The sequence below is a fragment of the Cibotium barometz genome, chromosome 11 (genome assembly GCF_041138505.1).
Source record: "Cibotium barometz isolate CiBa-2024 chromosome 11, ASM4113850v1, whole genome shotgun sequence".
Lineage (NCBI taxonomy): Eukaryota > Viridiplantae > Streptophyta > Polypodiopsida > Cyatheales > Cibotiaceae > Cibotium > Cibotium barometz.
The window spans coordinates 23393435-23537613 of NC_141056.1; positions in this window are offsets into that span (position 1 = coordinate 23393435).

Sequence of the window (144179 nt, forward strand, 5' to 3'; positions counted from 1 at the left end):
TTCTTGGTGTGGATCCTCCTCTTGGAAAGAGATGTTCTTCTTCTTTCATGGCTCGGGCCATGAGCTTGTCCGTCAGTTCTTGCTCCATGTGAGCAACATGTTTAAATGTTTTGTTGATAGTTCTTTTGGGCTTTGATGTTTATCTTGTGTCATTATGCAATGCAAACCCAAATCTATGTGGGAGGTCTTACCTCTTGCCTTATTCTGGACAAGGGCAGTGTCTGATCCCATTTTTACACTAATGTAATGTGCCCAATACATAATGCATATAGCATTCTTCTTATGCACATTCCCAAATGCAACTTTGGCTGTGAATAATCTTGAATTTGAGTGTGACTTGCAGGCATTAACCAAGGATTAAATGCAAAATGATGATTACCATAAATTTATCAGCATAATTTTACCAAATTACATTAAATCAAGGGTAACCAATTTGTGCAGAATGGCTGGAGTATCAAACCATCTCCGAATTGCAATCTGAAGTTATAGGGATTTGTATTAGATACCTAATGGTTAATTTGAACCCTCAATTGCACCAAAATATAGTGATTAGAACTGATTAATCACTTATTAGCAAATTAATCCTCTATTTTATGTACAAAAAACAAAGTATGCAGGGAGCACAGATCTGAGGCCTTAGAGTTCAAATGAGCTCAAATGCTTTCAATGCCATCAATAGCAATTAGTCTAGTAGAGGATTACGCCAAGAAACACAAGATTTGACCAAACATTGAATGCTTAATCTTTGTTTTACCAAAGTCACCTACTCTACAGATTTGATGAAGAGCTTGGATCTCATTGTAAACTTGATCAAATCAAATTCTGACTTCACCAGCTTGTAGAGCATGCTTGAAATCCCCTGGGGCCAAGAGCAATTAGACCCATTTGATCTGTGGAAGACAAGATCTCCATTTTTTATAGAAAAAGAAGCGCTGGCAAATTTATGATTTTCTCTTGATTGCGTCAACGGTTTGCTGTGCTAAATCGATGGGCTGGAGCACGAATAAGGTAGTTATGTTGGGCTAGAAGGGTTTGGGCTGATTTGATGTATGTAAGGAGATAAAGCTCCTCCACCAACTGGGGGTACAGAGGGTTAGTTGAAAAAGAGGGAAAAATATTAATTATCTATTAATCCTAATTAGCCAGGTGATTAGCAAGATAATGGGCTCTCAAATTGATGGATTCTAGGCTAGGCTCTGATACCATGTTAAAATCACAGCAATGTGATGAGCTATGGTGGATCAAATGCTAGAATCAACATTGTTAATAAAGTGATTAGATGAATTAAGATGTGATTAGTGAGTAATTAACTAATAGCTTAATGTAGGCATGGATAATCAAAAACCAACAAATTCTTATGAGGCTAATGCCTCAATTTATAGAGTTTACATCCAAGCATCTAATCCCACTGATTTCTCCTTGATTCACTCCACCTCTTTTGCTTGATTCTCTCCACCTCTCCCAGAATATCTCCACACCTCCTAAATCTCCTCATGCTACCCTTTATTCTCTCCCAGTAGATTCTTCTCACCTTTTCATAGGTTCTCTCACATTTACAGATTCTCTTTTACAGCCTCTAGCCAAGGGCTTGTTCCCGCACACAACCTATTCACTTGTATATTTCAACATTTCTATCTCCGTTTTGTTTGACAATGGAGTAACATACTCAAGCAACTGTGCAAACTTATTTTCACCAATCTCTGACTTGCCAGGTTTCATACCCCCTATTAGCATGTCTAAAATGACATCTTGAGCCACAGTTGTCTCCAATTGTTTCGTTGTTTGTAAAGGGATTCATCATTGCATGAGACAACACCTTCTCCTCAACCTCTTGTTCAATAATCGTGGTGGGAAGACCCACGTCATAAGGGTGATTATGTTCACCAAGGTGTATAGCACATCATGTAGTATAGTCATGGTCTCTTCGGAGACAATAATAAATTACAACTTGGCATGTAGAGACACACTCTGGCATTTGAGCACAATGCTTACATGAAATGTTTCCAAACTCTGGACCAATCAACCGTAAAGGATAACTCCATTTTAGTCTTCCTTTCCATTGTGTTTCATTCTGATAATGCAACCTAGAATAGTAAGAGCAGCCAATATTCATGTAATGTAAACGGCCAGAGCACCTACTCAAATGCATGGAACCATCAAAACAATCACTAATGCATGTGACATACTCCACCCAAGAGTGACCATCATTCTTTTGTTCCATACCAGACATTGTATATTTCACACCACAAGGAGGCAGTTCATAAGTAATGTAACTGTCATACGGTGTTGGAACCTCCACCACCCTCTCAATATTTTTTACACTGTGCAAGGCAACGTGCAAATTGTTGTTCAAGGGTAGAAGTTCAATTACACTCAAGACACTTTTAATCTTGCTAATAACAGCTTCATTATCATTCTCCATAGTAACTGGTGCTACATTCACACCATTGTCAATAAAAACCTTGTAGAACTGGTGAAGTTCTACATCCAAGACGAAACCTTCTTCTCCATCAGAAAGGATAATTGTTTCCAGCTTTTTAAACTCATGACTTAGAGAGAGCGGTTTCAATGCCATTGGTTTTCCGTGCAAATCAAAATATTCCTTCAGAAGGATAAGCTTGAGCTCCTTCCATCTACCTTCAAAAACCAATGAAAGTTTCTGTCTAGGCAAAGGCTCACAAACAGTGATGTGTCTGCTCATTGTACTAAGGGAAAATTGCAAGAACATAAGGAAAACACGGACCAGGTCACTCAGACTAGTAGGGGGTAATGAAGACAAAACACGAAAATACAAGTCAAAAGCAAAATCCATCAAATTGTTTCCTTATGCTAGTTGTTAAAACACTTATTCAAAAACCCAAAATTCAAAATTTTAATTGGTCAAAACAAACACAATAAAATGCCAAAATCAATATTCAAAGATACAATGCCAAAAAAATTGTATTACACACAATAATGTTAAATAATGGACCATCTTTCAATATGACCGCATCCATGCACTCACGCCCCGAAAATTTATGTGGCAATGTTATTTATTTTGTTTTCAGATCATATAAATGTGTGTATATGGCCATATGTGTGTGAGAGAATGGATGTCCGTGTGTGCAAACAAAAGGCTGAGGAAATGACCTCAACTTTTGTCATTATTGGCAATGTTTTTTTAGAGGCACCTCCTCCACTCGTGATTACGTTCAGATCATTAGAAAAAATAAGGGTGAAGATATTCACTAATGAAAGAAAGTTAATACCAAGGAATGAACTCCAAAAAAACATTCTCGAACAACTAAATAATGAGTAACAAAAATTTTATTGTGTTTTTTTGAATATATTGTAAATGTTTTTTCATTGATATTTATATGTGTTTGAAAATGATTAGTGATTAAAACTTAAATAACTATATAAGCTTAAAAGCTTATATAGCTATTTAAACTTAAAGCTTAAAAATCTATTAAGCCTTAAAGGTTAGATAACTATTAAAGCTTAAAGCATAAAAAGCTATTAAAACCTTAAAGGTTAGATAACTATTAAAGCTAAAAGATTAAATATCTATTTTTAGCTTAAAAACCTATTTAATCTTTAATAGCTATCAAAGATTTTTAACCAAAAATAGCTATTTAAGATATTTAATAGATTAAATAGCTATTAAAGCATTTAAGATTTAATAGTTATGAAAGCTCTTTAAGCTTATATTAAATAGCTATTTTATAGCTTTAATAGATATTTAAGCTTTTAAGATGTAATAGCTATTAAAGCTTGAAAAAAACATGTTTTCATTTGAAATAAATCTCTAAATTTTCAAAAGGTGATAGAAATAACTTAAATCTTTGAATATTCAAAAACTTCTATTTGAATACCTTAAATAGCTATTTAAGCTTAAAAAGCTTTTAATAGCTAAAGATTTTTGCTAAGGTTGAGTCTGAAATCAGAGATGCCACTGTGATAAGGGGTAGAAACAAATACCTATCATTTGTTTATGATAAATTAGAGAAAGGACAATTCTACCTCTAGTTCAATGAGTAATTTTTTGACAACCATTGCATTGAATTGCTGGTTCAATGTGCAATTAAAAAACAAGCTTACAGCTATTCTACAATGTTAAGTATTTTGATGGCAATTTGATCTGAACAAAAGTTTTCTCCCTTTTGTAAATTTTTATGCTTGCTATATTGAAAAGCAGGAGCTTTTTTAAAAATTACATGAGGTCTGTTTGGTAATCTAACACAAGCATTGATGCTCTGCTTTGATGTTTATTTACTTGATAAGTATCCCTTGTTACATCCCAATTTTGAATTCAACAAGTTTTTAATATTTGAATTGTTTCTATCATTCAGGGGAGGTAGAGGCAAGGTTGGCAGAAAGGGAAGAGGAGCAAGGAATATTGAACATGATCATCTACCCTTAGAGAGTTTGGAGGAGATTAATAGAGTGGTTGAGACAAATTTTTAGGATATACAGGATGTGGATGAAGAGGTTGATAGTCATACTGTTGATGGTTTTGTTGTAGGTAGTGGTCATGAGATGGATGAAGAGCTTGCACCAAAAGAGGCTAATGTACATTTTATGCATACTTTGTGAGTACTGTTTGAAAAAAACCTCTAACTTAGTTGTCCAATGTCGTGGGTGGTGGAAAGGGAATGCGAAAGCATGGTGATACAATCAATGGAAGATGATGCTCAGGGGTCTGAAAATACAACATTTAGACATGGTGAGTGTCATTTAGCATTGTCTCTAGGAATTAAGACTAGTAGTTGTCCAAATTATGATCAAGTATCCTATGGGTGATTTGATTTTTAGACTCCCCCTGCTGTGCTGCGGGATAGAACTAGGTCTTACCTTGAATCGTATTCTTGAATCTCTGCATGGTCAAGGTGTGGATGAGTAGGAAATTTTCTCCAACATAAGACTTAGTGGACTATGTTAAGTGTTTCCCCTATTTTGGAAGGGGGAACCTTACAGCCAGAATCTTCAATAATAGATGGACCACACCAGATCAAGTAGAATAGAGGATTAAATAAGAGCATTAATCTCATTGTTAACATGGCTAAAATAATGGGAATGGTGAAGAAGACACGCACCTTGGATGAAGCCTTAGCACATCCAAAGTGGAAATTTGTGATGTAATCTGAGTATGACAATATCATAAAGAACAACACGTGGGACCTAGTACAAATGGGTTTGGAAATCTAACTATAAGAATGATGGCTCATTTGAAAAATACAAAGCTAGGTTAACACTATTGCGAGCAAAATAGGTAATTGACGAGGGTTATCTAAAAAGATTCCCTCCTCAAAATGTGTGAAATCTCAAAAAAGGCTTAAAAACATAGTTTTTTGAAAACACATCTAGAATTCCATGTATAAATTTAAAAAATACATGAATTTTGCTATTTTTTTCAAGATTGAAGACACGTGTGACCTTTGTAGATTTATTAATTGCTATTGTTTGTGACATAAAAATAAACTTGACTTACAAAATGAGTCTACATAACTTAAAGAAATATCAATCTTTTTCAAATAAAAAATTATTTTATAAATTTCATGAATATAAGATACTTTTTGGGACAAACTCTACCACTATACATAAATATACACATTATTTGATAAGAACTCAAAATATTAGAATACATAATAATATAAGCTCCATAATTTATGAAAAAATCTACAAACATCCTTGAGTCTATTTCTAGACCCAAATAGTAAAGCCTTTAGTATATACTTACCTTGATAGTTTGCATGATATAATTATTTGCTCTATTATTTATACGCAGATAGTGGGGAAGATATACAACTAATGCTAAGAGTTTAAAGAGACCAACTTCTAGGTGTTCAAAGGTAGACTTGTATTCATATATATATGTAGAAGATGGTAACTATGGAGGCTCTAAGTAAACCTAAACATGTTAAAAGATATATTTTTTCAGCAGGGCAATCTTAAAGGCAGACATCATATAGCCTATGGGTGTAAATTTTGACCCACATAGGCATTTATTTTCATGAAGGGAATTTTTGTTATACAATATGGATAAGGGTGGCAAGAAGAAATTGTAGCCTACATCATGTACATATGTGGTGGTGGCAAAAATTCATAGTATGCATATGTTGATGTTTGATCCAGATAGCCATTATTATGAACATAGGTGATGGTATATTTAAGAGTAGTGTAGGAATGAGCTCTAGTTATAATTATTTATAGTGCATGTGAAGGATGTTGAAAGATGGTATGTCTAATGGTAGTGTAGAATGAGCTCTAGTTATAATTATTTAGAGGATATGCAAAGGATGTTGAGAGATGCAATCTTCGCTCGTCGTGACATTGTCTTTGTGTACAAAGAGAAAAAAGAGGAGCTTAGGGCTTTTGGAATGGTGGTAGAGAGGAGCTTAGAGCTTTCATGAGATGATGGTAGATTCAAGGTCCCCTATGCTGGAGAGCATACTACTGCACATAGGCATGGTAGAGTCTAGGCTCACATGCACCCCCCTCCTCGACATAGATGGTCGCACCACATGTATTTGCTTATAGTTCTTCAGCTTTAAAATTGAATTGTAGAACAAAAATCAGGATTGGCGAATCAATCGACTTGTGATATTCCAAATCAATGGATCCTTGTACATTTGGATTAAAGCTAATGGATTACAGGTCATCATGGATTATCTCATCTAGCTCTTCTGTTATCATGATTTTTTGGCATCTACTATGTAGCGATATTATTTATGATACAAAGGTTACATGGTTACATAGACAAGCATTTTTTTAAATGACCTCCTCTCAAATTTGTAGTCAAAGGTTGCGACCATATGCGTTTTTCATGTCCTTAGTCATAAACCTATGTTCTACCTATATCACCTTATCTTAGGTACATTTTTTCTTTAATTCTATGCAAAACATTAAGTTTTATGAAAAAGTTGATGTTTTGCATAAAATCAATATAAAACATCAACTTTTTCAAAACATCAACTTTTGAAAAAGTTGATGATTTGCATCGAGTTGATGCAAAACATCAACTTTTCCACACAACTCGATGTTGTGCATCGAGTTGATGCAAAACATCAACTTTTCCACACAACTCGATGTTTTGCATCAAACATCAAAATTTTCACACAACTCCATGTTTTGCATCAAAGTTGATGCAAAACATCAACTCTACCACAAAACTTGATGTTTTGCATCAAGTTTCAGATGCTCCGGAGAAAAAGTTAGAGGATCGAAGGTTGATTTTCACAAACAGACTTTTTTTAGCAATTCCGTTCACTATAGCATGCTCAAACAACCTATTCCATAAATTTTGCATATGAACACGATTATGTTTTGATGCGATTTGCAAACGCCACAAAGTAACTTGCTGATGCAGCAAGTTACTTTGTGACATCTACAAATCGCATCGAAACATAATTGTGTTGGTACTCAAAATTTGTGGAATAGGTCGTTTGAGCATGCCATCGCGGATGAAATCGCTAAAACAGGCCGTTTGTGAAAATCGATCTTTGATCCTCCAACTTTCTTCTCTGAAGCATCTGAAACTTGATGCAAAACATCAAGTTTTGTGGTAGAGTTGATGTTTTGTATCAACTTTGATGCAAAACATCAAGTTGTGTGAAAAAATTGATGTTTTGCATCAACTTTGATGCAAAACATCGAGTTGTGTGGAAAAGTTGATGTTTTGCATCAACTCGATACAAAACATCGAGTTGTGTGTAAAAGTTGATGTTTTGCATTGAGTTGCAAAACATCAACTTTTTCACACAGCTCGATGTCATGCAAAACATCAAGTTTTACAAAAAAGTTGATGTTTTATATCAATTTTATGCAAAACATCAACTTTTCCATAAAACTTAATGTTTTGCATCAAAGTTGATGTAAAACATCAAGTTTTATGGGAAGTTGATGTTTTGTATAATGTTGATACAAAACATCAAGTATTGTAAAAAAGTTGATCTTTTGCATAGAAAGTTAATGTTTTGAATATAAAGTTAATGTTTTATATCAACTTGATGCAAAATATCAAATTTTCGTAAAAGTTGATGTTTTGTATCAAGTTGATGGAAAAAATCAACTCTTAGTTTGAGAAGTTCTTACTGAGAATTAAGTTGGTCTGCAAATGTTATAACTAAAACATCCTTACTATATGTAGTAACTAGTAGGATTCGAACCTAAGTCCCTACCTGATATTTTACAAAAAAGTATTTTGAAAATTATAAACTTTTGTTTCATAAAGAGATATTTTTCATACTTTCTAAACTCATTTAATAACTAAAATTACCATTTAACCCTTTTTTTTGTCACATCAAGGACACATCTTCTTTAAAAATGAGTGTGAAATTATCTTTTAAAATTAGATAACTTTTAAATAGCTTATTCATGATATTTTAAAATTCATATGTACATAACAAACTCTTTTTAAAAAAGTATATATTATCAATTAAGAAATTGTGATACTCAAGAGCTTAAAAATGAATTTTAATACTACTCTCATCGAGAGCCAAAATAGGGTTTTACAATGAAGATAAAAATTGTATCAAGATAACGTTTTTGTAATATAATTATACAAATAGTTTTTTATAGTTACACTCATCCTCAATCATGCTAACATGGCAGATGACACAAGGAGTCTAAGCTTCAAGTGTACACATAGAAGAAAAAAATTATATTTGTGGATGATGAAGAAGAGGATGCCTCCTCTACCTTCTCAAGGAAAGGCACATCGACTATAGTGATTGTGTAGCAAATGATTATGAGGAACCATATCTATGCCATAAGCTATATGTTTAGAAAATGGCTTCTTTTATAATTGTATCATTTTATTAATGGATTGAAGATGGAAATAATAAACATTGTCTCTATTTTGGCATGCTTTTTGAAAACTTATTGTTAGTTTTTTAATTATAATCTCAAAAAGTAAGCAAAACGAAGTCTTTTTTTTTCATGTCAAATTTTGTAAGAAACATGTAAAGTGCCCAAAATATTATTGTTTTTTGGTAGTGTTGTACACATGTTTAGACCACTTTTTAAAAAGAGGCTAGATCTTCTTCTTGGAAAGAGATGTTCTTCTTCTTTCATGGCTCGGGCCATGAGCTTGTCCGTCAGGTCTTCTTGCTCCATGTGAGCAACATGTTTAAGTTTTTTGTTCACAGTTCTTTTTGGTTTTTGATGTTTATCTTGTATCATTATGCAATGCAAACCCAAATCTATGCGGGAGGTCTTACCTCTTGCCTTATTCTGGACAAGGGCAGTGTCTGATCCCATTTTTACACTAATGTAATTTGTGGCCATACATAATGCATATGGCATTCATTCTTATGCACATTCCCAAATGTAACTCTGGCTGTGAATAATCTTGAATTTGAGTGTGATTTGTAAGCATTAACCAAGGGTTAAATGCAAAATGATGATTACCACAAATTTATCAGCATAATTTTACCAGAAATTACATTAAATCAAGGGTAACCAATTTGTACGGAATGGTTGGAGTATCAAACCAACTCGGAATTGTAATATGAAGTTATAGGGATCTGTATCAGATATCTAATGGTTAATTTGAACCCTCAATTGCACCAAAATATAGTGATTAGCATTGATTAATCATTGATTAGCAAATTAATCCTCTATTTTGTGTGTAAAAAACAGAGTATATGGGGAGTCCAGATCTGGGGCCTTAGAGTTCAAACGAGCTGAAATCCTTTCAAGGCCTTCCATAGTAATTAGTCTAGTAGAGGATTAAGCCAAGAAACACAAGATTTGACCACACATTGAATGCTTCATCTCTGTTTTACCAAACTCACCTGTAGATTTGATGAAGAGCTTGGATCTCACTGTAGACTTGATCAAATCAAATTCTGACTTCACCAGCTTGTAGAGCATGCTTGAAAACCCCTCGAGCTATGAGGAATTAGACCAATTTGATTTCATAAAGTAGAAATCACTGATTTTCTCTAAAAAAATATGCCTGCAAATCGTGCTGTCTCGCCAGCATTTTGTGTTGAAATTCGTCGATTGGTTTGGGCTGTGTGTAGGCCCTTGAGTCTAGAATAAGTACCTAAAAGGGCTTGGGTAATGGTTGAGCCTACAAGGAGAGGGAGCTCCTCCACTGACTGGGGATGCAGAGGTTAGTTGAAAAAGAGGTGAAAAAATTAATTTTCTACTAATCCTAATTAGCAAGATAATGGGCTCACAAATTGATGGATTCTAGGCTTGGCTCTGATACCATGTTAAAATTATAGCAATGTGATGAGCTATGGTGGATCAAATACTAGAATCAACATCATTAACAAAGTGATTAGTAAATAATTAAGATGTGATTAGTGTGTAATTAACAAATAGCTTAATGTAGGCATGGATAATCAAAAAATAGCTTAACAAAGTGATTAGTAAATAATTAAGATGTGATTAGTGAGTAATTAACAAATAGCTTAATGTAGGCATGGATAATAAAAAAATAGCAAATTCTCATTAGGCCAATGCCTCAATTTATAGTGTTTACATCAAGCATCAAATCCCACTGATTTCTCCTTGATTCTCTCCACCTCTCCCAAAATATCTCCACACTAAGTCTTCCTAAATCTTCTCATGCTACCCTTTATTCTCTCCCAGTAGATTCTTCTCACCTTTTCATAGGTTCTCTCACATTTACAGATTCTCTTTTACAGCCTAGTCAAGGGCTTGTTCCCGCACACACCCTATTCACTTGTATATTTCAACAATAATCACCAGTCAAGATGTGGTGTTTGTGAAGCAACCATGCCACACTATACTTTTACTGTACCACATGAGAAGCCACTTCTAAAGTAGGCATAACAACTCTTTGATGCACAACCTAGTATGCTAGTGTAAGGTCCCTCAAGCCATGTATGTGTCTATTTTAATATAGATTTCAATAAGGAGAGAGTGTACTTCTAAAGTGGGCACAACAACTCTTCAATGCACAACCTAGTATGCTAGTCTAAGGTCCCTCAAGCCATGTATGTGTCTCTTTTAATATAGATTTCAATAAGGAAAGAGAGTGTACTTAGAGAAGAGTGAGACAATGAGGCTAGAAACATTAGGAAAGTGTTAGAAAAAAAATATTAGCTCCAAAAATCCAATTTTAAAGCTGAAGAACTATAAGCAAATACACATGGTGCGACCATCTATGTCGAGGAGGGGGGTGCATGTGAGCCTAGACTCTGCCATGCCTATGTGCAGTAGTATGCTCTCCAGCATAGGGGACCTTGAATCTACCGTCATCTTGTGAAAGCTCTAAGCTCCTCTCTACCACCATTCCAGAAGGCCTAAGCTTCTCTTTTTTCTCTTTGTACACAAAGACAATGTCGTGAGACAAGCGAAGATTGCATCTCTCAACATCCTTTGCATGTCCTCTAAATAATTATAACTAGAGCTCATTCTACACTACCATTAGACATACCATTTTTCAACATCCTTCACATGCACTATAAATAATTATAACTAGAGCTCATTCCTACACTACTCTTAGATATACCATCACCTATGTGGAACCAATGTTTCACTTTTGGTCTCGTAGATACTTGGGGCCATTTTCTCATGGAACCAATGTACCACTTTTGCATCTTATAGATCCATGGGGTATTTCGTGGATGTTAATAAACCTCTCTCTCTCTCTCTCTCTCTCTCTCTCAAAGTCTCACGAAAAGTTAATCATGTAATAGTCATGTTTTCATAAAACTGGACATAACTATAATAATAGGGGCACAAAGATATAGATTGCAAAGGAACTCACTCTAATATAACTTAAGCAAAAGAATGTAAAAATAGACAAAGTTAGAGAAACTTGACGAGAAGGAAAATGGATAGGGAGAAGTAAATCTCTCATTGAGGATTATTGTAAGTGTTGGTCGTTGGCTAGCCTGTGTCATGGGTCAGAGTTGCAACTGCCATTGGGTAGCCGCCCTGCATATCAACACCACAAACAGTGCTTCCTTAACACCAGTCGACATACCTTAATACCAAGGGAATAGTACTAATGGATACTTCAAGTAGGTAGTATAAAAGGATGTGTACAGAGTTTTACAAGGCTATTTGCCAATTGTATTATATTTCATCTTTGGAATAAAGCTAGATTCTTCTTTGGAATAAAGCTAGATTGTATTATATTTCATCTTTGGAATAAAGCTAGATTGTTCTTCTATTTTCTCTATCCTGTATATGTGTTTCTTTTATGTTTGTGTCTCTGTATATTCATATCCGTTCATATATTGTTGAGTAAGTTTGTCTATTAAGTCATTGTGTCTTTTTACTCCTTACAATAGACAGTCACTGTAACCTGAAGGCAATGTTTATTGTCTCCATTGAAGACCAGCAAGGTCAAACAACCAGATCCATGCCCGGTTTCAGAAAACAACTCTTACTCCTTATTCCAATATCTTCCTCGACGCACGCGTGGGTATCCTAGGCGACCCAGAGCCCGAGCATCGTATGGTCAGCACCCTCTAGGATCCTTCGCAGGTGACCTAGCGCTTCACTCATAGGCCGCTTCCTTGGTCCCTCATCCACCGTACCGGAAGCTCACCATTTTAATCAAACCGAGGCTGGTCAAGACCTCGGTCGACCTTGCTACGCGAGATGTCCTCCATTGACTCTCCGTCAGCAGTTGCAACTTTATGAGTTAGGTCTCCACGACCTTAATCACAAGACGGTCAAAATGCTTCCCCAGCATTCTTGACATAAAACAGCCATTTACAAATAGCATTTACAAACAGTTTACAAATACAATTTCTATATTAACTTTCATTTTTCCACATTATCCCTCATTAATCCACATTACTTATTCCACATTCCATTTATATGTGTACTCATCCAATCACATCATTTTCCATCTCTTTACTTCAGATTCCTTCACATCACATATCATATATTCACATCCATATCCACATCCACATCCACATTCACATCCATACATCCACATCTACATGCTTACCTCCATTTTCACATCCTCATTTATACATCCACATCCCATATCCACATTCATACATACACATCCATATCCATATCCATACATCCACATCTACATACATACATCCACTATCACGTCCTTATTCATACATCCACATCCACATACATACATACATACATCCACATCCACATTCCCATTCACATCTATACATCCACATCTACATCCACATACATACATACATCCACATCCACATTCCCCATTCACATCTATACATCCACATCTACATCCACATTCACATACATTCACATCCACATTCCCATTCACATCTATACATCCACATCTACATCCACATACATACATACATCCACATCCACATTCCACATTCACATCTATACAGCCACATCTACATCCACATTCACATCTATGCATATACATCTTCATGCATACATCTATTTTCACATTCATACATCCACACTCCTATCTCCACATCCACACATCCACATACATACATGCATCCATTTCCACAATCCCATTCATATAACCCCATATGCCTTCACATCTAATCTTTTACATCACATCCATGCTCGCCCTATCACAACCCATATACATCTTATCCTATCACATACACTTCTTACCTCATCCCATACACATCTTATCACATCTTAATTCATCTTATCATCTCTTAACTTATTTCATAAGCATCTTATCACCTCTTATCACATCTTATACACCTCTTATCACATCTTATCACATCTCATATCTTTTTATAGAATACAAGAGAAATCTTATATTTGATATAAGATTTCTTTACACATTTATTTCTTTACACATTTATTTATGCATAAATTTCATTTAAGGAGATTAATACCTTCGAAGTAAAAATCAATCTTTTATGCATCTTCCTATGCATAAATTCATTTTAAATGAAAATGATACTTTTGAATTAAAATTCAATCTTCTATGCATCTTCCTATGCATAAATTCAATTTAGATGAGAATGACACTTTTGAATCAATCTTTTATGCATCTTCCTATGCATAAATTCAATTTGGTAGGAATTACACTTTTAGAATAAAAGAATTTCTCTTATGTATCTAAATTATGCATAAAATCTATTTATGACGAAAATCACACTTTTAGTATAAAAAGAATATCTTTTATGCATACTTCTATGCATGAAATCCAAATATGATAAAAGTAACACTTTTATAATAAAATAATCATCTTTTATGCATACCTCTATGCATGAAATTCAAATATGATAAAAGTAACAATTTTATAATAAAATAATCAACTTTTATGCATACCTCTATGCATGAAATCCAAATATGATAAAAGTAACACTTTTATAATAAATAATCAACTCTTATGCATACTTCTATGCATGAAATTCAATTGTGATAAAAGTAACACTTTTATAATAAAATAATCAACTTTTATGCATACCTCTATGCATGAAATCCAAATATGATAAAAGTAACACTTTTATAATAAATAATCAACTCTTATGCATACTTCTATGCATGAAATTCAATTGTGATAAAAGTAACACTTTTATAATAAAATAATCAACTTTTATGCACACCTCTATGCATGAAATCCAAATATGATAAAAGTAACACTTTTATAATAAAATAATCATCTTTTATGCATAACTCTATGCATGAAATTTAAATATGATAAAAGTAACACTTTTATAATAAAATAATCATCTTTTATGCATTACTCTATGCATGAAATTCAAATATGATAAAAGTAACACTTTTATAATAAAATAATTATCTTTTATGCATACCTCTATGCATGAAATTCAAATATGATAAAAGTAACACTTTTACATTAAAATAATAATCTTTTATGCATACCTCTATGCATGAATTTCAATTATGCATAATATAAAAAATCAATTTCTCTAGGATTACAATGAATATCTTTCAATTAATCTAGGATGATAATTCCTAGAATATGGTAGGAAGTCCTCTTTTTATGCTTTGAATGAAATTATTTTATGCGTAATTTTTATAAAAATTTTACCATAGCTCCACTGCTATAACTGATAAATCTCAATTTTTCTAAGGGATAAAGCTTATCATTAAGAAAATAATTAGAATGATCCCTAATTGGATCATTAATCCATAATGGATTGAATCATCAATATACATAAACTAAAAGCATAGAAAAAAGCCATTAATTTGACCTCAAGCATAGATTAATCTTGGATTAAGGAAAAGCTTTATGAAAAGCTTCATTTGGATTGAGAATGGGTCATGAGTATGACCATTTCTTGAGTGAGAGGGAGAATTTACATAAAAACCATTTGAATTAAGCATAAATAAAAATTTGTGTAATTCTTAACTATCATTAATCAATTAACTTCAATAGCATTCATCAAAATATATAACTCTTCACTACCATTCATCAATTAACTTCAATAGCATTCAAAAACCATTCCAATTAACCTTCTCAAGCTTGAGAGGGGTTGAGAAGAGAGAAGCATTGAGAAATTATAGAAAAGATCAAAATTCACCATTTACCTGATAATTTGCTTGATTCTTTGTTCATGGTAGAGGCCCCCAACCAATAATTGGTTAAGTATGTTGATGGAGCCACCAATGGGGATTGAAGAAAGAGGGAAGCTCCAATTTCTTCAATTTGGAGAGAATTTTAGAGAATAGTAGAAATTAGCATTATTTCAGCATAACTCTAGTATAGTAAAATTCTTCTATATCTTTTTTCAAAGGACTCATGTTCTATTTATAGGAGAGGGAAGCTCTAACCAAAGCTAACTGAATTCTAGAATTTTCCAAATTCAGTTTGGTTGAATTTGGACTAGATTTGGACCTAGTTTGGTTACTTTTTGATTCGATTTGGTTCCATTTTGATTTGGTTTGGTTCAAGAGAGAGGAGAGATAAAAATATCACATTATTTTTGAGTTTAAAACTCATTCAAGCATGTGAAATATGCACCTCCTTTAAAGAACTCCCCTTCCTTACATATGTGTCAAAATGGAATCATTATATCCAAAATATCTTATATTTTTAATATTGCTCATAGTTTTTTACTAATAAACCTTGTACATTTTCAACTCTTCATCTTGTGTGAACATTTACTTATTTTTGGATACCCAAAATATCTCATATTTTTAATATTTTTCATAGTTTTTTACTAATAAACCTTGTACATTTTCAACTCTTCATCTTATGTGAGCATTTACTCATTTTTGGATACCCAAAATATCTCATATTTTTGATATTACTCATAGTTTCTTACTAATAAACCTTGTACATAGTCAACTCTTCATCTTATGTGAGCATTTACTCATTTTTGGGTATCTTCTTTTACAAAATTGGATTTATCTCCTCCCTACACATGGATTGATGCTATTGGCCCATAGGAACCTTAATTAGACCATAATCCTAAAATTTCTGAAAATCTAGACCCTTAGGCTAAGGTCCTTTATACCCATTTTCAATTAATTCCAATCGCACATTGAAAAGTTCTTTTTGAATTTCTGTTTCACGGGAACTTATTTTAATAAGATGAGATAATCTTCTATCCAAAAAATATTAAAAATCTGAATATTCTCTCTCTAGAATATTTTCTCTCTCTAGGTTAAAACAGTTAGAAACAAGGTCTTTATATTTCTGAAGAGGGATTGATTACAGGGGAATATGCTGGACATTTTGAGAGGCTCGGGAGGAATCTTATAATTTCGAATTCTGGTTCATATGATTTTAGAATTCTGGTTGAGAATTGATGAATTGATTTGGATTTTGATTGAAGGATGATGATTTTTGAATTCGGGATGGAGCTGAATAAGTCATGATGATGATGAATGGAAAGAATTCCAGTAATGATGTTGGTAGCTGGGAAGACGATTAAGTCTTTCAGAGATCACTATGAGATTAGTGGATTGTGCTGACAGATTGTTCGCAGCTTAACCTTTGGCCTAGTGGACCCAATTGTGGAAAGACAAATTAAGAACCTCTATAATTGAAATTCCCGTGGGGAATGTTCATATGATAATTGGAAATTACTGATCAGATGGACCATTTTTGTGTTAAGGATATGAATAAACTATTTTTTGATGTGATGAGTTCTATATGTTTCTTCTTGTTAGAAGGGATCTTTATCCCAGGATTCTGAGAGGGTTGACCAAACTTTAAGGAACCCCATAATCAGTTGAATTTAAAGTTTAACTCCTTTCAGATTTAAAGTGATCTTTTCACCTGAGCGTTTTGGTTAAGTTGGAAAAAGAGACTTAACAGGGAATTTTCATATTGATAGGATCATGGATCAAGGTCATCGTGGTAGAAATGTTAGCCCCCCCAACACGATGAGGAAGAGCTCGACACCCACATGTTTGCAAAGCTCTTCATAGATCTTAGCCTGAACCTTTCAAAGGTGAAGGGGAGTACTTCGGAGGAGCAATAGAGAATTGATCGAAGCTATGGAAGAATACTTCGATGTCACTGGTTACAATGAAAAAAGAAAGGTGGCTCTTGCAAGGTTTAAGATTGTAGAAACAGCCAAGGTAGCATGGAGGAACCATTCTGAGACAAACCGTTTAGATCGGAACACCCAAGTGTGGAATGATCTCAAAGCTTACCTCAGGAAGAGATTCTGTCCTCCTGGCTTCCTAGAAACTAAGATGAATTAATTCCTGGGAAGCCGAACCACGGAGGAATATCACTAGGCATTCTCTCCTCCTTAAATACTTGCCACCGCTCGATAAAGAACAGTGGTTAGGTTCATTCGGGGAGTAAACGAACCCTTGGATACCCTGGTGAAGAATGCTAATCCAGTTTCTATGGCTGAAGCAGTGCGGATGGCAAAGGATTTTGCCAAAGCCTTTGTTGTCAAGGTCCCGTCTCGTAGCCAACACCATCATCTTTCAAAAGATTCCTAGCTCCAGAAGGTGATTCCAACTTTCCACCTCCTAAGAGACAACAACATCAAACTCAGGATACGAGAAGCTTCAGAATGGAAGAAAGGTCTTTTTTTCGGAATACAATCCCTTGGAATTCAACTTCAAAAGTTTCACCCTTGAACAAAGAAGTTAAATGCTTTAATTGCCAAGGATACGGTCATCGTATGGATTGCCCAACTCCTTTTGGATCAAGGTTTTCCGGACAAGGAAGTCAAGGACCAAGATTCCAGATGCCACCTCCTTCCTTCCAGAGTAATCAAGGTCCTTCCCGTCAAAATCAGGGAAACCAACCCTAGAGGAAGATTCCCTAACCAACCCTCAACTTTAATGCAAAGTAATATATTCTCCTTTCATTTGCCGAATGACCAGTTGGGAGTCTCCTTTAACCTCTACTTCCTTTCATTTGCCGAATGACCAGTTGTGAGTCCCCTTTAACCTCTACTTCCTTCACACCCTCCTTCAAGCAAACCTCCAATCCATAAATCAATGCATTATACTGAGCCACATTATTTGACATAGCTTCTGGAAATTCCTTACCTTTCTCCCATACCTCCTTTCCTATTCTAGGTCAAATAAAATTATCCCCCCATCCCCACATTTCCTAGAGGGGCTAAAGGCTCCATCAAAATGCATAGTGAAAGCAGTTAAATATGTCAGCAAGTCTTCATATACCTCTTCCTTTGTCCCTATTCCTTCTTCCTCTTCCTTACATGTAAGCAAATCTATAAGAGAGGCCCTAGTGGTGCTTTCTGTAATAAAACTGAAAGAGAATTCTTGAAGCTCGCAAAGCCACTTGGAAAACTTCCCTATAGGGTTGGATTTGCGAACCAAGAATTGTAAGAAGAAAGGATGAGGTAGTAAGGATGATCTAAACTTCTTCACTCTACAAAAACAAGAGACAACCCTTCATTTTCCATTTCACCATACCTCTCCTCAGCATCAGTGAGTTGTCGACTTGCATAATACACCGGTTGCATGTGTCCTTGCTTCCCCTTTTGTAAGAGTATAGCTCCCACTGAATGTGATGAGACACTGGGATTCATATAAAAGTCCTCTCCCCCTAGGAGGCTGCATAATTGGACTCTGGCTCATGCATTCCTTAAGTAAACAAAAAGACTGAGTTTGTTCTGGCCCCCATTGGAAGGAAACACTTTTCTTTGTCAACAGGTTTATGGGATACATCTTCTCAAAGAACATGTCAACAAAGCACTGGTAGTACTTTGTCTTACCCAAAATCCTTCTTACCTCCCTTACATTGGTTGGTGGGAGAGCCAAAATTGCTTGTACCTTCTCAGGATCCATTTCTATGCCTTCCTCTCTGAGATGACATGTCCTAAGAGAACAACCTTTTTACGGGCTAAGCGGCATTTTCCACGATTAAGACACCCTTTTGCATCATCAACACTTTGCAAAGCCAACCTCAAATTTTCCAAATGATCCATGCAGGGCTTGAATAAATGCAAAAATCATCCAAGAAGACCCTTATAAACTTTCCCAAGTAGGGTGAAAATACCTGACTCATGAATCGTTGGAAAGTTGCTGGTGCATTGGTCAAGCCGAATGGCATTATGCTATAGGCATACACTCCCCAGGGGGTGACAAATGGGGTTTTCCTTTGATCTTCTTCACAAATTCGGATTTGAAAGTATCCAAAGTATCCATCACATACTGAATATAACTCATGGCCTCTGCAACCTGATCCAAAATCTCATCTTGAAAGGGTAGAGGAAAATAAACCCTCTTTGTGCATGCATTTAAGGGACGGAAGTCCACACATACGTGCCATTTTCCACCCTTTTTTGGAGTGCCCACAATTGGAGAAATCCATTCTGAATTCTCTACAGGAAAAATGAACCCAGCTTCAAGCAAGTTAGTTACCTCTCTTTTAAACACCTATGCTTGCACCACTCCCAATTGCATGAGTCGCTGCACTATTGGCTTGCTTTGGGGTTTGAGGTCAATTTTGTGCTCCACTAAGATAACTTGGTGTACTTGTGAGTAGCTATTTGCAAAAAGATTAGGAAATCCATCTAACATTTTTAAGTAATCCTCCGTTTCATTACCTGTTATGCACTCATCAAGAAGAAGTTCACTTTGTTGGCGAAGACTAGTCGGAGGTCCACACCGTCTCTCAAGATCATGGTTGAATAATCTTCTCCTTTCAAGGTTCTTTCTCTTTCAGTGTCCTCCCGATCTATTCTGAGGCAAAGACCAAATGCAACTCCTTCCACCTCTCCTTCTGAGATGGAAATCTATGAGCTACCACTTGTCTCCTCACATCGGATGACTCTGAATCTGAACTTTCACAAGTTGAGGATTCATCTCTTACCATTCCTTGGCACTGACTCTTGATGTTGTACCATACCTTCTTGCTGCCCCCTTGAAGAATGAGATCACCTGTCTCCCATTTTTTAACTACCTTCACTTTGCAGAGCCATGGCCTTCCCAAAATCAAAGGATAAGCCCTAGCATCAGGCTTGGTAGGAATCACCTAAAAAGTAGTAGGCACAAAAATTCCACAAACATCTACTTCCAAATCTCTTACTACTCGTAGGGTTTCCACCCTAGTGTTATCTGCAAGTTTGATGCAATATGGAGAATCAGAGGATAGATTCAAATCCACATCCTTCATTGTCTTCTCACTCATCACATTGATAGAAGCACCCCCATCAATGTATGCATTAGATATGGATTGCCCATCTATGATGACATCGACCACTGGAACATCATCTCCTACATCAATGTCCACCTTCTGAGTTGTAGGAGTCTCATCACCCTTCTTCTTCTTTCTCTTTCCTTCTCTCGTGCTTGCAATCTCCCCCACTCCTTTCTAAGCTTTGGGGAAAGTGCAAGGAGTTGGCCAAATGTGATATGAGCATTTTGATCCCTTAAGTCGGTGAGAAGATCATAGCTAAGGGATCCTTGTCCAAGAGGAAAATCAGATTGGCTAAGTTTTCTCCTAGATGACTTCTTCTTCTTCCTATGATTCTCTTCCTCCTCCATTCTCTCATCTTCCTTTTCTTCTTTTCCCTCTTGACTCCTTGCTCTATGATCCCTTTTGGCTATTAGTGGCATCAAAGTCTCATTATCTCCCTCTGAAAATGTGTCCTCTAGTAATGCCACCCTCTTATCCTCCTTGTGTTTTAACTTTAGACACTCAAGGCGATAATGACCCTTCTCTTGTTGGCCTATCTTCCACTCTAGGGGGTCTAGGTGGACAGAGCATTTACTAAGTGAAGCTTTAGATCAGTAAACTCAGCCATAAGTTGTGTAATATTGTGATCTAATGCAGTGGATGCAGGTACCTTTGATGTTAACAAAGTAGTTGAAGGGACATCCACTTGATGGAACTGCCATAGTTATGGAAGCCTAAAGTGTTGACTCAATCTTCATAGTAATCCGAAGGGCTTCTTGAAAACTTTTGGGGTCTTTGATTAAGGCCTTTCCTTGCAAAGAAGAAGCTAAGGCCATGACAAACCGGCTCATTCAAGGAGCTCATTAGAATCCACCATGGAAGAAGAAGGAGAAGAAGCAACTACAACATGTAAGGAGGCATGCAGGTATTTGATGAACAAGGCTTCATACCTCATGGAGAAAGAAGAAACCGACTCCCCCTCTTTTGGAGAAAGCTGATCCAATTGTAGAAGCAAAGCATTTGGTTACTCCACTAACCCAAACCTCTCCTTCATTGCCTTGGTTAGCTCTTCCCAATCCTTTTGAGAATCTTCTGGCAAGCCTTTATACCATGCCAAAGCTACACTTTCCAAGAAATTAGGAAGTATCTCTGCTCGCTGCTCCAATGACCAACTTGCTATCCTACATGCTTGACTAAACTCTCGCAGGTAGGTCCTTGGATCTTCTCCTTCACTTCCATGGAATACTGGAATGTTAAGCATCTTTGCAATTGGGAAAGAAATGCACAAGACTTGGCACTTTGTATTACAAGCACAATACTAACTTGTGACTGTGAGATCCCTCTGCCCCCTCCGCGCACCGGATTCCCGGTAGCAGCGGAAGCAGCTCCCTCATGCGCGGGGCAAGGTTTCTCACTCGGGGCCTCGCCCACGAATGTCCGGGCACAAGACTAGGCTGGTGGTCACTCCGAAAACCGAAACCGGGAAAATTTCCCATGCCCAAAATGCGGGGACGATTCCACCTTTTTGAATTTTTCTCAACGCGTTTTCTAACGAGATCAAATCTAAACTATCCTCCACCTAAATAAACTAGATAGAAGGAAACTATCACTGATATAATTTGATCATCTGAGCAATTCAACGCTTTTTTCCTAATCAAGATTAGGCACAATCGTTGATCCACTCAATCGAGAAATTTATCAGGGAATCAACTATCTACTCGAATCCTAACGTAATCCTAAGATTTTTCAGTTTGATTATTAAAACGCCATTGATTCCAGCCTAACCCCATCCGGCCCATGGGTTAGCCACCACCCTACCACTGGATTCTGTGGAACCAAACAAGTACTCACCCACCCATAATTGAAATGCCTTTCTTAACTTTAGCTTTAGAAAATAGATACGCACACACTCCTCTTTAAAACTTTCATATAAAAATAATCCATTGACAAAACAAATATGGTCACAGATTTGATAATTCAAAATTTCCATTCAATCCCTTCTTTCACAAAAATAGTACCACTCTGGACTCTCCGTTGGGACCAACTGGTCAGCAACGAGATCCAGTAACAGATTACAATAATCATTTCGTCACCATACATATATATATCTTCCTCGACATATGCATGGGTGTCCTAAGCACCGCGAGCCTGTGCATGTCCTGGTCAGAACCCTCCAGGATCCTCCTTAGGTATCCTGCAACTTCACTCAAGGACCGCTTCGTCGACCCTCGCCCATCGTACTGGAAGCGCACCATTTTTCACCATACCCACGGTGGTCAAGACCTGGGCAGGTTTTTTCCGCGTGAGCTGTCCCTCGAACACTCCCCGCCAGCTGTTGCAACCGAACTTCCCTTAGATAAACTTATATGCCAAATACTCCCTCCAGCATTCTGGCGCCCAGCATTTTGGCGTAAGATAGTCCTTTAAGAAAAACAGGGTTTCTATGCAAGTTTTTAGTTTTGATTTTGTTTGAATACCATGAATAAATCTTAAATCCGTATCCCAATACTTCTAGATCCAGGTCTGAATTCCAAACAGAATTCCTTAAATTATGTTAACTTGATCCTCAGATCAAAATCAAAAGTCTTAACTAGTTTTAGATTCGGTGGACGTTTTGAGTGCATTTTTCATGAACTGATCACATCGTCATTGACGAAGGAATTAGGTCTTGGTCAATAGTCTGAAAATCAGAGGTTGGGTCTGGAAAGGTTCTTTCTAAACTATCTTTCTCGAAAGGTACTATTTCAATTTCTCTTTTTCTAAATTTCGTTCGCCGAATATTTGCTTACAGATTTCTAAAACATGGATTTCTTAAGAGGAATAAAATAATCACTTATCTCGATCTCCGACTTCGATAGTTTAATTGAATTTTCTCATTACCATCTTAGTGAATATGAAATGGTAGAATTTCCTCTCACATATTATCTACCTATTCATTTTTCTAATTTTTACGAAAATTAACAAAAGATTAAAGAGAACCCTTATTTAATTATTAAGATTCTATATGCATCTAATTATGCATAAAATCCAATTTTGATGAAAGTCACACTTTTATCATCATAAAAATCATTTATGATGGAAATCACTCTTTTAACATGAAAGAATTTCTTTTATGCATATATTTTTGCATACAAATCATTTATGATGAAAATTACTCTTTAAAAAAACTTTTATGCACCCATTTATGCATAAAAAATCATTTATGATGAAAATCACACTTTTAATATAAAAAAATATCTTCTATGCATTAAAATCTTTTATGATGAAAATCACACTTTTAATATAAAAAAAATATCTTCTATGCATATGTTTATGCATAAAAATCTTTTATGATGAAAATCACACTTTTAATATAAAAAAATATCTTCTATGCATATGTTTATGCATAAAAATCTTTTATGATAAAAATCATACTTTTAATATAAAAATATCTTCTATGCATAAAAATCTTTTATGATGAAAATCACACTTTTAATATAAAAAAATATCTTCTATGTATAAACTTATGCATAAAAATCTTTTATGATGAAAATCACACTTTTAATATTAAAAAAAAATCTTCTATGCATATGTTTATGCATAAAAATCTTTTATGATAAAAATCACACTTTTAATATAAAAAAATATCTTCTATGCATATGTTTATGCATAAAAATCTTTTATGATGAAAATCACACTTTTAATATAAAAAAATATCTTCTATGCATATGTTTATGCATAAAAATTTTTTCTGATGAAAATCACACTTTTAATATAAAAAAATATCTTTGATAATTGCAGCCCCATGTCTCACCACTGTGCATCAATCAAACGAGGTAACTTTATTTAAATCCTCGCACAATCCAGTTATTCATTGTGTCTCTCTTTGTTTGCAATAAGAACCTCTTATTGCTGCTCAAAGCATCAACCTTTTGACTACAACTACCTTTGACATTCTCTCTTACAAAACCCCTGCTCTGTTCCTAGGCATGGTGACCTTAGCACCTTTCGGTGATGCTGACGCACCCCAGTGGTGGGACACCACAAACAACCTTTGCTATCTTTGCTTCTAGAAGAACAACACACATGAGAAGAAGGACCAGTTACTAACTCTTGAAGATGAAGTACTGACCATTCAAAAGAGCCGAGTTCCTCCTTTTGGTTTTGGGTACAATAGGAGCGGCCATGGTTACCACCATTAACTTAAAGAAAATGGTGGCACCTACGATGGCTCGTGCGGTCCTCGAAAGGGTTTCTAAAATGAAGACCAATCATCTCGTGGAGATAGTAGAGACCTTTCCAACAACTGGAGAAGACAAGTTGGGCCACAAAGAGCACTGCCCTGTTCACAGGATTGGAAATCAAAGGGTAGGTTCCAAAGGCTTGCTTATGGCTATGACAACTTGCCGACCAAAGAAGTCATGGTTCTGGTAGGAGAAGCAGCTCCTCTGAAGGGAAAGGCCAAAGAAGCCAACATTCTGACAGATGGAGGACCAGTAGCCATGGCAGTAGTAGACTAGATGCAAGAGGCAAGCAAAGTTATGAAGTTGCTAGCAATGATAGTGGCACAGATGGAGGACCAGTAGCCATGGCAGTAGTAGACTAGATGCAAGAGGCAAGCAAAGTTATGAAGTTGCTAGCAATGATAGTGGCACTGAGGTACAACCAGTCACTTGGGCTCATATTCAAGAATCATGGGCAACTCCCTTGCCTCCTCTATCTCGGTGATGCTACCTAATATAGTAGGTATATCACTAGAAGAGGCAAAGCCATCTTCACCTCCGCTATAGAAGAAAGCATCACTTCGACCTCTGAAGTAAGTGGTGAAGTTCAAAATGCAGCAAGAGTAGGGGAAATAGTCCTGCCTGCTCCATCAAGGTCTGTTTTGGCTAAGCACCAGAAGCCTATGCCAAACCTCTGAAGTAAGTGGTGAAGTTCAAAATGCAGCAAGAGTAGGAGAAATAGTCCTGCCTGCTCCATCAAGGTCTGTTTTGGCTAAGCACCAGAAGCCTATCCGGTACTCAGCCAAACCACACCAGAAGAAGGCAAAGGTCGACATGGTAATCCTACAACTACTAGCTTTGCTGAAGGAGTAGGCCACAACTCTCTAGAACAACTATGAACAGTTGCATGACTGGTTAATCATGATGGTGAACTACAACGAGCAATAGCAAGGTGACAAGCTAGACAACAACGAGATCCTTGCTCACATGAAGGGACTTAAGGCAAACTCACTGGGAAGAAGTCAGTACTACCTGGAATTCTTTTTCCTGAAATCCTTCACCGGAATTCATCTCGCGAAAGGCATGCTTCATCTTCTACCTTCCGGATCCGTTCTTCTGCCCCCTCAAGGGATTGGATGTCTTGCCAAGGTCATCAGTAAAGCCTTTGCTAGAGGACATCAGTAAATCCTTTGCTAGTTGTGATCAGAACTCACCTAGTAAGCTAAGGGTCATCTTACATGATGCCCATCTCCGGGTCATTGCCATTGACAAAATGCTAAGGAGAATCTAACATTCCAGATTGGAAATTCGACCCATCGAGCATGCCAAGTGTTGGCCATTGGCCAGCCTTTGCTGTGTGGGCTAGAGCCACAACAATCGTCGGGCAGCCACCCTGCATGTCAGCACCGCCAATGGTGCTTCCTTAACACCAGTCGGCACACCTTAATACCAAGGAAAATCATAGTACCAAACGAATAATTTAAGCATGCAGTATAAAAGGATGGATCCGGAGTTTTACAAGGCTAGTTGCCAATTGTATTATATTTCATGTTTGGAATAAAGCTAGAATGTTCTTCTATTTTCTCTATCTTGTATATGTGTTTCTTTCTTGTTTGTGTCTCTGTATATTCATATCCGTATATATATTGTTGCGTAAGTTTTTTTGTTAAGTCATCATGTCTTTGTACTCCTTACAAATAGGTGATCATTGTAGCTTGAAGGCAGTGTGTGTTGTCATGTCGTGTTTGTTTTCACCTAGTGTATACTGCATACATAACTAGTGAATCTAAGCAGGTTAGCGGTTGATTCCTCTGCCAACAATAAGTCTAATCCAAAGCTCAATTTTTAAAGAAAGACCAAAAACAACCTCGAAATGTCAATTGTAAGGCTCAGAACCATCGATCTCTCCTAGTTGATTAGTAAAATAATTATTTTTCTTAACTGCAGGAAGAGTGATTGGTTATGTAGACACTGTGTGTAGTGCAAAGAGGGCTTAAAGTTTCCATTGGGTGTATGTATGCAAAGTAAGGTCATTGTGACAGCTTGGATGCAGTATAGTACCACTGTAGAGAATACAACAGTTTGTGAAGGTAAAGCAAGAGTGCTATTTTTGGTAAATTTGGGTTGCAAACAGGATGTCAAATGATGGAATAAACCAGATTGTTGTAGAGAAGCTTGATAAGAACAACTTCCATGCTTGGAGGTTTAGATTGACAAATTTCCTGATGGAAAAAAGTTACTGGGACTACATTGAAGGTGAACATGCAAATGTAAAAGAATTCAAGGATTGGAATCAAGGAGCAAGGAAAGTCATGTATTGGCTTTCTATCAACATACATGACACTATTATTAGACATATATAGGATGTAAGCCACCTAGAAGGAGACATGGAACACCTTGGTGAAGCTATATGAAACCAACACCAAGGCACGAAAGATTCAATTTGTAAGATCCCCCTGTTCCCACCGACGAGCAACAGATTCGGGATACTAGCAGCGGAAGTAGCACTTCTCGCGCGGGATAGGGGTCCCACATTCGGGGCCTCACCCACGGATATCCGGATAAGAGACTAATCCGTCGGTTGTTCCAAAACCGAACCCGGAAAAACTTCCTTTACTGGAAAGCACGGGCGATTCCACCAGGATAACTTTTTACTCTAACGTAGTCAAGATCATTTCTGATCGAACTGATCCAATTACATCTATAAGATACTTGGTCAGATCAAGGGAGAAACTTGCACTTGGATCATTGGGATCAACGCTTTTTTTCCCATTCAAGAGGCACAGCCGTTGATTCCTATCCATAGAACAGTTACTGCCTGGGATTTATTTTATCTATCGTAAAAACAAAAGTTTGAGTCTCGATTTACGGATCCATCAGTCCAGCCTAACCCCATCCCGATCCTATGGGTTAGCCAACCGCCCAACCACTGTAGTGATGGGATCCAATTAATAATTTGGTTAGGTTTTGTCCCGGGTACCAAGGAAAAGAGTTCCAAGGCCCCCTAGCCGGATGTTCATGCAAAATAAAACTAGTCACACCACTCACACACCCAATATGAAATTGCCTTTTCACAGACTCAACCAGTTTAAAACAATCCTTTAATAAAACCATAGTATCACTGATCACCATCTTCCAATTTATCCAGTTGATTCTTAATTTTCCCACCATTCCTTCATCAGAGTATCTATGGCATCATTGGCAACTAGGATGCTCACCACCTGTCCACTCAGGGGCCGTTTCCTAATCCCTAGCCCATAATACTCGGCAATATAATCACTTATCAAGATGGACTCTCGTTGAAGATCAGCAAGATCAACCAACAGATCCATATAAAGAGCCATGGACTCATCCATTGAAGACCAGCAAGGTCAATCAACGAGATCCATGCCCCATTTCAGAAAACAACTCCAACTCTGTTCCAATATCTTCCTCGATGCATGCGTGGGTATCCTAGGCGACCCAGAGCCCGAGCACCGTATGGTCAGCACCCTCTAGGATCCTTCGCAGGTGACCTAGCGCTTCACTCATAGGCCGCTTCCTTGGCCCCTCATCCACCGTACCGGAAGCTCACCATTTTAATCGCACCGAGGCTGGTCAAGACCTCGGCCGACCTTGCTACGCGAGACGTCCTTCATTGACTCCCCGTCAGCAGTTGCAACTTTACCATCACGACCTTAATCACAAGACGGTCAAAATGCTCCCCCCAGCATTCTTGACATAAAACAATCATTTACAAACAGCATTTACAAACAGTTTACAATACAATTTCTATTTTAACTTTCATTTTTCCACATTATCCCTCATCAATCTACATTACTTATTCTATATTCCATTTATATGTATACTCATCCCATCACATCATTTCCATCTCATCACTTCAGATTCCCTCACATCACATATCGTATATTCACATCCATACATCCACATCTTTATGCGTACATTCACATCTACATGCACATTCATGCATCCACATCCATACATCCACATCTACATGCACATTCACATCCATACATCCACGTCTATATGCGTACATTCACATCTACATGCATACATCCACATCTCTATGCATACATCCACATCCACATTCACATTCACCTCCATACATCTACATCTACATGCATACATCCACCTCCACATTCACATTCACATCCACATCTATACATCTACATCTACATGCATACATCCACCTCCACATCTACATCCACATCTACATCTACATACATACATCCACATCTCCATTCACATCTACATCTATACATCTACATCTACATGCATCCATCCACATCTCCATGCATACATCCACCTCCACATTCACATCCACATCTACACATCTACATCTACATGCATACATCCACCTCCACATCTACATCTACTTGTATACATCCACCTCCACATCCACATCTACATCTATACATCTACATCTACATGCATACATCCACATCTCCATTCACATCTACATCTATACATCTACATCTACATGCATCCATCCACCTCCACATCCACATCTACATCTATACATCTACATCTACATGCATACATCCACATCTCCATTCACATCTACATCTATACATCTACATGTACATGCATCCATCCACCTCCACATCCACATCTACATCTATACATCTACATCTACATGCATACATCCACATCTCCATTCACATCTACATCTATACATCTACATCTACATGCATCCATCCACATCTCCATTTACATCCTCATCTATACATCTACTTCTACATGCATACATCCACATCTCCATGCATACATCCACCTCCACATTCACATCCACATCTACACATCTACATCTACATGCATACATCCACCTCCACATCTACATCTACTTGCATACATCCACCTCCACATCCACATCTACATCTATACATCTACATCTACATGCATACATCCACATCTCCATTCACATCTACATCTACATGTATCCATCCACCTCCACATCCACATCTACATCTATACATCTACATCTACATGCATACATCCACATCTCCATTCACATCTACATCTATACATCTATATCTACATGCATCCATCCACCTCCACATCCACATCTACATCTATACATCTACATCTACATGCATACATCCACATCTCCATTCACATCTACATCTATACATCTACATCTACATGCATCCATCCACATCTCCATTTACATCCTCACCTATACATCTACTTCTACATGCATATATCCACATCTCCATGCATACATCCACCTCCACATTCACACTCACATCCATACATCTACATCTACATGCAACATCCACATCTCCATGCCTAATAAAATTCTTTTAATTAATCTAGGATGATAGTTCCTAGAATATGGTAGGAAGTTCTCTTTTTATGCTTTGAATGAAATTATTTTATGCGTAATTTCTATAAAAATTTTGCTATAGCTCCGCTACTATGACTGATAAGTCTCAATTCTTTCTAAGGGATAAGGTTTATGATTAAGGAAATAATTAGAATGGTCTCTAATTGGATCATCAATCCATAATGGATTGAATCATCGATAAACATAAACTAAAGTATAGAAAAAAGCCATTAATTTGGCCTCAAGCATAGCTTAATCTTGGATTAAGGAAAAGCCCTATGAAAAGCTTTATTTGGATTGAAAAGGTTCATAAGTATGACCATTTCCTAAGTGAGAGGGAGAAAAACCATTAGAATTAAATATAAATAGAATCTTATGTAATTCTTTACTATCATTAATTAATTAACTTCAATAGCATTTCAAAAACCATATCAATTAAGCTTCTCAAGCTTGAGAGGGGTTGAGAAGAGATAATCATTGAGAAATTATAGAAAAGGTCAAAATTCACTATACTTATCTTATAATTTGCTTGATTCTTTGATCACGGTAGAGGCCCCCAACCAATCAATTGGTTTAGTATGTTGATGGAGCCACCAACGGGGATTTAAGAAAGAGAGAAGTGTCAAAACTAGTGAATTATTAAAGAATTCATAGTTCTTGGCTTAGGTGGAGTAGAGTAACAATGCATAAGACACTATATTTTTTTCAACAAGGGAAGGCTTCTATTTATAGGAAAAATTGAGCTCCTAACCAAACAAACTGATTCTAGAATTTTCCAAGTCAGTTTGGTTGAATTTGGACTAGATTTGGACCTAGTTTGGTTACTTTTTGATTCGATTTGGTTTCATTTTGATTTGGTTTGGTTCAAGAGAGATGAGAGATAAAAATATCACATTATTTTTGAGTTTAAAACTCATTCAAGCATGTGAAATATGCACCTCCTTTAAAGAACTCTCCTTCCTTACATAGGTGTCAAAATTTTATTGCTCATAGTTTTTTTTACTAATAAACCTTGTACATTTTCAACTCTTCATCTTATGTGAAATATGCACCTTCTTTAAAGAACTCCCCTTCCTTACATAGGTGTCAAAATTTTAATAAATTTTTTACTAATAAACCTTGTACATTTTCAACTCTTCATCTTATGTGAAATATGTACCTTCTTTAAAGAACTCCCCTTCCTTACATATATGTCAAAATTTTATTGCTCATAGTTTTTTTCTAATAACCCTTGTACATTTTCAACTCTTCATCTTATGTGAAATATGCACCTTCTTTAAAGAACTCTCCTTCCTTACATATGTGTCAAAATTTTATTGCTCATAGTTTTTTTCTAATAAACCTTGTACATTTTCAACTCTTCATCTTATGTGAGCATTTACTCATTTTTGGGTATCTTCTTTTACAATTTGGATTTATCTCCTCCCTACACATGGATTGATGCTATTGGCCCATAGGAACCTTAATTGGACCATAATCCAAAAATTTCTGAAAATCTAGACCCTTAGACTAAGGTTCTTTATACCTATTTCCAATTAATTCCAATTGCACATTGGAAAATCCTTTTTGAATTTCTGTTTCAGGGGAACTTATTTTAATAAGATGAGTTATTTTTCTATCCAAAAATATTCATAATCTGAATATTCTCTCTCTAGAATAATTTTCTCTCTCTAGGCTAAAACAGTTAGAAACAAGGTCTTTATATTTCTGAAGAGAGATTGATTACAGGGGAAGATACTAGACATCAAAAAAGGGTTGGGGGAGGAATCTTACATTCTACCCCACTTAAAAAATGCGAGATGTCCTCATCTTGCAAACTGGGATAATTTCGCAAGATGCACGAATATGAGACTCAGAGAAAAATTTTAATCAAGATTAACCACCAAGAAAAGTCTTAAAGAAAGCAAGATAAGAACAAGATTTAAACTTTATTCATTCTCGAAACTTATACAGTAAAGATAGAAGAACTCTTTACACTTCCATAAGCCCGTCCATCATATGGTCACAAAAGCAGCACTCACAAGCTGCACAAGTACAGGGTAACTCATCTATGGGAATGATCCTGCTGGTTATTGCCGCACCTATCTCAGTGGTATGGGGTGATCTAACAAAAGGACCTCTGAGAGGCAAGCCAAAAACGGGATAAAGGCATATCTTCTCATGAGGAAGAAAACACGCCAGTAAGAAGACCCGCTCAGAAAACCCAAGATGCCTTGATCTCATGACGCAGTAGTATCGGGGACCCAAACCCAAAGCTTCAATAACCATGGCCAAGCGGACATTGTTACGAAAGTGCTGCTGACCCCAGGGTGTTACCCTAGTTATGTTTTGATAGGTCCGCCATTTGGTCTGCGCTACAGAAGTTCCTAGGTGAGGAAAAAGTGAGCGCTCATACTGTTCTTTAAAGTCTTTCTTCACAGACTCTCTTGCGTCTTGAAGGTGAGAAATCATCAGGGATAAAACTAATTCCTGTTGCCAAGCCATGAAGGAGATTAAGAAAGAAAGGAGATTGATGGGAGTAAGATTACTGTGAGCGACAAGTAAAAGTTATGACTTATATAAAGGAAGGAGCTAGCGTAACCTAGAAGCCAACGGTAACTTCCACTGAAGTTTTACCGTCTTTCCAGGATTTGTGTTTGACACATTTTTCTATAGAAGGCATTAAGAATTTTGAGATGAGGAGATAAAAGAAGCTTGTCGGCTAAGTCACCTACTTTCATTGAATTCAGATATAAGGGTCACAATATCTGGGGGATAACTTCTTATACTCCCTAAGAGATAAAGAACTTCTTTTGGGCCGTACTCGAATGAAAACCAAAACCTTGGTATCCAAAACACCGATTCTTACTTCTGAACTCATTGTTCTAAATCTTTAAAACAAGTGGGGCTCCTGAGAAGTATTCTAGGGAAAGGGTCTTCCTTTTTTTAAACAGAAACTTTCTTTTATTTTAGAGAGGGAATAATTATGAGATCAGAAGGGAGATTCTTACTCCTGTATACCTCGAAGGCTGGGGAGGAATCTTACATTCTACCCCACTTAAAAAGTGCGAGATGTCCTCATCTCGCAAGGTAGAGGACAGCTCTTTTTCTTAAGATCCAATTTTATTCTGGGGTTCCTTATATTTTGGTCAACCCAACAGAACACTGGGATAAATATCCCTTATATAGAACTCATCATTAAATAACAATTCATTCAGGTCATATCATTCATGTCTTTAACATGATAATGGTCCATTAGACCGAAAAGTTTCCTTCGGAACATTCCTCCACGGAAATTTTAGTCAAGTAAGTTCTCAATTTGACATCCCTTAACTTGTAATAAAACCATAGTATCACTGATCACCATCTTCCAATTTATCCAGTTGATTCTTAATTTTCCCACCATTCCTTCATCAGAGTATCTATGGCATCATTGGCAACTAGGACGCTCACCACCTGTCCACTCAGGGGCCGTTTCCTAATCCCTAGCCCATAATACTCGGCAATATAATCACTTATCAAGATGGACTCTCGTTGAAGATCAGCAAGATCAACCAACAGATCCATATAAAGAGCCATGGACTCATCCATTGAAGACTAGCAAGGTCAATCAACCAGATTCATGCCCGATTTCAGAAAACAACTCCAACTCTGTTCCAATATCTTCCTTGACGAACGCGTGGGTATCCTAGGCGACCCAGAGCCCGAGCACCGTATGGTCAGCACCCTCTAGGATCCTTCGCAGGTGACCTAGCGCTTCACTCATAGGCCGCTTCCTTGGCCCCTCATCCACCGTACCGGAAGCTCACCATTTTAATCGCACCGAGGCTGGTCAAGACCTCGGCCGACCTTGCTACGCGAGACGTCCTTCATTGACTCCCCGTCAGCAGTTGCAACTTTACCATCACGACCTTAATCACAAGACGGTCAAAATGCTCCCCCCAGCATTCTTGACATAAAACAATCATTTACAAACAGCATTTACAAACAGTTTACAATACAATTTCTATTTTAACTTTCATTTTTCCACATTATCCCTCATCAATCTACATTACTTATTCTATATTCCATTTATATGTATACTCATCCCATCACATCATTTCCATCTCATCACTTCAGATTCCCTCACATCACATATCGTATATTCACATCCATACATCCACATCTTTATGCGTACATTCACATCTACATGCACATTCATGCATCCACATCCATAGATCCACATCTACATGCACATTCACATCCATACATCCACGTCTATATGCGTACATTCACATCTACATGCATACATCCACATCTCTATGCATACATCCACATCCACATTCACATTCACCTCCATACATCTACATCTACATGCATACATCCACCTCCACATTCACATCCACATCTATACATCTACATCTACATCTACATGCATACATCCACCTCCACATCTACATCCACATCTACATCTACATGCATACATCCACCTCCACATCCACATCTACATCTATACATCTACATCTACATGCATACATCCACATCTCCATTCACATCTATATCTATACATCTACATCTACATGCATCCATCCACATCTCCATGCATACATCCACCTCCACATTCACATCCACATCTACACATCTACATCTACATGCATACATCCACCTCCACATCTACATCTACTTGCATACATCCACCTCCACATCCACATCTACATCTATACATCTACATCTACATGCATACATCCACATCTCCATTCACATCTACATCTATACATCTACATCTACATGCATCCATCCACCTCCACATCCACATCTACATCTATACATCTACATCTACATGCATACATCCACATCTGCATTCACATCTACATCTATACATCTACATCTACATGCATCCATCCACCTCTACATCCACATCTACATCTATACATCTACATCTACATGCATACATCCACATCTCCATTCACATCTACATCTATACATCTACATCTACATGCATCCATCCACATCTCCATTTACATCCTCATCTATACATCTACTTCTACATGCATACATCCACATCTCCATGCATACATCCACCTCCACATTCACATCCACATCTACACATCTACATCTACATGCATACATCCACCTCCACATCTACATCTACTTGCATACATCCACCTCCACATCCACATCTACATCTATACATCTACATCTACATGCATACATCCACATCTCCATTCACATCTACATCTATACATCTACATCTACATGCATCCATCCACCTCCACATCCACATCTACATCTATACATCTACATCTACATGCATACATCCACATCTCCATTCACATCTACATCTATACATCTACATCTACATGCATCCATCCACCTCCACATCCACATCTACATCTATACATCTACATCTACATGCATACATCCACATCTCCATTCACATCTACATCTATACATCTACATCTACATGCATCCATCCACATCTCCATTTACATCCTCACCTATACATCTACTTCTACATGCATATATCCACATCTCCATGCATACATCCACCTCCACATTCACACTCACATCCATACATCTACATCTACATGCAACATCCACATCTCCATGCCTAATAAAATTCTTTTAATTAATCTAGGATGATAGTTCCTAGAATATGGTAGGAAGTTCTCTTTTTATGCTTTGAATGAAATTATTTTATGCGTAATTTCTATAAAAATTTTGCCATAGCTCCGCTACTATGACTGATAAGTGTCAATTTTTTCTAAGGGATAAGGTTTATCATTAAGGAAATAATTAGAATGGTCTCTAATTGGATCATCAATCCATAATGGATTGAATCATCGATAAACATAAACTAAAGTATAGAAAAAAGCCATTAATTTGGCCTCAAGCATAGCTTAATCTTGGATTAAGGAAAAGCCTTATGAAAAGCTTCATTTGGATTGAAAAGGGTCATGAGTATGACCATTTCTTAAGTGAGAGGGAGAAAAACCATTAGAATTAAATATAAATAGAATCTTATGTAATTCTTTACTATCATTAATTAATTAACTTCAATAGCATTTCAAAAACCATATCAAATTAAGCTTCTCAAGCTTGAGAGGGGTTGAGAAGAGAGAATCATTGAGAAATTATAGAAAAGGTCGAAATTCACTATACTTATCTTATAATTTGCTTGATTCTTTGATCACAGTAGAGGCTCCCAACCAATCAATTGGTTTAGTATGTTGATGGAGCCACCAATGGGGATTTAAGAAAGAGAGAAGTGTCAAAAACTAGTGAATTATTAAAGAATTCATAGTTCTTGGCTTAGGTGGAGTAGAGTAACAATGCATAAGACACTATATTTTTTTCAACAAGGAAAGGCTTCTATTTATAGGAAAAATTGAGCTCCTAACCAAACAAACTGATTCTAGAATTTTCCAAGTCAGTTTGGTTGAATTTGGACTAGATTTAGACCTAGTTTGGTTACTTTTTGATTCGATTTGGTTTTATTTTGATTTGGTTTGGTTCAAGAGAGATGAGAGATAAAAATATCACATTATTTTTGAGTTTAAAACTCATTCAAGCATGTGAAATATGCACCTCCTTTAAAGAACTCTCCTTCCTTAGATAGGTGTCAAAATTTTATTGCTCATAGTTTTTTTTACTAATAAACCTTGTACATTTTCAACTCTTCATCTTATGTGAAATATGCACCTTCTTTAAAGAACTCCCCTTCCTTACATAGGTGTCAAAATTTTATTGCTCATAGTTTTTTTACTAATAAACCTTGTACATTTTCAACTCTTCATCTTATGTGAAATATGCACCTTCTTTAAAGAACTCCCCTTCCTTACATATATGTCAAAATTTTATTGCTCATAGTTTTTTTCTAATAACCCTTGTACATTTTCAACTCTTCATCTTATGTGAAATATGCACCTTCTTTAAAGAACTCTCCTTCCTTACATATGTGTCAAAATTTTATTGCTCATAGTTTTTTTCTAATAAACCTTGTACATTTTCAACTCTTCATCTTATGTGAGCATTTACTCATTTTTGGGTATCTTCTTTTACAATTTGGATTTATCTCCTCCCTACACATGGATTGATGCTATTGGCCCATAGGAACCTTAATTGGACCATAATCCAAATTTTTTTGAAAATCTAGACCCTTAGACTAAGGTTCTTTATACCTATTTCCAATTAATTCCAATTGCACATTGGAAAATCCTTTTTGAATTTCTGTTTCAGGGGAACTTATTTTAATAAGATGAGTTATTTTTCTATCGAAAAATATTCATAATCTAAATATTCTCTCTCTAGAATAATTTTCTCTCTCTAGGCTAAAACAGTTAGAAACAAGGTCTTTATATTTCTGAAGAGAGATTGATTACAGGGGAAGATATTAGACATCAAAAAAGGGTTGGGGGAGGAATCTTACACAATTGAAGAATGAACTTCATACTGTGGAGAAGAAAATATGTCTGTGATGAATGATTATGCCTTGAAGATCAAGGGAATTTTGGAATCCCTTGCATCAATTGGTATTCTGTTGATGATGATGATAAGGTGGAAGTGTGTCTACATGGTCTCGAGTGACAATACAAGACATTTAAGATGTCTTGTATTCTGTTGATGATGATGATGATAAGGTGGAAGTGTGTCTACATGGTCTCGGGCCACAATACAAGACATTCAAGATGTCTATTCAGACTCGAGAGAACATTCCCGACTTCACAGATTTGGTATCAATGTGTTGATTATTAAAGAGAAGAATTTGGGTGAAGATTAACAATCTTCACAAAACAAAAATAGTTCAGAGCAGTAGGCCTTCTACACGAGTTCAGGTAGAGGATGAGGTAGAGGTCGTGGACATGGCCGAACTCATGGCCGAACAGGCAATAAAAATTAGCAGCAGCAGCAATAGTCCCAGGATTCACAACATTAACACACAAGTGGAAGAGGCTAGTTTAGAGGCAGGGGGAGTCAAAGAGGTTGTGATAATTGGCAAAGGCAGCATAATGATACACGAGGGTGTTTTCACTGTGGTAAGCCTGGACATGTGCAGGCAGATTGCTATAAGAAGCAAAGTGACATGCAAAATGGAAAAATGCAGCAAAATAATTATGCATCCTCTAGCAGAAATAATGAGGATAATGACAGGTTATTTGCTATGCAACATGTGGTTAATGTTGTGTCTAGAAGTGATGTAGAAACATGTAAAGACGATGTATGGTATGTTGATTTAGGTGCTTTGAACCAAATGACAAGTCATGGTGGTGATGAAGAGTCATGAAAGGCTAGGTTTTGTTGAAACAGGGATGACACTACTCATCCGATTGCCCATATTGGAGATGTGCCATTGTCTATGCAAGATAGTAAGGTGAAGTACCTTGCAGATGTACTTCATGTTCTGAACATTACAAAGAATCTAGTTTTTATTGGCCAGATAATTAAGCAAGGTTTGTAGGTCCGGTTTAACCCTGATGGATGTTATGTAGAAGACTTTAAAGATAAGTGTAGGTTGTTGCAAATGGCAACAGAGTGGGTAGAATGTTTACATTGAATGTAAATATGCCTGAAGTGAGTGCTGCAATGTTTGCAAATGGTTCAGGAATTACTGCAGATACATACATTTGGCATAAGAGAATTGGGCATGTAAATGTGCAAAGAATAAAGTCTATGCAGACTAAAGAAATTGTGACAGGGCTGCCTAAGTTTAAAGTTGAAGGCATGCAAAAAGTATATGAAGCATGCCAATTTGGAAAGCAAACAAAGCATGTATTTCCACATGACAGAAATATGAGAAAGAATCTACTAGATGTTGTGCATTCAGATGTATGGGGTCCTACTAACGAAGACTATGTCTATGGGTGACTGCAAGTACTACGTAACATTCATTGATGACCACATGAGGAAAGTATGGGTGTAATTCATGAAGGACAAGAGTGAAGTGTTCACTCATTTTTAGAATTTCAGAGTGATGGGCTGAAAAACAGACAGGAAAGCATGTGAAGTGCCTAAGGTCAGATGGAGGGCGAGAAAACTTCTCCAATGAGTTCTCTGAATTCTTGCAAAAGAATGGCATTCAGAGACAATTTACATGTAGATACACTCCGCAGCAAAATGGAGTTGTTGAGCGAAAAAAAAGGCACATTGCAGAGATAGCATGAGCATTGATGGTGGCAGAGAGGAATATGCCACATAGCTATTGGGCTGAGGCTATGTACAGGAATTTATATCATGAACAAGACTCCTTTTGTAGCCATACATGATGTAAGTTTACTGGCAAGAAACCTGATTTGTCTCATGTGAAAGTTTTTGGATGTATTGCATATGTGCATGTGTCAGATGAGTTGCATATTAAGCTGGACCCAAAAGCAACACAATGTGTGTTTATTGGGTATTCCCTTGAGAAAAGGGGATATAGATGTTATAATCCTACTACACATGAATTGAGGGTAAGGAGGGATGTTGAATTTGATGAGATGAGTAGCTAGTATGGTATTGAAAAAGATGTTGTTTGGGACTGATATAAGAGGAAATGTGGTTGCACAGAATGTAAGTCAGCAATCACAGTCATTGAGTGGACCAGGAGAGTCGTCATCCAATGGTTCTGTTGATAGACCATGGAGTGGAAGGCTATGTCATAATACCAGTCCTGGAAATGTAGTTGGTACATCACATAAAGGCAACGAGAAAATGGTTTGAGCCCCTTGGTATGCCTGATATTTCTGTAGGGAATTCTCTTGCTAATGGAGATTCTAGTGGCTCGAAGATGAGCCTTGATGAGGAGCTTGGGATTCCAGCAAATGAGGATACTTGGTGTGAAAAAGGCTATGGAAGCCATGAATGCAAAGCTACGAAGATCTGGAAGAGTCAAAAACCCTGTGGGCAGAGTTTGACTTATGATGGTTATGTGACACATCACTATGCTTATATGGAAAAATTTGTGCAAGTTGTAGAACCCACATGTTTTGATGAGGCTATTGGAAATGTGTGTTGGGAGAAAGCTATGGATGAGGAGATGGATGCATTGTATGGAAATGAGACTTGGGATTTGGTGCAATTGCCTAAAGGCAAGAAAGCTATTGGCTGTAATTGATTAAACTCCCCACAATCTTTCTATACATAGTGGGATCCTCCAACACATAACCTGCATCCGCACAAGCTTGCCATTTTGATCTAATGGTATCGAGATTGGCTTACAATTAGCCATCCCGTACTTGGACAATATGTCCAATACATACTATCTTTGTGATAGCCAAATACCCTCAAGTGTGCGAATGACCTCAATTTCCAAAAAGTAGCACAGATCTCCCAAATACTTCATCTCAAACTTCTTTTTGAGAAGACTTTTCACATGCTCAATCTCATCCAAGTTGTCACGCCCAACAATAAGATCATCTTTATATATAGTGATGATCACAATACTAGAGAGACGGAAAACTCTCTCACTTGTAGCAAGAGTAGTATGATCCACGTGTAGCTCAATCCAATGGGATTTGCACCCCTTTCGGAGCTAGGGATTCAACCTGTACCGGTGCACAAAAGCTTATCCATTTGATGGAGAGAATGCTAAGAATACTACTACCATTGACATAGACTTAACACACACACAAGCTCAATCTTGCCATAACTCACTCACTCATCATCCCACTCGTTCATGCATCCAATACAAGAAGAAAGCTAAGCTATTGCATACACAAGCTCAAAGCATTCTTCATTCTCATGCACTTACTTCCCTAGCATGCACACAAACCTTGAAACTATCAACAAAGAAACATGCACACTATAGAATAGACATGAGAAGAGAGACAAACAAACATCATCTCATTGCATTGAATTAACAAAAAAAAGAACTTACAATAATGTAGATGGGGAGAGAGAAGAGCTTGCACCTCTATGGAAAAAGAGGGAGAGCTAGTCTCAAGAGAGCTCCAACATGAGTTTAGCCCAATGTGTGTATAAGCTCTCAAATGAGCCACTTTTTATACAAAAACTCTAAAACTCCCAAAAGTTCCCATATGGGATTATTGTCAAGCCCACTCCCACACTCATCTACAACTTGGAACTCTTTACAAGAGCCCTAAATAAGAATGTCACTTGTTTTCCTGCTTGCATCTTTTTGTTGCATCCTTGCATTGATCTCCACTCGTCACGCAACACTCCCCTCTTTCTATTTTGCACACGTCCTCGAGTGCGGTAGAAGCAAGAGCTGCAAAAAACAATGGATACAAGTAAAGCCTTTTATTTTTAAAAAAAAAAAGCAATGACAATTTCACACGTGAGCATACAAGTGAAAGGCTGATTAGAGTTTTAAAGAGTGCTAAAATAGGTGAGTAAAGACTAGTCAAAGTGAGACTAAGTGGTAGATAGTGCTATGCAAAGGCAAGTGTGCATATACACCGCAGGTTATGACCGCAGTCTCAATGTCCTACAAGTATTTAAGTTATTCCTAAGTGGCAAACCTACTCCTAAATATGAGCATTGGTGATTGGACCTCTTCTTCTTCTTCTTCTTCTTCTTCTTCTTCTTCTTTTGGGTGTGTGTGTAAAAGATGATAAAGAGGAAGGTTCCATCCCAATGAGACCCAAGTAATGGCCAAGAGACCTCCGCCAAGAGAATCTAAAGGCCACTAAGTATCTCAAGGGCGACAGACCCTTTTCTTTCTTTTTGACATAAGGAGTATCCCATGAAGATGAGGGCATCGGTCTCAAGGGCCCATAATATACCCCAGAGTCCTACCAGCATATATCAAGGCGATAGAGTCCTTGAAGGTTTTTTTTTCTCAATCTTCTAGACGTCAGTGTTCACCCCATGGAAACCAAGGCATCGGCCCCAAGTTGCGAAGACAACCCCAGGTCCTACCAAGCATTCCACATGGCTGTAGACACGTCATGTCTCGATTCACTTGTATATATTTTTTAGGACATGATTTTATAAATTTTTTATTAATCCTAGCACCTAGCCCATACCTAAGAGATAGCTACCACTAGGGATAACTAATATACTTCGAGAGCATAAGAACTTGGCATACTCCGTTGGTATATATCCTACACTGTCTTCAAATAGAAATACCTTCTACTAAGTCCTCTAAGAATCTAGAAATCACTCACCACATTTTAACAACTAATTTAAAACTTAGACCAGCCAACTGTGTGTGAACATGCAAACAATATATCCAAAAGTTAAAAGCACATAAAGAACAAAAGATTATGATTTGAATACACCTGTTTTGTAGTGCTCATTGATGTTTTGCGTTTGCATTGATGCATTGCTGATGTTGTGCAGATTGCTTCTCGTTGCTCTTTGTAGGCATTGCATGTCTCCCCCTTCCTAATTTGTGTGCACGGTAGGTGGACTATTGGGGCATGTTTGTATGCTCTTGTTTAGCTGAGATCTTTGCAAAATGGTTATTAACAAACAAGAAAAGAAAAGAAAGGAATAAAATTTGATATTGGTGCCAATCACCGAATATAGCCGAGGGGAAAAACCCAGTGGGAGAAAAGTGCCCTGGCTTGTTGATCTTATGGTGGAGTTGCTGAGCTTACCCTTGCACTGGTTGTGGATCCGTGTCCACTTCTGCTGGAAAGATGGTATCAATCACTTTAGGATGCAAGGACAACCCTGTACAAAAATCGGCCTCTGGAGAAGGCGGTAGAGGAAGGAGTGCTTCCTTCGCTAAAATATGGCATTGGTTCTATGGGAAGGTTAAGCAGACAATTTTGATTTTAGAACTGCTCAATATAGGTACTCATAGTGATCCAAAATTGACATGTTGAGGCTTGGGGAAGGAGGGCTTGCAAGATAGGTGGTTGCAAGTCATTTATGCATGTATCCCTCCATTGTTGTGCTTGAACCTCCTCAGGTAATCTACGTTGATTTGGTCCTCTCTCTGGTATTCTCACATTAAGAAGGTTATGGCGTTGGGGTGTAATTCCCACAATTTGTTTCATTAAGCCCGTGCCATATCGTCGAAAGTAAGAGCGGCATATCCAACAAATGTGTGAAGCTTCTCCTAATACGAGTCGTGCATACTCTTGACAATGTGGAAATGGGTGATGTTGTTGATAGAATAAAGTGACAAAGTGATGCCCACAGCAATTTTCACCTAAAGGAGCATAAAAGTACCTAGAATGAGTTTGAAAAGGAGGAGCACTATAATCCCCGCGATGTTCAGGTCGAGTACTATCAGGGTCAATGCATGGTGGACATGTATCTCGCCAAGTATCCATCAGGAGATATCTGGGCGTAGAACAATGAAATTTAGAAACACTCATATCCATCATTACAATCCCAATCAAAAACATTGTAGATAAGATCATCTCAAAAAGAACACAATCATAAGGAACCACATTATTCAAACACTGATCTACCAAAGAGCTTCAATTGTAGTGTTAATGCCTTATCTTTGGTTTTGGGTATGTCCTTCTTAAGAGGTGGGAAGGTTAGTAATTGTCGAGGAATTTGAGCAAGATAAGAGGATTTAGGCATTGAAGTGCTAGAATCTATGCTCAAAGGAGACTCATGTAAAGTTGGACTTGTCTTAGTAGGTACACAAGCTGATGGTGGAATTGTGTAACCAGGAGAAATTAGGACAACTGGTGATTCAATATATGTTTTGGGAAGATCAACACAAGGAGATTTATAGGTGCTATCACAACCACCTATCCTATCTTGAAGAGATTGTGTTGATTTCCTTTGCACCCAACTAATATAGAAAACCAAGGGTGGCTTTTGGAATCTTATTGATACACTCTTTTACCTCTAGCAAACCATGGCATTTGGGAAGCCAAAGTGCTGTTACACCCGCATAATAGTCTTGTGCTTTAAGAACATGCTTTGGGACCCAACGAGTAACAATCTGAGATTTAGGCTTGGAAAAGATGTGCTTTTTTGGAGGCTTAGCAACTAGGCTAGATGGTACAAGTTTGTACGCATCTTTGGGTAGCCAAATTGATAATTCCTTCTTGCCTGGCACGGACTAGAGTAGTTGGAACATGCTAGCCATGGCCCTCACTTGAGGACTCATCGATTATCCACATCATTTGTGTTGGAGCTTCAAGAGCAAATTTTGAAAGTGGGTTGTGTAAGGTAGAAACACCACCCTTTTGACATGATAAATCTCATGGAGTAGCAGATCCCAAGATGCAATCAGAATCAATTTGCAATTTGTATTGTCTATTCTTCCAATCTAAAGAACAATTGGTAGCACTTAACCATGATCGACCAAGAACAGCCTCTACCATTGCCTTGGACTTACTTGCCACATAAAAGGGAACTGACATCTGGTGATCCTGAATGGACATCATAATGACACATTTTCTCTCTATAGGGTTATCTTCACCTGAGAAGCTTCGTAAGTCAATAAGAATGTGCACAAGTGTTGGTTGTCCCAAGGCTATCCATGTGTCAAACGAGAGAACATTATAATCTGCACCAGAGTCAATTAAGGTAGAGACAAAGTAGGTAGTCTCATGAAGATGAAGACACACTTGAATATTGAAAGGATCGATATATGGTTCATCAGTATAGCCAACTGTAAGGCCAACATAGAAGCCTTGCGACGCTCCTTGGCTTTTGCAACTCTAGCTTTAGCCTCTTCTTGAGCCTGAAGTTTAAGTAGGTCATGTGCTTCTTTCTTTATGTGTGCAGCATGCATTTGTTGAAGCATGGCTTCAGTTATTGGTTCATTGTATTTCTTGAGACGACTTCCATTAATGAAGTTAGGCATTTGCTCACCTTCTAGTGTCTCTAAACGCACTGTACCACTTGGAGTAAGCTCATTAATAAAAAACGGTCCTAGGCCATGTTTCTTGAGCTTTCTCTTATGCTTCTTAAGTGTGTACAAGAGCACTAGGTCCCCTTTTCTGAATCGGCTAGTTGTTACATTTCTATCATACCATTGCTTTTGTCTCCTCTTCTCGGCATACATCCCCATTACCGCCAATAAGCGGGTCTCATCAAGATTTTCCAATTCATCAATGCGTTGTGAAAGCTCATGACCAATCCAGTCTAATTGTTTAGCTACTCGTAGAGTAGGTACAAGAAATTCAATGGGAAGAATTGCATCTAGTCCAAAAGCAAGCTCAAATGGGGTTGTGCCCACAGATGTTTTATAGGCTGTTCTATATGCCCAAAGAACTGAGTGCAACTTTTGCTCCCAATCACTCCTATGTCCCTCAACAATCTTTGTGAGTGCTGTACTACAAAGAATCTTGTTAGTACTCTCAGCTTGTCCATTGGTCTGGGGATGATAGGGTGCAGAACGCTTATGAATTACCATAAATTCTTGAAGCAAAAACTCTATGACCTCATTCACAAAGTGCACATCTTAATCACTAACGATTTCACTAGGTAAGCCATAGCGTGTAAACACGTACTCATACAAGAACTTGGCTGTGGTTCTGGCATCATTTTTAACTGTAGCCTTTGCCTCTACCCATTTGGTCAAATAGTCAATTTGCGACTATAATATATTCGACATGCGTGTGATGAGCTGGAGGTTTAATGGGACCGACAAAATCAATACCCCATTTTGCAAAAGCACGTGTGCTTAACATAGGCCGCAATGGCATATTGTCCTTAGTGATGGGAGGTTTGGTCCTTTGACAATCGTCACAATGTTTTACATATTCTTCGGCATCCATTTGTAAGGTTGGCCACCAAAGCCTAGACCACCTAATCAACTTAGCCGTGGTATTGCCCGAAAAGTGTCCACCCCCAACACCTGCATGTGCATGAGTCAAGATTTTCAAGTAGTCAGCTTCACATACACACATATGTAAGTTGCCATCCTTGCCCCTCTTGTAGAGTTGGCCCTCTATCAGCATATAGTTTGCCGCTTCAACTTCAATAGCATGCTTTCGATATCTAGGAATTTTTTGATCAATATGACCATGCTGAAGATAGTCCACAATATACTTACTCCAACTTGGTGTAGTTGAAATTTGGAATAATGTGACATTATGAATTGGCTGTTGAATTTGACATGAAGCACAGTTGCGAATAAATTTTTCAGCATCCGCATGCATGGTAGGCCACCATTGTCCATCCTGAGATATACGTCGCACACAAGTAGTAGCTGATGCATGGATTCCACCGATACCCGCATGTGCCCATTCCAATATCTCCTCATATTGGTCAGGGTTAGGTATAAGCCTCAACACTCCATCATTACCCTGACGATATAATCTCCCTGAGATTAACTTGAATGGTCGCCATAGGTCCACATTAGGACCCGCTAGTTGTATCTGCCCACTTGTCAAAATTTCTAAGATGGATTCAGACCATTTAGGAGCTGTCTCTACAAGGAAAAGTGTTGAATCTAACATATCATCATCCACACCCACAGGAGCTTCGCTAGAGGTGATTCGAGATAAATGATCTGCCCTAAGATGAGTTGTTCCTTTTCGGACTGCCACTTTAAAATCAAACTCAAGAAGGATGATAAACCACCTCACAATCCTTCCGGTTGCACAAGGCTTATTGACCAAATATAGCAGTGCTTGATGGTCCACAAAAAATATGAATTTGTTTGCCAAAAGGTAATGGCGAAACTTTTTCACTGCATATATCATGGACAAACCTTCTCTTTCTGTTGTGGTATAATTCTTCTCAGCATTGTTCAACTGTCGACTAGCATATGAGATTGGGAAATTCTTATTATGTTCTCCCGATTGAGCCAAAATACATCCAATTGCAAAGTTTGAAGCATCAATATGGACATGAAAGATTTGGTTCCAATCTGGTGCCCGTAAGATGGGTGCAGTCACTAATGCTTGCTTCAACTTTTCAAAGGATTCCTCACACTCATCAGTCCAATTAAACTTTACAAGAAGAGCATATAATGGTCTGGCTAGGACAGCGTGCCTGTAGATGAATCGACGATAATAGCCACAATGTCCCATGAATGTTTGTACCCCTTTAGGGTTGATAGGCCGAGGTAATGAGACAATGACATCAATTTTATCCATATCTGTTGAAATCCCATTGCGAGAAACAATATGGCCCAAAATTTTCCCTTATCTTACCATGAATTTGCACTTGTCAGGATTCAAGCATATACGATAAACCTGACACTTTTGAAACACAAGTCTGAGGTATTCTATATGATCATCACGCTCTTGTGAGTGAACACATAAATCATCCATGAAGATCTCAAGAAATTGCCTAAGGTACTCCTTGAATACATGACTCATTAACCGCTGAAAGGTTGCTGGTGCATTTGTTAGACCAAATGGCATAACACGATAGGCAAAGATGCCATCTTCAGTAGCAAAGGCTGTCTTGTGTTGATCCTTTGGATCAATTGACACTTGATTGTAACCGGAGAATCCATCCAAGAAACTATATGCCTTTTTCCTTGCAACTCGTTCCAGAACATGATCCGTGATTGGAAGTGGGTAATGATCACGTACAGTAGCTGCATTTACCTTCTTGAGGTTTACACATACTCGAAGTTTTCCATTTTTCTTGGGCACCACTACAATAGGGGAGACCCATTCAGTGTGTTCAATCTCATAGATAAATTCTCCCTCTAAGAGCTTGTCTATTTCTTCTTTTATCTTTCGTGAAAAATTCTCATTGTAAGTATAAGGACGTTGCTTGGAAGGCTTTGCATTCTCTCGCAATGGAATTGCGTGAAAAATTCTCATTGTAAGTATAAGGACGTTGCTTGGAAGGCTTTGCATTCTCTCGCAATGGAATTGTATGCTGACATATGCTTGGATCAACTCCTTTGGGGTCTTTATAACTCCAAACAAAAACATCGCGATACTCCTTTATTGTTTGAATTAATAACTTCTCCTCATCTAAGGACAAGTCTGTGGTGGCAATCCACACATAGCGAGGCTCTTCTCCTGGCTTAGCGATATCAATCTTTTTTGCATCTTCGGGACCATCATATGAAACCCCTGGCATGCTTGGCTTTTGTCGCATGGGCTGTTGAAGAACAATCTTCCGATCTTGAAGAGTGTACTGTGTGAAGTTGGGGGGAACATTGAGACCTTGTTCTTGTCCACTTGAGTCATCACTAATTGAAGACCATGTGGTTTTGAGCTCTCCTCTGCAATCTTGCATCAGATTTTTTTGTTCAACCGTTATCTTTGCACTTCCGATACTCCCTTTTGGATCGGTTTTAGACTTGAGTTTTGGTTTTTGTTTCTTCGTTTTTTTACAATTTTTGCTAACAGTTTTTAGCTTTTCTCCTGGTTGGAATCCATCTGATCGTTTTACTTGGTCTTTGATACTATCTTGTGCTTGGACATAGTATAGATATCCGTTCTTTCCTGAGAAGTGAGGTGGTGGTCGAGAGTGTTCATTCTTAGACTCCTCCTTTTCTTTTTGTAGTCTCTCACGTTGTTCCCTCTCATCTTGTTTACGGATTCTCTTATGACTCTTACAGCATTTACGTTTAGGCCGGCTTCGAGGGATCTCTACTTGAACCTCCCTTCCTATCAAGAGTAGGCGTGCCTTTCCTAACTCTTCCTCAGGGATTATCACATCATTATCAAAATCAGAGTCCCATCCATCATCCTTATCAGCATCATTAGCAAATTCGAGTGTTAAATCCTCCACTGAGACTTCCTCTACATGCAGTGCTGTTGTGGCTGCATCCCTATAGTACAAAACATCTAGAAGGTCACATGGTTGTACCATTCGTATAGGAATAATGTCATATCCATCTAAGTCACAAAATTGAATTGGCTTAGGTAAAGCACATGTTGATAATGTTGCAAGGACATGACTCCATTCTAGTGGATCAATTAAGTGCTTAGGGAAGGGTTGTGGAATGTATGCCTCATCTGATACACTTCGATTACCCTTAAGTCTCTCAGTGTCGAAATCCCTACATGAGGCTCCACACATCCACAGATCTTCTCGCCCATCTGACAATGTAACTCTTGAGCCCTCAGATGAATCAGAATCAAACTCATCTATTGGAGACCTTGTTACATCACGATATGAGTGATTCTTTAGGTTGACCCTTGTGATGACAGAATCATGTCGGAGGTACAAATAATTGTATCCCCAATCTTGAATCATTTGAAATTGTCGCATGAATGGTCTACCCAATAGTTTGGATGTTTTCCAAAATCCACTACTGCAAAGGTGTACTCATATTCAATCCCACATGTGGTGACCAATATGTTCTCAAGTAGCCCAAGGGGATGTTCTAAGCTTCCATCTGCTAGCTGCAAGCGCATCCAGGAGTAAAATCCACCTCAGAGAATGGAGGTGAAATAATAGAGGACATATTCTCATTTACTTTCTCATGAACTGCTGCCCACATCCCATTTGCCATGTCCTCGTTAGCATCAATAACTTCATCATTGCATGGGAAGGCAAGGCTAGGTGGTGGCCGAATACCTTCTTTCAATGGGGTGGCAATTGGTGCAGACTTCTCGCTATGAGATTGTGAGATGAGCTCACTTTTCCTTTCCCGACTTGATGACACTTCTGGTATGGTTTCTAATGTTGGCTTAAGAGAGGTTGGGCCCCGAGGAATAGGTGGAGGTGGTCCCTTAAGTATTGATTGAGCTTCCCTAATGAGTTGCTGATTTGTATAGCGAGATTGATCTTCTCCTCACGAGGGTTTGGGTATTCTTGAAGCTTCTTGGGTAGCTCAGATAAAGCTGTAATGCGACTTCTATGAGCATCAATGATGGCATCTAGAATCTCGTTCACCTTATCCACAAAAACAAAACCCCCAAAACTATCCTCGATCGTACTAGCCCCATCTTGTTTAGCACTAGGCCCAGGTTGAGGTTGATGCTCCTCATGCACTTCTTGGGATGTAAACGCTTGATCCTTCATGTTTTGTTTAGAGACTTCTTGAGAACAGCTAGTGGATGCACTTTTAGTTCGCTTGTTGCGGTTCTTTTTCCTCCTAGTGGTCCTTTTTCTATTGGAATGTAGGGTCTTGTCCACTAGATTTGCCTTTGCATCCCTAGTTCGAGGTGTCTCATCACTCTGCATTTCAGCATTTTGTGTCTGTGATCTAGTCATGACTCTAAGTGGCACAACATCCTCATTCTCTGATGAAGGTGGTGATGGAACTGCCCCTACAAAGTTGAGTGAGACCTTGGGTTGAGAGGTGCCTTCCTCATGTGGTTTCAGCAAACAATCCTTTGGGAAGTGTTCTACACAACACCCTAGACAATATCTTTCAATTGGTGGAAACTGTGGTACTGTTGTATTGGATCGAGATGCTTGCCTTGAGTGATGTGGACAATCACGAGCCCAATGGGGTTCTCCACACTCATAACAGGGGCCCATTAGTTTGGCTTCTACTTTCCTTTGCTGCCATTGACCTGAGGGGCCTGGAGTCCTAGGTTGGTAGCCGCCTAGCAACATCAAAGAATTTTGTTCCCCTGGTTGAGTGCTTGGCTTGGATATGCGGGACTTTCAAAGAGATTTTCCTTGGATGAATATGATGCATATTCCTCCTCCACATAGCCTGGGTTTACCAAGTCTCTACACATATTTGAATTGTCGTAGTCAACAACCCTTACAGGAGCAGTCCCAAGAGCAGGAGGTTGAGCTCCAAGAACAGGTCGTGCTTGCTCTTGTGCCATCGGTGGCTTACGTTCAAAATTAGTATACTGTTGATGCATTTGTGGAGTCACTCCACCCCTTTGCTGCTCACGCTCTTGTCTCATTCTGGCAATGCGAGTACATTCCTGTGTGGTGTGGGTAAAGTTCCAAGCATAGGCCTGGCACCACTTCTTTGTGGGTTGGTTGGTGACCAGAGGAGAAAAGGTATTACATTCTTCGGTTTTATGGTTACCGCCACATGCTCCACAAAGATGAGGACCTGTAGGTAGTACACCCCTCATTCGCTGCTGCTGCTGCTGTTGTTGTGGCTGCATGGGTGGGCGATAGGTCTATCCCAATCTCCTTAGTACTAGGTTAGCTATCTGGTCTGGATTTACTAGCGCACTAGACCCTGAACTTTGGTCATCACCCCACTGATCTCTAGGTTTCACCTCAGGGCCAGTACCATCTTGGAATTTGAAGTTATCTGTGAAATCCATAGCATCATGGCAACACTCATTGAAATTTGTATGCTTCTTTGCATAGAGATGTGTATGCAATGTTGAAATTTTGAGTCCTTTTAAGAAGAGAGAAATTAATCGACTCTGGGTGGGCTTCTCATCTTCTGGGCAACGATTAATGTACTGCTTCATCCTATTTACACAATCTCTAACACTCTCAGTCTCGCCTTGCTTGAAAGAGTAGATGTTTGCTATCGTGTCATGTTATCCCCATCAAGGAAAAAGTAGCAATGAATCTCTCTTCCAGAACTCGTAAAGAAGATTTGTTTGAAGCCTCTAGTGCCTGAAACCAAGCAAGGGCCTTTCCCTCAAGAATGAGCCCAAATCCTTCAATTTGTGTATGCTTGTCAGCCACTTGCTCAGCACGAACTGCTTGCCTAAATGCTGCTACATGGTCATATGGATCTCCCGACCCTTCGTACTTCTTTACCAATTTCTAAAGAGTTGATGGCCTTACTTGTCTTGAATACTCATCATAGGGCCTACGGCCTCTCACTCTCAGTGGGAATTGTTCCTCTCTTTGGTAAGATGGTCCACATGCATCCCAAATTGGTGTGGGTTCCCTATTACCTGCCTCACCAACCCCCTCCAAAGATCTTGTTACCTCCATTTCAGGAGGTGCATTTATGGGATGCCGAGTTGGCTCCCCTACCCTCCGATTGTCATAGTGAGAAAAACGTTGTTGTGGTGTGATCTGTGGTCGCACTTTTGGTGTAGGATAATATCTTGGTGCTAGAGTTGGGCTACTTGCAGTGGTCCACTTTGATGTTGAGGGTCCCTCTCTAATGAACTCTCGTAGGGGAGGAGTAACAGTTTCTCCAAGAAAGGCTGTCTCTACTGGTTTAGCTGTATTTGTTGAGAACACTTCCATGAATAATGGTTGTCCTTTCCATGTGAGCTCCCGAATCTCCTTCCAATCTAAGGTTCGGTATTCATTGGCCCATTTATCAACGATTCGGTTCATGTGTCCTGCAAGCTTCTCGACTACCACCACAAGTGCTAGAGGAAGATCTAGCTCTAGCAATCTAGTTGTGGCATAATATCCCTCTAAAGAGTCCTTATAGACTTCTCATCCTGTAAGACCTTTGTCATTGGAATTTGTCGTACAAACTCCCATTGGTTCTCAGCCCCCTGATCCATTTTGCTCTTGCCTTTTGTATCCCTTTCCAAATTTAGATCTACAAGAAGTAAATCATCTTTGGATATCTTTGAGGACTGGGCATTGGATGGTCCTGGCATGTCCGGCTCAATGAGCCAATCATCTCTAGACTCCCTTGCTCTGGAAAGCTTTGATAAGTCTAAGAACTCGCTTTTAGAGAGCTCCCCTAATTTGTCTACATTCTCTGGATGATAGGTGACTTCGTAGCGAACACCATCTCCACCCATGTACATGTTACCCTGGTCATTGACTAGGGGTGCTCTATCAAGTTCTAAGAAAAAGTCTGCGATCTTAACAAGATACCGTTGTTGTGGATCCACTACAAGACAATGCTGCCATACACGCGTTTCATACACGTGATAAATTACGAACGCGTGTATGGTCGCGCTTGTATTTGAATAGAATCGGGCGCGTGTATTTTAGCATTTAAGTTCGCGTGTATATTTGCATTTATCAACGCGTGTATAAACGCGTTTATATACACGCAGTAATACACGCATAAATACACGATAATATTTACGGGGTAATACTCGCTATTATACACGGATAAATACACGCTACTGTACACGGATTAATACACGCATGGCAGAGAAAAACTGAAAAAAAACTGAATTCCTTAACAAAATTAAAAACTATTTTCCTTAAACCATCTCATAGTACATTACAGTATACATCATTACACAATCCCACTACATGCATTTACAACAATGAAATATATTCAAAATAAATCATGCATATGAGATGATAGAAATGTCATCAATTTAGAACATACAGTGACGGATTGGTTAGGGTTCGATCTCATCTTCAATAAGATCCATCCTTGTCAAACGATCAACATCAATATCCATTTGATCAATTGGTAAGGCTACGATTAAATTTATTCCACTATCGATATTCTGTACTCCATTGATAATGGTATCGATGTCCTGATCATCCTCATCAGCATCACCATCATCCTCAATGGTAGGGTCATTCTCATGATCATGAGAAATGGCATGCTCATCCTCATTATCACGATCATCTCTTATTGTCCACATCAACACTGCTTTTAAGTCGAAGTGTCGAGAGGAGGGAGGCCTACTAATGTCCACCACCGCAACACCTCTCCATAGTTCCTCCAACTCATCAATCAGTGGTTCAAGATAAACATCCATATGCTTGACTTTATGTTTCCCTAGAATTAGAAGGGATAACATAAGATGTCCCTTCTTGATCGCCATTGATGGTGGAAGGTTATAATTCACCAGCACAACTGGCCACACGCTGTATGCGGTGCCTTTGAAACCAAATGGATTCACTCCATCCATACCCAGGCCAAGTCTCAAGTTTCTGGGCTCTGTTTTAAAGCTGGGCCACTCATCTTCAATATGCTTCCAAGCAGGAGTGTCTGCGGGAATTCTCCACATGCCATCATCCGATCGATGTGAGGAATGCCATGACATGAGCTCTGCTATGGATTTGCACTTGAACATGTGTTTGATGCGAGGAATTATAGGAAAGTGTCGCAAGACTTTACGAGGTACATCAAAACTCTTCATATCTGTTCTGTACCTTGCTTCACCACAAGTGGGACATGTCAGAGCCTCCTTATGCGTCCCACGAAAGAGAATGCAATCATTGACGCATGCATGTATTTTATCATAATCCAGTCCTCCAAGAGATGTCACATAGCGCCTCGCTATGTCTCTTGAGGTGGGCAGTCTATTTTCCTTTGGAAGCATGTTTGACAATAGCCTGCATCCAATATCATCAATTATAATTAGTCTTAAATCCTAAACCTTAAACCACTAATTCAAATTTATAAGTTAGAATGCTTACTTCAACAATGCGTCAAGACTTGCATTGCTCCATCCATAAACTGTTTGTATATTAAGTAGTTCAAGGGAAGCACGTAAAACTGAGAATGTGCACCCTTCAAACACCGGTGTCGATGAAGCTTTATAAAGATGCTCTTGTTCCATATCATCGTCGTCCATACCTTTGGGATCATCCTTAAAAAGATTCCGCACCATATCATCCAGCACCTCCTCTTCCACAACTTCGTGGGGTGCAGGGCTATTGTTGTCCCTTTCAAACTCATCTCTGACAATAGATCCCGAAGCTCCAGCATCATCTCGTCGACGCTTTACGTGCTCTCGTCGCGCGTAGGGTACCATGTTAGGGTGTGGTACTGCATCCTGCTTCAATTTATCAAATTATATGTTACAACTCTATTAATTTAATTTGGATACCATGAGTCATTTGAATACCATCAATTTACATCTACTCACCTCTAAACCTGTTTGATTCCATTCTCCATACATGGAGATGTGATTCAAGGTAATTCGACGTGCTCGTACAATGCATCCTTGACATCGATTACACATACATTTGATCCGTTGTCCCAACCACACATCGCGATTACGATGACGCATGGTCTCATCTTCCCCAGAACTGCTTGAAGAGGTTGATGACATCCTGTGTACAAACCAGAAAACACAAACTCATTATATATTTTTAATGAAAGCACAAAATCGCGTGTATTCACGCGGCTATCTCCTAAAACTTGCGTGTATAAACGCGGCTACTTCCTAAAAAATGCGTGTATTCACGCGGCTAATTTCTGCAAAACGCGTGTATAAACGCAGCTAAAATCATGTACACGCGAATATACCTGCGTTTATAAACGCGAACATAAACGCGGCGGCATATTTAAACTAAAAATAGCCCGCCTTCCCCAAATATAGATTTTGAACTTAGAAATCAACAATGCATGCGTTTTCGCCTGTTTTCGCCTCTTCCAACAGCAAGGAGAGAGCAGAGAAAGGAGCACACACACGGGAGAAGGAGGGAGCAGAGAAGGAGCAGAGAGGACTCACTTTTTCAGAGGTGAGTCACTTTGTCCTGTGCCTTGTCTCTTTTGTCAGATTTGTTTACTTTGCTCTTTGCTCTTTGGGTTTGTCTTTTTGCACACGATTGGGTTGCTGCATCCTGACAGGGGCGACAATGGCTGGTCCTTTTATAAGGACATTCTGTCTTTGTCGGGGGGTCGGTCTTTTCGAGAAATTTTTTTCGCAGGTCGCGTGTACGAACGCGTGTAGAAGCACGTGTAACCTGTCTGCAGAGTTTTTTCACGCGCATATACACGCGTTTTTTGCCGGGTGTATACACGCGTTTTTTGTCGGGCCTATACACGCGTTTCTGCAGACAGAAAACTGCGGCGTTTCAGATTTCATGGTTTGCAGGCAATTGACTTGTGTAATGACAATGTGTGAGTCAAGAGAATGTACATGATGTACATGATGATGTTTGTTTGCAGGTTCTTTATGGATATTCCAGGTTCTTCATCCGATCCATTTGCGTATAGCAATTGGTTGATCGAGATGATGAATCACTTTGGGCACCAACCTGGTCCGGTTGAGCTTACAGAGTATATGTATGCCCATCCCCCTCCTTCCCTGCCTGGTGTCTATACCCCTACCGCGAGTATCCAGGGCACTCCAGTGCCGTCTATTCCTCCGAGTCCGACGAGACGGCATGCAGCTTCTCCTCTTCCACGTCCACCGAGGAGACATACCTCGTCCCAGACACACTCACGTACACCCTCACAGCCACCATCACGTGCTCCCTCAGAGCCACCGTCACGTCAGGGCTCACAGCCACCGTCACGTAGACAATCCCCCAGTCGTGACTCCACCCGCAGCAGTAGGAAGAGTGGGAGTGGAGGATGCGGCGGGTGCTTTGGTGGGGGAGGTGGGGGAGGTGGGGGAGGTAGTAGGGCGCGGGGTGAGAGAGGAGATAGAGGGAGAAGAGTTAGAGGAGACAGTTCGGAAGAGGAGGAGATGAGAGAGATGGAGAGAGTGGTTTGCTATGATGTGACGGATAGGGGCGGGATAGTGATGGATGCGAGGGGGAGGGAGGTAATGGAGTACATGCGTGGGGTAGTATCAAACTCATATAGAAATTTTTTTATTAAATTTAAAGATCAAAATAGCCGATTAGTTGGGGAGGTGATAGAGGCTGTACACAGTCGGTACCCCAATCCCCCACATGCTACATTCTCGGATGTATGGGGAAGGACGCGAATAAGGGAGATCTTAAGTAATAAAAGATCTCACCTTAAAAAACTCGCGTACGATGACCGGCTAAATGTAGCTGCGGGTGGCTATCCTGCCGAGAAACCTGCCACTGCGCACAAACGCGAGTGGAAGGAGGCAAAGAAACGAGCAGAGGGTGGCGTGAAGAGCAGGCAGCATGTGGAGGCACGACGGATCCAGATGGAGACCGTTGGATCTTCGCATTTCGGATCTGGCGGCGTCGAGTCATGGGAGGCAGAGTTCGTAAGTATCCTGTCACTTTATTTGATTGTTTACTTAATTCATTGATTCTATGAATTGTTTTAATCTTACAAATTGTGTTGATTATGATACAGCGACGGGTTACGGGGAGGAAGCCCACAACCCACGATACTGCGTATGCTCGCCGGCATAGCAGACGTGACACGTGGGCCATCTTCAGAGCCGAGGGACGTATTACGGACGCGCAGTTTGAGTTGGCCATGAGACCATACGGTCGACAGGTACTTGAAAATTCGTAACGAATGGTTTTGGTTTATTGAATTGCATATATATATATATATATACTTATATACTATATATTACTTGAACAGGCACAAGCTGCTGATGATCCACCGGCCGCCGCTGCAGAGGGTGGACGTGAGCACTACTCCTCGGACATTCCGACCGATGCGAGCTCATCTGAGCATGGGGGGAGCACCGAGTCATCATCTGGGTCTGAGTAGTACTCAGATTTGTAGTATCACATTCCATATTTAGGATGTGATTGTATATATTTTTTTGTAAACTCAAGCCATGGGCTACTTCGAGATATGGACTCCCTTGTATACATGTATGAAATTTTGATAGTAATATTGAATTGATTGATCGATAGTATTACATTCATGGCTGTCTTGAATCGTGTAATGACAATGTATGCATTCATGTCGTTCATGTCTTAATCTCCCTCGTGCATATGTTCTTCGTGGTGGATGGTCTAATGGGATGGTCTAATGCACCAAAAACCCTAAACCAGAGAGTGCTATTGGGTGCTGGAATGCTGGAACAGTATTCAGGCACCAAATAGCACTCTCTGGATTTTTTTTTTGCTCTCTGTTCGCGTGTATAAACGCGTCAAAACTGCTAAAACTTGCGTGTATCTGCGCGGATACTCTGGAAATTACGCGTGTATTAACGCGTATAACCTGGCAATACCGCGTGTATAAGCGCATCTAAATAAAAGAAACGCGTGTATAGACGCAAGTAAAAACGCATCTATACATTGGAACTGAACAAGATGCGGCTATACACCCGTGTATAACCGCGTCTAATATAATAAGAAGCGTGTATATTGGCGTGTATTAACGCGTCTGTGAAAAAAAAACGCGGCTACACACCCGTGTATACGCGCGTCTGAGAGGTACTGTACACGCGGTTTTACACGCATGTCTCTGGCCGCGATTATACACGCGCGGATACACGGGCCCGCTACTTTTTTTCACAAGTCATTTTTAGCGGCTAAGAGCGCGGGTATGAGCCCAATCCCTTGTAGTGATCCCTAAAGATCTCAGCTCCTTGTGCATTCGTGTAGACATATTGAAGTCTCACATTGAGTGTTAACCCCATGGTGTCGGCTTCAAATGGATTAAAAGATCTTGTGGGTGTCCTATTTGGGGCTAAGGGATGACTATTTGACGGCCCTAGATTGTCCATGGACAATGAACTAGTTGTTCTGGAAAGGGCATCAGATTGGGATTCGGAAAAGGTTTCAGCAATATCTGCCAAATTTCCTACCGATTGGGTCCCACTTTCCTGCGTAGGTACTCTAGAAGGTGCCCTAGGCCCTATGGCAGTGTCTATATGACGTCCCGACCGCAAGTGCATAAGGTCAATTTTTTTTGGTTTTTTTGGTTTTGGTTTTGTTTTTTATTTTTTTAATTATATATATATATATATATATATATATTTATGTATATATATATATATATATTTTTGTACTCTACCTAACCACTAAATGCAACTAACCTGAATATGTGTGTAACTATCTATTTTTTTAAATGATTTTATTTTTTTACTTTTTTTTACTTTTTTTCTAATTACACAAAAATACTAATTATGCACAAAATTACAAAAATTTTCAAAAAAATGCAAGTTACACTAATTATGCAAAAAATTATAAAAATTTAAAATTTTTTTTACAGAATATGCAAAGAATATAGACTCCTAAAAAAACACATAATTTACAAAAAAAAAATATTATTTATTTATTATTATTATTTTTTTCCTTTTTTTTCTTTCTTCTCTCTCTTTTTTTTAATTATATATATTTTTTATTTTTTAATTGTTTTAATTGTTTTATTTTTTTTATTTTTTATTTTTGTAAAAAAATGTAATTAACAAGAAAATAAAAAAAATAAAAAAAATAAAAATAAAAAGATACTAACCTTATCTTTCTACCGGTGCCGGATCGTGCGCCTTCTTTCTTGCCGCCTCACCACCAGCTGGCTCCTCTGCACGTTCCTCCACTCTGCTCGCCTTCAATGCTTCGCAGGCCTTCAAGTCCTTGCCGCCTTCGCAACCGCCGCTTAGCTGCAGCCACTTCACCACCTTGCTGCCAGCGTTACTTCGCCGTCTTCTTCAGATGCAGTCGCTGTGTGAGCCTCCTTGCGGCCACTCTACCACAGCCTACAGGCGACTTCCACGTCGGCCACTACCTCCGCAGCCACCTCTCGCCTTCAACTGAGGCCCGACCTTCGCCTGGCTCTACGCCTTCTTCTCCTTCTTGCGGCTCTGCTTCTCAGCTGCAGTCACCCGTCCTCTTTCTTCTTTGTCTGCTGCTGCTGCAGCCAGCTACCGGTCGCTCCTCCTTCGCCGCCTCGCAGCTGCCTCTCGCCGGCCAGTTCACCTTGCTTACAGTCAGCTACAGCCGCCTTCCTTTCTTTGCTCGCTTTTGCTGCTACGCCATCGCCTACAGCCACGTCAGCTTCGCTACAGTCATCTCTGCGCCGGCCAGTCGCCTCCACTGCTACAGCCAGGTCGGCCAGTCAACTTCACCTCTTTTGCTTTCGTGGCCTTCAGCGCAGCCGCCTACCGGCCCTTAGCTGCAGCCAGCCAATGCTTGCTTCGCCTTTTGTGCCGGCCTCTAGCCGCCTTCACAACAGCTGCCACAACCTCTCTTGCGGCCTATGTTGGCCACTGTAGCAACGCCCTCGCCACCGCAGCTACCTCCTGGCCAGCAGCCCTCGCCTCCCCGCTCTACTTGCGGCCGCCTTCGTTCACCTCACCCGCAGGTTGCCTGGGCCTCTTTTATTTGGGAAAGCCTTAGTTGGGGTCACTTCTCCTTTGAGAGTAAAAGGCATCAATAACAAGAATACCAAAGTGTTATCTATGCTGCAAACAAGCCCTAGGTGAGCAATTTTTTGGTCATGCCTACCGAGATGATGAAGAAACAAGTAATCCTTGGCCGAGCATTATTTTTTACTAATTACATACATGTTAGCAAAAAGCATGAAAGCATGAAATGACAAAAAACAATGAAGGTAAGCATAATGAACGGTACTTGAAAAAGCATAAAAACAATAAAACATAAAAAACAATGCGGGAGAAACCTCAACCGCTCAATGGGTTTTTTTCTTATCCTAACCTTATCCACTCACACCGGGATCGCACACCCGAACTTAACCTAATCACTCAATGGTTTTGCAACCAAAAGAGGAAATAATGGTGGTTTCCATACACTCTCAACCGGATTTGAGTCTTCTCCCTAGCAGCACCAATGGAGAGACGAAAAATTCTCTCACTTGTAGCAAGAGTAGTATGATCCACGTGTAGCTCAATCCAATGGGATTTGCATCCCTTTCGGAGCTAGGAATTCAGCCCGTACTACCGGTGCACAAAAGCTTATCCATTTGATGGAGAGAATGCTAAGAATACTACTACCATTGACATAGACTTAACACATACACAAGCTCAATCTTGCCATACTCATTCACTCATCATCCCACTCATTCATGCATCCAAAACAAGAAGAAAGCTAAGCTAATGCATACACAAGCTCAAAGCATCCTTCATTCTCAAGCTCTTACTTCCCTAGCATGCACACAAACCTTGAAGCTATCAACAAAGAAACATGCATACTAGAGAATAGATATGAGAAGAGAGACAAACAAACATCATCTCATTGCATTGAATTAACAAAAAAAAAGAACTTACAATAATGTAGATGGGGAGAGAGAAGAGCTTGCATCTCTATGGAAAAAGAGGGAGAGCTAGTCTCAAGAGAGCTCAAACATGAGCTTAGCCCAATGTGTGTATAAGCTCTCAAATGAGCCACTTTTTATATAAAAACTCTAAAACTCCCAAAAGTTCCCATGTGGGATTATTGTCAAGCCCACTCCCACACTCATCTACATTAACTTGGAACTCTTTACAAGAGCCCTAAAGAATGTCACTTGTTTTCCTGCTTGCATCTTTTTGTTGCATCCTTGCATTGATCTCCACTCGTCACGTAACAAATACCCTTATCACTCTTGCGCACATACAAAGAGTGATCTGCATTTGCCATATGAAAACCAATAGTGACAAGATACTCACCAATCTTGTCATGCCATGCTCGTGGAGCTTACTTCAGCCCATACAAGGCCTTATGACAAGATACTCACTAATCTTGTCATGCCATGCTCGTGGAGCTTACTTTAGCCCATACAAGGCCTTATGAAGCTTACATACATAACTCTGGGTGACCTGTATCCTCAAAAACTGGTGGTTGATCCATATACACCTCTTCTTGCAAGTCACCATGCAAGAACACATTTTTTTACATCCATCTGATGTAAAACCATCCTTTAGCTACAACCGCCGCAATCCCAACGCTCACAGTTGCCATCTTTGCAACTAGGAAAAATGTCTCCTAATATTAATCAATCCCATGTGTCTGCGCATATCCTCTGGCTACCAATCTAGCCTTGTACCTGCTTATGCTCCTGTCACTATTATGTTTCACCTTATACACCCAATGTGTGAGTGTGTGTCTGCTTGTGCAAGAGCTCAAGCTCTCTTCTCCTCTACATCTTTTCACATGTACTATTTAACTTATGTCTAAAGAAGGTTGTATGAAAAGTACTTTTTAAATGTTCTTTGGGTTCAAGATATGGAGAGAAAGCTCCTTTCTATCTTGAGACTACCATGGACCGTGACTTGCGAGTGTACTTTGACAAGAATTATGTAGTCGTTCTTGATAGATATAATAAGGTCATTTTGCAAAAGGGCATTTAGAGAGAAGAAACTTATAGGAGCTTTGATGTGTATAGTCTAGGCCGATTAGGGTAGCTAAAAACTTTTGTATGAGAGATAAAGAACACTGTTGTAGATAAAATAGGTTACTGACAAGGGTCACCTAAAATGCGTGAAAGCTCAAAAATAGCTTAAAGCACACTTTTTTGAACACACATCTAGAAATCCATGTGTATATTAAAAAACTACATGAATTTTGGTACTTTTTTCAAAATTGACCTCCATAGATTTATAAACTAGTATTGTTTGATATAAAACAACTTGACTTCCAAATGGGGTAGAGGGAATCTCCACAACTTAAATAAATATCAATATTTTCTAAATAAAAAAATTATTTTATAAATTTCATGAATGAAAGAGATTTTTTTAATGGACTTTATTGGAACAAATTTTACAACTATACACAAATATGCACATTATTTGACAAGTGATAAAAAAAGATTAGAATATATAACATCATAAGATCCATAATCTATGAAAAACTCTACAAAAATTCTTAAGTCTATTTTTATAACTAAATAGAAAAGCCAATATAAATGAAATGAAATGAAAGTTCTTCCTATGAGGATGACAATGCATTCAAGTTTAAAAACTTTGTTTATGTTGCAAGGTTGGTGTAATGTATCTACTTTGCCACATAAACTTGATGTTTATCGAGTTGATATATACAACATCAAGATTGTGTGGCAAAGCTGATGATGCAATGCATCAACTTTAAGAAGATTTGTTTTTGTATGCAAAGTTGCATCAAGTTTGCCACATTAACTTGATGTTGTGCATCAAGTTGATACACAACATCAAGTTTATGTGGCAAACAACTTGATGCACAACATCAAGTTTATGTGGCAAACTTGATGCAATACATCAACTTTGCAATTGATACACTGCATCAACTTTACCACACAAACTCAAGCACAAACTTGATATTGTACACATCGACTCAATGCACAACATCAAGTTTGTGTAGCAAAGTTGATGCAATGCATCAACTTTGCATTTAACACTATATTAGATAAGATGGGAAAAATCTCAACCCCAAATTGGACCATTTTTGAGTTTTGTAAAGGTTTTTCTTCTTTCCCAACAATTAGAAATAAGGTCGCACAATCTATAGAATCATGTATTTGTTCATATCAAAAATGTTTCTATAGAACCTCTCTTAGGCTAGTAAGGGAAACATTACCAAACAAGATTTGGTTTGAAACAAGCACTTGAAAAATCACATCTATTTGGGAGTCTTTGCTTTGCACAAAAGCTGATGATTCTGTGTTTCATGGCAGAAAATGTATTTTTGGAACGTGTTCTCATTGTGGCACAAAAAAGCGAGCTTTGTGTCTAATTCAAACAAGAAATACGTCATTCTTGCTACCTGTGTTAAGGTGTTTTAAAGCATAGAACGAGTCAATGAGGATGGTGTAAAGAGAAAGAGGAAAGATCTCAAAGTGGTGCAAATTGGATTTCTAGATTTCATATCCTTTTTCAAAGACAAAATCAAGAGACTAATGGTGCATAACGTCATCTATACGTGGCAAGCTCAATAATGCAAAGACTGTCTTTGACAAGGTTTCCTAATGACGTAGTGGTCTTAGTGATATCCAATGTAGATTTTTCACTATATGTGGAAAAGATAGATATAGGGATCATGCTATTAGTCATCTATGTGGATGACTTGATTATCCACTGATGATAGTGATGCAGACATACATGATGTCAGGATGATTTTGAAGCAGAAGTTTGAGATGAAGGATTTGGGTGAGCTGCGGTATTTCTTTGGCATAGAGGTGGTGAGATCACCTCATGGCATTTTGCTATTACAGAGGCAGTATGGCTTGGACATGTTGTCCAAGTATGGTATGACAGGCTATAGGCCTATTTCAGTTCCACTGGAGTAGAACACAAAGCTTTCCGCAAATACAGGTGAGCTTTTGGATGACTCCACTACATACAGCGCATAGTGGGTAGTTTGATCTACATGACCATTGCAAGGCCAGACTTGAGCTATGCTGTTGAACTTGTGAGTTAGGCCCCTGAGAAGCCGCACGTGGATGCAGCTAGATGGATCCTCAGGTACATAAAGTCCACAGTTGTTTATGGACTTTTTTATTAGGCTCTGGTACAGAGATACAGTTTCTTGGGTACACAGATGCTAATTGGGCTTGTAGTATTGCAGACAGGAGATCTACCAGTGGTTTTATGTTCTCGTTTGGGAGTGCTGCTATGAGTTGGAGCAGTAAGAAGCAGCCAACAGTTGCCTTGTCGAGTATAGAGGCAGAGTTCAGGGGTGCTGCTATGGCAGCTTGTGAGGTAGCTTGGATTCAGAAGCTACTTGGTGACATGGGGGAGCCCGTGAATAGGGCAATTATCATATATTGTGACAACATGAGCAGCATACAGTTGGCCAGTAACCCAGTATATCATGCTAGAACGAAGCACATTGAGGTGCATTATCACTTTCTGAGGGAGGATGTTCTAGGCAAGAGATGTAGATCTAGTATATGTCAGCACATAGGATTAGGTAGCTAACATCTTCATCACAAAGGCATTGGGCATAGAGAAGCTCCACAGGTTTTCGCATATTCAGATTTTGTTTGGCTCTTGTGGGTAACCTCTACTGATTCCACTTTTTTTTGTCTGGTCCCACATCTTCCAGATGAACCACCACGTCAACGGAATCAACATGAGCTGCATCATGAGAATTTACCATTTTTGCTTGCAATCGGGGCATCTCCGTGTGGGCTTTGTGTTCCTTCAAGATATCATCAACCAAACTAAAAAGGTCCCAAGTCAAGCCTTTCCCATATACATCATCTGCAGCAGAAGCCTCCTCTTTCGGATCATCCAGGAATTCCACCATCAACTGTACATATGATGGAGACTCATCAAAAGCTTGCTTCTCCAGATTGTTAGGCATAGGATGGGCATCCTCATATACATTATTGTCTTCTGACACATTGGAACATTTCCCATCCGGCCACAGTTGGCCAAAACTCAATCGAGATTGATCGTGCGGATGTCGATAAGTAGGAGGTACAAAACCGGAATTTGGAAACATTTCAACCCAAGTGTTCATGACCTCTATTGCCCCGCCGCTTGGCAAGAACATATGCCATACATCTAGTTCATCATGGGTATGGTCTTCTTTTGGAACTGATACAGTATCATCCTCATCGAGAAGAGGGATAGGCTGCTCATTCAGCTTTTGGAACTGATACAGTATCATCCTCACCCTCTACAACACGCTTTCTCCTTTCCCTCATCTTGAAGTTCTGCTTGAAGACCTTCGACTTAGCTTTGCCTTGCTGTGTGCCTGTGCAGCTATGTATAGATTCGTAATCCCACATTGAATCTCATTGTTGCCTTCTAATCTCCGAAAATGGCATGTTCAAGACTTTGTCTTGCTGCCTTTGTATTTCATTGTTTGCGTACTCGGGTTTCCATGTCGCATGCACATGCAGACTGTCTAGGGCTGTATTAAGCAAGGCACCTACTGTGTGTGTCCCAACTGCCAGAAGGTGTGCCGTGTCTGACCTCTGTTTTGGGTTTCCAAGTGACTGGGCCAATGACAAAGCTGGATTTACACATTGGTGGGATCAGATGTAGGCCATCAGAGGGAAGGGTGGCAATTCCAAAAATATCTGGAAGCAAAGACGTCTAGCCTAAGCGAAAGAGTTGGCAAGGGTTTGAGACTAGAAATTGGAGGAGATCAAGGAGGTAGGCAAGATAAGGATAGTTTAACCTATCACCTATCACGTGAGCAAGGTGCATCAGTGTATGTCACAGAGCTTCATAAGCGGCTGCAGTAGGTAGATTCGAGAAAAGAAATCTTCTCTAGAGTGATGAGGTGCCCATCTCTGCCTTCTGGGTCATAAGCGGAAGACTAATTTTTCCGTGTGCATCACGCAGAAGAGTGATCCGCTTCTGGGTTGGCAAGTGGAGTCGACATCCACTCTCTGGGTTTATCAAGCGTAGTGTTGGGGTCAGCACTGGGTTAGTGCCTCAAGTTGTGGCAGGGGAGAATCACCGGGAATCTAGCCGGGGTATTGGCAATTCGGGTTTCGGGGCGGAACCAACTGTCTGGCAAATTCAAAGTAAGGGTGGTGGAAGAGTTCCAGAAGTCGGCCTTCATGCGGAAGTGGATTTCGGAAGGTGCGGAATTAATCCGGGTGGAATTCTAGAGTCTTGAACTGTGGCGGATGCGAAAGTAGCATTTCAGGTGGCGGAAACGGAATTATCACCAGGGCGGCGGCCATGTTTGCTTCACTGTGTCGAAGACATTGTTGTCGTTGATCGGGGGTTGTGGTTTCCGTAGCCACGGCCAAAGACACGCAACCCTTCTTGACAGAGGAGCAGGTGTGACCCCAATGCCTGCCTGGGCCGGTATTGCCCGCCCCCTTATGCCTTGGGGACTTCCTTTCTTTGAAGCCCCCCTGCCTCTACGCAGATCAAGATAAACGCACAGAAAGAAGAGCCCCCCGAGCTCCCAAAAATGGTGCTTTTGGACAAAACAAGGGTGCTTTTCAACCATATCAACCTCTAGATTGTTATGAGCTTTATAAAGCTAGGGTCAATATAAATGCCCTATAAGGCCCTTCATTCCCTTCAGTGCTCCTTAATCTGTGAGGAGGAGACATCAGCAGCAGCAAAAAGACATTGCGACGTCCATCATTGAGAAAGGTCCGTGTAAGAGAGTCAAGGACTCTTAGATCGTGGTTGCCAAAGTGTTAGTGGCCTTCTTGCCCTAACATAGAAAAACAAAGAAAAGAGAACACAGAGAAAAAACAAAGAAAAGTATCCATTGCAGCTCTCTCAAATCCCTAATTGTGAATACTCTCCTACACCAACACACACACAACCTCTCATAGTGAATGATCTTAATGCCTAACCATATAAGCTAGGAGGGCACACCTAACTCTAGTACGTCGACTCTATAATAAAGTGCACCGTTCCATCGGCTCTGACATCCAGCGACACTGGTCCGCCGGCTGTGGTGGTTGTCCGACTGCCAACATTCCCTATTCCAATTGGTGAGATATTTGAGATAAATATTGTAGCATTTATGGTCCATGCATCAACTTTACAAGGTGTTGGTCTTGGGCTATTTGTGCACACTCATCTCACAAGAGATATAACTATTATCCACTACTGAGGAGATAAGTATTGTCACACGATGATTGGAAGGATTTGTGCAAGGTGTATCCTAGGGCTTTGAAGTACTCATTTCAAGAGGATCCAAAAGGTAGATTGTCTAGATGATATGGTGTATATTGTTGGCGATATAGAGTATGAAAATATGGTAGAGGATATATAACCAGCACTCATAGTACGAACATGAGACCAAATGTATGTTACACTCTTGTCCCCCCAGAATTATCACCTTGGTGTATAGCACACATAAATGTCAATTCATCTGAGTATGGCTACATATGTGTTGAAAACTTATGCGACATTTACATCGAGGAGGAGCTAATTTGCGACTACGAGTTTCTCTGACACAATGTACATTCTACATTGATAATTGAAAGATTATTCTCATATGTTTTCATATTAGATTAGATTATTCTCATATATACATTCTACATTGATAATTGAAAGATTATTCTCATTTGTTTTTATATTAGATTAGATTATTCTCATATTCTATGACACAATGTACATTCTACATTGATAATTGAAAGATTATTCTCATATGTTTTTATATTAGATTATATTTGTCTCTTTTTATATGCTGTGTTTTATTATGGTTATAAATGCAAATTGTTTATTTCAAAGATATTTCTTTGAAAAAAATTCGAGGCGTGAGAAAAATCTTTGTTGATCATTTATGCATGCACATGTAGAGAATGGCCCTAGGACCATTCTAGAGCTATTCTATGCATGACACAAGAGGGTGGTGGAGAACGGCCCTAGGGCCATTCTACCATCTACAGTGTGATTTGGAATGGCCCTAGGTCCATTTTACCATGGACAATGTGATTTGGAATGACCCTAGATCTATTTTAAAGCACATCATGGATTGTTGAATGGCCCTGGGGCCATTCTACCATCATTGACAATGTTGATATTTTATGCACACATGTAGAGGTTGGCCCTAAGACTTCTAAAATTTATCAATAGTTGACACAAGAGTAGAGAATGTCCCTAGGGCCATTCTTTTAGAAGCACAATGTGCTTTAGAATGGCCCTAAGGTCACTCTACCATGGAAAAAGAACATTATGGATGGTAGAATGGCCCCATGGCCATTCTTTCAAGCACATTTTGCATGGTAGAATGGCCCTAGGACCATTCTAAAACACATTGTTGAGGCAAGAATGGCCCTAGGGCTATTCTACCATGCACATTCTTGATGTTTTATGCATGCTCATGTAGAGAATGGCCCTGGGATAATTTAGCTTAATTTTTTATGTGGTGTTTAGATTTTTTATGATAATGAAGTTTCACTAGTGTTTTAATGTTGCAAATGATATGAACATTATAAAGATTGGAATTGAACAAGAATATTCGATATTCACGAGCGATGAAAGATCATTACTAAGAAGCTTAACGATATTCCTATAGATGAAAATGCTATTGAAGTTATGGAGGAGTCAGTTATACAGGTGATAATGAGAGTTATAAAATACAAGACATGTCTAAGAAATCAATGTTGACTATGGTGTTTGTTGACATATCGAGCTCAACTAGTGCTACAGCAGACATCGATGACCCGCCTGGGTGATAGCTTCCGCATCTAGACCACTAGCATGGTTGGTGAGATTGTGGGTGATATGCGGCCAGTGGGATGACAGTCGTTTTGGATTACTAGAGACTGGCATAGTTATGCGCGCGAGCTCATATAGTCGGGTTCACATTATGGACCGACCCTTGTATGTTGTAGTAGTTGAGTAATAACCCATAAAGTGTGTACTCTTATCTTTATGTTATGTTGGTTGAGTAGAGAAGAAGAAGATACAAGGAAATTCAGCTATCCATCTCTCTCTTGTGTGTGTGTGTTTGCTTGCTAGGGTTTGGAGTTCTCCCTCTCCCCCCACATTCTCTTTATGGTATTAGAGCATGGTTCGTGTGAGAGATAAGGAGGCAAGAAAGAGGCAAGAACAAGCAAGGAAGGAAGCGGTACTACACGGGTAAGAGTACCATCATCTCTTTTCCCTTCTTGGTTTAGGTACAACACCCCCTCAGTAGCTCTAGGTGCTACACATCTCCGATTGAGAAGTTCTTTGCGGGAGCAGAGCTACAGGGCAATTATAGTGTCCTATTGGACAAAACATTTTTTGCCAGATTCGTGTTTCGGGCGCGTTACGGGCCCTATTTTGTTGCTGCAGGGTATTTTTAATAGTTTTTTGGAAGTTTTGGTAGAGAACTGTTTCTGCCTAAAATCTGGTTATTGCAGTATAGCAATGCATTTTGGAAGTGCAGAGAAGGTTTGCATATATATTGTTGATACTGGGTGTATGTACATGTACTCTGGTCACATTTGGTGACACATAGGCTGTGCTAAAGTACTGTTGTTTTGTAGCAGTTACAGGAGATACTGCTGTATTACATGTTGCATACAGAAGTTGTCTGTTTTGTAGCAGTTACAGGAGATACTGCTGTATTACAGGTTGCATACAGAAGTTGTCTGTTTGCAAGTTATTTGATTGCTGCATACAGAAGTTGTCTATTTGCAAGCTATTTGATTGCTGTAGGAAAACATGTCTGATGGAATTAATCAGATTGTTAGTGAGAAGCTAGATAAGAATAACTTCCATGCTGCTTGGAAGTTCAGAATGACCAATTTCCTAAGGATTTTGGGATTATGTAGAAGGAGACAATGAGGAGCCTCCAGAGGATTATCTGAGGAGAATTCCACTCCTGCATATATAAAGGCATTCAAGGATTGGAATTAGGGTGCAAGAAAAGTCATGTACTGGCTTTCAATTAGTGTCATAGACACTATGATAATGTAAAACCTAGGGTTTTATAGGATAGTATAACGTATTATTAGGTTTTTACCGGAGATGTGAGGAGTCATGAGTTGAAGAGTCGTGTCATGTTATGTCTCTTGGGATCTTCATGGTGAAGGCGGTTAAGCTTCGAATGCCATGCGCGCAGATATAGAAATGTGTGTAGCTATTGGAAAAACATATGTTATCTTGGAAGGAGTTTTTTACTGTTTTTACTATTGTGGTATGTCCGACATGTTTGCCTTCAATTGAAAAGCTTTCAATGTATGCTTAGGAATTACCAATGAATGAAGTGTTGTAAATGTTCAGATTGTGCAGAAGACAGAATACTTGAAATGACAGGAAGAATTAATGTAAAGATTATCTGGTGCTGAGTTAACCCTCAACACTTTTGGCGATCCTACGGTATCAAACCTAGGGTCCTTGTTCATGGGAAAGGGACAGGACAATAGGAATTTATAGAAGAATTGTTAAGACGGATGAATGGAGACAAGAGTTCAGTAATTGGGTGACAGAAGAAGAAGAATATACCGCGTACGCAAAGAAATTCTTGCAGGAACAATTTTCTTCCTTACCTGCAGACGTGGTGAGGTGCATACGAACCCGGGTGTGGAACAAACAAAAGCAAGAGTTTTTGCCTTTTGGGGTGGTTAATGGTCCACAAAGGTTTAGAAGAATTCTCCAGGAGTCCTATTATCAGCAGTTTCATGAATGTGGGGTTTGTGGTGGTCACAGGCATTGCATTAGGAAAACCAGTGGTGGATGAGCGGAGAAGATTTCAATTTGCAGAGGCCTACCTAGAGTTATGGCACGCGTTTGAGACTTCGATTGGGAGAAAGATTAGGAGTAGGGCTGGAAAACACAGAAGAAGGAGTGCATCCTCCCAACCCACCAAATATTCCTAATATAGATGGCACTAATACAGATGGAGAATAGGAACAGGATAGGATGCAGAAGAAGCACTTGAACTTGGAAGATCAGGAGCCCAGGCTCCAAGTTCTCGAGATTCTTTAGTGAATAGGGGACTGATAAGAGTAGTTGGAGCAAGAGTCCTAGAAGCCCAGCTTGCTGGGAGTAAGAAGATAATTGAGTTTCAATCCATTGATAGGAGTACCACCCAGATCAAGAAACCCACAACCAATCATGTAGCAAGGGAATCGAGCAAACCCTACACCAGGTACCCTAGTGAACCCTAAGGTTGGCATAGCCAAGTTTAGCAGCTCAAAGAAAGCCAATGTAGACAGCCATGCAGGTCCGTTTGAGACAAGATGGCAGGCTAGCAGCTATGGGGTATACCCAAATGCAGTGAAGAAGTTTTTGCAGCAACATTGGAGGGAAAGGCAATGAGTTGGCTCACCCAATATGTGGGTCCTAATCTTCCTATTGTTCAGAAAGTGGATTCCCTTCTTGCTGAGCGCGAGTGTCCTTGAGTGGAGTGTATGATCCACCAGCTAGTGATTCCACATGCTATTGTTGATGGAGGAGCATCAGGCATCAATGTTTTGAGTTATTCTACCTTTTCCAAGCTGGGGTTATCTTTCAATGGAGTTCCTGCTACTAGTTTGCGTATGGGTGATCATCGACCAATGAGAGCTGAGGGTTTTATCCAGGATTTGCCAGTCACTGTCGCTGGGCGTATGGTGGAGATTGATTGTTATGTTTTGCGGCTTAGTCCAGGACATGGCCAGTACCACCTTCTTTTAGGGTGACCTTGGATATGGAAGATTGATTGTGTTATTGACATCCCTAGAGGGCGGTTGCTTCTTGGTAGAGGATCTTCTCGAGCGGTTCTTCCTGCTTACCCTTCTTCTTTTGTGAGACCTAGGGTTACTACTGATGTTAAGAGTGATGGGGATGATGACCGGAGTTCTACTTCTTCATGTACACCGAGTTCCTGTTGCATTTACCCTAATTTTGTTGAGATTACCCTTGATGATGATGAGGACACTCCACCTTTGGCCAGAGAGGAGGATACTGTGAGAGTTCCTATAAAGGGGGATGAGAAAGTTGTGCTTTTACGAACTTCTTTAGATCCACCATTGAGAGAGGAGATTATGGCTTTATGTCCGGAGTATAAGGACATCTTTGCATGGGATTACAGCGAGTTGAGAGGTTTTTCACCCAAGGTTATTGTGCACCGCATTCCTTTTAAACCCGACACTACACCTGTACGCCAACGTCAACGTACATTGCCTGAGCATTATAGAGAGGGAGTTTACACGGAAATTAAAAAGCTTTTAGGCATGCTTCGATCTTTCTTTTAAATCTTTCTTTTAAAGTTGTCCAACTCAGCCATGAACATTTGTGCTGCAGTCGAGGCTCCTTCTTCACATAATATGTTGTCTCTCTTACTCTCGTAAAATCAACTTTTTGAAGGCTCAAAATTTGTGCTTCCCCTAGCATAGTTTCTTTTTCTCTCTGGTGGATCATGTTTACTTGTTGTGTTGATTTATCTCGGAAGTAGCCAATGCCTGAAGCGGTTTGATGTCTATACTCTTAGAACCCCCCCCCCCCCAAAGTACTCTTCTCTAAGGCTACACTCCTAGCACCACATGGAGGGCCATTGACCTTTGAAGCACCCTTCTAAGAGGCTGCACTCCTAGAAGCACATGGAGGGCCATTGACCTTCCACACCAGTTATCAATTTTCCAATCAAGCCCTCTGCATGAAGAGCTCACATTCCTCAAAACACTCCCCCCAAACATTGCCCACACTATTGTATGTTTATTTGGATTTTCTCGGATTGCAGGACATCGCTCGTACACAAAGCACCTCGCAAACTTTGTTGGTATCTCACCATTGTTGGGGGGTTCCTAGTACACCTTCTGGTACAACAATCAGCATTCTTCGACAAATTCTAAGAGCAGCATGTTAATAAATAGCTTTGTGTTCTTTTTACGACCGACATTGAAGATTGTTAGCTAGTCTTTGTCTTCAATATTGTGAGGGTGTTGGGAGAGCTTTCTTGACAAGCTCAACTTGTAATTCTAAATGCATAACTCCTCAGCTATGTAGCAAAATTTGGCCAAACGAGGATATTCATAATCCTTTGCCGTCCTCTTATCAGTCCCTAAAGGAAAAATGAGAAGACATTAGCCTAGAATGTTGAGATATCGAGCTCATCTAGTGAGGTGGTGACACTGATGACCCGCCTGGGAGATAGGCCCCACACTTACACCACTGGCATGGTTGGTGAGATCATGGATGATATGTGGCTAGTGGGATGACAGGAGGCTATGTGACAGCCATTCTAGAGACTAGCATAGTTATAACGCCAGCTCATTTTAGTTGGGTTCACACTATAGAGAACCCTAGTATGTATTTGGTTGAGTACCTTTTCATATGGTGTACTCTTATCTTTGTATATGGTGTGTTGAGTGTTGTGTGAAGAAGAAGAAGATTTTTAGCCTCTCACCTTGTGTGCTCTCTTTTAGGATTTTGTGAGTGTGTGTGTGCTTGCAAGAGCTCAAGCTCTCTTCTCCCCTGCATCTTGTCATAGTATCAAAGCCTGGTTCATGCTAAGGGCTGAGCTGCAAGCAAGAGAAGCACATGAAGCGGTACCAGGGTAAGAGCTTCATCTACTCTTCCCTATTTGTGTTGGCGAGCGACTACACCCTTGTCGGGAGCTTTACAGGAGGCACCGAAAAACGATATGTGATTGAGGAGCTTTCTTCCCGGGAGTAAAGTATAGGGCAACTGTATTGTCCTATTGGACTTCATTTTTTGGGCCGAAAACGTATTTCTGGCGCATTAGGACCTCCGTTTTTTTGAAAGCAGGTGATTTCAAGCACTGCGAGACGGGTAAGTCATCGATTCTCTACAGAACTTTGTTTTAAGACTGCAGGAAGACAAATTGGTTGTTCAGACATTGTGTGTTCTGCAAGGAGGTCAACAGTTGCCATTGGGTGTATGTATGCACACTGAGGTCACTGGTTGTGACATTTGAGTATAGTACAGTACCGTTGCAGAAAATACAACAGTTTGTGCACGACAAACCAGAGTGCTGTTGCTCGCAAATTTGTGTGTCTAGAAAGATGTAAAATGATGGCATAAACTAGATTGTTTTACTGAGAAGATTGATAAGAACAACTTCCATGCTTGGAGGTTCAGGTTGACAAATTTCTTGATGGGAAAGGATTACTGGGACTACCTATAGAAGGTGAGCATGAAGAGGCACCGGAGATACTAGAGATCAATCTAACTGCTGTTGATGTGAAAGAGTTCAAGGATTGGAACCAAGGAGCTAGAAAAGTTATATATTGGCTCTCTATCAGTATACAGGACACCATGATTGGGCACATACAGGATGCCAAGTCCCCCAAGGAGGCATAGGACACCTTCGTAAAACTCTATGAAACGAATACCAAGGCACGAAAGATACACTTGAAGAATGAACTTCATACTGTGGAGAAAAAGAGTATGTCTCTGAATGACTATGCATTGAAGATCAAGGGTATTGTGGAATCCCTTGCATCTATTGGCATTTCGGTAGATGATGATGAGATAAGGTGGAAGTCTGTCTATGTGGTCTCGGGCCACAATACAAGGCGTTCAAGACGTCTATTGAGACTCGAGAAAACATTTCCAATTTCACAGATTTGGTGTCTATGTTGATTATAGAAGAGAAGAGCTTGGGTGAAGACCAACAGTCTTCACAAAACAAAAACAGTTCATAGCAACAACAGGCCTTCTACACAGGCCTTCTACACAAGTTCAGGAACAGTCTTCACAAAACAAAAAACAGTTCATAGCAACAGGCCTTCTACACAAGTTTAGGAGAAGAGGACGAGGTAGAGGAGGCCATGGATGCAGCCAAGGAGGTGGCCGAACAGGTAATCAGAATTATGGCCAGCAACAGCAACAACAACAGTCCCAGAATTCACAACAGCAACAACAACAGTCCCAGAATTCACAACAACAATAACACGTAGGTGGAAGAGGCCAATTTAGAGGCAGGGGGAGTCAAAGAGGTCGTGGAAATTGGCAAAGGCAGTATAATGATACACGTGGATGCTTTTATTGTGGTAAGCCTGGACATGTGCAGGCAGATTGTTATAAGAAGCAAGCTAACAAGCAAAATGGGAAATTGCAGCAAAACAACTATGCATCCTCGAGCAGAAACAGTGAGAATAGTGAAAGGTTATTTCTTATGCAGCATGCCGTTAATGCCATGTCTGAAAATATTGAAGTAGCATATAAAGATGATGTATGGTACGTTGATTCAGGTGCTTCGAACCACATGACAAGTCATGGGGAGTGGTTCAAGGAGATGAGAAACCTTGAAAGACCAGGTTTTGTGGAAACAGGGATGACACTGCTCATCCAATTGCCCATGTTGGAGATGTGCCATTGTCTATGCAGGATGGCAAAGTGAAGTACCTTGCAGATGTACTTCATGTTCCGAACATAACAAAGAATCTGGTTTCAGTTGGCCAGATGATTGAGCAAGGTTTGCAGGTTCGGCTTAACCCTGATTGTTGTTATGTTGAAGACTTTAAAGACAAGTGCAGGTTGGTTGCAAAAGGCAACAGAGTGGACATAATGTTTACATTGAATGTAAACATGCCTGAAGTGAGTGCTGCGATGTTTGCAAATGGTTCAGGAATTGTTGCAGACACAGACATTTGGCATAAAAGAATTGGATATGTAAATGTGCAGAGAATGAAGTCTATGCAGACTAAAGGAATCGTAACAGGGCTGCCAAAGTTTAAAGTTGAAGGTATGCAGAAAATATGTGAAGCATGCCAATTTGGAAAGCAAACAAAGCATGTATTTCCATGTGATAGAAATGTAAGTAGAAATGCACTAGATGTTGTGCATTCAGATGTATGGGGTCCTACAAAGACCATGTTTATGGGAGGCTATAGGTATTATGTGACATTTATTGATGTGACCACACAAGGAAAGTGTGGGTATACTTCATGAAGGAGAAGGGTGAGGTGTTCACTCATTTTTAGAATTTCAGAGTTATGGTTGAAAAGCAAACAGGGAAATATGTAAAGTGCCTAAGGTCAGATGGAGGGAGAGAGTACTTCTCCCCCTCCATCTGAATATGTAAAGTGCCTAAGGTCAGATGGAGGGGGAGAGTACTTCTCTAATGAGTTCTCTGAATTTTTGAAGAAGAATGGTATTCGGAGACAGTTTACATGCAGATACACTCCGTAGCAAAATGGAGTTACTGAGCAGAAAAACAGGCACATTGCTGAGATTGCGCGAGCATTGATGGGAGAGAAGAATATGCCGCATAGCTATTGGGCTGAGGCTGTTTTTACAGCAGCTTACATCATGAACATGACTCCAACTACAGCCATACATGATGTAACTCCAGAGGACTCCAGAGGAGAGGTTTACTGGCAGAAAGCTTGATGTCTCATCTGAAAGTCTTTGGATGTAGTGCATGTGCCAGATGAGCTGAGAACTAAGTTGGATCCAAAAGCTGAAAAATGTGTGTTTATTGGATATTCCCTTGAGCAAAAGGGATACAGGTGTTATAACCCAGCTACATGTGAGTTGAGGGTAAGCAGGGATGTTGTTTTTGATAAGATGAGCAGCTGGTATGCTACTGAAAAAGAAGCTATTGGGGCTGATGTGAGTGGAAATGTGGTTACACAGAATACAAGTTAGCAATCACAGTCTCTTTAAGTCAGGGATTTAATATTCACGTGATCACAAGATTTTTTGTGATGAACAAGTTATTCACATGTTCTCATGTTACCGTTCACAAAATAACAGGTCACTTGCCATTTGGGAACCCCTTAAAAGCTTGGCTACACATGGGAATAAGCTATTCACATGTTCTCATGTTACCATCTTCACATAATAGCAGGTCAGTGGCCACCTAAGAAGATTTTTTATGCTTGACAAAGATAATTTTTTAAGGCCCTTGTAAAAGCTTTGTGAATATAACATGTGATCACAAGATTTTTTGTGTTATTAACATATGTTATTAACATGTTCACATGTTCTCATTTACGTCAGTGAAATCCCTGCTTTAAGTGGACTAGGAGAGTCCTCATCTAGTGGTTTTTTTTTATAGACCATGGAGTGGCAGGCTGCGTGTCATAATACCAGTCCTGCAAATGTGATTAGTACATCACATAAAGGCAAAGAGAAAGTGGTTGAGCCCCTTAGTATGCCTGACATTTTTGTAGGGCATTCTCATGTTGATGGAGAGTCTAGGGGCTCAGAGATGAGCCTTGATGAGGATCTTTGGATACCAGCTACTATGAGAACACCTGGTGTAAAGAAGGCTATGGAAGCCATGAATACAAAGCTGTGAAGATCTGGGAGAGTGAAGAACCCTGTGCAAGCAGAGGTTTACCTATGATGGTTATGTAGCACATCACTATGCATACATGGCAAAAGTTGTGCAGGTTCTAGAGCCCACATGCATTGATGTTGGGAGAAAGCTATGGATGAGGAGATGGATGCACTATATGGAAATGAGACTTGGGATTTAGTGCATATGCCTGAAGGCAAGAAAGCCATTGGATACAAGTGGGTGTACAAAGTAAAACATAAAAGTGATGGAAGCATAAGCAAGTACAAGGCTAGATTGTTAGCCAAAGGATATGCTCAAACATATGGCATTGATTATGAGGAAACTTTCAGCCCAGTTCCCAGGATGGCAATAGTGAGAGTTGTGATAGCAGTGGCAGCATCAAAGCAATGGCCTTTACATCAGATGGATGTAAAGAATGCATTCTTGCATGGGGATTTATAAGAAGAGGTGTATATGTTGCAACCACCTAGTTATGAGGATGTGAGTCACCCTGAGCATATTTGCAGGCTGAAGAAAGCCTTGTATGGCTTAAAACAAGCACCAAGAGTATGGTGTCTGACAAGATTTCTGAATATCTTGTCACTATTGGCTTTCATGTAGCCACCAATGCAGATTTCTTGCTATATGTGAGATATAGTGATAGAGGGGTTGTGCTTGTTGTCATCTATGTAGATGACCTGATCATTACGGGGGTCCATGATGCAGAGATCTTTGATGCAGATTTCTTGCTATATGTGAGATATAGTGATAGAGGGGTTGTGCTTGTTGTCATCTATGTAGATGACCTGATCATTACGGGGGTCCATGATGCAGAGATCTTTGATGTAAAGATCTTGCTTAGACAGAAGTTTGAGATGAAGGATCTGGGGGAGCTCATATATTTCTTAGGCATTGAGGTGATTAGGTCACCACATGATGGTATTGGATTATTCCAGAGACAGTATGGCTTGGACATGTCCAAGTATGGTATGATAGGCTGTAAGCCTATCTCAGTGCCAGTGGAACAAAATGGCAAGTTGAGTGCAAATTCAAGAGAGATTTTGGAGGATCCTACTATGTATAGGCGCATAGTAGGAAGCTTGATCTACATGACGATCACCAGGCCAGATTTGAGCTATGCTGTTGGGTTGGTGAGTCAGTTTATGTAGGTTCCTTGGAAGGCGCATTTGGATGCATTGAGACGCATACTGAGGTATGTGAGGTCTACTTTGCATTGTGGACTATTTTATGAAACTGGGACAGAGATATGTGTACATGGGTACACAGATGCTCATTGGGCTAGTAGTATCTCAGATAGAAGATCTACTAGTGGCTTCATTTTTTCTTTGGGGAGTGCTACTGTGACTTGGAGCAGCAAGAAGCATCCTACGGTTGCCCTATCCAGTATACAGAGGGCGAGTACAGAGGTGCTACTATGGCAGCATGTGAGGTAGCTTGGTTTGAGAAAGCTACTTTGCAGATTTGGGTTTATTAGACAACTTTCTTTTATTCTTCTATTTATCTCCTCCCTACATTTGGATGAATCTTATAGGTCCATAGGAACCTCAATTTAAAATTTTAAAAAATTCTTCACCCCCAGGATAATGCCTCTTGAACAGATTATACTTAATTTCTAATGCACCTTCTGAACTTCTGTTTCAGGGGAACTTATTTTAATAAGATGAGGTATTTTTCTATCCAAAAATATTAAAAAACTGAATTACCACTCTCTAAAAGATTTTCTCTCTCTAGGCCAAAACTGGTAGAAACAAGATCTTTTATATTTCTGAAGAGGGATTTGATTACAGGGGAAGATGTTGGACATCTTGAGAGGCTGGGGAGGAATCTTACATTCTCTCGCACTTGAAAAACACGAGATGCCCTCATCTCGCAAACTGGGGGTAATCCCGCAACAAATGGGCTTCATTCTCCTAGGTGGCATCTTCAAAAGGATAGAACTTCCATTTTACCAATAATTCTCTGAGAATTCTGTTCCTGAGAATATTTTCTCGAACATTAAGAATTTCTTCAGGTTGGAGTTCCATCTACCCTTGGGTTGAAGAGGTTAGGATTTCATCATCAAGTACATGATTTGGGCTTGGCACATATTTCTTTAGAAGGCTTACATGAAATACATTATGAACTTTGAGATGAGGAGGCAGAAGAAGCTCGTAGGCTAAGTCACCTACTTTCTTTGTAATCAGATATAGCCCACAATATTTGGGGGATAACTTCTTGTACTTCCCAAGAGACAGAGAACTTCTTTTGGGCCGTACTCTACTGAAGACCATATTTGCTTCTTCAAACTTTTTGTCTGTCCTCTTCTTATTAGCATACTGCTTCTGTCGATCCTGGGCAGCTTTAATATCTTTACGAATGGACTGCATCTGCTGCTCCATGTCGTCAAGCATTTGTCTGGACATCTTGACCCTAATCAATGGGTCGGAGGGTGGTTGCAAGATCAGGGTGCCCAGTTTTGTCCACTCAGGCACCCTGTAAACAGTAAAAAAACAGGAATTTGTTTACCTTTAGTGCCTAATCTCTCCTAGTAAATGAAAGAATTTTGTTTCAAGTTCTTTTGTTGGAACATCATATTCAAAGTTGGAAATATAGTTGCATAATTTGATTAAGCATTAGATAGTCAAAAGTCCTCATTTTCTTAGGTACAAAGTTATTGTATATACCCTGTCCCAAATTTGAACTGATTCCATAAAATGCTAATATCTTTTACATATAAACTCATATGAGATTCCCACTTTGTACCTTAGATCTTCACATAATATGGAGCTTAACTTGATTTTTTGAGAAAATTTTAAGATATTTGTCTATTTTCTTTAAATATTTCAAGGTCTTTAAAGTGTTATAATATACACCACTTTTTGTACCCACAATAGCTACCAGTTAAAATCCTCAATCTTGTAGATCAAAAGAGTGGGTAGATACTGAGACATTAGTAGAATGTGGTGGTTGGTAAAAATTACAAATCCAATGGTTGGATTTTTAATGATCTCTTTTTCAAAATTCTTCCTGACTATCAGAAGGCCTGTAAATATTAATAATCTAATTAGTAAAATTACATTTCTTATGTGAATCATCTAAAACCTTTAGGGACTAGTGTACTTGTCATGGTGCATCTATGAAAAAATAAATTGGATCACTCTAAGTATGGAAAGATCATTTGTTTATCATTTCATCATATTTTTGATTAATTTTGATTAATTAGACTAATTTATATTACTTTAAGTTATATTTGGTTAATTTAAGGGCAAGCGTATTTTATATTATTTGCTTGATCTCATTTTAAGTACTTTGCCCCCAAAATTTGCTCTCCAAGCATTGTCCCAGTCCAGCATGATAAAACTGGACATCCTGATCTTGCAACAACCCCGGACCAAGTTAATGGAGTTAAGCAATCTTGTCCATACAGAGCTTTAAAAGGGCTCATCCTGATACTTCGGTGATAAGAAGCATTGTAGGCAAACTCGACTAACTGCAGATAGCTTAGCCACTTCTTGGGTTCCCTGCCACCACAGCATGACCGAAGTATATCTTCGATTACTTGGTTTACCCTTTCAGTTTGACCATCGGTCTCAGGATGATAAGCTGTGCTCAGGTCCAAGAAAGTTCCCACTGCTTCGAAAAATGCAGTCTAGAACCTTGAAGTAAACTTGGGATCTCGATCACTTACTATTCTGGGTAGGCCATGCAATCTGAAGATTTCTTTGAGGAACACTCTGGCCACATCCACTACAATGTAGGTTTCTTTTATTGGGATGAGATGGGCAACTTTGGTTAGTCTGTCAACTACCACAAAAATGGAGTTGTAACCTCATTCCACTGAAGGTAATCCAGTATTAAAGTCCATACTGATACATTCCCACTTCATCAATGGATGTAACTTCCTAGGCATTTTTACTCTTTCGGCTTTGACTTTCTGGCATGTCAGACATTGACATACATGATTTAGTACATCCTTTTTCAGACCATGCCAAAAGAAGCTTTTCTTTATAGACATGTAGGTTTTGATGAAACCTGGATGTCCTGCTATAAGGTTGTCATGGGCTTCATTCAAAATTTGGTCCTTGGTTCCCTAATCATTGGGAATGCATAGCCTGCGATTATAATACATAATGCCATCATCCAGGCTGTACCCTTGAACTCTGTTCAACTCCTACTGAGGAGTTTTGCTTTCCTGCATAAGTAGGGTAGTAATAGGGCCAAAGAATCTATCCTACATGATCTTCTCACTTGCTTCAATAATCAAAGGAGTTGATATTATAGTAATTGCAAGCGAGGTTTTTCTGCTAAGGGCATCTGCTACCACTTTTTTTTTTCCTGGGCGGTACTTGATTTCAAAATCAAATTCCTACAGGTTTTGCATCCACCTTCTTTGGCGCATGTTGAGGTCCTTCTGAGTGAATATCCACTTTAAACTTTGATGGTTTGTCAATCAAAGGGAATCTTTTTCCCAGTAGGTAATGTCTCCACCACAACTTTAAGGCATAGACTACTGAAAGTAATTCCAGGTCATGAATAGCATAATTCCTCTCATGCGTTCTGAGCTTTCGGGATTCATAGGCCACTGCATGACCTTCCTGCATGAGTGCACCTCCCAGGGCAAAACCACTTGCATCACTTATTTACTACCTCAAAGAGTAGAGAGAAATCTGGCAGCTTCAGAACGGGACTGGTTACCAAGGCGGTCTTCAGCTTATCAAAAGCACTTTGGCACCTGGCAGACCATTGAAATGGGGTATTCTTTTTGAGAAGGTTAGTCAGGGGGGAAGCTATGAGAGCATACTTTGGTATAAAAATTCTATACCAACCAGTCAATCCCAAGAATCCTTTGACTTCTTTCAGTGTCTTTGGTTCCAGCCAATCTATGACTGCTTGGACTTTTGCAAAATTTGGAGAAATTCCATCTTTGGATACCAGAAAGCCCAAGTATTCAACGTGGTCAGTAGAGAAAGTGCATTTGCTCTTTTTGGCAAAGAGTTGATGCTTCCTTAGAATCTCAAGAACTTTTTGGACATGAGTCTCATGATCAGCTACATTCTTTGAGTAAATCAGAATGTCATCAAAGAAAACTAGAACAAAATCATCCAAGTATTCTCTGAGGATGTCCTGCATTAGGCGATTGTATGTAGCTGGGGCATTAGTTAATTCGAAAGGCATGAAAGTAAATTCATAATGCCCATAGCGAGTATTGATGGCTGTTTTTGGTATATCTTGATCATTGATCCTGATCTGGTAATACCCGGATTTGAGATCTATCTTTGTGAAGATATGGGCTCCATTTAGCCTACACTACAACACAATGCTGCCATACACGCGTTTCATACACGCGATAAATTACGAATGCGTGTATGGTCGCGCCTGTATTTGAATGGAATCGGGCGCGTGTATTTTAGCATTTAAGTTCGCGTGTATGTTTGCATTTATCAACGCGTGTATAAACGCGTTTATATACACGCTGGAATACACGCATCTATACACGGTAATATTCACGGATTAATACTCGCTATTATACACGGATAAATACACGCTACTATACACGGATTAATACACGCATTTACAACAATGAAATATATTCAAAAATAAATCATGCATATGAGATGATAGAAATGTCATCAATTTAGAACATACAGTGACGGATTGGTTAGGGTTTGATCTCATCTTCAATAAGATCCATCCTTGCCAAACGATCAACATCAATATCCATTTGATCAATTGGTAAGGCTACGATTAAATTTATTCCACTATCGATATTCTGTACTCCATTGATAATGGTATCGATGTCCTGATCATCCTCATCAACATCACCATCATCCTCAATGGTAGGGTCATTCTCATGATCATGAGAAATGGCATGCTCATCCTCATTATCATGATCATCTCTTATTCCAATCTTTTGCACGAAGTGTTTGTGGAGGAATGTTACTCTTACTAGCAACATATTTAGGATGATCTGAGGGGAGAAATCGATGATGATTATCGAATATAGTCTTACACAAACCGTCAGCATACTCATGTACTAACGAAGGGCCACAAACAGGACATGCATGTTTACCCGATGTTTTCAAACCTGTTAAAATATAAATAAAAGTTAGAATAATAAAGTCAAACCGTCTAATTAATATATATAGCCAATAGTAATAGAGTAGGGAGGTAATTAGAATTCTTACCGGAACAATCGTTGTATCCTGGAAAGTCATGCATTGTCCACATCAACACTGCTTTTAAGTCGAAGTGTCGAGAGGAGGGAGGCCTACTAATGTCCAATATGGCAACACCTCTCCATAGTTCCTCCAACTCATCAATCAGTGGTTCAAGATAAACATCCATATGCTTGACTTTATGTTTCCCTGGAATTAGAAGGGATAACATAAGATGTCCCTTCTTGATCGCCATTGATGGTGGAAGGTTGTAATTCACCAACACAACTGGCTACACGCTGTATGCGGTGCTTTTGAAACCAAATGGATTCACTCCATCCATACCCAGGCCAAGTCTCAAGTTTCTGGGCTCTGTTTTAAAGCTGGGCCACTCATCTTCAATATGCTTCCAAGCAGGAGTGTCTGCGGGAATTCTCCACATGCCATCATCCGATCGATGTGAGGAATGCCATGACATGAGCTCTGCTATGGATTTGCACCTGAACATGTGTTTGATGCGAGGAATTATAGGAAAGTGTCGCAAGACTTTACGAGGTACATCAAAACTCTTCATATCTGTTCTGTACCTTGCTTCGCCACAAGTGGGACAATGTAGAGCCTCCTTATGCGTCCCACGAAACAGAATGCAATCATTGACGCATGCATGTATTTTATCATAATCCAGTCCTCCAAGAGATGTCACATAGCGCCTCGCTATGTCTCTTGAGGTGGGTAGTCTATTTTCCTTTGGAAGCATGTTTGATAATAGCCTGCATCCAATATCATCAATTATAATTAGTCTTAAATCCTAAACCTTAAACCACTAATTCAAATTTGTAAGTTAGAATGCTTACTTCAACAATGCGTCAAGACTTGCATTGCTCCATCCATAAACTGTTTGTATATTAAGCAGTTCAAGTGAAGCACGTAAAACTGAGAATGTGCACCCTTCAAACACCGGTGTCGATGAAGCCTTATAAAGGTGCTCTTGTTCCATATCATCGTCGTCCATACCTTTGGGATCATCCGTAAAAAGATTCCGCACCATATCATCAAGCACCTCCTCTTCCACAACTTCGTGGGGTGCAGGGCTATTGTCATCCCTTTCCCACTCATCTCTGACAATAGATCCCGAAGCTCCAGCATCATCTCGTCGATGCTTTACGTGCTCTCGTCGCGCGTAGGGTACCATGTTAGGGTGTGGTACTGCATCCTGCTTCAATTAGAGTTTATATATTACAACTCTATTAATTTAATTTGGATACCATGAGTCATTTGAATACCATCAATTTACATCTACTCACCTCTAAACCTGTTTGATTCCATTCTCCATACATGGAGATGTGATTCAAGGTGATTCGACATGCTCGTACAATGCATCCTTGACATCGATTACACATACATTTGATCCGTTGTCCCAACCACACATCGCGATTACGATGACGCATTGTCTCATCTTCCCCACAACTGCTTGAAGAGGTTGATGACATCCTGTGTACAAATCAGAAAACACAAAATCATAATATGTTTTTAATGAAAGCACAAAAATCGCGTGTATTGACGCGGCTATTTCCTAAAAATTGCGTGTATTAACGTGGCTAATTCCTAAAAATCGCGTGTATTAACGTGGGTAATTCCTAAAAATCGCGTGTATTAACGCAGGTAATTTCTGCAAAACGCGTGTATAAACGCAGCTAAAATCTTATACCCGCGAATATACACGCCTTTATAAACGCGCATATAAACGCGGCGATATATTTAAACTAAAAATAGCCCGCCTTCCCCAAATATAGATTTTGAACAAACAAATCAACATTGTTTGCGTTTTTCGCCTGTTTTCGCCTCTTCCAACAGCAAAGAGGGAGCAAAGAGGGAGCACACACACGGGAGAAGGAGGGAGCAGAGAAGGAGCAGAGAAGACTCACTTTTTCAGAGGTGAGTCACTTTGTCCTGTGCCTTGTCAGATTTGTTTATGCTATTTGCTCTTTGCTCTTTGGGTTTGTCTCCGTCCTTTTGTTTATGCTAGTTGCACACGATTGGGTGAATGGTCCTGACAATGGTCCTTTTATAAGGACATTCTGTCTTTGTAGGGGGTCGGTCTTTTTGAAAAAAAAATTTCGCAGGTCGGTGTAAGAACGCGTGTAAAACCGCGTGTAAACTGTCTGCAGTGTTTGTTCACGCGGATATACACGCGTTTCTGGACGGGTGTATACACGCTTTTTTTGACGGGTGTATACACGCGTTTCTGCAGAGACTACGTTTCAGAATTCATGATTTGCAGGCAACACAACTGACTTGAATGTGAGTCAAGAGATAGCCCATGATGTACATGAAGATGTTTGTTGCAGGTTCTTTATGGATATTCCAGGTTCTTCATTCGATCCATTTGCGTACAGCAATTGGCTGATGGAGATGCTGAATCATTTTGGGCGCCATCCTGGTCCGGTTGAGCTTACAGAGTATATGTATGCCCATCCCCCTCCTTCCCTGCCTGGTGTCTATACCCCTACCGCGAGTATCCAGGGCACTCCAGTGCCGTCTATTCCTCCGAGTCCGACGAGACGGCATGCAGCTTCTCCTCTTCCACGTCCACCGAGGAGACATACCTCTTCCCAGACACACTCACGTACACCCTCACAGCCACCATCACGTGATCCCTCAGAGCCACCGTCACGTCAGGGCTCACAGCCACCGTCACGTAGACAATCCCCCAGTGGTGACTCCACCCGCAGCAGTAGGAAGAGTGGGAGTGGAGGATGCGGTGGGTGCTTTGGTGGGGGAGGTGGGGGAGGTAGTAGGGCACGCGGTGAGAGAGGAGATAGAGGGAGAAGAGTTAGAGGAGACAGTTCGGAAGAGGAGGAGATGAGAGAGATGGAGAGAGTGGTTTGCTATGATGTGACGGATAGGGGCGGGATAGTGATGGATGCGAGGGGGAGGGAGGTAATGGAGTACATGCGTGGGGTAGTATCAAACTCATATAGAAATTGTTTTATTAAATTTAAAGATCAAAATAGCCGATTAGTTGGGGAAGTGATAGAGGCTGTACATAGTCGGTACCCCAATCCCCCACATGCTACATTCTCGGATGTATGGGGAAGGACGCGAATAAGGGAGATCTTAAGTAATAAAAGATCTCACCTTAAAAAACTCGCGTACGATGACCTGCTAAATGTAGCTGCGGGTGGCTATCCTGCCGAGAAACCTGCCACTGCGCACAAACGCGAGTGGAAGGAGGCAAAGAAACGAGCAGAGGGTGGCGTGAAGAGCAGGCAGCATGTGGAGGCACGACGGATCCAGATGGAGACCATTGGATCTTCGCATTTCGGATCTGGCGGCGTCGAGTCATGGGAGGCAGAGTTCGTAAGTATCTTGCCACTTTATTTGATTGTTTACTTAATTCATTGATTCTATGATTGTTTTAATCTTACTAATTGTGTTGATTATGATACAGCGACGGGTTACGGGGAGGAAGCCCACAACCCACGATACTGCGTATGCTCGCCGGCATAGCAGACGTGACACGTGGGCCATCTTCAGAGCCGAGGGACGTATTACGGACGCGCAGTTTGAGATGGCCATGAGACCATACGGTCGACAGGTACTTGAAAATTCTAAACGAATGGTTTTGGTTTATTGAATTACATATATATATACTTATATACTATATATTACTTGAACAGGCACAAGCTGCTGATGATCCACCGGCCGCCGCTGCAGAGGGTGGACGTGAGCACTACTCATCGGACATTCCGACCGATGTGAGCTCATCTGAGCATGGAGGGAGCAATCATCTGGGTCTGAGTAGTACTCAGACTTATAGTATCACATTCCATATTGAGGATGTGATTGTATATATTTTTTTGTAAACTCAAGCCATGGGCTACTTCGAGATATGGACTCCCTTGTATACATGAATGAAATTTTGATAGTAATATTGAATTGATTGATCGATAGTATTACATTCATGTCTGTCTTGAATTGTGTATTGACAATGTATGCATTCATGTCGTTCTTGTCTTAATCTCCCTCGTGCATATGTTCTTCGTGGATGGTCTAATGGGATGGTCTAATGCACAAAAAAAAAAAATCCAGAGAGTGCTATTGGGTGCTGGAACGCTGGAACAGTATTCAGGCACCAAATAGCACTCTCTGGATTTTTTTTTTGCTCTCTGTTCGCGTGTGTAAACGCGTCAAAACTGCTAAAACTCGCGTGTATCTACGCAGATACCCTGTAAAATACGCGTGTATTACTGCATCAAAACTGGTAATTACGCGTGTATAAGCGCATCTAAAGTAAAGAAACGCGTGTATAGACGCAGGTATAAACACGTCTGAGACATCTGAATTGAACAGGACGCGGCTATACACCCGTGTATAAGCGCGTCTAAAATAAGAAAAAGCGTGTATAGCGGCATGTATTAACGCGTCTGTAAAAAGAACGCGGCTACACACCCGTGTATAACTGCGTCTGAGGGGTGCTGTACACGCGCTTTTACACGCATGTCTGTGGCCGCGATGATACACGCGTTGATACACGGGCCCGCTACTTTTTTGCACAAGTCATTTTTAGCGGCTAGGAGCGCGGGTATGAGCCCGATCCCTTGTAGTGCTATCCAGAAGCTCATCAATTCTTGGGATAGGATACTTATTCTTTCTGAAAGAAAACTGGTGCACCCCAAGGTGAAACACCGGGTCTTACAAACCCTTGTTCTAACAGCTGTCTAAGCTATTCCTTGAGTTTGATGGCTTCAGGAACTAGCATTTTGTACGTGCACAGGGCTACTGTGGCTGAGCTCCGGGGGTCAATTAAATCACATGATCTACTTTCCAAATTGGAGGCATTTCAGTTAACTCTGTTGGGAATAGATCATCAAATTCACTTAGCCATTCTGGTTCTTTAGCCTTAAGCTTTGAGTCTACTGGGTTCATTTTGACAACATAAATTTGCTGCTTCTTCCTAAGTCCTTTCAGCAACCTGGAAGATTTTACTAATTGAAGGTCTGGGGATCCAAAAACTCCAGTTCCTTGAACTTTGTTCCCGTGAAGGTCATGGAAGAAAATGGTTCCATTGTGACAGTGTATGTCAGCTTGATTTTTGTGGAGCCAATCCATTCCAAGGATCCCGTCAAAAACTCCAAGAGGTAAGACTTTAAACTGACAGTCGGTTACATTACCATCTAGATTGAATTGGATAAGATCTGTCTCATGGTGAGTGAAAATAGTCTTTCCACTAGCCAATTCAACTTGCATAGGTTTCCCTGAGTTCTGTTCTAAGACTAGCTTACGCAAGCATCCAGGGGAAATGAATGAATGAGAACTGCCTGAATCAATCAAAAGCTTAAAAGGCTTACCCTGATACTCTGCTGGAGTATGGATGACTGAGAACTGATGGGTTAGGCCCTTGATTTTCAATTGCAGCATAGATCTGCCCTCTTTTCTCTTCTACTACATCTAAAATTGTGACTGCTCTTGCTACTGCAGTCTGAGGCGGAACTATTTCTCTTTGGTTGCCCCAATTCTGGGAAGGAGTTTTGAGGTTACTCTGGACAGAGGCAGTTGGCTGAGCTGGAGTTCTTCTAGGGTTACCCTAGCTTGGGCGAGACGAACCCTGATTAGACTGGTATGAAGGGGTTGGTCTCTGAACTCGGGGTCCTTCACTTCCGTGTCCCCTTGACATGGCAGGAGTCGGGTAGTCTTTTAACTGGTGACCAAAACCCTGGCATCCAAAACATCGATTTTCAGTTCTGAGCTCATCCCTCTAATTTCTTGAAAGAGGTGGGGCTCCTGAGAAAGTATTCTGGGGGAAGGGTCTTCCTTCACTTCGGAATCTTCCTGCATCCTGATTCTGATTCGGGCCTTACTGCCTCTTTGGGGGTGGAAAGTTTGAAGTACTTCCCTGGGCTTGGAATCTTTTAAAGTTAGAGGGTGCAGGCTTTGGCGGGACCTTTACTACAAAGGCTTTGGCAAAATCCTTTGCAATTCTTACTGCTTCAACCATGGACACAGGCTTGGCATTTTTGACCAGCGTGTCCAAGGATTCGTTCATTCCCCAAATGAACCTGCTTTAGCTCTAAGAATTCGTTCATTTTGATTTCCAAAAATCCAGGGAGACAAAATTTCTTTCTTAGATAGGTTTTTAGGTCGTTCCAAGACTGAGTATTTCTGTCCAGATGGTTGGTGTCACAGTGGTTCCTCCATGCTACCCTGGCTCTTTCCACTATTTTCAGCCGGGCAAGAGCCATTTTGCTCCGCTCATTGTAGCCTGTGACGTCAAAATATTCTTCCATGGCTTCCACCCATTTCTCCACAGCCTCGCCCAGGGTCTCCCCTTCTCCTTTGAAGGGTCCTGGGGCTGAGTCCTATGAAGAGCCTTGCGAACATCAGGGTCAAGCTCATCATCTTCAGAGAGAGGGTCTGGCTGATGGCAATTTTCCAGATCAATGTGGATAATTTTTGATCATTTTTGGGTCAGTTTTGCTCACTTTTTGGATCTAGTTGAAACAGGAGAGAGGAGAGATAAAAATATCTCATTATTTGGGATTTTAAAACTCATTCAAGCATGTGAAATAGGCGCCTCCTTCATGAGGGGAATTCCCCCATACTGAGGTGTCAAAAATGCATCATTTCACCTAAATATCTTCCTTTTTAAACTATTAATCTTGTCCTTAATCAACTCTTCATCTTATGTGAGTATTTACTCATTTTTGGGGGATTTTTCTTTTATTCTTCTATTTATCTCCTCCCTACATTTGGATGAATCTTATAGGTCCATAGGAACCTCAATTTAAAATTTTGAAAAAATCTTCACCCCCAGGATAATGCCTCTTGAACAGATTATACTTAATTTCTAATGCACCTTCTGAAAATCTTTTTTGACTTCTGTTTTAGGGGAACTTATTTTAATAACATGAGGTATTTTTCTATCCAAAAATATTAAAAAATTGAATTACCACTCTCTAAAAGATTTTCTCTCTCTAGGCCAAAACTGGTAGAAACAATCTTTTATATTTCTGAAGAGGGATTTGATTACAGGGGAAGATGTTGGACATCTTGAGAGGCTGGGGAGGAATCTTGCATTTGAGGACGAGGCCCCGAGTGAGAAACCCTGCCCCGCACATGAGGGGACTGCTTTCGCTGTCAGCTACTGGGAATCCGGTGCGGAGGGGGCAGAGGGATCTCAGAGAGAGAGAGAGAGAGAGAGAGAGAGAGAGAGAGAGAGAGAGAGAGAGCACGTCATTCAAATCACAAGCACGGGAAAGGAGAGGAGTGGCTGAACAACATGGGCCACTAGGCTGGTGAAGCTGTTCTAGGACAAGAAGACATTGGAGAAAAAAAAAGATAATTTTTTTTTCAAAGAGCATGCCATTCAAATCACAAACAGGAAAGGAGAGGAGTGGCTGAACAACACGGGCCATTGTGCTAGTGAAGCTGTTTGGGACAAGAAGACGTGAGAGGGGAAAAAAAAGATAATAATTTTTTTTTTGAAATCCTGAAAAATGTCCTCAAACCACCCTCAAAACCACTAGAAAAGGGTTGTAATGACACCACTTCATGGTAACACCTAAGCATGCTTCCACCCAAACAACTTTTATATTGAAATCAAAGGAGTAGGAGGCACAACGACTTAGATTCCAATCCAATGAAATACCACAAAAGTACACTAAAGTTTAAGAAAAATCTTGCCACAAAGGTTTCAGGTTATCGGTGAACATAACTTACTTTATTAAACTCATTAAGATACTTTCATAATCTTCTTATATTCAAATCAAAAGAGCCCCCTTAGTCTAGGAGCACTCTGACTTAAGATCCATTCCTTAAAAATGCCATAAAAAGTATAATATAGTTTAAAACACCATATTCGTGATTTTGGGAATCTCCCAAGTCCCATTTTTGTAATACTAAAAAGGTGGGACCCGATTAACATGTCTACAAGTTTCTCAAAACCCTATCATGTGACCTATCATTGGAAAGCGCTTGAAAAGAGGGATCTATTAAGCTTTAAAGCGCACAATTTGGAGTAATGGTGTTCAAGTTATGGCAAATCTAAAGTTTTGACCACGTGTCCCAAACTTATGGGAAATTCCCATATTCCCCAATATGGTGTTTTAAGAAAACTCTTACCATAGAGGTTTAAGGTTGTTTTGAGAACATAAACTTTAATACATTCATTCAAAGACTTTCTTCTTCTATTTAAATCAAAGGAGCCCCCTTAGAGTAGGATGCACTCTGACTTATGATCCAATCCAACAAAATACTACAAAATAGACACTAAAAATTAAGAGAACTCTTGCCAGAAGGGTTTAGATTGTCATGAACATATACTTTAATGCATTATTAGGAGAGAAGTTAAATACATTGGAAAAGTTTTTGAGATATCAGGAGTAATGTGACATAATGATTTTCCCTTTTGAAAAAACACCTTATAAACATTCTCAGCAGTGAAGTGTTCATGTCTATATATTTCTTTGCATGCACTTCTTATAAGATTCCTCCCTTCAACGTTTGTGTAAAGGTGTAAGAACCTCCCCTTTTGTTCTTGTAATTATTCCTCTCTCTGAAATAGAATAAAGATCTTGTTTTACCCTATTTTGGCCTAGAGAGAGGAATAGTCTAGAGAGAGATAATCCTAAATTAAGATATCTTTGGATATAAAAATCCTCCTAGTGTCTAAAATGTTGAGATATCGAGCTCATCTAGTGAGGTGGTGGACACAAATGACCCACCTGGGGGATAGGCCCCACACTTACACCACTGGCATGGTTGGTGAGATCATGGGTGATATGCAGCCAGTGGGATGACAGGATGTGTGACAGCCATTCTAGAGACTGGCATAGTAATAGCGCTAGCTCATTTAGTTGGGTTCACACTATAGAGAACCCTAGTATGTATTTGGTTGAGTACCTTTTCATATGGTGTATACTCTTATCTTTGTATATGGTGTGTTGAGTGTTGTGTGAAGAAGAATAAGATTTTCAGCTTCTCACCTTGTGTGTTCTCTTTTAGGGTTTTGTGAGTGTGTATGTGCTGCAAGAGCTCAAGCTCTCTTCTCCCCTGCATCTTTTCATGGTATCAGAGCCTGGTTCATGCTAAGGGCTAAGCTATACAAGCAAGAGAAGCACAGGAAGCGATACGAGGGTAAGAGCTTCAACTACTCTTTTCTATTTGTGTTGGACGACTACACCCTTGTCGGGAGATCTACGGGAGGCACTAGCAACAAACGATCTCTGATTGAGGAGCTTTCTTTGCGAGAGTAAAGCTATAGGGCAACTATATCGTCCTACTGGACAATATTTTTTCGGCCAAAAACGTGTTTCGAGCGCGTTAGGACCTCCGTTTTTCAGAAAGCAGGCAGTTTCAAGCACTCTGGGTAAGTCATCGATTCTCTGCAGAACTCTGTTTTAAGAACTGCAAGAAGATAGATGGGTTGTGCAGACATTGTGTGTGCTGCAAGGAGGTAAATCGTTGCCATTGGGTGTATGTTTGCACATTGAGGTCACTGGTTTTGTGACATTTGAGTGTAGTACAGTACCGTTGTTGCAGAAAATACAACAGTTTGTGTAGGACAAACCAGAGTGCTGGTTCTGGTAAATTTATGTGTCTGGCAAGATGTCAAATGATGGCATAAACCAGATTGTTGCTGAGAAGCTTGATAAGAACAACTTCCATGCTTTGAGGTTCACGTTGACGAGTTTCTTGATAGAAAAGGGTTATTGGGACTACATAGAAGGTGAGCATGAAGAGGCATCAGAGATACCGAAGATCAATCCGATTGCTGTAGATGTGAAGGAGTTCAAGGATTGGAACCAAGGAGCCAGAAACGTTATGTATTGGCTCTCTATCAATATATAGGACACCATGATTTGGCACATATAGGATGCCAAGTCCCCCAAGGAGGCATGGGACACCTTGGTAAAACTCTATGAAACGAATACCAAGGCACAAAAGATACAGTTGAAGAATGAACTTCATACTATGGAAAAAAAGAGTATGTCTGTGAATGACTATGCACTGAAGATCAAGGGTATTGTGGAATCCCTTGCATCTATTGGTGTTTTAGTAGATGATGATGATAAGGTGGAAGTTTGTCTACATGGTCTTGGACCACAATACAAGGCGTTCAAGATGTCTATTCAGACTCGGAAAAACATTTCTAATTTCACAGATTTGGTGTCTATGTTGATTATAGAAGAGAAGAGCTTGGGTGAAGACCAACAGCCTTCACAAAACAAAAATAGTTCAGAGCAAAAGGCCTTCTACACAAGTTCAGGAAGAGGACGAGGTAGAGGGGAGGCCGTGGATGTGGCCAAGGAGGTGGCCAAATAGGTAATCAGAATTATGGCTCCGCAATGCATGCGGATCTCTCTGAACACCTATCACTCTAGCATGTGGTGGCACATATCTATCCTGCCTTGCACCAGGTGTGTGTAAAACGGGTATGCCAAGTTCCTCATCCAAACTCTCTGCACTCGATGACTAACCTGTAATTCCAATTCCTTCAACTTTCTTTTTCCCTTTATCCACAGCACTGCTCCCAGTGCTCACACTCTCATGTCTCAAACGTACTGACCATGGACGTACAATGCTACTCTCTAACTCTGCTGGCCCAGACATAGAAGTAGAACTAGAACTTTCTTGTGGCAAGTTCACATGCACATCAGCTTCAAGAGAATCAATGATACCCTCATCCTTTGCTTTGTACCAACTAGCAAGTTCATCAAACACCACATCTCGTGAGATAACCACTTGCCTAGTTTGTGGATTGTAACATTTGTATGCCTTACGATCCTGTGCATATCCAGCAAACACACACTTTTCTGCCTTAGGATCCAACTTCCTCCTTCTTTCGTGAGGCACATGTACATAAGCTATGCATCCAAACACTTTGAGGTATCCAATGTATGGCCTAAAACCTGTAAGCCGCATCTCTGGTGTACTTCGATGTATGGCTGCTCTGTAGGTGTCTTATTGAGTATATACACTACTGCAGTATATACACTGCTTCTGCCCAATAATAGTCTGGCATGCTCTTTTCATTGAGCATTGCCCTGGCCACTTCACAAATGACTCTATTCTTTCTCTCAACAGCAACACCATTTTGCTGAGGTGTATACCTGCAAGAAGTTAACTGCCTTCTTATGCCATGCTTTCTCAAGAAATGTTCAAAAGCATGTGAAGTGTATTCACCACCTCCATCTGTACTCAAACATTTAATCCAAGAACCATATTGCTTCTCTGCAAAAGCTTTGAAATCCATAAACTTTCCCAACACTTCACTTTTCTCTCTGAGAAAGTATATCCATGTCATTCTGCTGAAATCATCAATGAATGTCACATAATATAAACTGCCTTTAATAGATGGGTTTTGTGCAGGAGCCCATACATCGCTATGTACTATCTCAAGTGGCTGCTACTCATATTGCCTTCTCTAGGAAATCGCAACCTCGCCTGCTTTCCAAACTGACAGGCTTCACAAACATGCATATTCCCATCATACTTGAATCTAGGCAGCCCACTAACAATGCCTCTTGCCTGCATGTTCTTTAGCCTTTGTATATTCACATGTCCAATCCTCTTATGCCACATGTCAATGTCCTATACCACATTTCGGCTTTTAGAGAACATGGCTGATTTTAACTCAGGAATCCCAGCATCCAGCTTAAACAACCTGCCTTCGTTCTTGCCTTTGGCAATGACTCTATATCCATTTTTGAACTCCTCAACGAAGCAACCATGCTCGTTGAAACGAACCTGTAATCCCTGTTCCACCAACTGAGGCCAAACTTTTTGTAAAAAATAAAAGGCACATACAATACATCTGACATAGATTTTGTTTCACCATTGTGCATAACCAATGGTACACTTCCAACATGTGTAATGGCATGCTGGGTATCATCTCCTGTCTCCACATAGCCTTTCACATCCATAGGCTTCATATGCTCAAACCATTCACCATAACAAGTCATATGGTTTGATGCTCCAGAGTCCATATACCAAGTGTCATCATTTTTAGCATTTGTCATCATAGATCCCACACATGTTTCATGGCAAACAAGTGATTTGCGCTGCCATCATTACTGCTTGATGCATAATTTCCACCACCATGTTGTGCATAATGTCCACGATGTTGTGCTCTACCCCCTCTCAAATCATTTTGTTTGCGGAAACAATCACGTGCCATATGACCAAATTTCCCACAGTAATGGCATTCCACATCTTGCATAGATGTTTGTTGGCCTTGCCAACATCCTCTACCACGAGGATTACCTCTGCCTCTCTGAGGTGTATATCCACGACCACCTCTAGCACCATATGTAGGCTGAAAATTCTGTTGTGGTGACCTGTCCTGCCATCCATGACCATTACAACGGCCACGTGATACAAATCTCCCCCTGCCTCTAGATCCTCTATGTGAATAGAAAGCCTGATTTCTGCCATTATCATCATGGCTAGTAGATGCATCATGAAAGGAATCACTGTTCAGTGCAACCAGTAGACAGCTTGTTTAATCAGCTCATTTTCAGCTCCATAGATCATAATTGCTTAATCTAATCATATAGCAACCTCCTTGGGTATGTGAATAGAAAGCCTGATTTCTGCCATTATCATCATGGCTAGTAGATGCATCATGAAAGGAATCACTGTTCACTGCAATCAGTAGACAGCCTATTTAATCAGCTCATTTCCAGCTCCATAGATCATAATTGCTTAATCCAATCATATAGCAACCTCCTTGGGTATGTGAATTACAAATTTGCTAAGCCAATTCTGGAATTAATCAACCAACTAGGTAGTATTTGGCCTCCTTGCATCAAAAAAATGAAAAAACTGCCCTATTTCTCTGTATGGGCTGTGTCGCCTACTGTAGAGAGGATTTGAGAAGGTTATAGTGCTAATTGATGAGGCAATTAGATGACCAACACACCTAGGCAAGTGTACAATCCATCAATGGTATGATTTTTGCCAAAAACTTGGTTTAATTTCATCAAAATTTGACCTCATTTGACCTACACTGATTTTGGAGCAATATTGATGCTCAAAAACCAGTAATATTCACTCATTCAAATGCATCAATATTGCTCCAAAATCCGTGTAGGGCTTGCACATGAGTTGCCAATACATACATCCTTGTCACATACATGTTTCTTTGCCAGATTTGCATCTATTTCACCATACATCATCGCTTCCAAGCTTCAATGGAAAGCTTCCAAAAAACCAATATTTTCCTTTGCTTTGGGCAACCCTAATTTGCTTTGTTTGTGTCTGAATCACCTGCAATCTGCTCAAGGGTGTTTAGTAGACCTTACTCGATAGGCCAAGCTCTCAGATCTGATAGATGGCAAGCTTCACAGCTTTTCTTCATAGCTTCTTCTCCCTCTTCTCTCACTCACTCATAAACCCTAATAGAGAGCACCAGGCTCTGATACCATGTTGAAAAACAAGTAGAGGGAGAGGAGACACACACACAGGAGCAAACCCTAACCATAGAGGGAAGCCATCTCCCTTCTCACACAATGCATAAAGCCATAATCCATAATACACTAGACACACTATGAGTTATGTCCACACACATCTAACCCTAGCTAATGTCCACACACTATGACCAGCTGGACGCGGTCATTTATGTCTCACACATGCTGTTACCTAACATGCCAGCACATAGCACAGCTGGCACACACTGACATCGAGCTTGAATCTCAACACTTGGGATACCAGCTATGAGAACACCTGGTGTAAAGAAGGCTATAGAAGCCATGAATGCAAAGCTGCGAAGATCTGGGAGAGTGAAGAATCCTGTGCAGAGGTTTACCTATGATGGTTATGTGGCACATCACTATGCACACATGGTAAAAGTTGTACAGGTTGTAGAGCCCACATGCATTGATAAGGCTGTTGGAAATGTGTGTTGGGAGAAAGCTATGGATGAGGAGATGGATGCACTATATGGAAATGAGACTTGGGATTTAGTGCAATTGCTTGAAGGCAAGAAAGCCATTGGATGTAAGTGGGTGTACAAAGTAAAACATAACAGTGATGGAAGCATAAGCAAGTACAAGGCTAGATTGGTAGCCAAAGGATATGCACAGACATATGGCATTGATTATGAGGAAACTTTCAGCCCAGTTTCCAAGATGGTAACAATGAGAGTTGTGATAGCAGTGGCTACGTTAAAGCAATGGTCTTCACATCAGATGGATGTAAAGAATGCATTCTTGCATGGAGATTTGCAGGAAGAGGTGTATATGTTGCTGCCACCTTGTTATGAGGATGTGAGTCACCCTGAGCATGTTTACAGGTTGAAGAAAGCCTTGTATGGCTTAAAACAAGCACCAAGAGCATGGTTTGACAAGATTTTTGAATATCTTGTCACTATTGGCTTTCATGTAGCCAATGTAGATTTCTTGCTGTATGTGAGACATAGTGATAGAGAGGTTGTGCTTGTTGTCATCTATGTAGATGACCTGATCATTACAGGGGACCGTGATGCAGAGATCTTTGATGTAAAGATCTTGCTTAGATAGAAGTTTGAGATGAAGGATTTGGGGGAGCTCAGATATTTCTTGGGCATTGAGGTGATTAGGTCACCACATGGTATTGGATTACTGAAGAGATAGTATGGCTTGGACATGTTGTCCAAGTATGGTATGACAAGCTGTAAGCCTATCTCAGTGCCATTGGATCAGATGGGCAAGTTGATTGCGGATTCAGGAGAGATTTTGGAGGATCCTACTGTTTATAGGTGCATAGTAGGAAGCTTGATCTACATGTTGATCACCAGGCTCGATTTGAGCTATGATGCTGGGTTGGTGAGTCAGTTTATGCAGGTTCCACAGAAGCCGCACTTGGATGCATTGAGACGCATACTGAGGTATGTGAGGTCTACTTTGCATTGTGGACTATTTTATGATTGGGTTGGGTACACAGATGTTGATTGGACAGAGATATGTGCACATGGATACACAAATGCTGTTTGGGCTGGTAGTACCTCAGATAGAAGATCTACTAGTGGCTTTATGTTTTCTTTGGGGAGTGCTGCTGTGACTTGGAGCAGCAAGAAGCAGCCTACGGTTGCTCTATCCACCACCAGTACACAGAGGCCGAGTACAGAGGTGCTGCTATGGCAGCATGTGAGGTAGCTTGGTTGAGAAAGCTACTTGCAGATTTGGGTCTATCAGTGGATAGACAAGTTGTCATTTTCTGTGACAACATTAGTAGTATACAGTTGGCCAGGAACCCAATTTTTCATGCTCGCACGAAGCATATAGAGATCCACTACCATTTTGTTAGAGAGAAGAAGTTGGCAGGAGACATTGACCTTGTTTATGTCAGCACACAGGATCAGGTTATTGTTGACATCTTCACCAAAGCATTGGGTACAGAGAAGCTCCACTGATTCAGGGCTTTGCTTGGTGTACATGAGATGGAGTTGAGCTCGAGGGGGAGTGTTGAGATATCGAGCTCATCTAGTGAGGCAGTGGACACAAATGACCCGCCTGGGGGATAGGCCCCACACTTACACCACTGGCATGGTTTTGGTGAGATCATGGGTGATATGCGGCCAGTGGGATGACAGGTTGTGTGACAGCCATTCAGGCATAGTTATAGTGCCAGCACATTTAGTTAGGTCCACACTATAGAGAACCCTAGTATATATTTGGTTGAGTACCTTTTCATACGGTGTGTACTCTTATCTTTGTATATGGTGTGTTGAGTGTTGTGTGAAGAAGAAGAAGATTTTCAGCCTCTCACCTTGTGTGTTCTCTTTTAGGGTTTTGTGAGTGTGTGTGTGCTTTTGCAAGAGCTCAAGCTCTCTTCTCCCCTGCATCTTTTCATAAAATGGATTCCCCTAAAACAGAAATTCAAAATGAACTTTCCAATATGCATTTGGAATTAATTGAAAATGTGTATAAGGGACCTTAGCCTAAGGGTCCACATTTTCAGAAATTTTTGGATTATGGTCCAATTAAGGTTCCAATGGGCCAATTGCATTAATCCAAGTGTTGGGATGAGATAAATTCAAAAGAATAAAAGAAAATACCCAAAAATGAGTAAATTCTCACATAAGATGAAGAGTTGACTGAGTACAATGTTTATTAGTTAAAACTATGAGATATTACTAAAAAAATGAGATATTTTAGAATAATGATACATTTTCGACACCATGGTAAGGAGAGGGAGACTCTTGAGGTAGGCGCCTATTTCACACATGTGGAAGGGTTTTTAATTTAAAAAAATTTGATATTTTTCTCTCCTCTCTCCTAGATCAAACCAAATAAAAAAGGGAGCCAAGCTAGTCCAAGTCTTGTCCAAATTGAGTCAAACTGAACCTGGAAAATTCTAGAACCAAGTTGGACTTGGTTAATGGACTCCCTCACCTATAAATAGATCCTTAGTCTTTTGTAAAAAAATCTGTGACCTATACCATGCCAGTATTACATTAAAATAATGATATTTTCTATTACCCCTAAAAAATCCTCTACTTTTGGAGAGCTTGGAGCTTCTCTCTCACTTGAACAACTCTTGGAGCTTTCTTCTCAACTTACTAAACCAATTGATTGGTTGGGGGCTTCACTTCTAGATAAAGAAGCAAGTCAAACCTTGAGATAAGAAGGAATTTTACGGTTTTTATTAATATTCTCAAATGATTTCACTTCTCAACCCCTCTCAAGCTTGAGAAGTTTCTAATTAGTTGTTTGTAATGCAAATCAAGCTTTTCTAATAATTTTAATGATTAATTACAAAAAAGTTAATCTTTATGCTTATTTAGAATGCTTTTTATGTATATCTCTCTCTCCTAAAAGAATAGTCATTACTATGGCTAATTCTTTAGAAAAGGAATGCTTCTCATTGATAAATTCTTAATTCAAAACCAAACTCTAAACTTGTAAAGCTAGAGGATAAGAAAATGGTATTTTCATGCTTTTATGATATCAAAATAATGGTAAATTCTTTTAAATTATTTATAAGTAGTTAAAAAACTACTTTAAGTAATTCTAAGTGTGAAAGAGATAATCCTATCATTTTGGGAAAAGAGAAATAATAGAAATAGCATAATCTAGTAGAATAATCATAATTAAGTTTATGATTATGGCTAAATTTATGATTTAATATCATAATTTGGATTTAAGTTTAAGAATAGATCTTCTATCATAATTGTATTGTAATGTGTTATTCTTTTTAGAAAAAAATTAAAAATTATCAGTAATAGCAGCGAAGCTATGGCAAAATTTTTAGAAAATAATACATATCTTATTTTTATGCATAATGATAAAAGAAGACTTCCTACCATATTCTAGGATTGGACATCCTATGCAAAAAGCATCATTTTTATAATTATGCATAATTAATTTATTATGAGAAAAGCGTAAATTTTGATAAATTTATTTTTATATAAAAAGAGGAATTCCCATGATAATTGAATGGTAAAAGAGGAATTTTTGATAAAAGAGAAATTCCCATGATATTTGAGATCCAACAAATTAAATGGTAAAAGAGGAATTTTTAGCATAATTCAAATTATGAGTATTTATCAAAAGTGGAATTTTGAGCATTATTAATTTTATTAGAAAATATGGGTAGAATTGATTTTTGTAAATCCCATGAATCTTTTACTCAAAAAAAGAATATTGAATATATTTCACTTGAGAAATTTGAGAAAGAATATGAAAGTATCCATTGAGAAAAAGTACCTTTACTAAGGCCAAGCAATTGGCAGAAATTTACAAAAGTCCCATCGGTATCCAAAGTAGAAACTATTACTAAATGTGAACAGATGTGAATAAGATGTTAATGCGATCTGATAAGATGTGAATACTATGTGATAAGATGTGAGTGGATGTGATGAGATTTGGATGGAAAATGGATGTGGATGTGAATGAAGAGATGAGAATGAGATGTGATGATATGTGAAAAGATGAGAAGTGATGTAAATGGATATGGATGTGGATGTGATAAGATGTGACGTGATGTGAATGGATGTGGATGTGACAAGATGTGACATGATGTAAATGGATGTGGATGTGGATGTGATAAGATGTGATGTGATGTAAATGGATGTGGATGTGGATGTGATGAGATGTGATGTAAATGGATGTGGATGTGGATGTGGATGTGATGAGATGTGGATGAGATGTGATGTGATGTAAATGGATGTGAATGTGAATGTGATGAGACGTGGATGAGATGTGATGTGATGTAAATGGATGTGAATGTGATGAGATGAGATGTGATGTGATGTAAATGAATGTGAATGTGAATGTGATGATATGTGATGATATGTGAAAGGATGTGATGTGATGTAAATGGATGAGAATGAGATGTGAAGTGATAGATGTGCATGTGGATGAATGGATGAATGTGGATAGATGTGAATGTGAATGAATGGGTAGATGTGGATAGATGTGCATGTGAATGAATGGATGGATGTGGATAGATGTGAATGTGAATGAATGGATGGATGTGGATAGATGTGCATGTGAATGTGAATGAATGGATGGATGGATGTGGATATATGTGAATGTGCATGAATGGATAGATGTGGATAGATGTGAATGTGCATGAATGGATGGATGTGGATAGATGTGCATGTGGATGAACGGATGGATGTGGATAGATGTGAATGTGAATGAATGAATGGATGTGGATAGATGTGAATGTGAATGAATGGATGGATGTGGATAGATGTGCATGTGGATGAATGGATGGATGTGGATAGATATGCATGTGGATGAATGGATGGATGTGGATGTGGATGAATGGATGGATGTGGATAGATGTGAATGTGAATGAATGGATGAATGTGGATAGATGTGCATGTGAATGGATGAATGAATGGATGTGGATGAATGAGATGAGATGTGAATGGATGTGATGAGATATGGATAGATATGGATGTGATGTAATGTGGATGGAATGAATGAGATGTGATGTGGATAGATGTGGACGTGATGTAATGTGGATGGAATGAATGAGATGTGATGTGGATAGATGTGGACGTGATGTAATGTGGATAGATGTGGACGTGATGTAATGTGGATGGAATGAATGAGATGTGATGTGGATAGATGTGGACGTGATGTAATGTGGATGGAATGAATGAGATGTGATGTGGATAGATGTGGACGTGATGTAATGTGGATGGAATGAATGAGATGTGATGTGGATAGATGTGGACGTGATGTAAAGTGGATGGAATGTATGTGATGTGATGTGGATGCAATGAATGTGATGGATGTGAATGGATACAATGAGATGTGAATGGATGTGAATGTGATGTGATGATATATGAATGGATGCGATGTGATGTGAATGGATGTGAATGTGATATGATGATATGTGAATGGATGAGATGTGATGTGAATGGATGAGATGTGATGTGAATGGATGTGATGTGATGTGATGTGGATCACGGTGGATGTGAATGGATGAGATGTGATGTGATGTGGATATGGGTAGATGTGAATGGATGAGATGTGATGAGGATGGATGTGATGTGATGTGATGTGATGAGGATCTGAATAGATGTAATTGGATGTGATGTGGATGAATGTGATGTAATGTGGATTGATGTGATGAGATGTAATATGATATGATTGGATGAGAATGAATGAAGGATGATGGGAATAGATACGACTGGATGTGGAATAAGCAAAGTGAATTGATTTAGAAGAATGTGGAATAACGAGAAGTGATGTGGAACAATGTGGAAAGATGAGAGTTCATTAGAAACTATTATTTATGACCTGTTTTTAAGTGACTGGATGAATGTGATGTAATGTGGATGGAATGAATGAGATGTCATGTGGATAGATGTGGACGTGATGTAAAGTGGATGGAATGTATGTGATGTGATGTGGATGCAATGAATGTGATGGATGTGAATGATGCAATGAGATGTGAATGGATGTGAATGTGATGTGATGATATATGAATGGATGCGATGTGATGTGAATATGAATGGATGTGATGTGATGTGAATGGATGTGAATGTGATATGATGATATGTGAATGGATGAGATGTGATGTGAATGGATGAGATGTGATGTGAATGGATGTGATGTGGATCAGGGTAGATGTGAATGGATGAGATGTGATGTGAATGGATGTGATGTGATGTGATGTGGATATGGGTAGATGTGAATGGATGAGATGTGATGAGGATGGATGTGATGTGATGTGATGTGATGAGGATCTGAATAGATGTAATTGAATGTGATGTGGATGAATGTGATGTAATGTGGATTGATGTGATGAGATGTAATATGATATGATTGGATGAGAATGAATGAAGGATGATGGGAATAGATACGACTGGATGTGGACTAAGCAAAGTGAATTGATTTAGAAGAATGTGGAATAATGAGAAATGATGTGGAACAATGTGGATTGATTTAGAACAATGTGGAAAGATGAGAGTTCATTAGAAACTTTTATTTATGACCTGTTTTTAAGTGACTGTTTTATGTCAAGAATGCTGGGAAAGCATTTTGACCATCTTGTGAATGAGGTCGTGGAGACCTAAGTGATAAAGTTGCAATAGCTAACGGAGAGTCAATGGAGGACGTCTTGTGTAGCAAAGTCGGCCGAGGTCTTGACCAATCTCGATTCGATTTAAATGGTGAGCTTCCGGTACGGTGGATGATGGACCAAGGAAGCGGCCTATGAGTGAAGCACGGTGACTTGCAAAGGATCCTAGAGGGTGCTGACCATATGGTGCTCGGGCTCTGGGTCACCAAAGATACCCACGCGTGCGTCGAGGAAGAAAATGGAACAAGGTGTTAGAGTTGTTTTCTAAACTTGGGCATGGATCTGGTTGATTGGCCTTGCTGGTCCTCAACGGATGAGTCCATGACTCTTTTATATGGATCTGTTGGTTGATCTTGCTGATCTTCAATGGAGAGTCCATCTGATTTTCATAAGTGAATATATTTCCGGGTACTATGAGCTAGAAACTATTGAAAAGGCCCCTAAGTGGACAGGTGGTGAGCGTTCTGGTTGCCAATGATGCTATAGGTACACCGATGAAGGAATGATTGGAAATTGGAACTCAAGCTAGATTATTTGGAGGATTATGATCACTGATACTATGGTTTCATTAAAAGATTATTTTAAAGACAGCTAAATCTGTAAAACAGGGAATTTCATATTGGGTGTGTAAGTGGTGTGACTATCTTGAAGTTTGCTTGAAGCATCGGCTAGGGGGCCTGGGAACTCTTTTCCTTGGTACCCGGGGCAAAACATAACCAAATTCTAAAATGGATCCTATCACTATAGTGGTTGGGCGGTTGGCTAACCCATGGGACTAGATGGGGTTAGGCTGGACTGATGGATCCCTAAAAAGAGACTCAATTCTGTTATGGTTATTTAGATGAAGTAAATCTCGGATAGTCTTTGTTCTATGGAAAAGAATCAACGGCTGTGCCTCTTGATGAGGAAAAAAAGTGTTGGTCTCTATGATCCAAGTGCAAGTCTCTTCCTTGATCTGACCATGTGACTTACGGGTTCGGTCAGATCAATTTGGTAAGTTGAGGCTCTTGACTACGTTAGAATAAAAATATCCCAAAGGAATCGCCCGTGCTTTCTAGGCGAGGGAAGTTTTTCCGGGTTTGGTTTTGGAAGAACCAAGGGATTAGTCTCTTGTCTGGATATCCGTGGGTGAGGCCCCGAGTGAAAGGCTCTATCCTACGCAAGCAAGAAGTGCTACTTCCGCTGCTAGCACCCCCGAATTCAGGGGGCAGGGATCTTTTACTTCTAAACTTCCAAGTACTACCTTGGTTCAAAGTTCTTGATGCTATGCAAGCTATTATCATTTTGAGAACACCTCTTTGATCAATTAAAAGCCTAGAAAAACCTACACGAAACAAGTCGCTTAAGTTGGAATATAGATACTTTATAAACCATTGTCTTGCGGGTTTAAATTTCAAATAGAGTAATACCTTTGTGTTACTTGTTGATATTGAAGATACCATGATCGTTTAGCAATTTATTAATAAATGCCTTTGTAGGTTGAGCCTTCATCCCAACCTTTTAGCTAGTAAAATCAGTTGTGGTGCCTTCATGGTTGAAATGTGTGAATGTTGTTTTAGTAGACTATCTTATATTTCATCTCCTTTGTGTTGAGATAAACTACGGCTAAGGATTTACATACTCCTTGCACCAGTTGTAGCTCATTTATCACCTCTTTGACCACCTCTTTGACCACTGGTATCAACCAAATTTTCTTTTGAATTAATCTAAAAAATGTCATGTAATTGCTTTACAAGAGAAAGTCTAACTGTGTTGAGTCTTAATTGTGACCATTTCACATTATGCTCCTTCCCCAATAATTAACAACACCACTAACAAGGTTAAACTATTTGTGGTCATTCGACACACTGGGATCTAGTTATAACGGTTAGAGTTAATCATTCTACGTACACCCTCAGCATCAAGCCACATCAAGTAAGGTAGTAACTCCCCAAGAAGAATGTTGTCATTCTTCTTATCTATATCAAACTCAGATGGAAAGACTAGGAGTAACACATCCTTTATATGGAGAGTCATAAACACGAATGGTCCTCCTCGGATCACATTCAAAGACTTTGGAAATTCTAATTTATTCTTCTCATAAGTGTAACAAGTCTGTTGACACCAAATGAAAAAAAAGGAAGTATTTTTCCTACTTTTTTTGTAAAGCTCTCACCATTTGAATAACATTGTCCTCCATTGTCATTGACCAGATCCCAACATTACATCTTTTAAAAAGGGTCTGCAAAAAATTTATACATCCAGGTCAGAGTATAAAATATCTATTTGGACCATACATAGTGGATTGATGCAACATTGATGGTTGAATACAACGCTTCAATAGCAATCCATTCAATTCCAACACCACAGGCAACATTGATTTGTTAGGCATGTCTTGTATTGTACAACTTTCATTATCACCTATATAAGTGGCTCCTCCATAACTTCAATACCAATCCATGTCTTGTATTGTACAACTTTCATTATCACCTATATAAGTGGCTCCTCCATAACTTCAATACCAATCCATTCAAATCCAACACTAAAGAGAATGTGGGGGAGATGGAGAAATTCAAACCCTAGCAAGAAAACACACACCCACAAGAGAGAGCAAGACACAAGAGAGAGATGGATAGCTGAATTTTCTTCTATCTTCTTCTTCTCTACTCAACCAACATAACATAAAGATAAGACTACACACTATATGGGTTAGTACTCAACTACTACAACATACAAGGGTCGGTCCATAATGTGAATCGTGCTATAACTATGCCAGTCTCTAGTAATCCAAAATGGCTGTCACATAGCCTGTCATCCCACTGGCCGCATATCACCCATAATCTCACCAACCACGCCAATGGTGTAGATGCAGAAGCTATCACCTAGGCAGGTCATCAATGTCCGCCCGTAACACTAGTTGAGCTCGATATCTCAACACTCCCCCTCGAGCTCAACTCCACACATTGCACCCCAAGTAAGCTCCTAAACCTATGGAGCTTCTCTATGCCCAATGCCTTCATGAAGATGTCAGCTACCTGATCTTATGTGCTTACATATACCAGATCTACATCTCCTGCTAGAACATTCTCTCTCACAAAGTGATAATGCACCTCAATATGCTTTGTTCTAGCATGATATACTGGGTTACTGGCCAACTGTATGCTACTCATGTTGTCACAATATATGATAATTTCCCTATTCACAGGCTCTCCCATGTCACCAAGTAGCTTCTGAAACAAAGCTACCTCAGAAGCTGCCATAGTAGCACCCTTGTACTCTGCCTCTATACTCGACAAGGAAACTGTGGCTGTTTCTTACTGCTCCAACTCATAGCAGCACTCCCAAATGAGAACATAAAACCACTGGTAGATCTCGTGTCTGCAATACTACCAGCCAAATCAGCATCTGTGTACCCAAGCAACTGTATCTCTATACCACAGCCTCATAGAAAAGTCCATAATCAACTGTGGACTTTATGTACCTGAGGATCCATCTAGCTGCATCCAAGTGCGGCTTCCTAGGGGCCTACATAAACTCACTCACAAGTCCAACAACATAGCTCAAGTCTAGCCTTGTAATGGTCGTGTAGATCAAACTACCCACTATGCGCCTGTATATAGTGGGGTCCTCCAAAAGCTCACATGTATTTGCGGAAAGCTTTGTGTTCTACTCCAATAGAGCTGAAATAGGCTTATAGCTCTCATACCATACTTGGACAACATGTCCAAGCCATACTGTCTCTACAATAGCAAAATGCCATGAGGTGATCTCACCACCTCTATGCCTAAGAAATACTGCAGCTCACCCAAATCCTTCATCTAAAACTTTTGCTTCAAAAGCATTCTGACATCATGTATGTCTGCATTACTATCATCAGTGATAATCAAGTCATCCACATAGATGACTAATAGCATGATCCCTATATCTATATTTTTCACATATAGTGAAAAATCTGCATTGGATATCTGAAATCCAATGGTAACAAGATACTCCCCCATCTTGTTTGACCATGCTCTGGGTGCCTACTTCAAGCCATACAAGGCTTTGCATAACCTGCACACAAAATTTGGATGTGCATCACTCTCATAACGTGGTGGCTACATCATGTACACTTCTTCTTGAAAATCGCCATGCAAGAAAGCATTCTTTACATCCATTTGATGTAAAGACCAACCCTTCACTGCAGCCATAGCAATGGCGGCTCTCATGGTTGCCATTCTTACAACCAGGCTGAATGTCTCCTCATAGTCTATGCCATAAGTCTGCACATAGCCCTTGGCAACCAATCTTGCCTTGTACCTACTCACTGAACCATCAGCATTGTGCTTAACTTTATACACCCACTTACATCCATTTGCCTTCTTTTCCTTAGGCAAAGGCACTAACCCCCATGTTGTGTTTTCATCCAATGCTACCATCTCCTCATCCATGGCATCTTCCCATTTCTTATTTCCAATTACTTGCTCAAAGTAAGTGGGCTCAACCTCCTGTATTGCTTTTACCATGTAGGGATAATGATGTGCTATATATCCATCATATCTCAACCTGGCAGTGATCCAGGTTATCTAACCCTCGTAGACCTGCGTACACCTGGATCACTGCCAGGTGTCCTCGCCAGGTGTCCTCAAAACAGCCCTAGTACTCTTTACACCAAGAATAACCACAGATGGAATGCCAAGATCCTCATCAAGGCTCTACTTAGAGCCACTAGAGTCACCATCCATGTATGAGTGACCTGCTCTGACAGATTAGGTTGATCTACCTTTTCCTTTCCTTTCCCTGTGATACATGTGTACTTGCATCATTTCTCAACCTACCTGGCCATGGGCTAACATTGGATCCACTGCTCGAGGACTCCCCAGGTCCACTCAACACCTGTGATTACTGCTCTACATGTGGTGCAACATTAGCACTTCTTACATCTGCATCTTCTATTGCCTTCACTACTACTGGTGCATACCAGCCACTCATCTCATCGAAGACAACATCTCTGCTTACTCGCATCTCACGAGTGGTAGGGTTATAGTATCTATAACCTTTTTTGTCCATAGCATAACTAATGAAGATGCATTTCTCTACCTTTGGATCCAACTTTGTTCTCAATTCATCAAGAACATGTACATATGCAATACACCCAAACACTTTCAAGTGAGACACATCCGGTCTTATGCCTATAAACTTTTGTTCAGTAGTCATACCATGAATAGTTATAGTCGGTGTCCTATTCATAATGTACATAGTAGTTGCACTGCTTCTGCCCAAAAGTAATGTGGCATATTCTTTTCAGCCATCAAGGCATGTGCGACTTCTGCAATGTGCCTATTTTTTCTTTTTGCAACACCATTCTGTTGCACAGTGTACCTACATGTAAACTGCCTCTTGATTCCCTGCTTTCTCAGGAAATCATTGAACTGATTGGAGAAATATCCTCCCCCACTATCTAATCTTAGGCATTTTATTTGCATGCCTTTTTCCTTCTCAACCAAGGCTTTAAATCTCTGAAAGTGAGCAAACACCTCACTTTTCTCCTTCATGAATAAACCGATACTTTCTTAGTGTGGTCATCAATGAATGTAACATAGTACTTGCAACCTGCAATTGTTGTAGTCTTGGTCGGTCCCCATGTATCACATCCAATGGCCTTGCACTAACATGATTTTCATGTGAGAAAGCATGTTTGTCATGCTTACCAAGTTGGCATGCTTCACATACCTTTTGCATATCGTCAATCTTAAACTTTGGCAAACCTACAACAATAATGACACCTGTTCCATGCACAAACAAGGTTGCTTTTATCGCAGGCGGAATGCTCACATTTAAAGTAAACTCATGACTCTTGACATCTCCGCTAAAGGTTTAAAACCTAATAATACGTAATATATAATACTATCCTGTAAAACCCTAGGTTTTACACCTGGTGATCACGGTGGACACAAATTTTTCCAAAATTTTACTAGTCTGATCCCACTTTAACACATCCACCTAATCTTTCAGGTATTGCTTTAACAAACTCAGATCTTCCCTTTGTATCTTTAGTAAGATCCTTCATAGTATCTTTATCTGATTCCTTCTCCAGTATAACTGATCTTGCATATAAGCAATCTCCTGAACCACCTCAGCCAACATTTCTACATGTGGATCAGAAAAACAAGGCCTCTGGTTTGGAGACTCGTACTGTGTCACCATCAGTAATCTTCAAGCTTTCCAGTTCCAGATCATCTTATTCTTCAACAACTTTGTTCAAACCTACAAAACATGAAATAAATTTGAAGGATCTTTGGCTTTCTATTGACAGCCCTTCATCAAGCTCATTTTGTTCCAAGGGATTCTCCCAAGTGGTCTGACATGGAAACTCCACCTGAAGAGGTTCTATATTAACAGGAGAATCAATTGACTGAAATTTTAGGTTTTTCTTCTATAAGGTTGCTATCTAGGCCTTGAGCATTTCAATTTCTGTAGTATGCTCTCTATCTACAAAAGCTTCCCATGGCCTGGTCAGCACCTTGTGAATTCTGTCTTTTATGCCTGTCCAAATGAAATTGCCTGTATTCATCAGCTCTGATTTCATAACTATCAAATTTGCATTGCTCATGAACACACCATTAATGTCCACTTCCTCATCTTCAACCATAGATTTCATCTGATTTTGTACAGTCTTCAGTCCTATGAGAGCTGATTAATGAGAACTTTATTACTAGTCTGCAACTCTATATTCTATTTTGCCAGTTCCTCTAATTCAGTGCTATATGACACCTTGATTTTTGTCAGCCAATCTATAAGGATCATCTCTGTTTGTACTCTGACTGTAGCTTTTTCTTGCCATTTTCTCAAGTCTTCTTGTAGCTTTTTTTGATCCTGCAAATGAGACTGCTCCTGAACATGCAATTAAGCTTCTAACTCTGTAACCCTGTCATTCTTGACATCCTTCTCTACCAGCTGTCTTTCCAAGCTGAGCACTTTTCCTTCTAGCTCCCTATTTTTCTTTTTATCTGCTCTTAAGTACATCTATTTTTGGATCAGAAAGTCATCCATCAATTTCCAAGCCTTCTTAGCTTCTGCTAGAGGGATCTCTTGTGCCACACTTGCATGCTGTGTTTCATTCTTTTCAGGTTTCCCTGACATCTCAGGAAGTCCCTTCTTAATATCTTCTGTATTCACTTGAATACTCTGCCCTTTGTAGATCCCTTGATAATTCTTATGTATTCACCACTACATCCAGCTTCAGTGTTTTTCTTCTAATTTGTGGGGGTTCATCATCTAACATCTCTGAAGTTCTTTTAACGCTCCTAGCATATGGCCTGATTTTTGAGATGAAGTTTCACCCATACACATGCTCCAAATTCTTCATGGTTCGAAAAATAGCTGCTAGCATGGGACCTAGCCTAGATGCCTTTTCCACCTTCCTTTTATCCTTTTCCTTGACAGACAATCTTTTGATGGACTATATGGGACCAACAAGCCACAGTCTTGCCCCTCTCTGTAGTGTAGATAAGCAAAGTTCTTGTCTGACATATATTTTGACTTTATCAATAACAACACATTTTCTAAAAACCATTCCATTTGCATCCTTCTTTTTGAGTCTCTTGCCTTCTTGACATACCATAGTATTTCCTTTATGTTTCAGGCGTACCAAGTTCTTTTTCCAAAGCTTTCAGGGATGCCTTGTCAAACCTCAACTCCCCCATGGATAGCTTAAATACATAGGAAACTAATTCTACTGACAGAAATACATTGGGTGAGACAAAACCATCACTATTTTGCAAAAATTTAAACTGCTGCTTAGCCTGCTCATTTCCCATCCACTGATCCTAGGGTAATAATGCAAAATCCAACAAGCCGACAACCTGTAACCATGCTCTATTTTTGGATTGAGTTAGATCTAATGTTACCTTTGAGTTGATGAAAGTTGCTGATGTATCAAGCTTGTTGGAGATCTCTTCGTCGACAACGTCATCATCTTCAAAAACTACATAAGAACTGTCTTCTCTTGCTGGTGTGCCTCCGCTATACGAGGGATGCACCTTACGAGGCCCTTTTGCTTGGGGAGGTCCATGAATGCCTCAATGATTTCGTCGTCCAGGCTCACAAAGCTTTTGTTAATGCCGGACATCTCTCCTCGCCAACCACGTGTGAGGGCATCTTTTCGAACAAGATGTTGGCAATTATAAGCTTGGCTTGTGTAACAACTCACGTCAAGTGACTCCATTTGCACCTGTTCATCCCTTTTTATAGATGCATGTTGATCTTGATCGACTGCCATGATGAGTCACACACCTATAACATTATCAGTCGGGTATGGCCCAAAATACTTTTTCTGTCGAAACCCATTGACAGGTTTACCAAACTGATTCCCTGATAAATCAGATAACAGGAACGTGCCTTGTCCCATAACTTGTTTTATCAAGATAGGGCCCACATATTGAAGTAATTTCAGCTTCCCTGGATGTGGTCCCAGCTTTGAATTATAGAACATCACTAAATCACCTTCCCTGAACAGCTTAAACTTTATATTTCTATTAACCCATGCTTGTCTTCTCTGCTGAATGACCTCTGAAATATAAGCTAACTGAATTCTGGTCCTGTTCTAACTCTAGCAATTTTTCCAATCTGTAATCCAAGGATTTCTCAGGTGATAGCTTATGGGCTACTATGATAAATTGGTAAGATTTTGACATCTTCAGAGGGTGTCCCATCTCTATGAAAAATTGGTAAGATTTTTGACATCTTCAGAGGGTGTTACTGGTATGACAGGTTCTTCCACCTGTTCCCCTTATAACTTGTTGAGTTCCTTTAAAACTCATGTTCTTATTTCCTTTTGAGCTTCCCAAACAATAGGTTCATCTTTTTCTCCTAAACTTTCAGTTGGCTTTTTGCCACCCTGATTTTTGGATCTTGTAACAACCAATACTTAATGAACATCCTGAACTTTTTCCACCTTCATACATTGAGTACAATCACAATTCCAATGTCCTCCTTGACTATTTTTGTTTGTTTCAGTGATATTTGGAGTTCTTGAATTGTTTTCTCCAACATTACCACATTCAGTTGGGTAGGAGGTTGAGTTTGTTGATTTTGATTTTCTTCTGGTGTATCATTGTATTTGATGATAGGAATCCCCCTCTCATTCCTATGCTTGCACCACAATTCACAAGATGGTCCTTGTCTATGTCCCTACACACCACAGTAATTGCAAGTATTATTGTTGTTAAATCCCCTGTTTTGATTATTATTCCTCTGTTGTTCCCCCCCATTGGTTCATATTTGGATTCATGGGTTGGAATTTGTTTTGATTGAAATTGTGATTTCTCCTAGGAGGACCTGTGGCTCTCGTGTTTTGTTCCACCCCAACCTGATTGGCTTGTGGGTTTACAGGTTGATTCATTGACACAATATGTGGAGGTAATCTCCCCCTATATTGTGGATTATACCAACAGTTGGCTGCTGGCAACATGCCCCAATTTTTTACATATCTCACAAGATGGGCTGGCAACATGCCCCAATTTTTTACATATCTCACAAGATGGGCTGGCTAACTCCACCACAGGTTCCATGCCCATATTCTTGATTTTATAAAAAATCCTCTTTTCCAAATCATCTTCTTTGTTTACTTTAATCTTTTTCTTTTCTTTGCTTTTGCTTTTCTCTTTTTCCTTTGTCTTCTTTGTTTTCTTTTTCTTCTTTTTCTCTACCCACTCTTCTTCATCTGAATTATCAAATTCAGTGTCCTCTTCTTCTAAGTCACTGTCATCCTCTTCATCAAAATCTTCCTCATCATCATCAGAATCTTATGATTTCTTCTTGCCTTTAGAGCTCATTCTCCTTTTAGCTTTGAGTGTCATATTTACCATGTCAGTGAAATCATTCTCATTTTGAATGTCCCTGCTAGCCACTGAGCTCTACAGGCCCTTTCGCAGACCCTTGCAAAAGAAGTCCCCCAACTGTTCAGGTGTAGGTCTCTAATTTGCCAACAACCTATTGTATAGGGTTTTGAACTTCTTTGCATAGTCTTCTACTCCCAATTTCTTCTATTTCAAGCCCCTCAGCTTCTTTAGGACATCTTCAGGGGTTTTCTCTATCCTCCAGAAAAGCTATTTTTAGGGCATCATAGTCAACAAAATGTGCTAACCCATATTGGGTGAACCAACTCACTGCCTTTCCCTCCAATGTTGCTGCAAAACCTTCTTCACTGCATCTGGGTGTACCCCATAGCCGCTAGCCTGCCATCTTGTCTCAAACTCACCTACATGGCTTTCTTTGAGCCGCTGAACTTGGCTATGCCAACCTTAGGGTTCACTGGGGTACCTGGTGCAGGGTTTGCTGGATTCCCTTGCTGCATGATTGGTTGTGGGTTTCTTGGTCTGGGTGGTACTCTTGTCAATGGATTGAAACTCAATTGTCTTCTTACTCCCAGCAGTTGGGCTTCTAGGACTCTTGCTCCAACCACTCTGATCAGTCCCCTATTTACTAAAGAATTTGGAGAACTTGGAGCCTGGGCTGTTGATCTTCCAGGTCCAAGTGCTTCTTCTGCATCTTGTCCTATTCCTATTCTACCATATGTATTAGTGCCATCTATATTAGGAGAATTTGGTGGGTTGGGAGGATGCACTCCTTCTTCCGTGTTTTCCAACTCTACTCCTAATCTTTCTCCCAAATCGAAGTCTCAAACGCGTGCCATAACTGTGGGTAGGCCTCTGAAAATTCAAATCTTCTCCGCTCATCCACTGGTTTTCCTAATGCAATGCCTGTGACCACCACAAACCCCACATGCATGAAATTTCTGATAATAGGACTCATGGAGAATTCTTCTAAACCTTCGTGGACTGTTAACCACCCCAAAAGGCAAAAACTCCTGCTTTTGTTTATTCCACACCCGGGTTCGTATATGCACCTCACCACGTCTGCAGGTAAGGAAGGAAATTGTTCCTGCAAGAATTTCTCTGTGTACGCGGCATATTCTTCTTCTTCTGTCACCCTTACTGAACTCTTGTCTCCATTCATCCATCTTAATAGTTCTTCTATAAATTCCTGTTGTCCTGTCCCTTTCCCATGAACAAGGACCCTAGGTTTGATATCGCAGGATCGCCAAAAGTGTTGAGGGATAACTCAGCACACTAGATAATCTTTACATTAATTCTTCCTGTCATTTCAAGTATTCTGTCTTCTGCACACAATCTGAACATTTACAACACTTCATTCATTGGTAATTCTTAAGCATACATTGATAGCTTTTCAATTGAAGGCAAACATGTCGGACATAACACAATAGTAAAAACAGTAAAAAACTCCTTCCAAGATAACAGATGTTTTTCCAATAGCTACACACATTTCTATTTCTATGCACAGCATTCGAAGCTTAACCGCCTTCACCATGAAGATCCCAAGAGACATAACATGACACGACTCTTCAACTCATGACTCCTCACATCTCCGGTAAAGGTTTAAAACCTAATAATACTTAATACTATCCTGTAAAACCCTAGGTTTTACATTATCATAGTGTCTATGACACTAATTGAAAGCCAGTACATGACTTTTCTTGCACCCTAATTCCAATCCTTGAATGCCTTTATATCTGCAGGAGTGGAATTCTCCTCAGATAACTTTGGAGGCTCCTCATTGTCTCCTTCTACATAATCCCAAAATCCTTTACCCATTAGGAAATTGGTCATTCTGAACTTGGAAGTTATTCTTATCCAGCTTCTCACTAACAATCTGATTAATTCCATGAGACATGTTTTCCTACAGTAATCAAATAACTTGCAAACAGACAACTTTTGTATGCAACCTGTAATACAGCAGTACCTCCTATAACTGTTGCAAAACAACAGTACTTTAGCACAGCCTGTGTGTCACCAAATGTGACCAGAGTACATGTACATACACCCAGTATCAACAATACGTATATATACACCCAGTATCAACAATATATGTGCAAACCTTGTCTGCACTTCCAAAATGCATTGCTGCACTACAATAAGCAGATTTCAAGCAGAAACAGTTCTCTACCAAAACTTCCAGAAAACTATCAAAAATATCCTACAGCAACGAAACAGGGCCCGTAAACGCACCCGAAACATGAATCTGGCAGAAAATGTTTTGTCCAATAGGACACTATAATTGCCTTGTAGTTCCACTCCTGCAAAGAACTTCTCAATCGGAGATGTGTAGCTCCCAGAGCTACTGAGGGGGTGTTGTACCTAAACCAAGAAGGGGAAAGAGATGATGGTACTCTTACTCGTGTAGTACCGCTTCCTTCCTTTCTTGTTCTTGCCTCCTTATCTCTCACACGAGCCACGCTCTAATACCATAAAGAGAATGTGGGGGGAGAGGAAGAACTTCAAACCCTAGCAAGCAAACACACACACACAAGAGAGATGGATAGCTGAATTTCCTTCTATCTTCTTCTTCTCTACTCAACCAACATAACATAAAGATAAGGGTACACACTTTATGGGTTATCACTCAACTACTACAACATACAAGGGTCGGTCCATAATGTGAACCTGACTACATGAGCTCGCGCATAACTATGCCAGTCTCTAGTAATCCAAAACGGCTGTCACACAGCCTGTCATCCCACTGGCCGCATATCACCCACAATCTCACCAACCATGCCAATGGTGTAGATGCAGAAGCTATCACCCAGGCAGGTCATCCCACTGTCACACAGCCTGTCATCCCACTGTCACATAGCTTGTCATCCCACTGGCCGCATATCACCCAGGCGAGTCATCGATGTCCGTCGTAGCACTAGTTGCGCTCGATATCTCAACAAACACCACAGTCAACATTGATTTCTTAGACATGTCTTGTATTTTACAACTCTCATTATCACCTGTATCACTGCCTCCTCCATAACTTCAATAGCATTTTCATCTATAGGAATATTGTTAAGCTTCTTAGTAATGATCTTTCATCGTGAATATCAAATATTCTTGTTCAATTCCAATCTTTATAATGTTCATATCATTTACAACATTAAAACACTAGTGAAACTTCATTATCATAAAAAATCTAAACACCACATAAAAAATTAAGCTAAATTATCCCAGGGCCATTCTCTACATGAGCATGCATAAAACATCAAGAATGTGCATGGTAGAATAGCCCTAGGGCCATTCTTGCCTGAACAATGTGTTTTAGAATGGTCCTAGGGCCATTCTACCATGCAAAATGTGCTTGAAAGAATGGCCATGGGGCCATTCTACCATCCATAATGTTCTTTTTCCATGGTAGAGTGACCTTAGGGCCATTCTAAAGCACATTGTGCTTCTAAAAGAATGGCCCTAGGGACATTCTCTACTCTTGTGTCAACTATTGATAAATTTTAGAAGTCTTAGGGCCAACCTCTACATGTGTGCATAAAATATCAACATTGTCAATGATGGTAGAATGGCCCCAATCTACCTGTACAGTGTGCTTGAAAGAATGGCCCTAGGGCCATTCAACAATCCATGATGTGCTTTAAAATGGATCTAGGGTCATTCCAAATCACATTGTCGATGGTAAAATGGACCTAGGGCCATTCCAAATCACACTGTAGATGGTAGAATGGCCCTAGGGCCATTCTCCACCACCCTCTTGTGTATACATAGAATAGCTCTAGAATGGTCCTAGGGACATTCTCTACATGTGCATGCATAGATGATCAACAAAGATTTTTCTCACGCCTCTAATTTTTTTCAAAGAAATATCTTTGAAATAAACAATTTGCATTTATAACCATAATAAAACACAGCATATAAAAAGAGACAAATATAATCTAATATAAAAACATATGAGAATAATCTTTCAATTATCAATGTAGAATGTACATTGTGTCATAGAATATGAGAATAATCTAATCTAATATAAAAACAAATGAGAATAATCTTTCAATTATCAATGTAGAATGTATATATGAGAATAATCTAATCTAATATGAAAACATATGAGAATAATCTTTCAATTATCAATGTAGAATGTACATTGTGTCAGAGAAACTCGTAGTCGCAAATTAGCTCCTCCTCGACGTAAATGTCGCATAAGTTTTCAACACATATGTAGCCATACTCAGATGAATTGACATTTATGTATGCTATACACCAAGGTGATAATTCTGGGGGGACAAGAGTGTAACATACATTTGGTCTCATGTTCGTACTATGAGTGCTGGTTATATATCCTCTACCATATTTTCATACTCTATATCACCAACAATATACACCATATCATCTAGACAATCTACCTTTTGGATCCTCTTGAAATGAGTACTTCAAAGCCCTAGGATACACCTTGCACAAATCCTTCCAATCATCGTGTGACAATACTTATCTCCTCAGTAGTGGATAATAGTTATATCTCTTGTGAGATGAGTGTGCACAAATAGCCCAAGACCAACACCTTGTAAAGTTGATGCATGGACCATAAATGCTACAATATTTATCTCAAATATCTCACCAATTGGAATAGGGAATGTTGGTGGTCGGACAACCACCACAGCCGGCGGACCAGTGTCGCTGGATGTCAGAGCCGATGGAACGGTGCACTTTATTATAGAGTCGACGTACTAGAGTTAGGTGTGCCCTCCTAGCTTATATGGTTAGGCATTAAGATCATTCACTATGAGAGGTTGTGTGTGTGTTGGTGTAGGAGAGTATTCACAATTAGGGATTTGAGAGAGCTGCAATGGATACTTTTCTTTGTTTTTTCTCTGTGTTCTCTTTTCTTTGTTTTTCTATGTTAGGGCAAGAAGGCCACTAACACTTTGGCAACCACGATCTAAGAGTCCTTGACTCTCTTACACGGACCTTTCTCAATGATGGACGTCGCAATGTCTTTTTGCTGCTGCTGATGTCTCCTCCTCACAGATTAAGGAGCACTGAAGGGAATGAAGGGCCTTATAGGGCATTTATATTGACCCTAGCTTTATAAAGCTCATAACGATCTAGAGGTTGATATGGTTGAAAAGCACCCTTGTTTTGTCCAAAAGCACCATTTTTGGGAGCTCGGGGGGCTCTTCTTTCTGTGCGTTTATCTTGATCTGCGTAGAGGCAGGGGGGCTTCAAAGAAAGGAAGTCCCCAAGGCATAAGGGGGCGGGCAATACCGGCCCAGGCAGGCATTGGGGTCACACCTGCTCCTCTGTCAAGAAGGGTTGCGTGTCTTTGGCCGTGGCTACGGAAACCACAACCCCCGATCAACGACAACAATGTCTTCGACACAGTGAAGCAAACATGGCCGCCGCCCTGGTGATAATTCCGTTTCCGCCACCTGAAATGCTACTTTCGCATCCGCCACAGTTCAAGACTCTAGAATTCCACCCGGATTAATTCCGCACCTTCCGAAATCCACTTCCGCATGAAGGCCGACTTCTGGAACTCTTCCACCACCCTTACTTTGAATTTGCCAGACAGTTGGTTCCGCCCCGAAACCCGAATTGCCAATACCCCGGCTAGATTCCCGGTGATTCTCCCCTGCCACAACTTGAGGCACTAACCCAGTGCTGACCCCAACACTACGCTTGATAAACCCAGAGAGTGGATGTCGACTCCACTTGCCAACCCAGAAGCGGATCACTCTTCTGCGTGATGCACACGGAAAAATTAGTCTTCCGCTTATGACCCAGAAGGCAGAGATGGGCACCTCATCACTCTAGAGAAGATTTCTTTTCTCGAATCTACCTACTGCAGCCGCTTATGAAGCTCTGTGACATACACTGATGCACCTTGCTCACGTGATAGGTGATAGGTTAAACTATCCTTATCTTGCCTACCTCCTTGATCTCCTCCAATTTCTAGTCTCAAACCCTTGCCAACTCTTTCGCTTAGGCTAGACGTCTTTGCTTCCAGATATTTTTGGAATTGCCACCCTTCCCTCTGATGGCCTACATCTGATCCCACCAATGTGTAAATCCAGCTTTGTCATTGGCCCAGTCACTTGGAAACCCAAAACAGAGGTCAGACACGGCACACCTTCTGGCAGTTGGGACACACACAGTAGGTGCCTTGCTTAATACAGCCCTAGACAGTCTGCATGTGCATGCGACATGGAAACCCGAGTACGCAAACAATGAAATACAAAGGCACTTGGATGAGGAGCAAAGAAGTTTCGAATGATCCAAATGGTAGTTCTAGCCATGATGATGGGCTCGTTATGCTGAGGATTGAGAGAGCATGGAAGGAGCATGAAGGCCAGAAGAGCCAAGTGATGGATGTCTCTAATTACCTTGCAATCAGGTTTCCCGCATGGTGTAGATAGTCCAAAAAATCTAGTTTCCAATTTTGGTCAACATGATGACATAGACTAGTTTGATATGTTGCTTGTCGATGATTGTGTATCTATCCATGGTGATAGCCTTGCAGAGGTTGATGCAACTTGGTTTAACACCTTGATGCGGATCATTCAAATTATGCTTGTATGCTGGATGCACTAAAGCATGGACTAAGTGTTCTTGTGATGAGCCTACACAGCATGATGTAGATGTGGATCAAGTGCTTTAATTGTTGCTTTTAGCAGTTTTTTAAGGAGATAATGTGCCATGTTCATAGATTGAGCTCGCGGTGTTGTGCCATTTGGGGTACGTCAGCATAGAAGATGCTAGAGCTTCATCCACCTATCCTTTTGATGGGGGTAGTGTTATGCCTACCCCGTCTTGTGTCTACTCCATGCCAGTGGAGTATGGACTTAATTGTGACAATCTGATTTTATGTTTTCATTTTGTATGGTCATGGCCAGATGGCCTTGTATTAGATGGGTTCCCAGCCCTGACATGTTGCCATGAAATGGTTGCACTATACTTGCAGTAGCTACATATCATGTGCACGACACTAGCATGACCTTGATTATGGGTTTGGGTCATCGGATTGGGAATCAAACCCATCGGGTGTGCCAAGTGTTGGCGGTCAGATAGCCAGAGTCGGATCAGTGTCACACTGGATGTCAGAGTCAATGGAACGGCACACTTTATTATAGAGCCGGTGTACCAAAGTTAGGTGTGCCCACCTACCTTATGTGGTTGGGAATTGGGATCATTCACTATGAGAGGTTGTGTGTGTGTTGCTATAGGAGAGCATTCACGAGATTAGGGATTTTGAGAGAGCTGTAATGGATACTTTTCTTTGTTTTTTCTCTGTGTTCTCTTTTCTTTGTTTTTATATGTGTTAGGGCAAGAAGGTCACTAACAGGGAAGATGGGGGTACTAAGGGGATCATCTTTTCTCACATATCTTGCAACACATGAATTCAATAGACCTATTGATTGCCCGGGGCTGAAAAAACAAGCAATATAAGTGTTGTTAGATATATACAATGATGAAGCCCATGCAATCATTGCTACACCATACCCGTGCTACTAATGCTATTGATTTCTTGGAGCTACAAAAACAAGCCATCCAAGTGTTGTTAGAGATATATATGCCGCTTCCTCGGTCAAGTGGGTAGCCAACTTGGGAAGTGGGGCCTCCAAAGATTCCCACCTTGTGTGACTGGTGAGTGGCCTTGTGGGTGCCCTTGAGGTTCATGAACTTGGGATGCCTAATCTTGGGGGTGCCTGATCTTGGGGGTTCACGAGCTTGGGGGTTTTTGACCGAAGGCAGTGATGAGGGATGCCGACTTCGAGATGCCCGATTTTGAGGGTTCACAGGCTTGGGAGCCCGACCACAGGAAGTGAGGGTAGCTACAGGGGGATGCCCGATCTTGGGGGTTCACGGGCTTGGGAGCCCGACACAGGAAGTGAGGGTGGCTACAGGGGGATGCCCGATCTTGGGGGTTCAAGGGCTTGGGTGCCCATTGACACAGGTAGTGAGGGTGGCTACACACATCCGACAAGAAGATTACCTGTCAAACCGTAACTTTCGTGGTGGGGATCTTTTCCATGGCCGAGCTTGTCACCCTTGAGGTCTCCAGTAGCAATTCCAACGTAGCCTCCCCCGCATGCCTTGTCATATTTTCGCATTGCACTATATGTGCGCTCTTCCCTCCTCTCACCTCACTTCACTCACACACTCACTAGCATGCATTAGAGAGAGATCAGCAAGATGATTAGCAACATCCACACTCAATTGCACAATGGGAGAGTTCTTCGTATTATGAGATGTTTTCACTTATGTACATGGCCATAAGTGTTCACACACACTTAAACTATGGCTAGTTGGGTACTTTAGGCTCATAAGAGGCCTAATGCTATTACAATGACTACTCTCATAATATATCCACGAAGTAAATCACTTGAGACTTCATCCTAACTTGCTACCACATGCTCTTGAAGTGGAAACTGCCATAAGTATTCCGTCAGACCCTTGTGGGCGCCCGTCCAAGTTGTAGATTTGGACACCGTCGCTTCATATCTTGAATGATGACCTTTTGGTGTGACAACCTTGACTTCTTGATGTAAGATAATTGCAATATCTCTTGTTAACCCTAGAAATGGGCTAACATTCCCCCCTTCCTAATCCCAATTGTGTCCTTGATTGCATTGAGACGACCCTTTTGTGGGGAGAATTGACACACTTTGTTGATGGATTTTGATGTTGAGTGACATTCAATGGTCCTTGTTCCTTTATAAGAAATAAGAAAGGCTAGTTAGTAAATTAAAAGGTTAGTGATTATTGGGAATTCCTAACTAGGGTGTGGAGTGATTAAATTTTTATATTTTTGTGAGCATTTTTTTTGTGTGGGTATATGTTTTGCTCACTTTATTTTTGGAAATCATAAGCAGAGCTACATGTTATTTGTGTTAGTTGGAAAACTAAAAGATATTAATAATGGGGGAAAAGAGAAGGAAGGATTTGGAGGAACGTAGACAAAATCATCAGAATGAGATTGTGATTCTTAGTTCCTCATTCATTGAAGCGACATTAATCACTTGAAGAGTTTGGCCTTCGATGATGTCCCTTTTTGTGGCAAGATTCTTGTCAAATGTTGTTGGATAGGACCTGTTTCTACATGCTTCTTCTCATGTGCTTTTTTGTATTTTATCTGTATTTAAATGTTCTATGAAATAGATATACATGAAGTACATGAATTGAGTCAAATAGTCTCTTATTTAGCTGCTACTTGTTGAAGTAGCCACTTGTTGGTGAGGCATGAAAGAATTATGTCAACTTGCGAGGCTAATATAGACATCTCCATTAAGGATTAGAGATCAATGTGTTGTGAGGATTCTATCTTCATTTGGAGAGTTTTGAAATTTGAAGGAAAATTCTAGGTGATGGGTTGTACCATTGAGAAGGCTTTTACCCACCATGGCCCCCCAATCCAGAGATGTACCTGGAAAGTTGTTGATGGTGAGGCTCTGGTGTAAATGTCCTCCAATGCATGAGTATGGATATGTACTCATGGAGTAGATACTAAATTAACTTAGCCCAAATAATAGTAAGCTATAAGCCTAAGAAAATGTATATCGGCTATTGAAGATCGTTGGGAGTTTGTTGTGATCTTGTACCATTTTTAGGTAGGCCATTTGTATGACTCCCTTGTATTTTTATCTTTTCTTCTTCTTCTTCTTCTTCTTCTTCTTCTTCTTATTTTCTTTTTTTTATTCTTCTTCTTCTTCTTCTTCTTCTTCTTCTTGGTTACCACCTTGCGAGAAATAGGTTCTTGTGGCTACTCTTTTTTTTGAGAGAATAGGTTCTTATGTCTACCGCGTGGCTTGTACACTCATGCTTCTCATCCAAAGCGGTAAAAAAAAGCATTGTGAATTTGTCCTTGATATACTCAAAGGTCTCCATTATAGATTTGGGGATCGATTCTTGAATTTGTGTCTCAAATGTTGTTGAGGTGATAGGTACAGCTTCTAGTTGGTTGCCATTGGTGTTGACTGAACACGCAAGCTCTTGTGTTGTATGCATGAGAGGGGCTGAGTGGCTTGCTGGGTGTTTCTTGGGCCTCCATTCTTGTCAAACTTTAGTCAAAGTTCTTGTAATTGAAGTCATTGTTGAGGCTTTGTTTGAACTTAGCAACCATATGATGGGATCTCCATCATATTATCCTTGTTCTTGAAGCACATGCATAGGCACCCATCTTTGATGAACATTATGAACTAGTGGTCGATGCATTTGTGTTGAGTTTTCTTTGTTTGTGCAAGCTTAGGTCACTTCTTGATGTGCTAGAAAATCCAAGCCGTGGCATTACCCTAGTAGTACCCTTGAGCTTGCAACAATCTTTTTAGTACCCACACTTGTTGAGTGGCTGGAGTTATTTGCGAAACTCACGTAGGATTTTGGGGAAGACATTGCAGAGTACTTTGATTATTCTTTGGCCTTTAAGTTTTGCATTGAGGAAGAGGCTTTGATTTTTGAGGCATCCAAATTGGATGGCACCTTCATAGTAACCTTGAGCTACAAGTAGCTTCTTTTTCACCCCACATTTTGATACCATTAAGATACCTTGATCTTGGCTATCATGGTGGAGTTTTCTTTTTGGCTGAAGCAGAAGGTTTGGGGCCCTCATTCACATTGGTTGGCACTCAGGTTGTGGGTTTGAGACTCATGAACATTGTTGACGATGAGGTTGGAATCTCTTGTGGAGTGGTGGTTTCTAACGATGAGGCTTTTGAGCATGCATCCCGCTCTCTGGTGAGGTTCGTTGATGAAGAGGAGTTGGGTGTGAAAAGATGCAAGGGAGAAGAGAGATTGAGCTCTTGCAAAGCACACACACACTCACAAAACCCTAAAAGAGAACACACAAGGTGAGAGACTGAAAATCTTCTTCTTCTTCACACAACACTCAACACACCATCTGCAAAGATAAGAGTACACACAATATGAAAGGTACTCAATCAAATACATACTAGGGTTCTCTATAGTGTGAACCCAACTAAATAAGCTGGCGCTATAACTATGCCAGTCTCTAGAATGGCTGTCACATAGCCATTCATCCCACTGGCTGCATATCACCCATGATCTCACCAACCATGCCAGTGGTGTAAGTGTGGGGCCTATCCCCCACGCAGGTCATCAGTGTCCACCACCTCACTAGATGAGCTCGATATCTGAACACTCCCTCTCGAGCTCAACTCCATCTCATGTACACCAAGCAAAGCCTTGAATCTGTGGAGCTTCTCTATACCCAATGCTTTGGTGAAGATGTCAGCGACCTGATCCTGTGTGCTGACATAAACAAGGTCAATGTCTTCTGCCAAAACCTTCTCTCTGATAAAATGGTAGTGGACCTCTATATGATTCGTGGTGTGAGCATGAAAAACTGGGTTTTTGGCCAACTATATGCTGCTAATGTTGTCACATAAAATGACATTTTGTCTATCCTTTGATAGACAAAGGACCCAAATCTGCAAGTAGCTTCCTCAACCAAGCTACCTCACATGCTGTCATAACAACACCTCTGTACTCGGCCTTTGTTGTAGTACTAGATAGAGCAACCGTAGGCTGCTTCTTGCTACTCCAAGTCACAGTAGCACTCCCCAAAGAAAACATGAAGCCACTAGTAGATCTTCTATCTAAGATACTACCAGCCCAATCAGCATCTATGTACCCATGTACACATATCTCTGTCCTAGTTTCATAAAATAGTCCACAATGCAAAGTAGACCTCACATACCTTAGTATGCATCTCAATGCATCCAAATGCATCTTTCAAGGAACCTGCATAAACTGACTCACCAACCCAACAGCATAGCTCAAATCTGGCCTTGTGATCGTCATGTAGATCAAGCTTCCTACTATGCACCTATACATAGTAGGATCCTCCAAAATCTCTCCTGAATCTGCACTCAACTTGCCATTCTGATCCAATGGCACTGAGATAGGCTTACATCATATCATACCATACTTGAACAACATGTCCAAGCCATACTGTCTCTGTAGTAATCCAATACTATGTGGTGACCTAATCACCTCAATATGCCCAAGAAATATTTGAGCTCCCTGAGATCCTTCATCTCAAACTTCTGTCTAAGCAAGACCTTTACATCAAAGATCTCTGTATCATGGTCCCCCGTAATGATCAGGTCATCTACATAGATGACAACAAACATAACCCCTCTATCACTGTGAATTGTGTCTCCATATAACGAGATCTCTGCATTGGTCATCTACATAGATGACAACAAGCATAACCCCTCTATCACTGTGAATTGTGTCTCCATATAACGAGATCTCTGCATTGGCTACATGAAAGCCAATAGTGACAAGATATTCAGAAATCTTGTCAAACCATGCTCTTGGTGCTTGTTTTAAGCCATACAAGGCTTTCTTCAACCTGCAAACATGCTCGAGGTGACTCACATCCTCATAACCAAGTAGCTGCAACATATACACCTCTTCTTACAAATCCCCATACAAGAATGCATTGTTTACATCCATCCGATGTAAAGACCATTGCTTTGACGTAGCCAGTGCTATCACAACTCTCACTGTTGCCATCGTGGCAACTAGGCTGAAAGTTTTTTCATAATCAATGCCATATGTCTACGCATATCCTTTGGCTACCCATCTAGCCTCTTGTACGTGCTTATGCTTCCATCACTGTTATGTTTTACTTTGTACACCCACTTGCATTCAATGGCTATCTTGCCTTTAGGCAATTGCGCTAAATCCCAAGTCTCATTTCCATATAGTGCATCCATCTCCTCATGATCCATAGCTTTCTCCCAACACACATTTCCAATAGCCTCATCAATGTATGTGGGCTCTACAACTTGCATAACTTTTGCCATGTATGCATAGTGATGTGCCACATAACCATCATAGGTAAACCTCTGCACAGGATTCTTCACCCTCCCAGATCTTTGCAACTTTGCATTCATGGCTTCCATAGCCTTCTTTACACCAAGTGTTCTCATAGAGCTGGTATCCCAAGATCCTCATCAAGGCTCATCTCTGAGCCACTAGACTCTCCATCAACGTGAGAATGCCTTGCAAAAATGTTAGGCATACTAAGGGGCTCAATCACTTTCTCTTTGCCTTTATGTGATGTACTAATCACATTTGCAGGACTGGTATTATGATGCAGCCTGTCTCTCCATGGTCTATCAACTGAACCACTAGATGAGGACTCTCCTGGTCCACTCAAAGACTGTGATTGTTGACTTGCATTCTGTGCAACCACATTTCCACTCTCATCAGTCCCAACAGCTTCTTTTCCAGCAGCATACCAGTTGCTCATCTCATTAAAAACAATATCCCTGCTTACCCTCAACTCACGTGTAGCAGGGTTATAACACCTGTATCCCTTTTGCTCAAGGGAATACCCAATAAACACATATTTTTTAGCTTTTGGATCCAGCTTAGTTCTCAGCACATGCACATATGCAATGCATCCAAAGACTTTCAGATGAGACAAATCAGGTTTTTTGCCAGTAAACCTCTCCTCTGGAGTTACATCATGTACGGCTATAATTGGAGTCCTGTTCATGATGTAAACTGTTGTATAAACAACCTCACCCCAATAGCTATATGCGGCATATTCTTCTCTCCCATCAATGCTCACGCAATCTCAGCAATGTGCTTGTTTTTCCACTCAGCAACTCCATTTTACTACGAAGTGTGTCTATATGTAAATTGTCTCCAAATACCATTCTTCTTCGAAAATTGAGAGAACTCATTGGAGAAGTACTCTCCCCCTCCATCTGACCTTAGGCACTTTACATATTTCCCTCTTTGCTTTTTAACCATAACTCTGAAATTCTGAAAATGAGTGAACACCTCACCCTTCTCCTTCATGAAGTATACCCACACTTTCCTTGTGTGGTCATCAATAAATGCAGCCTCCCATAGACATGGTCTTCGTAGGACCCCATACATCTGAATGCACAACATCTAGTGCATTTCTGCTCACATTTCTATCAGGTGGAAATATGTGCTTTGTTTTCTTTCCAAATTAGCATGCTTCACATATTTTTTGCATACCTTCAACTTTAAACTTTGGCAACCCTGTCACAATTCCTTTAGTCTGCATAGACTTCATTCTCTACACATTCACATGTCCAATTCTTTTATGCCAAATGTTTGTGTCTGTAACAATTCCTGAACCATTTGCAAACATTGCAGCACTCACTTCAGGCATGTTATGAGATCCCTGTCCCCACCGCGCAATGGATTCGGGATGCTAGCAGCGGAAGTAGCACATCTTGCGCGGGACAAGGGTCCCACACTCGGGGCCTAGCCCACGGATATCCGGACAAGAGACTAATCCGTCAGTTTATCCAAAACCGAACCCGAAAAAACTTCCTTTACCCGGAAAGCACGAGCGATTCCATCAGGATAACTCTTTACTCTAACGTAGTCAAGACCATTACTGATCAAGCTGATCCAATGCACCTATAAAGATACTCGATCAAATCAAGGAAGAAACTTGCACTTGGATCATTGGGATCAACGCTTTTTTCCCCATCAAGAGGCACAGCCGTTGATTCCTATCCATAGAACAATTACTATCCGGGATTTACTTGATCTATCACAATAACAAAATTTGATTCTCGATTTACGGATCCATCAGTCCAGCCTAACTCCATACGGTCCCAACCACTGTAGTGATGGGATCCAGTTTTGGATTTTTGGTTAGGTTTTGTCCCGGGTACCAGGTAAAAGAGTTCCCAGGCCCCCTAGCCGAAAGTTCATGCAAACATAAAACTAGTCACACCACTTACACACCCAATATGAAATTGCCTTTTTCTCAGCATCAACTAACTTTAAAACAATCCTTTAATGAAACCATTATGTCACTAATGACAATCCTCAAAATCTCTGGTTGAATCTATATTTCCAATCATTCATTCATCGGTGTACTTATGGCATCATTTTGGCAACCAGAATGCTCACCACCTGTTCACTCAAGGGCCTTTTCAATAGTTCCTAGCTCATAGTACCTGGCAATATTTTCACATATAAAAATCAAGATGGAATCCTAGTTGAAGATAAGTAAGATCAATCAACAGATCCATATAAGAGAGCCATGGACTCATCCGTTGAGGACCAGCAAGGTCAATCAACCAGATCCATGCCCGATTTCAGAAAACAACTCTTACTCCTTGTTCCAATATCTTCCACGATGCACGTGTGGGTATCTTCAACGACCCAAAGCCCGAGCACCATATAGTCAACACCCTCTAGGATCCTTTGCAGGTCACCTAGCGCTTTACTCATAGGCCACTTCCTTGGTCCCTCATCCACCGTACCGGAAGCTCACCATTTAAATCGAACCAAGGCTGGTCAAGACCTCGGTCGACCTTGCTACGCGAGACGTCCTCCATTGACTCTCTGTCAGCAGTTGCAACTTTATCAGTTAGGTCTCCATGACCTTAATCCACAAGACGGTAAAAATGCTTCCCTAGCATTCTTGACATAAAACAGTCATTTACAAATAGGTCACAAAATACAGTTTCTATATCGAACTCTCGTCTTTCCACATTATCAAAATACAATTTCTATATCGGAGGAATTTAACCTAAGGAGGAAAATTGTTGAGCACGTGAAAGTGCACGAAAACCATTCAGGACGTGAACCATTTTCCTATAGTTTCACGACGTGAACCGAGTCCTGCTATTTCACGACATGAAACATTCTCTGCTAATTCATGCCTCTCTTGAACACAGCGATAAAATCAAAAATTGAATCAATTTGGGCTGATTAATAACTTATCAAATCATGCATACATGCACTTAAGATCTAGAAAACTCATCGGAGACAATCTTACGCCTACTAACGATAGTGCATCAAATCATCCAGGAACTTCCTACTAACAAAGAAGTGTGGGATCAAGACATTCAGCAAGCACAGACTTGAGTGTTTTGAGAAACGTGACCACTGCAGAAACTAGTAGGAAGAATCCATGGAAGAAGGGCTGAGATAAGCTGGGTTTGGGAAGAAGATAAACCACACTCCCCAATCAAGTCCAGTGGGATCATTGATATCACACGGGGATTTTTCGGTCTCCAAACTAGTCATGTGATGAAGAAGCGCAATCTACGGTCATGGATCCGTCAACTAGCAGTGGACTCGGTCCAAGACAAGAAGTGCCATTCCAATCGTTGAATTCTAGACTATCAAATACTAGGACCCCTTGAATTAGACGAGATATGGAAAGTGCAGCTACGATGGGTCAAATATTCTTTCCTACCACCAAGGAAGTGGAATTGGACTTCCAACAAAGTGAGGTAGAATGACAACTCCAAGAATTGAGCTTAAGGAAACAAGAGCTTGATACTCTTAGGGCACGAGCTAGGTGAAAAGAGATGGGAAGTGTTAAACCACTCCAATCATGAAGAGGAAAAGAACCTGAAATTGCTACAGGTAGAAGTGATGGAGAAATTCCGAACTTGGAACCCATCAACGAGGAATCCAGAATGGAGGAAGGGTTTACAACCAGAGAAGAAGCGGGTGACATAGCTAACTTGGCTGTAGAAGTAGAGGACTGACTCTATACCAAGAAGGATATTGAGCTGATGATCAATCACCCTACATTTTTACATGACATGGAGCTCTTAATTACACAAAGACGCACAGAGGTGACTAACGGGTAATTCCACTAGGGTACCACAACCAGACCAGTCCATGAACCTGAGATACCTAGAAGGGCCAATCCAGGTAGGGGACAAGGTCTAGGAAGGGGGGGAGTAATTCCCCAGAGGCCTAGAAATGATCCTGCCATGGACCTTAATGTGGCCACAAGGGCAGACTTGTTAAATATGGCAGTAAAGATGGGTAGGGGGATGGTCAAGGAACTAGGCTCTACTCTAGAACCCCGAACTTCCTAGATGAAACCCCATATCATTTCAAAACCTTTCCAAACGTTCTCTAGGGATGGGGATCTTATCCAACATGTAGAGATTTTTGAATCTACATGTGAAACCTGCAGGCCGCTCAGTGACGTGACCATGATACATGCCTTCTCGCTGACCTTAGAGGGAAAATTTCATCAGTGGTTCAAAACCCTAAGCCTGAGGACAAGGTTAATTTTACAAGATTAAAGAATGTTTTTGTGCCCAGCTTTGCACGCAGTGACAGATGGAGCCCTGTGGCACAACTACATAACATCAAACAAAAGGAAGATGAGTCGATGAGAGACTATGTCTCTCGCCTAAAACACTTAAGATGAAAACTTCCGGAAAGATTGACAGATGATCAATTGTTACCTTGTTTCATGAGAGGGGTTAAAGACCATAAAATGCATGATTACCTAGCCCGGCCAGCTACTCTTGATGCATGCTGCAAATTGGCAATCGAATATGAAGATAATATGTTAGAATTGCCACAACCCGAAGATGTTAAAACATCTGCAGCAACCACGACTTCGCATATCTTGAGTTACCAAGAAATTGGAACTCGAAGTAAGCAAGTCGAAAATATGACTGTGGATGAGTTAAGTAATGCCATATTAGAAAAATCAAAGGTCAGGGAAGGAAGAGAGACATAGTCACCTTTACCCCCACAGGGAATTGGTGTGGTGCTCCATGTGTAGACTAAATCATACCACCATCGAATGTCCACAATTAAGGGAAGAACCATTACTTTATTGTGCGCACTGTGTAAAATTGGCAAATCATGACACGTCAATGTGTAGATTTCCAAGGTTTCAAAATGTGGCACAACTACCAGCAAATAGAGCCCCATTGGCTTTGCCAGCACCACCTATGCAGATCATTGCCCCACTACTGGACAACCCAACTTCCTACTTACCTAGGGGGATGTTCGGGGTACAAGACACTTCGCCCTTGTTGCCACCACGACACTATATTGGGGAATATGGGAATTTCCCACAAGTTTGGGACACATGGTCAAAACTTTGGATTTGGCATAACTTGAACACTACTACTCTAAATTGAGCATGCTATAGCTCACTAGATTCCATTTTTTAAGCGCTTTCCAATGATAGGTCACATGATAGGGTTTTGAAAAACTTATAGGCATGTTAAGTGGGTTCCACTTTTTTAGTATTCAAAATTGGGAATTGGGAGATTCCCAAATTCTCTAATATGGTGTTTATGGTGGCTGCGATAGGCCAAATCGAGTAGCCGAGTGCCTAAACAAGAATATGGCCTTCAACACAATGTGGGAGATGTTTGCTTACAAGGTCATGCCGTTCGATCTCACAAATGCCCCGACTACCTTTTAAACGATTGATGTGCACAGTTTTTAAGGACTACTTGCAAAAGTGGTTGGAAGTGTATTGATGATCTATGTGCACATGCTCGATGGGAAGATCATTTAACCTGTTTGAGGAAAGTGTTTGAACATTTCTTATTATATCGGATATCATTAAACCCTTGAAGTGCCAATTTTGGGTCAAGCATGGTGTGATACTGGGACACATAGTCTCAAAAAATGGTATATCCATTGATGATAGCAAGGTCAAACTGATCTTGGCACTACTACCAACTACAAAGGAGTGCAAAGGTTTATGGGTCATGTGGGGTATTATCGACGCTTCATCATATTTTATGCTAAGATAGCCCAACTCTTGTACAAACTTCTCATTATCTTTGATTGGATTGAGAAGTGTCAAGAGGCTTATGATCATCTGAAGCAAGCCTTGGCACACCTATTTTGCGACCCCCTAATTGGGATCTCATATTTCATGTACACATCGATGCATCAAATTTCGCTATTGGTTACGTGCTAGCCCAACCTGGTGAGTTCAAATTGGACTATCCAGTTTGCGTCACTAGTCGTCAGTTGAATGATACAAAGGTGAACTACACCACTACCAGAGAGAGAAGGATTGGCCATGGTCCACGCAGTCAAGAAATATTGACATTATCTCTTGGCCAACAAATTCAAATTTTTTGTAGACCATCAAGCTTTGCTATATCTAGTGAATAAACCTTGCACTACGGAAAGAATCACCCATTGGCTGTTATGATGTTGGAATTCGACTTAATTGTCCTAGTAAGGAAAGGGAACACAGCATGTGTTGGGGCTGACCACCTATCCAGAATTCCAAATGGAGAGTGTCGATGATGACCTTCCTGATGCTTGTTTATTCAAGTTGGATATGGTACGTGAGTGGAGCGAAGAGATCTCAGAGTATCTAGCTTATGGTTTTCCCACAGAACATGCCTTTGAAGAAGGATAAGATGCGATGGATTATCAAGCTTACGGCACCATATCAATTGATTACTGGAGAACTATGTAGGCTAGGCAAAGACAATGTGCTGAGAGGTGGTGTGTAAGAGAGGATGAATTCGTGACCATATTGGAAGAATCTCATTCAAGGATAGCAGGCGGGCATTTTGGTGGAGAAATTACAGCTTCGAAAGTGCTTCAATCTAGACTTTGGTGGCCCACGTCATTCAGGGATGCCATAGAGTTTGTCAAAAGATGCAAGGAATGCCAACGTTTCGTTGTTCCTCAATGAAGAGACAAGATGCCACTAACGCCCATCATTGCTCGTAAGGCAACCATTTGAGAAATGGGGGATAGATTTTGTGGGGCCGATTAGTCCAGCAGCACATCCATTCCAAGCTCGCTACATAGTTGTGGCTATTTCACAAAGTGGCGGAAGCCAGAGCTTTGAAGAAAGCTGAGATCGCGGCTCACATTTCATTAATGAGGTGATTTATCATTTGCTTCCAGGATTCTTAGTAATCCATAAAAAATCATCACCTTATTACCCACAAGCCAATGGTCAAGCAGAAAGTACCAAACAACAAGATTTTGTGTACCATCTTGACAAAAACATTGGAAGCAAATCAAACAGATTGGGAGCATAAGCTGATAGAAGCTCTTTGGGCCTACCACATATCATAGAAGGTAGCGACAGGATATACTCCTTTTCGTCTAGCTTATGGTGTTAAAGCAGTGATGCCCATCATGGAATACCTAGTCCTAAGCTTAAGGATTGTTGTACAGGAGCATCTAACTGAGAATGCATTAACTGAAAGGCTAATTGACTTGGAAAAACTGGATGAGACCCGCCAGTTGATAGCATCACATGGGCTTGTGGTCGAAAAGTTATGCAGGAAATAGTGGTTTGATAGAAACCTCAAGCAAAAAGAACTCAAAACGGGGGACCTTGTCGACATGTATGGTGTGGGAAATGCCAGGAAAGAAACTTAAATACCGAGGCCTGGGACCATTTCGAGTACCACACCTCAAGGGTCTTTCCGAATAGAAACAATTGACGACATCCAAATGGAGGGCTATGTCAATCAGAGTAAACTGAAAAAATATTTGGACCATTAACTCAAGAGATGCTCTTGCAAGAAAACCTCTTAAAACAACAAAAACAGCTCTGGCAAAAGAAAAAATCCAGCAAGCACAAGACGAAGCTAAGGCTAGGCAAGTCAAAGCTAAGGCTAGGCAAGTCAAAGCGCCTAAAATACAAAAAGGCCTGATTCATGTCAACATGCTGTTCGTAACCCTGGTGGGGATGAAGGGGATATAAACATTGAGCCAGCACGACTAAAGTTGGGACTCACAACAACTAAGGGCATTGCAACAAGTTTTGCATTAATAGATATAGGGTCCAGCCACAACTTAATCTCATATGATACTTGGATAGCCTTAGGGAGACCACACCTTGAACACACAAATGCGCAAGTTCGTAGTGTGCACCTAGCAACCACAAAGGCTGAAGGGTATTTAAATGTTAATATTTCCATCAGTAATAATCCCTTGGTCAGAAAGGAGTTTGTGATGCATGCAGGTACAATGGAAGAAGAGATGATCCTAGGATGATCCTGGATCTGTGCCAAGAAGTGCAATATTATACAATGGGAAGAAAGAATAGCATCGGTGAGCATCGGTGAGAAGGTCATGTCCATACCATTATGGAACTCGGCAAATCAAGGGAAACAAATTACTGCAGAGGCAATACCTTGAAAAATAGAATCCGCACCCATGGTGTTGAATTTTCCTACACAATACCCAACATACAAAGGCACACCTAAATGGGTGCTCAAGAATCAACTTAAGGATCAGAGAGGAAGGAGACAATGAGTAATGAATATATTCAGGGACAAAAACAATTCAAAAGTCAGCCATTGCCAACACCTACTAAGTGGCAGAACTCCAAGCACTTGTTGCAAAGGCCTCATGATTGTCATCAGCAGCAATGGGTCCAAAAGGACCTACTGCGAGCAAAAGGCTACAATCAAGGCAATACAACAATATGGGTACCCAAAACAAATCCCATGGCCAAAACCACAATAGGTTCGAATCAATATACAAAGAAATGTGAGAGCTTGAAGCATCAACTCCCCGATAGAGCCAACACCACACCTACTCTTATGTGGAGGATAAAGAAAATTCAGCCAACTAAGTTGAAAATGACCAAGGCAACAACCATACCTACTCTGAATACAGAATGGAACAAGATAGGTGAAGGTAGAGGCAAAGGTATTCCCACTGAGTTGAAAATTCAGCCAACTAAGTTGAAAATGACCAAGGCAACAACCATACCTACTCTGAATACAAAATGGAACAAGATAGGTGAAGGTAGAGGCAAAGGTGTTCCAAATGGAAGCCATACACAACTAAACATAGCAAAAAAAAAATTTAGTTGGGTGGAAGCAACAATAAGAAGCTTCCAAATAGAATAAAAAAGACTACATCAGCAAATGCCCAAAAGTGCCAAGGTGAACCCTTAGTTTTCATGGGGGTAAAAATAAAAGGGACAAGGTAAGCAATGCATCATCATATGCATGTGTGAGTGTTTGAGCAATGAAAGATAAAAATTTGATCTTATAAACTCCACGTGTGAAACTGCAGGAAAATGGTTCATGCCGAACCACCCTACAGCCGTTCACACGGTTCGTGTTTCACGTCGTAAAAGAGTTCGAAGAAATTCACGCCGTGAAATGGTAAGAACTGCGACAGCCAATTATAAAATGACATGTGGCTTCTTCATTAAACCTAGCTACCCTATTCGACAGCCACGCTATAAAATCAAATTTTTTGTCTTCTTTTCATCACTTTGCCTTGTGTGATTCGTGTCTTCTTCTCACGCCCAGTCATTCTAGGGAACCCTCATCAGGAAGGATGTCACCACATCACATGGAAAGGTAACTCTCCAATGCCACAGCGAAGAGTGCCTCCATCTATTAGAGGATGCTGAAGTCAAAGCTAAGCTCGACAAAGTCGGCCTCGGCAGAATGGCAGAGGTACTACCACAAGGAGTTGACACCAACCTCTATGTTGTGAGTACCTAAGGACATACGACAAGCAGACAAAAAAAGGTAGGATTACAAAAGCGGATGGCACCACACAGAAGAGCTAATCATCACAGAAGATTTAATCAGAGAATCTTTACAACTCCCAGAGTGAAGGCACACAGGCACACCCTTGATACAATGCCAATCAAAGAAATACTAAAGAGAGATTCTTACAACTCAAATGGAGCAGAATATGAAAACATCAGAGATAAAGCCACCAAAAAAGCTTGACAATGTAGAGCAATGTCATTAATGATGCAAATAAAGCCGATTGACAAGTACAACAGGGTGGGCTTGAACAGGATAGCTCAAGCTTATGAGGAGAAGGAGGAGGACTGGGCCTTTTATATGCATAAGGAGATGGTGGAGGGCAAATTACCTAAAAGCCCATCAATCAAAGATAACTCAGGTACTTAACCATGTGGCAAAGAGGCCTTTAAAAGAGCCAAAACTAGAGGAGAGCCTGCAGCTAGCTATCATCCCCGACCAACCTAAAGAGGCTACTAGAAGGATAGAAGAGGATTAAGCAGTGTTAATGGAAATGCAGGAGCTCATAAAGACAATAGAAAAGAATCGATGGAAGAAGACAGACAAAAAGATGAGAGGGATAATTGTAGATGTCACAACAGAGTCACAAAACTGGAAGCAACAATGGCACCTGAAATCAGAACATACCAAGAGGCCGTGTAGGAAAAGCTACTAAGCCCCAGTGTGTAGGAACAACAACAATAGCTCACCCCTCCAACGCACCCTGCACAGCTCATCTTCAAAGACCTCTCTCCTCTCCAGGATTCACGCCTAACAGATACACCAACTTATGCAGTTGAGGAACAAGCACAGAAGGACCAAGCTGTGGAGGGACAAGTAGTCGAGGAAGTACCTAGGAATAGGAGCAAAAAGTGTGGCGTTGCCACCTATTGACAACACACATGTTACATGATAGGAATGCCAACCTATGGAAGTAGCTGAAAGATGCCATTGAAAAAGTACAAAGCGTAAAAGCAACTCTAGCGGCAACAGAAGAAACTCACAAAGAAGTGATCATTAAGAGCTTAAAGGCTACAGAACAATAGGAGGAAAGCATATGCAATGCCTTGGAAGGTAATAATATCGTGTTAAGTACAAAAGATCAATGAAAATGCTGACTTAAATGCAAGGCTGGAGCAGGCAAAAGAATAGCTTCAAAAAGAGATCACCCACACAAAGAGCCTCACAACTATGCATGCCAGGAAAATCAAAGAGTACCAAGACAGAGTACCAAGACAATGCAAAGATAATGAAGATATGCTTCAACAACAAATAAAGCTACTAACAGCCCAACTCAAGGTAGAACAAGAAAGAGTGCAAGGTATGTAATAGGAAAGAGAACAGGCAAACAAATCACATGAAGAAAAGATCAAGGCCCTCAACGAAACCATCAGCACAACCCAAGCAGAGGTGCAAAGGAGTCAAGAGACCATATCACAACTGACAGTACAGTTACAAGACACACAAAGATTATCAGCACAACAGCTCAATCAGATTACTGAGGCACAACAAAGGGAAATCACTGCCAGGAGAGCACATAAGAAACTACAACAAGAAGATTTGAGGAAATGGATGCTGAACGATGATCCGGGAAACTGCCATCTCTAACCAACTGAGCAATGCCGACATCCGCATGAAGGATCTGGCTTGCCAACTAGCCACACAAGAAAGGAATCTACACCTAGAGCCCACAGATGATCTGCATACCCTCCTCAAGTGTGCCTCAAAGTTGAGGCAGCTGCCAGTAACTCCTCGAGCCCCTCCTCAAACTCTTACTTTGTTTTTATCTACAATAACACTCTCATTACTTCAATATGATATCAACTTAGCTGAAGATATAGGCTTAGGAGAATTAACCCTAATTAAACAAAATACTGAAAGGGATGCTGACCTAACAATCATTATGGGCATTTTGAGGGGAGACCTTATATTAACTAACCCTCAAGACATCTTCTTCTATCCCTTGCATCCTATAGTGTGAAACCTATAGGATGCAAGGGATGCTGACCTAACAATCATTATGGGCATTTTGAGGGGAGACCTTATATTAACTAACCCTCAAGACATCTTCTTCTATCCCTTGCATCCTATAGTGTGAAACCTCCATAGTTGGTGTCGCGTGCTACAAAATTCTGACATCCTAGACAACAGTGTCGACAAACTCGATCTGTTTGTTCCAAATGGCATACCGGGGATGCCAGCCAACTACGAGGTGGTAGCAAATACTTATCAATGGGTAAAAAGTCATGGGTGGCTAGAAGTATACAATACTCACCAACATTTAAATCTTTGTGAGTCTACCTTATATCACCCTGTAGGAATCCTCAAACTCTATACTAATATCCACAAGCATTTAGAGGCTATGATCACCAATGTAAGATATAATTTTGATTTTGATACCACTCACATAAACTACCCGGATATTGATAATGAAGAAATTCTTGAAATTCAGAACTTTTTAAATCTCATAAGCCTCCTAGCATGGGTCAAGGAGAAGAAGAAGGTCCATCTTCAGTTTCCAAAAACACTTACCCTGTCTATTCTAATATCACCATTAGGCTTCTCAATCCTTATCCTATCACGTTGCCTACTACATCTTCCCAAGCTGACTGCATCTACTCTTCTTTCTCCCTGCCAGAATTAGATTTTCCCACTAACACTCTCACCCCGGAGGAGGTATTGGCACCTATCCCATCTCCACCACACGACAACCTCAGGAGGTACGTGATCTGCCTCCACATGATAATATTGTGCCTTTCATTGAAATGTTTTGGATTCTTTGATAGCTGCAGAGTATGAGGAGTTCATTCAAGCAGGCAATCCACTTTTAAAGCCGAAGCTCATGTTCAAGGTACTGATGATTACTCCATTTGATCCTACATGCCAGATCCTGCCAGAAGCATACTCTGCAGTCACACTGTGAGATCCCTCTGCCCCCTCCGCGCTTCAGACTCCCGGTATAGCCATTAGGGAAAAACGGAGCTCATTTTGGGGCCCTGTAAGAAATTCACTATTTTTCGATTTATTTCTCTCCTAAAAGATCTCAAAAATAATAAAATATGGAAATGTGGCTTAGAACTGTCAGTAAGGACCATTGAACTGTCAGTTCAGAAAAGAATAAGATAATCTTTTGTCTAACTAACACGATTTTGCATTAAATATCTCCTTAATTTTTTTTGTTTCTCGAAGATTTCGCATCTCTTTTGACGACGTGGTGCAGGCCTCTCATAAAGAATCCATCACTGAACTTAATGATTGTATGGATACCGCCACACTTCCACAATTCATGTTACAAAAAGACTATGAGATTGACAAGCCAACTTTGCAACCTCAGAAGCACAAAAATGGCCGATACTAGTGAGTTACAATCTCAGAAGAAGCGATTATACCATCTTCACATCGACTTAGAAGAACAATATGCTCCAGCACAAAAAAGACGAAAGGATACGGTGCTAAATGCTCAACAACGGGAAAATATGAGAAGAGAAGGGCTCCAACATATTGACTTATGGTGTGATGGAAGTATATATCCAAAATGTCTAGTAAAAAACTCTACACCTCCATTTGTCAATCCAACCACACTACTGAGGTTTGCGGGCGATGGACAAAATGGACTTCTTGGTTATATTTCAGCACAGTCTGCATTTGCAGAAACATATAAAACAATGTACCTACAAGAAAAGGGAGCCAGGATTCAAGAGATAGCTATTTGTGCAAAATTGGAGCAGCGGTTGCAGAATGAAATTGAGGAGCATTCAAAGAGTAAAAAAGAGTTAACAAGATCAAGAAGGAAGAGAACCATGCTTGGAGACAGACAACGAAGCAGGAAGATTAAAAACATTGCAAATTTGAAGGCTGGGACTGGTGGATGCAAGCGAAGAATTCAGGAAGCAAGGTTAGTTTGTATTTTTTTATTTTTTAAACTCAAAAATGCTCTCAAATGACTATATCTATTTTGTCCATTAATGCAAAACAGGATTGGAAGTGTTGAATAATATAGGCATATTGTGTTGTTACTATATTGTTACTATAGGAAATTATTGGAGCCTGCAAAAGAAAATATGGATCCCAACCTTCTTCCAGTTAAACAAATGAAAGGATTGCTTTCTTGTGGTGTAGCAAAAGGTTTGATTGAAGAAAAAAAATACAAAACAATCAAACGCAATGTTGTAGAGGACTTTATATCCAATAATCAAGTTGATGGTACTACAATCCAAGAGGCTCTTAATGTTAGTGGAGTTAGCAAGAAGGGATATAGTTCGATTTTCCATGCGATATCCTCAACTTTGAGAGATCAAAGGATTAAACGAGTTTTACTGCCAAATCCAGCAACAGTGTGGAAGATAAGAGGTCATTTGAATGAAAGTATAGATGAGTTTATTGGACCATATATCCATATTGAAGAAATATTTCATGCTGCTAAAGGAACCACTATGTATGACCCTTGGAACAATATATTTGTAGATCTATAACAACTTCAAAGAAGAATGGTCGAGTTTTATGGAATAACATTTGAAGAGTGCAAAGGCATTTTGAAATTTGTTATCAAACTGGATGAGTGTGAGGTTGTAAAGGAAAAGAAAATGGAAAGGATTACTATCACATTGATGAATGGAGCACTTGATACATCATTGAATGAAGCGAGTTTGAAGTATTTTAGTGTGCAGTCGGAGAAACACATATGGTGGTTGGGCTCATTCCAGGTATGATCATTTCTTATTTCGTACTTGATTTTAGTTAATGTTTTCAAATCTTTCATAGTAAGACTTTTGTTTTGTATAATCACAGGTAAAGACAGAAGACCATGAAACACTAGATTGGGTGTTTCACCACACGGAAATACCAAGAATAATTAAAAGACAAGTGCAAGGAGAGAATCTCCATGTTGCAGGAAAAGGTGATTTTCAAGTAGAGTGACATATGGCGGGGGATCTTAAAACACTTAAGTGCATGTATAACGTTAGTAAAGGAGGTAACTCAAAGTCTCCTTGTCTTTACTGCAAAGAATCAGCTCAAGTAATGGATTCCAAATGGTGGAAGAGAGCACCTAATAGAGATAAAGTTGACCCTGACTTCAAGGCCATTCTTGACATTCCACTATGTAATGTTCACATATGCACATTGCATGCTCTATGTCGAATTATTGAGAAATTGGTATTTTTGTATATTGGATTTGCTTGGAAACTCCGTCCCGAAAGAAATAGAAAGGATGCTCTTCATGCATTGGAAAAAGTGTTATCCGATATAGGTCTGCATGGAGGTGATGTTCATATCACAAAGGATTTTAAAAAGTCTACCAATGGCAAGGAGGTACCAATCAAGCCCTCTATTGGTGGTGTTAAGGCAAGAAGATTCTTGTCTCGACCCAAACACAATAGTAAGCAAGTAAGGCAAGGTAGAACAATTTCAAGGATTAGTTATGGATTGTGGAAGCAAGTCCATAATGCCGTGAAAGATCATGAGGCAGATGGGGAAGCACGAAATGTGAAGGCAGAGGTGTGGAGGTCTCTTAATCAACTCTTCATGTTCTGTGACAATGTAACATGGACAAAGAGTGATTACAAGAACTTTGAAGAGGCAATTAAACATTTTGGGAAGTCAATGAAAGACGCATGGACAGCCTGCAATATAACTCACTACATGGTAAAGTGATGTCTTCTTCTTTTACTTAAGTGTGATCCTCTTTGTTACCATATTATAGTAGTGATGTGTGTGAACACACTTAGGACCGCCGGGGTACTTTTTCCCTCACTAGGAGGTTTTTTCCCCCGTGCATTGTATATATGCCCATTATCTTCTAGGGCTTGTTATCTTTCATTTTTGGCACTCATAATACACTACAGTGTTGTGCTCAAGCTTCCTCATCTTCTTGAAGTTGTGTGTGCATTCCTGCAACCCTAATTCCAACAATTGGTATCAGAGCAGGCTTCCTCCTCCCGGGCAGCATCACCGGCACCTGCCGCTTCATCTCCTCCGATTGCGACGAGGTTTCACGAGCGTTTCAGAATTTTGATCTGAAGTCATTTCGCCCTCCGTTTTTGCATTCCAAGTACTGCGCAGGCAAAATCGTCCTACTGTGCAGATTTTCTGTCAAGATTAAAATCTGCAGGACAGGTGCCCATTCGTCTGTTTTGGGCTGTGCTACATAGCACAGGTTGATTTTATACAGGTTTACCTCTTACAGACAGCATTTACATCTAGTAGTACAGTCATTGGCCATGGCTGACAACAATGATGTATTCCGCATGTTGGCTGCTGAGGATAAGTTGGATGGCACCAACTATCCATTGTGGGCATATATGATGCGACATGTATTGGTAGCAAAGGGGTTATGGAACATTGTGCAGGGTATTGATGCACGTCCTATTGTGGCTGGGAATGCTGCAAACACATCAGAAACAGGTACTGTTGATGATGGTGCAGGCACAAGTGCTGTAGCAGCTGTTCGAGAACCACCACTTTCAGCAGAGCAGATTCGTTGGGATGGTAGAGATGCGCAGGCTCATGCCTTGATTGCGTTGTCTGTCAAATGTACCATTATCCCACATATTCGCTCCTGCAGGACTTCTAAGGATGCTTGGGATGTACTTGCCACATTGTATCAGGCAAGAAATGAGGCTCGTGTTGCTTATCTCCGAAAACAGTTGGAGAGTGAGCATATGAACGAAGGTGATTCTATGGATAGCTTTTTGACAAAGATCAAGGATTTCAAAGAGCAGCTCATTTCTGCAGATGAAATCCTGTCAGACAGTTCACTTGTGCAGACTGTTTTGAATGGTCTACCAGATTCTTATCAGGGTTTTGCTTCCACTCTTCGCTTGATGATGAAAGGCAATCCCAATGCCTTATCATTTGAGGAGTTAGTTTCTGTTTTGCTGCAAGAAGACCAGTCAAGGCAAAACAGGAATATTATGCGTGTCGCAGATCAAGCTTTCGTTGCTAGTCAGAGAAGCGGGAAAGGTAAAGCTGGCTTTTCTTCTAGTAAGCAGAAATCTGCAAATGCTGCGCAACCAAAGAAGGAAGACAAAGATGAGAAGAAGGGTGACAAACAGAAGACATTTTGCAAGTACTGTAAGGGAAATGATCATGTCATCAAAGCGTGTCCTAAGCTGGCTGCGAAAGAGGCTAAGAAGAAAGAGGCTGGTATGGCTGTTGCAGATGCCTCTCCTTCTAACAATGAATCTGCTAATGTTGTGCTAGATACAGAATGGGCATTCAATGCGCAGTGCAGTTATGACCCATCTTTGCATGACACATGTATGTCCGCAGTAGATTCAGATGTATGGTACTTTGACAGTGGTGCCACTAAGCATATCACCTCGCAGCGCAGTTTATTCACTTTCCTTGAGTCTGCTCCCACAGGGAATACTGTCACTTGTGCCAATAACTCCTCTTATCCCGTTAAAGGAGTTGGACAGATTGTGCTGAATGTTGCAAATTGCAACACCTTTACACTTTTTGATGCATTGTATGTGCCAGGGATCAAAAAGAATCTGCTGTCAGTCTCCGCATTTGCCAAAACAGGTTTGGTTGTAAAATTTGTGGATGACAGATGTACTGTTCATGATCTCTCTTGTGGTGACATCATTGTAGCATCTGGTTCACTATGTCGAGGGCTGTATAAGCTCAATATGGATGGCAAATGTGTAGAGGATTCAGCATGTGCTATTATGGATACGCAGGCTATTTCAGATGCAAAACTGTGGCATGCACGTTTTGGTCATCTGAATTTTGCAAGTTTGCTGCGCCTGCAGAAATCTGAAATGGTGTCTTCTTTGCCTAAGCTTGAGGCACCTGTTAAGCATGTTTGTGAGGGCTGCATATTGGGTAAAATGCAGCGTGCTTCCTTTCCCAAAGATGGATCAGTGAGAGCTGAACGCAGATTGCAGCTTGTTCACAGTGATGTTTGTGGTCCCATGCAAACTCCATCATTTGGAAACTACCTTTACTTCGTGACTTTCATTGATGATTTTACCAGGCATGCATGGGTATATCCTTTGAAGGCAAAGTCCGAAGTGTTTTTGTGCTTCAAACAGTTTTTGGTTATGGCTGAAAATGTGTCAGAAAGTAAGATGGGCACCCTCCGTTCAGATCGAGGGGGGGAGTATATGTCTTCAGAATTTAATGCATTTCTGGCTGAGCGTGGGATAAAACACCAATGTACAGTGCCGTATACACCACAGCAAAATGGTGTGGCTGAGAGAAAAAACAGGTCTCTCATGGAAATGGCAAGATGTATGGTTAAGAGTCAAAGTCTACCACATGGTTTTTGGCTTGAGGCTGTCATGTGTGCCACTTATGTACTAAACAGGTGTCCCACCAAAGCATTACAGGTTGTCACTCCATATGAGGCTTGGCATGGCCGCAAGCCATCTGTTGGCCATTTACGTGTTTTTGGTTGCCTGGCATATGCATTAGTGCCTGTGCAACATCGCAAAAAATTGGATGACAAAGCTGTCAAATGTATTTTTGTTGGATATAGTGCTGAGAGCAAAGGCTATCGTTTGTATCATCCACAGACAAAGCGCATTTTGGTTAGCCGTGATGTTGTATTTGTGGAAGATGCAGTTCAGCCCTTGGTTTCATGTACTAAGGAGACAGATATCAGCTCACGTGATGTCTATGATACATTGTTGCCTCTTTTCAGTGGTGCACAGTCAAGTGCAATACCTCATGAGGCAGTTTTTCAGCCTATGCAGGTTTTAAATGATGGCAC